The sequence below is a fragment of the Pleurodeles waltl genome, chromosome 3_1, assembly GCF_031143425.1.
Source record: "Pleurodeles waltl isolate 20211129_DDA chromosome 3_1, aPleWal1.hap1.20221129, whole genome shotgun sequence".
In the NCBI taxonomy this organism is placed as follows: Eukaryota; Metazoa; Chordata; class Amphibia; order Caudata; family Salamandridae; genus Pleurodeles; species Pleurodeles waltl.
This window is the reverse complement of record NC_090440.1, coordinates 667,987,349-668,131,527: the sequence shown is the minus strand read 5'-3', so window position 1 is coordinate 668,131,527 and position 144,179 is coordinate 667,987,349. Positions and strand designations below refer to the sequence as shown.

The 144,179-nt window shown below is 45.0% G+C and overlaps 1 protein-coding gene across 2 annotated transcripts; it reads left to right on the top strand.

The window, feature by feature from the left end:
• The first annotated feature begins 36,719 nt into the window (after positions 1-36,719).
• Positions 36,720-125,099, top strand: INCENP (inner centromere protein). Of its 2 annotated transcripts, XM_069223216.1 has the most exons (19): positions 36,720-36,933; positions 46,405-46,549; positions 46,760-46,867; positions 48,124-48,947; positions 49,649-49,694; positions 50,350-50,389; positions 51,105-51,243; positions 61,269-61,317; positions 62,230-62,353; positions 62,435-62,593; positions 73,819-73,830; positions 74,390-74,499; positions 74,641-74,761; positions 74,975-75,097; positions 85,242-85,447; positions 85,637-85,766; positions 101,720-101,923; positions 102,367-102,523; positions 124,494-125,099. In XM_069223216.1, exons 2-19 carry the CDS (start codon positions 46,413-46,415, stop codon positions 124,706-124,708), a joined length of 2,904 nt encoding a protein of 967 aa, XP_069079317.1. In that variant the 5' UTR covers positions 36,720-36,933; positions 46,405-46,412; the 3' UTR covers positions 124,709-125,099. The 2 variants fall into 2 exon arrangements, with proteins under 2 accessions (XP_069079317.1, XP_069079318.1); XM_069223217.1 differs by lacking the exon at positions 73,819-73,830 and having other exon boundaries at positions 36,797-36,933.
• The last annotated feature ends 19,080 nt before the right edge of the window (positions 125,100-144,179 follow it).

Here is a 144,179-nt window from a genome sequence, read left to right as displayed (position 1 = left end):
AAGTGCACTAGAGGTGCCCAGGGCCTGTAAATCAAATGCTACTAGTGGGCCTGCAGCACTGGTTGTGCCACCCACATTAGTGGACCTGTTCAGACCTGCCACTGCAGTGTCTGTGAGTGCAGTTTTAAACTGCCAATTCGACTTGGCAAGTGTACCCACTTGCCAGGCCTAAACCTTCCCTTTTACTACATGTAAGGCACCCCTAAGGTAGGCCCTAGGTTGCCCCATGGGTAGGGTGCAGTGTATGTTAAAGGTAAGACATATACTAGTGTGTTTTATATGTCCTAACAGTGAAATACTGCCAAATTCGGTTTTCACTGTGTAAGGCCTATCTCTCTCATAGGTTAACATGGGGGCTGTCTTTAAATATCCTTAAAGCGCAGATTCCCTTTGAGAGCAGATGCAAATGTGGAGTTTAGAGACTCTGAACTCATAATTTGAAAATACATCTTTTAGTGAAGTTGGTTTTTAAATTGTCTGTTTGAAAATGCCACTTTTAGAAAGTAGGCATTTTGTTGCTTATACCATTCTGTGACTCTGCCTGTTTGTGGATTGTCTGTCTGGGTCAGTTTGACAGTTGGGCTGTTTTGCACCTCTCTAGACAGTGACACAAAAGGGGGTGGGGGCGTAGCCTGTATATCCTGATGAGCCATCTGAGCTAGAGAGGACGGAGGATTGGTCATTCACACCTTAAAGGACTGTGCCTGCCCTCGCACAATACAGTCTCCGAACCCCTGGTGTGCATCTGGGGCCTGGCCTCGACAAGGAAGGATCTTGCAAACACTTGAGACTTTGCTTTGAAGTTTGCCAACTTCAAAGGCAGAACTGGGTATACGAAGAAGACCCAAAACCGTAGACTTTTAGAATCTTTCTGGAATCAAGAGGAACATCTGCCCAGGAGAAGAGCTGAAGGTGGAGTACTGTCCCTTTGCTGTGTTGCTTTGCTGGACTGGCCTGCAGTTGCTGCTTCTGCCTGAAAAGAGTGCAAAGGGTGAACTTTGCTGTTTGTCCTGCTTGAGAAAATTCTCCAAGGGCTTGGAGTAGAGCTTGCCTCCTGTTGGAAGTCTCAGGAACACCAAAGACTTCAGTTTCACTGACCTGCAGCACTGGGAACTGTGTGTTTTGTGCTGTTCAAGAGGAGAAACCACTGCAACGCCGCCAACGACGCCCCTGGCCTGCACCGTGACATGCCAACACCACACCGAGTCGCATTGCCTCGCTTTGCACCACGACCCTGGTCTCCCCGACGCCGTCATCGGACGACTTCACCAAGCTGCTGCTCGCACCACGATCTGTGGGCCTCGCACTCCTGCACCGCCTTCTCACACCACAGCCTGGGCATCCCTGACGATGCCGCTCCTGCTAACACCGGCGCCGCTGCCTGCACTGTGGCCTGTGGACACCGCTCGTGAGGTACACAAAGCACTGTCCCGTCCCACACCGCAGCCCCAGTCCACCGGTGCCAGCATCATCGACTCTTGTGTCATCACCAGCCATCCTGCCTGCACCGTGGCCTGTGGGCACCCCTCGTGAGGGTCATGAAGCACCGTCCTGCACCGCTGGCCTGGGCCTACTGGCTAGAGCGCTTCAGCAACGACAATGCCGCTGCCTGAACCGTGACCTGTGGACACCGCATGTCGCACCGCCCTACTTCACACTGCAGCCCTGGTCTCACCGACACTGCTGGACGCCGTCACCGAGCCGCTGCCTGCACCATGACGTGTGGGCACCGCACGTCGCATCGTCCCACTTCGCACCGCAGCCCCGACACCATCCACACCAGCACAGCTGACTTCATCAGCCTGGAGTTCGATCTGCAATGCGTGTGACCTCAAGGGCCCGACGACTCCTGCACTGACTCCGGAACCGACACCGCAACGTCAGCGACACCGCTCTCCGGAGCTCACCGGGAGGATCACGATGCCCTGCAAATCCAAGGTACTGTTTGCGGGTCTTCCCGACACCATAGCTGGCCCGCAACGCAGCGGCCGGCCTGAACTGTTGGTTTTGCTGATCACAACGCTGTGATAGCCCCAGGAGGAGCAATTGATTTCAAGGCACTGCATTTTTGAGTAAATCTTGCAGAATTCATATTTTTATTACTGTATGTTGGATTTTTATCGTATTTGGTCTTATTTTATATAGATAAATATTGGCTGTTTTTCTAAAACTGGTGTGGTGTCCTTTTGTAGCGTTTTCACTTATTACTGTGTGTTATGTGGAAATGCTTTACACATTGCTTCTGAGATAAGCCTGACTGCTCGTGCCAAGCTACCAAGGGGCTGAGCAGAGGTTATCTGAGTGGGTATCTCCCTTATCCTGAGTAGAGTGAGGGTCCCTACTTGGACAGGGTGCACACGACTGCCAACTAGAGACCCCGTTTCTAACATGAGTCTAGAGGGATTCCTGAGTGTGCTCTAAGTCCTTTATATAACCATTTGATTAGGTGTCTTCCGTGTTCCATAGTGTGGAGTGCCTGTAGTAGTTAATGTGTTATCAGTGCATTTCCGTCAGGAGCCCAATAGCGGCGCACGGAGCCAATTATACTAGCGTGTGTTAAGAAGAGAGTGTCTGGCAGACCATGTGTCTGTGTAAACTCTAGGTGGGGCATTAATACTCCATTTGTGAATAGGGGGCCCACAGTCAATTCTATCCCTTGATTCCAAAGAGGCAGCATCCTAGCTGTGAGAGTTAAGGAAACAGGGAGAACACACAGCGGTATGTTTGGTGCGTATGGGGTGAATGAGTGTGTATATTTCATTGCGAGCTTCCAATATGAGAGGGCTATTATTAAGAACAGCAGGCCACCTGGAGGTGGAGGGGGGTATGGAAAGAGTAATCTATACAGTCTGCCACTTTGGAGCACATGGGAGGTGTATTCAATCTCTTCCAAATTTTGGCCTGCCAACCAATATGCCAGCCATTGTAATAGGATTTCAGGTCTGGGGCACCCGTTCCGCCCTTATCAGATGGTAGTTGTAATTTAGCTAGGCTAATTCTGAGGTGACCCGTGCCCCATATCAGGTCAACTAGCAGAGTGTTAAGCAATGTAAACATACATGATGGTATCATTATTGTTAAATTTACAAAATAATATAATAATCGGGGAAGGAGAACCATTTAGGACAATGCCAAGCGACCTGCCACAGCCAGTGTCGTCCAAAAATCTACTTGCGAACACAACAATGCCATTGCACAGCCTAGGTTACCATCCAGAAGATCTACCGGTTCACTGTAAACTTGCACGCCCAGATATCTAAACGATTGTGCAGCCAGTTGGATTTGTAATGGTCCAAATGTGACCTGCGGGGTATCATAGAGGCCACAAAAAGAAAAGGCATAGGACTTATTAGCCTGACAGGTCGCCAAATTGAGACATTAACTGCACTGCTTTCTCAAGGGGACACCGCAGATCTTTAAAATAGAGGATTATGTCATTTGCATTGAGGGATACCCTGTGGAGTGCTCTATCCACATATATTCCCCAGGCAGAAGCTTGTTGAGGAAAACATTGTGCCAGTGGTTCCACTGCCAGGACGGACCATAAGGGGGATAGAGGGAATCCCTGTCTGGTGCCAAGTCATATCCGGTAGGGGTGCCGAAATATAAGCTCCAGTTTTGGCTCGTGCCATGGGGTTCGAGTTAAGTAGTTGCACCCACTGGACATGTATAGGGGTAAGCCGCAGGCAGAGAGTGCTGCTAACATGAAATTCCAGCTAAGGGAGTCAAAAACCTGTGTAATATCTAAGGAGAGACAGCCAGCGTATGGGCTAAGATCATGAGTGGCGTCCATGACATGAAACAATCTGGGTATGTTAAAGGAGGTGCATCTCCGGGGCACAAAGCCACACTGGTCGACATGTAATAATCGAGGTAGCAAGAGGAGTAATCAGCCTGCTAGCACCTTGCTAAGGAGTTTATATTCAGTATTTAGAAGAGAGAGAGACCTAAGGGAGGACATCTCAGCTGGGTCTCTTCCTGGTTTGAGGAGAGATGTCACCAATGCCTCTCGGGCCGACTGAGGGAGCGCACCTTTTTCCAGCGAAACGTTATACAGTTTACCGAGGTGAGGGTTCAGGATCACAGAGTAAGTGGAATAAAATTATTGCAGTAATGCATCAGTGCAAGGTGTTTTATTGTACGCAAAGTATTTGATGGTGCTGCATATCTCATTCGCAGTTATGGACGCTTCTAATATTGCACGTTCTGGGGGTGTTACGAGGGGAAGCGTTATTTGCGCAAGATAGGACGTTATCGATGTGGGGTCGCTTATAGAAGGCCAGTGTATAATTTTGCATAATATGCCTTGAATGGCTGGTTAATTTCCAACTAGGTAGGTACCGGACCATGGGTCGTTGTATTTATGTGAATAATCGGATTAGGTGACAGTGTTAGCCTAATGAGGTGGGCCAGGTGGTTACCTCATCGATCCGCCTCCATATGGATCTTGTTAAGATGTGTTCTATAGTCAATGATTCTTAAATGTTCTAGCAATTCGGCGTATGTTATACACGCTTCCTGGAGTTGAGAAGTATCTTCTGGGTGATGTGCAGCCACTCGCTCTAGGGGGCCTAAACTGTTCTCTAGTGTGTTGCGTAGGACCTCCCCCATGATTTCCACTAGTGCTTTTATAGATACATTGCGTATTACTACCTTGAAGGCCTCCCATTCAATCAATGTAGAAGAGGCAGTGTTAACATTATCTGTCAAGTATGTTGTAATGGCTGTTAGTAATGTATCCTGGAACATTGTATCTTCTAGTAGCAGTGGCTGAAGTCACCATGTGGTGTTTGGTGCCGGCACCCGGCCCCATGTCAGTGTAATTTCCTATGGGTTATGGTTGGACGGTGTCTTGCCCAAATACGTGGCATGGGATATCTGGGATTGGAGGGTGAAGGTACAAAGAAATCAGTCAAGACGGGAATGCAGCGCATGCGGGTAAGAGTAGAATTACAATTCTCTCAATCCCACATTATGACCACGCAATACATCAACAAGGTCCCAGCCCACTGTCGCAGGGCCTTAGCTTGTCGGGTGCGCACTTGGCAATAAGGGGTGGGAACGATCCAAAGGTGTATCCATCACTGCGTTGCAGTCTCCTCCCAATACCCACAGGAGATGCGGCGAGTCCGCCAATGCCCTAAACAGCTGGAAGAGAAACACATCTTGGTCCAAATTGGGTGTGTAAATACAACCCAGCACTATTGGTGTGACATCTAAGCTGCCTCGCAAAAGGACATATATGCCCTGCGTGTTAATTTTGGTTTCTTGGTGTAGGTAGGGGACACTTACTCACACCCAAATTGCCACTTCTCTAGCATAAGCGTAATAGGAAGTATGGAACAACTGGCCTCTCCATTTGTTACGTAGTTTTTGTGCTTCTATTAATGTGAGATGTGTTTCCTGAAGGTAAGAAATATGTATTTTCCTCCTGTGCAGTTGCACTAATATTCGATGACGCTTGTGTAATGAGCCCAGCCCACGAACATTCCAGGTGAGTGTGTTATAAGCATTAGGAACCGTATCCATTGCTATAAAGGGAATAATAAGCACATTCCGCATTTCCCATTAGCAATAACGTGACTGTCAGGCTTAAACTTTAACTGTAACTTGCCTAATGCAAGGTCCAGCGAGCAAAAGCCGTTCAACCAAACTATTAAACCAAACTTGATAGAATATGCAAGACAAGGCATTCGCTTTGAGGGGGTCTTATCCATAAACAGTGTTGCTTAGGATGCTTTTTCTGTAGCTAAACAGGTGTCCGGACCCGGACTGTCGCTAATTCATCATTGAAAGCACATAATATATGTGACTGAGTATTTCACAGTATAATCTTATCTGGACCCCAGCTGATGTGGTTATCAGTGTAAAGCAAAAGTGTATTAGTATCAACTATTTGAGAATTTCTTTTTAGGGACATTGTTTTGGGAGTATCAGCAAGGCGTACTTAACAGTACAGGCAAGTAGCTCACATGTAATCAACTATGCCTTGTAACGAGACAAGGCCTGCGACAGGCATTCCCACAGATACGTAGTCTTACAAGTCAATGGCTGTTTGTGGCGTTATAGATGGAAAAAGTTCCACACTTTCATCAATATCTGAGCATAAGTGCTACCTCCAGATGTGCTAGTACTAGGGTGACGTGGCACGGATCTTAAGGCCGCTGTCGAGAGCAGAGTTTCCACCTGACTTGCCTTGGCCTGTCGAGGAGACGGTGTAGATCGTACATGATACTTAGTAGTTCCCTCGCGACGTCGGTGACACCGGCTTGTCTCTGTGGGGGGTGTCAGCCTAGTTCCTGTCCTCTGCAGATCTGTTATTGTGTGATCTATCCAGTCACGTGCTGCCTCCGGACTATCAAAAAAATGGGACTGTTGCTCATGGATTATGTTAAGTTTCACCAGGAAGATCAGGGCGTAGGTGAGACCAGCCCTGCGGAGATGATTCTTCACTTCTGTGAATGAAGCCCGATGACCTTGAACAGCCACTGTGTAATCTGGGAACAGGGAGATCCTTTTGTTGTTGACAGTGAGCGGTGCCTTCTTTCTGGCTGCGGGAAGTAACTGATCACGGTCTCTGTAGTTAAGGATTCTTGCCATGATGGGTCTCGGTGGTGCTCCTGGAATAGGTTTCCTTGTGGGCACCCGGTGTGCCCTCTCCAGTGAAAAAAGGCCAAAAGCCCAGTTGGGGACACCACTGTTCGGAGCCAGTCCTCTATGAATTGTGTTGGATTGGTACCCTCTGTGCCTTCCAACATGCCAACAATGCAGACATTATTACAGCGCGCCCTTCCTTCTGCATCCTCAGCACGCTCCTGTAGCTGTTCCACTTGGTGAAGCAATTGTGATACTTTTGCAGTTTGTTCTGCTAGGCCCGGCGCTAGGGTTGTTAGCGCTCTTTCAGTTGTTTGGACTCTGTCTGTTAACTTACTGTGGTCGTCCTTTATGATGCCTATATCTGTGGTAAGGGTGCCAAGTTGTAGTTCAAATGTGGCTCTAGTTTCACGAATCTCCTGTAAAATGAGATCCAGTTTATCCTCAGAGGATGTCTGGTCATGGGTGGTATAATATCTGTGGTCATTAACATAAAGGGACAGTCTGAGGGAGCAGTGTGAGGGTGAGACATTTTATCTCGGCCTGGCATTTTTGTTTTTGTGCATTCCATTGTGTCCGTTTTATGTCGCGATTGCTGGGAAGCGGTGCCATACCTGTAGAGTGTCAACTGTTTTGGCAGGTGTAATGGGAACACAGGGCACTGCACACAGAGGCAAAGTCCTGATTTCTGTATCCAGGCACCAAGGTCTAGCGTGGCTGCCCAGACTTTCAAGCAGTCCTGGTCTCGGGCTTATGTACAGATGATCGAGTCGGCATGGGCCAGGTGAAGACACAATATGGTGAGGCCACACACCAAACAGGCGCTTAAATAGCTGACACAGATATGCAAGTTGAATTGCTGGTCACATTGGAAGTGCGCTTGTGCCCGCAGTCTCATGGCCACATGTGCTCCCAGGGTTTCTGGGGAGGGGCCTAGGACATACCATTTTAATTTGTGCCAGGGCCGGGATTCACCAGGCTATCAGGGGGGCGCAGTTGTCTCCGAGGTCGAGCATGGCTTCTTAGCCTCCTGCTTCAGGTCACCACCATACGTGGGTTCTCCTAAAGCCAACCACTCCGGGCAATCTTGCAAGGTCCGGCCAGGTCTTCGGCAGGCCTATGCAATGTCAGCCATATGACCCAGAAGTCTCCTTCCCTCTCTGTCGCTCACCTCTCTGCCCAGGCCTCTAATCTTAGTCTTAATGGGTGCCACAGGGAAGATATGCACATCAAAGACCAAGGGATGGCAAGCTCACTTCTTTGGTATGCGCACCCTTGAACTCTTCAATTTCAATTTCCCTTGCATCTCCTACTGTAGCCCCGGCATCCGTCAGGCATCACCAGCTCTCTCAATGTAGACATTGGCTGTCTTCATCTTGGCACTTGTTCCGCCGCGGCGCGTCCCTCGTGGTCAAGCATTTGGCTCTCACATTCTGAGCGGCACGTTGTTTCGTGTCCTCCGGTGCTGTATAGTTGTTAGTCACTGTGAGTGTGACTGGGGAACACAGTGTGCAGGAGGTTCTGTTGGATTTTTAAATATTTAGGAGTCCGGGCCTTGAGTTCCCCATCTAAGCATCTGCCATCTTGGGCTGGTAGCCGCGCCCCCTCCAAAGAGAACCTATCATTACACCTGCTGGTTGCCTTTACTTTTGAAGGTTGTTACAAGGAAAGAAGTGGTATTCGGGTATTTTAGATACGTCAGATTAGAGAGTGTTGATTTGTTCTTGACAAACAGAAGGACTATAGTTCCCCAGGTACCCCATATCATGTAGGAGTTGAAAGTAACATAATTTAGGTTTTATATAATGCCATCAAACATAACGGTATGCGTAGATTTCAAGTTGCCTATTGTCAGGGGTTCAAGGCACATCCATTTCAGTCCTTGTGGCTTTGTTTTTATTATTAGAGGTAAGGAATTCTGTGTACCAGAATCCATAGGGGAAAAGTGGGACTGAATTAAGATGACCTGACAAAAACAGGAAAGGCACAGCTTTACCTTTTATATGTTTAACATCTTGGATGCAGATATGGAAAGACATGTTTAAAAGTCAGGGGAGGTTACATGGGGACAGTTATTATTTTTGGGTTGTTAATAGCACAAACTTAACCCAAAGGTACTGGAACGCTTGATATGAGTATCAGTTACATTACAGGAAGACACATTCCTTTATTTTGTTCTTGAGACATGAGGAGATGGAGGGCCTGATTGAGATCTTTGTGGACTGTCCTCTGAAATATAAATCCCATAGGATATAATAGGATTTATAGTTTGGTGGATGAATATCGGTCACTGATGTGTAACTTGTCTGCCCAGATCTCAATCAGCCCCTAAGTGACTTGCCCAGAGTCACTGGACTAGAACCTGGTTCCCCAGTTCCAAAGTTTGCTGCTCTTCCCATTTAGCTGTATCCTTTCCCAGCTATACTACGTTATGAACTAGAAAAACACTTGGGGCCAGATGTAGGAAACTTTTTGCATGGCTCTAACAGCGAATTTCGCTGTTTGTGACATGCAAAAAGCGCATCGCGTTGCCCATTCCCATTTTGCGAGTCGGTAACCTGCTCTGAAAAAATGAAACAAAAACGTTTAAGTTTTTCGTTTTTATTGCAACTCGTTTTCCTTTAAGGAAAACGGGCTGCATTACAAAAAAAAAAAACTGCATTATTTGAAAGCAGTCACAGACATGGTGGTCTGCTGTCTCCAGCAGGCCACCATCCCTGTGAGTGCTGCGACTCGCAAGGGGGTCGCACATTGCGACCCACCTCATTAATATTAATGAGGTGGGCCTTTCGACCCCCTTGCGACTCGCAGATGGTGTCAGGGACACCATCCTGCATCTGGGTTTGCGACTCGCAAATTGCGAGTCTCAAACCCGGAATTTCGTACATATGGCCCATGGACCTGGAATCAGTCGCCTGTATGGGGTTACATTGTATCAATTTTATTAATTATCCTATGAGAGATGTTATGACAGATGCTTAAAAACAGATCACTGCACACAACATTATCCAACTTTCTAAGCTGTGAAGCTCAGGAGAGGAGGCCCCCTGCCCTGGGCCTAGCAGCGCTGGATAATGGCTGTGGGGCCTCAGGAAGGGGGCCCACTCTTCAATTTTACAGCCTGCTCCAGCACTGCGACGCCCAGGAGAGTGAGGCCTCCTCCCCGACCTCGAAGCTGTAGTATTGTGCTCTGGATAGAGCCCTGGTGTGCCAGTATGGTTTGGCTGCTTTCTCCACCACTGACCCTCCTCTTCTCACCTGATTAATTTTCCTGCTCACCCTGGAAACAAAGGGGCCTTTCTGTTGTCTGGCAACTCTAAACAAAAAGTGAGGCTTCAAGGAGGCTTAATAACAGGGACACTGACATGCCTCTTATCTTATGAACCAACACCATTGTTGGCCTTGCTGCTTCTGCCCAAGAACACTGCTCCTTGAGGGTGTGTGGACAGGAGAGAGCCTTGATCCACATTATCTGGGTGTTCCAACAAATACAGAGGTATTGGGAGACAGTAGGTGCCAGATCATCTGATGTGACGAAAGTACAGATATAGCCTACACCGAACTAATACTCAGTATATGAGGACAGCAAATATTGGAGAAATGCACAGTACTCTTTTGCAATGTGACCTTAGCTGTGGCAAGATATAGTTTAAATGTGGGGCATCCCAGCGATACCCAAAATTAGAGGAATGGAATCAAGCCTAGACTGGTGTATGCATGTGGAAGCATTGGTGTATAAATCATGGGGCTACCCCAGGCAATTTGATAAAATTTGGAATCCCTGGAGAAATTACAAAATTGGTCAGTAGTAGCCTTAGCTCTGGGAGGGACCGAGAACTAGGGAAGAGCAGCCATAACTGGGTCACACAAGCCCACAGGGTAGGGGGCCAGAAGACGGTCCGTGCAAACGGTGGGCAAATGCAGACAAGCCCGGAAAGGGTGCCAGAAGACAGATGATGTAGTCCGAATAGCCTACTTCTGTCATGCCATTATGCCTGTAACAGAGGTATGGGGTTCTTCTATGCCACACCTGGTTATAAATGCTGTTGTGCCAATGTCTTGGGGAAAGTTTAAGTGGGGGAAGGGAAGGATTACCATTCCTAGTTAGGGCCAACTGCTTGCTTGCATGCTGAGAAGGTGAAATGAAAATAAAAAAAGTTTATTAAAAATAAAAGGAATGTGTGGGAAGTTGTCGCTTTATGTGGTATGTGAATACCGTGTAAAGAGTCCAGGGGTTCCCCACTGAGTTGGCAGGGCTTACTATGCAATCCCACAACATAGAGGAGCGCAAGACTTCTACAAATACACACAATAATCAAAAATGAGACACGATTCAAGGAGAGCCACACCAATTTATAAATATCGCAGGTATCTTCATGTATAAGCATCAGAGAAAAATCGTAAAGGTATGTACGTTTTTAAATAGGAATTCTTTTCACTTTCAAAAGAGGACACAGTGCAGTTTCTGAGTTCTGGAACGTTATCCTATGGGAGGAAAAATAAGTTCCACAAGCAGGTAGAGTACAGCGACTTACAAGACGAATCTCCAGGAGTTAAGGTGAATAGCGGGGAAGGGCCAATGCAGCATTCACTGTACACCCTCAGTGGCACGGGGGTGGCCGGGTGCATAGTGCAAAACAGTGTTGGGTGCCCAATGCGTTCCTATGGGGATCGGTCACTGCAAAAAGTGCTGCAGGCTCTGGCCAGTAGGCCGGTCGGGCTGAACCAATAGCAGGGCTCAGGCCCCACGATGCTCGGGCACAGGTACGCTCCTTTGGTCCTCTTCTGCACAGCTTAGGGGCAACATGTGCAGAAGTGTCCTTCGGTATCGGGTTTTTTCTGACCGGAGTGGTTGCGGTAGAGAGGGCTGCATGCAGAGGCTACAGGCATTGTCGGGGAGTCCAGGGGAGGTGAAAACATGATGGACTCGGACTCTGGAGGCTGGGGAACCATGTTGGCACTGGTTGTCTACTTCAACTCGGGTCAGAGACGGAGGGTGCAGTGGTGACTTCAGGTGTTCGGTTTTGGCAGTTCCAGAGGTTTCAGAGAACTTTCTTTTGGGGTTTACTGGAGAACAGGTATGCTGTTCATGTTCATGGGAGGTCTTAAGCTTTTTTCAAAGGCAGACACAGCTGCAGGATGAGTTGACTTTGGTGCTGATTTCGCCAAGGAATACAGGCAGGCCTGCAGGGTTGGTACCAGGTCAACTGCTTTTCTCCTCTTTGCTTTGGTGGCTCTTCTGTGTCCTTGGTCTTCTTAGGTCATCAGGATCTGTTTTTCTGGTGCTAGGGGATCCCCTAAATACCGAATTTCGTGGTGTTAGGGGTGTGCAGAGTAGTAGCCAGTGGACTACTGCTGACCCTTGAGGTCACTATGCCCCCTATATGACCACTTTCTGTGGGAAGTGGGCATAACCCTGGCCCAGAAGTTCTAGGTATGCCATCTCCAAGATGGTTACCTCTGGAAAAATTGTGTCCACCTCGCAGTGACCCACGGGGTGATACTAGCCTGGAGGTGGCATGCATACCTGACTAGCTAATTTCCCCACCTGTCCAGGTGCCAAATGGGCTCTGGACAGGGGTGGGGGTGGCTTCCTTTCCTGTGGGGGGAGCCAGATTTGCATTTCAAAGGTGGAAGGCTAATTAGCAGGTCATATTGTGGAAGGGGGTGTTACACGCTCTTCCTGGACAGGCTTTCTTTCTGTGCCTCCTGAGAGCAGAAGGCTCTCACCCGAGGGGGCCAGAGCGGTGACTTGGGTGGCTGTCTGGCAGAAACCAGTCAGTTACCACACCAGAGGCTGGTAGGGTTTCAGGGGGCACCTCTAAGGTGCCCTCTGTGTGCATGTATTGGTAAATCCAATACCTGCATCAGTGTGGGTTCACTAATATGAGATGTTTGATAGCAAATATCTCTATCTTCAGTGAAGCCATCATGTAGCTGGGGAACTCATATTGACCAGTGTCCAGCACATGCATTTACTTACTACATCTGAGAATTGACAAAGACATAGGAGGGGCATATCTGCTGATGCCGTTATGCCCCCACATGTAATATAATGCACCCTGCCTTAGGGCTGTAAGGCCTGCTAGAGCTAGAGCGGTGACTTTGCATTGCATGCAGTGTTAGGGGACATGGAACACAGGCTGTGTGCTGTGTCATGTTTTTACTTTTGTCTGCACCAAGACACGCATCCTGCAATGGTAACCTGCCATGTGCTTGGTGAGGGGTCCCTTAGGATGGCACAATTCATGCTGCAGCCCTTAGGGGCCTTCGTTGGCACCACAAGCCCTAGGTACCAGGAATGCCATTTACTAGTGGCTTACAGCGGTTGCTAATGGATCTGCCAATTTGGGAAGCAATTGTACAGTTTAAGGAAAGAGATCTGGCACTGGGGACCTGGTTAGCAAGTAAAAAGTTGTGGGGGGGCAACCATGCCAAAAGGATGCACTTTCCTACAGAATGCCACCACGTCATTGCACCAGCAGAGTCAAGACACCTCGCTTACAAAAGATATTATTGAATCAATCAGATGGGGAGGGGGCACATGAGCAGATGGTGAAAGTGTGGCCTTTCAAACTGAAGCACAGCCCCATGTCTTGGAGCTGAGCAGAGAGGGCCTAGTCAGCTGCCAGACTGCAAAAGCCCAGCCCCTGCCCTGGAGTCATGTGATTCTGCAGCTGCTGCAGTTTTCACATAGTTATGATTTGCTGCATTAATCCAGCATCTGCTGTATAATCTGAAGAACATAAAATGTAGCAACGTTTGTGGGGAGTGCTCATCACAGGGGCAGATATATATAGTGGTGGAGGAGAACTGTCTTTGAGGAAAGGACAGTAACCAGTGAAGGGACCCTAGTCTGAAGCTGGTTAAAAGCAATCTCTCACACACATTATGTACAAACAATAAATAAGGGGCTGGACCCGGGCACATTTGTAGCATAAAGTAATCTTTGACAGTTACCTTGATCACTTCCTTTGATTCACGAGTCGCCCACCTTAACTCATGGAAGCGGTCACATATCCATGTTTTGTCTTTTTTGGTAATCAAATGTGGATTTCTAAACAAATGTGGGCAACCCACGTCATTCAGAAGTCCTCTGATGTATTTCAGCCATGGGATTGAACACAGCGGGATCACTAAGAAGGCAGTCCTGAATTATCAGCTAGTTGAGGGCGGCTTCTTTATTAAGCCAAATTGCACACCACAACTCCAACAGGGTGACGCTAATTCGGTCTTGTAAGTATTCAAGACCCAATTACTGGTGGACAGAAAAATGGGGAGTAGAGGGCGGGACACCCAACAACCGGTGACAGAATTGATTTTCCACTACCTGAAGGTTCCCAACATCTTTATACCTCCATAACCCCATGCCATAGGTCACAGCCGGCAGACATTTTCTCTTATAAACCTCCAATATAGGGGCAACTGGCTTCCACCCTATATTGGCGTCCAGGGAGTGGGTAATACCCCCTGTATGCACCATGTGTAAAACCCTGTATTTTTCAGGCCACAAACTATTACAAAGGTCTTCGAGCAGTTGGTTTCCAGATCTAAATTTTTCATGAACTCAACAAAACTATCCACTAGCAGTTTGTGCCCATTTGCAGTTCTCGCCAGTAAGACTGCAGCATCCACATACAGTAGGGCTGGAATGGCGTTATCGTGTACGCGGGACACTTCAGCTCCTGTAGAAACCAAGATTTTCTCTAGGTCATTAATGTATAAAAGAAATAGAATGGGGGCGAAGACACATCCCTGGCGAACACCCCGACTTACACCAAAATGAGAGGTGGTCTCGCCATTCAACTCATGCCTTATTTTTGTCCTCTGGCCCTGGTGAAGGAGTCTCAAAAGATCTAGTAGGCAGTCATCAAGACCCATGTTTAGAAGAATTGCCCAGAGCTTTTCCCTATTAACATAATCAAACGTGCTAGACAAGTCCATAAGGGCCAAGTGAATGGGCCCACCTTTCACATACTTGTACTTGGCCTTAAGAAGGTAAAGGTTCAGGCACTGCTCAGTAGTGCCCAGACCTTTCCTGAAACCATATTGGGCCCAAGAAATAATTTTTTTCTCCTGCACCCAAGAGAGCAAACGTTCCAAAACCACCTCCCCCATTAATTTTGAGGAGGATTCAAGCAGCGAGATTGGCTGATGACACCTAGGGTCTAGTCTAGGGTATTGCCTTTTTTTTAAATTGGAAACACTACAGAAGTTCTCCACAATATGGGGGGTCCAACCCTGCACAGTATATTAAAAAATCCTGGTCAACAAAGGGGCCCAAAACTCTGGGTATTTTATGAAAAGGTCCATCGGGACCCCATCCGGACTGGGGGCCTTATTTGGGAGACTGTCACGAATTGCATTTAGGACCTCACTCTCAAAAAAGAGGGAACCAGGGTTCAAGGGCAAAGTTATCTGTACAGATTGACCCCTTACCTTGTTAGCCCCATAGATACATGAAAAATGGCCAACCCAAGCATCAGGGGGGGATATGCGATGTAATTGCTTCTGGCATTTTGCCATCTGAGAGGCCAGCCCGGACTACCATCGAAAAGCCTGGGAGTCCTTTTTTTTAGAGGCTTCTATTATATTTTCCCACTACTCTATCCTAACTTCAGCCTTCCGCTGTTTTACCGCCTTAGTATGTGTCTTTCTACAATTACCCTCCTACCATTGTTCTTTGTCCCTAGTTTCAGTCTGGGACCAAGTTCTCTCGGTTTAGTCTGAGAGGGCACTTTAAGTTGGATCGCCAAGGGGTTATGGTCACTGAAAACTAAGGGAATCACTTCAAGCCCATTGGTACGGGGTCAGAGATTCTGGAAAATGAATATGTAATCAATTGTGGCGCTGCAGGCCCGGCCAATAAAATTTGGTGCCACTGCGATATCTGGGCAGGATTTGGGGCTAACCAAGTCGTGCGCCCGAAGGAGGGCATATAGGTGCTGTCCCTTTGGGTTCAGCCCCGTTTGATCCACTTCCCTACTAGTGGGGTTGAAGGGTGAATCCACTAAGGTGGATATATTTCTCAGTTTGCCATTAAAATACCCTGCCAAAAGTACATTAAAGGGCCTGCCACTCGCGTGAGCCTTATCAGCCAAACAACTGATAGCTAGAGAGAGGTTAAGAAAGGAAGAGTTGTTGGCAGATGGAAAGTTATTTTTGTAGTAATTCACCAGATAAATTCTAAATTAGTCACACTGCAAAGCATCTGCGCTGTTGTACATCATGGCTACCAGGCATTGCCAAAGCCAGTATCTTTTTTTATACAAGACCTATTGGCTTTGCCAATGATCGATCAGCTGGTAATTACTCAATTTAAATATTAGACTAGTACTGAATGAGAGTACTAATATATGTGAAAATGACAAAATTGCAAAATAGTAGTGCCACAGAATGTGTCATATAGTGCTCAAGAATTTGCCGATTCCTGCGACCATTTTTTTTCTACATGCTGCATAATGTGGTCTATCATTGTCACAGAATACTTCTGTTGAATCCACTCCTTGTAGCAGTGCACTGGAGAATAGAGAAAAGAGAAGTTTGCATTACCGAATATTGCACTTTGAATGACTGCCACATTTTGTTAGGGATAGGTGTCAAAAATGTGCACATTCTCAGTGGACTTAAGGATTTAATGGTGTAATGCGTAAAGGAAAAAAGAATGCTGCAGCAATAATTTACCTCTCTTAGATAGATCATCAGTATTGGTCTTAGATCAGTGGACAGTGAGTTAGGTGGGTGGATATTGCTTATTTTGTGTAGGCTGCACATTAACCTTCCTGCACCCTTAAATCTTTCTTCACAAGACAGGCCTCCCCTGACGCCTCCTCAGCATAGACTTGCCCCATTTCGTGGATGGCACCTCTGAACATTAACAATGTGTGCCCCGTCTCCGATATGAGTGATGGAGTTGACATGCCTTTGCTTGCATGGCTCTGCTATCTGCTGCCCCTCTTAGAGACTAGAATCAGTCAGTGCCTGGTCCCTGTTCCATTTAAATGACTGGAAATGAGGTGTGGCAAGCACTGACCAATTAAGGAGGCTGTAAAGAAGAGGGGCATTAAATGACCAAATGGTGAGTAATGGGAGGGCTTCACGTCTTTTTTAGGTCTCGGCTACACAGCGCTTGTGCTGTCTCTTCGAGACATGTATATAGTTTGTGGGCTTCAGCCCGCCCATAGGCTTCCCATATCTTGGGTCCATCGTCGCTCTCCTATTATTTCTCCCTATTCTCCATGGCAAGCTTTTATCATGCCTTTTATGGTGTTTAGCTCCCTCCACCCCGAGCGTAAGTACCATGTACTATATCAATCCACTGGTCACAATTTATCATCTGTTTTAGGAACAATTTTTTTCTTTGTTGGAAAGCAATTCACACGATCTGTCCTGTTTTCACTCCCTTCGAGCTCCACTCGGTTTCTGTAAACATGCTTGTAAATCTTGTTCTTATCTCATCACATTCACTGTGCTTTCAGAGACAGAGATCAAATGGCAGACGCTGCTTTCTAAGGGCGCCTGTTCCGTACCCCCTAACCCACCTCCCTCATCGCTGCTTGGTAAGGAGGGAAGGTGTGCAGAAAGAGACGGGACAGCTATTGCTCTTACTTTTGTTTATGGATTACAATGCCTGCATGTAGTCACCAATCTGCCCAGCTCTGATCACTTCAGTCCATATAGAGGCCACTCCGGCCACTGTCATCCCGAAAGCCCAAAGCGAGTGTGTCTGAGCACTGAACCCGGAAGCCCCGTCGCCAACAGAAAAAATAGACTTGCCAGCCTGCTGCCCCCCTCCCCTACGCCAGCAGTCAGTAAGGCAGCCATCAAGAGGATCGACTTGGTAGTGGCTGACTAGCGGCTCCACAGGGATCCATTGGCAGCTTGTGACAAATCAGTGCTAATTAATGTGGCCATTGCTCTTCCTTTCTCGATAATCGGTCCTAAGGTTTGTAAACAGTAATTGTTGCTTTATAGAGTTATGTTACTGTAAAACAACTGTGTATGAAAATTGTGTAAAATAAAATGCTTTATATTCCAAAATGTAACTTCTTATTTATATGTTCTTCATGCCCGGAGCAAGTTATTTAAAAAAAAAAACAATTAAAACTTCTCTTGTTCAGAGGTGGCCACTGCTTCATTGCAGGCAAGACCTCCATCTTAAGGTACTGTCTTTTAGTATTGTGAGTGTGTTAGGCCTTATTTTGTCTTTTATAATTTATTCATAAGGGGACGTGTTAGAGGTTCAATGGACCTTTTCACTCAGCTAAGAGTGTTCTGCTGTGGGCACAAATCTTATTCATAACCCAATGAACAATAGCACAATAAAATATGATTAACATTTATCAAAAGTTTGAGTCATTAATCTTAAACACCATGACACATGTGACCATGAATAACCACACGTTTAATAAAAGTTAGAATATTTATTGCCCTAGATTAATAATGCTAAGATTGTGTAAAGCAATCTCAATATCAGCTGATAGACATATATAAACAACACAGGTTAACCAAATCGACGGAAGAACCTTAATTTTACCAAAGCATTGAACATCAAACATTCAAGAGATAACGTACAAATTAATATCAACAACAACTGGACTGATGCGATGGCATATATTCAGACATTTACAGTTGAACAAAATGAATCCTTGGTTCATAACAATTGTTGAACATGGACACACTAACTAGCATTCTAATTTGAATGGCATGAATGGCCTTCATGCAAAAACGAAAAGTCAGACAAAAATTTAATTTGGAAAACATATAGCTACGGTTCTACCAAAAATATAGTAGTTGGTACCTAGAAAAGAAGAACATAAATCTATGACAAAATACAATTTCATCTCATTATAACTCTCCTGAATGGATCAGCAAGAAGAGACTTCTTCGTTAGCTGGACATCTGTCTGGTCAGCGTTCGCAGTGGGAAAGTGAAGGGGACTGTCTCATCCACAGTGGATTCTAAGTTAGCTGAACTAAATTATTGGGGCATTAAACTAAGAAAGTAACACTAGCATTGATATTTAATAGCTAAGTAATGAGTCTAAGAAAGGGACCAAGGGCTCCTCTGGATCCCTCCTTGAACATCTCTGAGCTCTTCTTCTCTGAAATTGAAACTAACTCTTCTGCTAAGTGTAGTTGGGATTAGTTGAAATCCATAAAGTATTTTCTCACATCGTCATTGGTCAGAATATCAGCTGTTCACAGTTGAACCAATAATCAATAATTCTCAAATCTGTGCTATAGTTAGATAGTCTTTCACACATTGATGATTGGCTTCTCTTCTCTTGTTACTGTCACCAGTTCAGTTTGGTAACTTTTAGTTGCAATTCACACTCTCATCAGTGAAGCCATTGTCATAGCTTTTCACGCACCAATGATAAAATTGTAACAGTAGGTGCTACATTGCATTACAGCAGACAGTCCTCACAAGAAAGTTTAAGACATCATCTAGTTAAATGTTGCAACATTGCAAACTATTTGGTCAACACTAGGGCCCTCATTTTGACCGCCTCTGCCAAATTCTTTAGGACGGAAAACCGCCACTCCAGTTTTCAGCCCGCTGACCCTATTATGAGTTTCCTGCTGGCCAAGCGGGCAGAAACAGCATTTCCGCCCTCTGGTCCAGTGGGAAACAGGCCCCAACATTGACGCTGACTCCTAATCGAGCCGGCGGCAAAGTTGCTGTGCGTCGGGTGCAACAGAACCCGTTGCTCTTTTCACTGCCTGTAATTCAAACAGTGAATAGTGCGACGGGGCTGTCAATGGGGCCCCTGCACTGCCCATGCCAAGTGCATGGACAGTGCAGGGGCCCCCAAAGGGCCTCCAGCACCACATCCCTGCCAGTCTTTGCATGGCGGTTAAACTGCCATGCAAAAGCCTGCGAGAGGGAACTCGTAATCCCCAGGGCAGTGCTGCTTCCAGCGCTGTCCTGATGGATTAAAACCGCCGGCACCACCAGGCTGTCGACCAGTGGCAACATGGTGGGCCCAGCGGTCCAACCGAGGCGGCTCCCCCACGGTGATAATGTGGAGGCCGGACCACTGCTTTGGCGGTGGTCCGACCGTCACCGTGAGTCTGGCGGGCCTGTGTGTACAATGAACAACTGAAGCTTCTTTCTTGCTGCAGAAAAATATTCACAAACATTTATTAATGCCATGAAACTTAACATGAGGCTTTGCCGACTAAGACCAAAATTTCACAATTACTCTATGCATACTGAATTTAAGCAAATACATATAATTTATACTCTAGTCTGGTCCACTAATACAATTTATTCTACATGGGCACATCATTTAAACAGCTAATGTCATTTCATTATTAATGTCGCACACGTTATGGTGGGCACATTTTCCCAAAACGCTTGATTTTTCTATATTAGCCTAATTTGTGAAAATTCTTTAACTACTTATCAATGCAAATTGATTATTAATTAATTCAGCTTTCACAATCCCTCCTCTGATGACTAAATGTGTCATCACACAATTTTTGCTAATCTAAAATTTTGTTACATGATAATGTTTCACATTTCTTTTCTTTCTCCAGTTTTCATCAAAATATCTGCTTCTCATAATTTCCAATTTAATTTCTTCCCTCCTCTTTTCACTTTTCATTTTCTGTCTTTTAAATATATTTAAATGTAAATACAAATTACAATAATCAATAATACCTGTATTATTTTCACAGTTGTACCTTTCCCTAGGAGGTTGCCCAGCAAATTTGCCACAGAAGCAAAACCTTTGCCAACTTTTTCCCAAACTCCAGGTTCTTTCAGAACATTTAGGTCAGAGTTAACGCTAGTCAGATTGTTAATGAAGCTTTTAATTTCCCTATGGTTATCAGGTATGTAAGTACAACAATGTTGTGATTTCAACATTTTACAGACTCTGCCCTCCTTTGCTAAAAGGATGTCTAATGCAAGGCGGTTCTGAAGAGTCATAGATCGTTCTGCAGCCATTTCAGTGTCCATTAGAACCATGGCTCCAGAAAAACTTGTCAGCATATTATCCACAATAGTAGACAACTTTCAAATTTTCTAAGAATTTAGGATTACTCCTAGTGAAGGAATAATTGCTCCAAATATGTCTCCATTTATATTCTCTCTTTGATCTAACAAGGTGAAATTCATTCATTTTAGGTGTCTCATTCAGTTTCTCTAGTTAGTAAATCTTTGGAAAAGCAGTTCCCAAATAGCATGTATCATACCATCCTCTTGGAACACGGTAATAGGCATTTTGTCCACAACTATAATATTCCCCATGACTCGCTGGGTCCTTTCCATTTAGCATGAAAGTCCATTTACTCTGAAAAAGGAACACATGTCTACATTCACTTGTTACCTCAAATAATGTGTAAGTCTTAGATTGCATTCTATATATACATAGCTTCCTTGCATGTTGTGCATCTAAAGCTTACTTCCCTTGTATCGTAGTGACACTAAAAGCATGATAATTTCTAAATGTCCTTTTCACTAACCCTTTATCTATTTCATCCTTTAATGCGTTTCTCCTGTCGTCAGTCTGGTCTAGAAAAGATTTTTCTACTGGTGTAAGTAAGAATGTGAAGTTATTTCTATGTGCATACGCTTTGCCAAAGGTTAGTGTAGCTTCAAAGAATCATCTTACTATTTCTATATGCTCTTCTCTAGCCACTTTACCCACGTATCTAATAATGGGAATAAAAGAAAATACTAGAAAATGTTTTGAGTAGAAATACTGAATGTATTCCTGGTCATAGAATCTTGTTAAAAGAAGACTGCAAGTAATCCCATATGTTAGTGGCAAGCTGTGATAAGTTATTCCTTCTTCCAGTGATGAAGGAATTTGCGTGCAAACATAACACTCTCTCACGTTCATTGTCTCAACATATTTATACAGCAAGCGACAGAAAACATTAGACAAAAGATCTCCTTGCAAGTTGTCTAGGTGCAAATATTTCTCATCCTGCCTAAACTTATCTAATTTTGTGGTTGTGGTAATTTCTAAAGAAGTATGATTAGATTCAGCTTTAGTTAGAGAGCCCACGCTCACAATCAATAGCAAACATAGTGTCACACACACAATTACTTATCCAATACCTAATACTACACCTAAACTGCTTGTTATGATTATCCATGATCTGTAAAGAATCAGAAAGTAGAAGAGGAAAAATTTAAATGTGCAGTGAAAAAAGAAATCTTCAGTCTTCTTATCAATTTACAGCTGTCAGTTTCTCTTACAAAGCTTTTTGTCAAAAATCAGTAAGAGTTGTTAAATCGGTTTATCAGCTTGTCAAATCATTTCATTTCAAAGTCTTTTCAGATTACTTTGTCACTTTTCAGGTTCTTTTAATGTCTCCTTCTTTTCTCAGTTTCACAGAACTTTCCCAACGTTCAGTTCATGGGCCAACTTCATGTGCCACAGTATAGACCTGGAATTTCACGATCAAAGCAAAAATACATAGATTAACTCTGCCACTCTCTAGTGTTAGTTGTTGCATATGCGATTGCCACTTAATTCTCCATCACTCAAATCTTCCTTTCTTGTTGTGTCTACTTCTTCGATTGTTGATAATTTATTTGATTACTTTCTCTTGACTTGCGATTTTGGCCACTTATCTCCCTGCAATTTTGACCACTTATCTCCCTTTCGTGTTCCTTTTGTCAGTGCTCTTTTTAGTGCTGGACTGGCAGCACTGCTTTGCTCTGGCAGCACTTGCTCTGCAGGATTTTGGCTTGAGGTACCTGCAACTGGTTCTTGACGGGTCAGATCAGTTTGACTCTGGTTTGCTTTAGGATGGAAAATCCTAAAGTTGGTGGGCTGCTCTGTCTGTTTATTCAAATTGTCTGCTTCTGGGAGAGCCCTCCTCTGACTAGCATCTCCTGCTGTTTCAATTGAGACTAGTTCAGAGTCAATTTCCTGTAAGTCCTCAGTCTTGTCTCTTACAGGAATATCCGGATTTTCCTCTGTCTGCTCAGAGTCTGTTTCTGATTCTCCAGTTTCTCTCTCCGCTGCTGGAGTTTGTTTGGATGTTGTTGGTACTCCCAACATCTCATCTGCGTCATCCGGAGGACAAGGTACCTTTCGCATGTGATAGGCATGCACCCAGTTTGGAACTCCTGCACACTTCACAACAGTAGTAGTAACCAATACTACTTGGTAGGGACCCTTCCACCAAGGTCTTCCTTACGTGTTTCTGGATCATAAACCCATTCTACAGCTCTCGGGTTGTACTTTGTTCTTGGGATGGCAGCACAGTTGTTTCTTCCACCTGAGAGAAAGAGTGAATAACATCAGCTAGACCCTTGCAGTAGTCCAACACAATTTCATCTGTTATGTTCACAAGAGCTTTGACAGGAGCTGCTGGCAACCTCATTTCTCTGCCCATGAGGATTTTATGCGGTGACAGTCCAGTTTTCCTGTCAGGTGTGATCCTCATGCTCATCAGAAGTAGTGGCAGTGCATCTGGACATTTCAGATTTGTGGATGCACACATTTTTGCAAGACATGACTTCAGAGTACCATTCATCTGTTCTACAAGTCCAGAGGCTTCAGGTGGATAGCTACAGTGCACCTTCTGCTCAATGTTTAAAGCTGAACATAGTAATTGAATTACTTTGTTATTGAAATGACTTCCTCTATCTGATTCTAAAGAGAACCAAAAACCAAAACGTGGTATCCGCTCCCTAAGCAATAACTTTGCTACAGTAAGACTGTCATTTGGGCGTGTGGGGTATGCTTCAATCCAATGACTAAAAATACAGACAATCACCAACACATATTTCAATTCTCCGCACACAGGCATTTCAATAAAATCCATCTGCATTCTGCTAAATTGACCTACCACTCTCTCAATGTGGCTCGTGTCAACAACTGTTCTATTTGACACGTTCAACTGTTGGCAAATGATACAACTGTGGCAAACTGCTTTGGCAACCTGTCTAAACTTTGGACTAAACCATGTCTGCTTAAAATTTTGAATCATTGCATCCCTTCCAACATGTGCTTGACCACGATAATATCTAGCCATTTGTGTCAGCAGACAATTCGGCAGGACTACTTGGCCCTCCCCGTTCACCCAAGCATCATCTTCTCTTTGAACACATTTCTCCTGTAGGCCTTTCGACTCTTTCCATTTGTCTTCATGTAACAATTCCCATTTGTCTTTGAAGGATATTCAATTCAATGCACAAAACCTTGCGACTAGATCTGCATATCCATCTCGCATTGAAATAAAATCTTGTGATTTCTAGTGTACACTGCATTTCACCACAGCAATCTTTTCAGGCATTTGTAAAGCTTGTAACAAATCCTGGATTATCTCACCATTTCCATCTGGTGAACCAGAAGAGGTCATGGAACTTCTCTGTGACCATAGCTGGCTAAAATGGTGCACTATTCCAAATCCGTACTGGCCGTCTGTATAGATGGTAACTTTAAGCTGTGCAGAAACATGGCATGCTCAGTAAGAGCCACCAACTCAGCAACTTGTGCAGAATATACTCCCCGAAGCCAGGAAGCTTTGAGTATTCCAGAAATTGTGCACATTGCATATCCTGCTTTTAATTTGCCCATGTTATCTCGTAAACAGGCTCCATCAACAAAAATCATTTGGTCATTTTCTTCCAATCGGGTATCTCGAATAGCAGGTCTAGGTTTAGTGCACAATTCAGTTACTTCTAGACAGTCATGTCCAACATCTTTCAGTTTATGAATTTCAACATTTTCTTTTGGAAGCAAAGTTGCTGGATTAAGCACTGTACACCTTTTCAAAGTAACATTTGGAGAACCTAAAATTATACTTTCATATCTGGTCAGTCTTGCGTTTGTGAGATGCTGTGTTTTTGTCCGGGTAAGCAAAATTTTAATTAAGTGAGGGACCATAATTGTTAAGGGATGTCCCATCACAATGCTCTCACCCTGAGTGAGTCTCAATCCTACCGCTGCCACAGTTTGCAAATAGCCAGGTAAAGCTGCTGCAACTTGGTCCAAAGTAGCTGAAAAAAATGCTACGGGCGGTTTACATCACCATGTACCTGTGTCAAAACAGAAAGAGAACATCCATCACATTCATGGCACAACAACATGAATGGCTTTGTGTAGTGAGGCATTCCCAAAGCCGGAACTTTGCACAGACTTTCTCTCAACTCAATAAAAGCTTTCATACATGCTTGATCTAATTCTAGGGGATCAGTAACGTCTTTGTGGGTCGGCTTCTGCAATGGCTTGGTAATGATCAAAAATTCTGACATCTCTTTTTGTAGCTGGGAGATTCATCTACAGTATGGCAGTCACCTTCTCTCTGGAAATTTTTCTTGCTCCCTTTTGAATCAAATGTCCTAAGCACTTCACTTCTTTCTGACAGCACTGTAACTTCACTGGGGACACCTTGTGTCTGTTCTTTCCCAAATGGTCAAGTAATGTAATAGTATTTTGCCTGCACGCTTTCTTTGTCTTTGAAGCAATCAACAAATCATCAATGTACTGAACCGATGTTCGAATGGAAAGGCATTTCCAATGTTTCCAGGTTCTTTTTTAGTATCTGGTTGAAAATAGACAGGGACTCTGAAAAACCTTGAGGAATTCTTCACCAACAATATACGCGATCCAGGAGTTTAAAACAGAAAAGAAATTGGCTATCCGCATGAAGAGAAGAGACACAGAAAAGAATGCGTGTGATACGTCTACTACGGTGAACCATGCAGCATCACATGGGATCTGAAATAATATCACTGCAGGATTTGGCACCACTGGACAACATTTGATCACAATGTCATTCATTTTCCTCAAATCCTGAACAATTCGAAATTTCGCACAGGGTTTTCTCAATCCCATTATAGGTGAGTTACATGGGCTGCTCAATACTTCCTTTAGAACACCTCGTCTTACAAATTCTGCAATTATAGGTGCAATCCCTTTAATAATGTCTTGTGTCGTGTGGTACTGGGGAATATGAGGAAAAACTGAATTTTGCTTGACTGTGACTTTAACTGGTTCAACTTATTTTATTAGACCAATGTCTTTTCCTGAAAAATCCCAAACCTTCATTGTAACTGTTCTCTGTAAATCAGAAGGAAGATCTCATATTGTAAAGATGGGAAAGAAACTGATCAATGGGTATTCCTCATTTACAGAATTACAGTCTGTTTTTTCAGATTGGTCAACTTCATCATCACTATTTGTCTGTATGGCAATCCCATCATTTGAACAGGTAATTGAACATCTCGTTTTGCATAGCAAATCCCTTCCCAGTTAGAAAACCGGCCTCGAGCTACAAATTTGTGCAGGCCTTTGAAATTTCCAATTTTGACTGAAACTGGTTCTGTAATCGGGTTTGTCAAATACTGGTTTGCAACTCCTACAATCTGTACTGTTTTCCTTGAAAGAGGTAAGTTAGGAATTTCTGTAGTTCTCACAGTAGAGTTTGTAGCTCCTGTGTCGACTAGGAATGAGTCTTTGTGGCCCATCACTTTTCCCTTCACATATGGACCCTTTTGATCTACTTCCAATGAAGCTGCTTACACGCAGTCTTCTTCATCTGAACCCTCACTCACCCACTCATCATTCAATTCATCCTCACTCTGTAATGGGCATTGGTGTATTGTGTTATTATTGGTGTTAAACCTTTGACCTGTGCCCATCATCTGCTGCTGTTCCATTGGAGCCTGAGGTGTCTGAAGTTGTTGCCTAGGTACAATTTGAACTTGGGGTTGCATTTGTTGTGTCTGTGGCACCTGCAAACTTGGCATTTGCATCTGTTGCATGGGCTGAATGAAGACCTTGCATTTGATTCACATTATTTTGAAATTTTAAATTTTGACCTCTCTTCCTTGGTCGTTTCATGTTTGGAAAAGGATTGTTTTCATTCATCAGTGTAACAGCACCTTCCTGTCCTAGCATCAGACACTCCCGATTCCAATGCCCGAAGCCACCGCAACAGTGACAAGGTAATGTTCTTTTCATTGCCTGTACCTCACTTTGAGTAACTACAGTGCTCAAATCAACACCACGGTTCACATTCCCATTTCCACCACAACCTCTATCTTTCACCTGGTTTAGAAACCATGTGCTTTCCTGCTGCTGCTTTGGAAAACTTCCATGCATGCCTGATTGTGCCGCTTTAATCTGCATCACCATTGCCTTCTTTTTCAACTTTTTCTGCTTCAATTCAATTTTGTCACTACAGTACTTAGCATATTGCAATACTTTATGAATCTGCTTTGCTTGGCAGCAAATCAAATGACTCTTAGTCATCTGGCTAATTTCAAGTCTTAATCCTTCAATGAATCTGAACACAAAATGAATCATGTCTTTCGGCTCAATTGTTTCTGTACCACTGTAAAGGTTGAATGCTTGTAAGAGTCTCTCATAGTACACATGTGTGGACTCTTTTGCCTCCTGAGCTATCCTGTCTATTCTCTACGAATAAATATTCTTGGGAGAAATTCTTGTTTTCAAAAATTCAATCACTTTGTAATAATATTTCATTACATCTGGAGATGGTGCGCCTGTAGATGGATCTTGTGGGGGCTCTCACGTTGGCCAATCTACACATGTCTTGCACTCAACCTACAAATCCGCCGGAACCCCTATTTCTAACAGTATGTTCAAATATTCCCATAGTTACTTGGCAAGTTTCACAAACCTATCTGGTTGCTGGTACCATTCCTCTGGCTTCTCTCTCAAACAGGGGTAGTCATTTGTGAATGACAGAATGTCACTTCTGCTCCAAGGGACATGTATAAAATTCCCTCCTGGAATTTCACTCATTGACAGTTTTTTTTACTAGATTGTCAGTCTGCTGTACATTAGTGCTTATATTCGCAGACTCCTTTTTCTTCTTGTCTCGTTTCTTTACCCATCTGCCTTCCCAATTATCTAATGTTCCCCATGTCTAGGTGCTCTGAATTAATTATCTAATATAGATTTTTATTCCTGTATTCTCATGTTCTTGATATCTTTTGAGTCAAATTCTAACCTGTAACTTCTTCTCAAATGCTTCATTTTCTCTATCACTGTCATATTTGGCTGCTAGGTGGGCTAATTTCTGGTGTACCACTACTGCTTTGTTGGTGATTATTTTGCACAAGAAGTGAAATTCCTCTTCACTGTATGAGTCAATTCTGTTTAAACCAATTGTCTCTTCAATTAATTCTTCTACTTCTGATTTAAGCCTGGTCAAATTTAATGAACTTCCTCCATTGGAATCTCCTGGTGTGCTTTTCCAGCCATTTGGTTACTTGTTGGGCTGTCAACCCTTGCAATGAGATATTATTACTGTTAATACTTACATTTGGCAGTTTTTGTAATGTTAGACATACAGTTTCTGGAGTCATCAAAATTTGGTTAGATCCTATGTCTTTTCTCCTTTGAATATGCGGTGGAGTTCTGGAACAACTTAAGTCAATTAATAGACCTGTCACATCAAACGTCTACTTCATTGGAGTCAACATTCCTGTATTCATGTTGAGTCCCTCCATTTCTACATTTGAATTCCAAATATTTTGTTCTATGCGCTTATTATTTTCCTGAGCTAACAAGGGTATAACGGGACCACTAGTGACGGGAACTGACACAACGTCTGGACTTGGTTGGGTTTTTTGGTCTCTAGGGTACATTGCTCCTGTATTCTGACTTGTCGATGCGGATGCATTTGTCTGTGACACTGTTAAAAGGGTGTATTTCCGCATTGTCTGAATTTGCACTGGACTGGGGACATCAAATGTGGAGTAGATTCTATTTGAATCGGCGTCTGAGTCTGATGAACCTGACTCATTTGGGAAGCTTGTCCTGTCAGCACAATGATACTTGGTGTAGAATTTACAAAAGGGACATCTGGATAAATTCTGGGTATGTCAGCCTGTGGCAAAAGTATCTGAAATGTGGATGTGGTCGGGACATTAGGGCTAACCTGTACTTGTCTCTGTATAACTTCAGTGGGTACTGGAGCTGTTGGATATGTACTAGTGCTTGGACCTGTCTCATGTGCTGCATATGGTGGGGGATGATTGCTCAGTAATTGCAAAATAAACTCATCATTATCTGAGTCTTCATTATAAGCTAAAGACTTTCTATACTTGAATTCTGCTCTTTTTCCTCTAAAGGACATGAACTCTTCTTTTAAGTCTTTAGTTTGACACTTCTCTCGCTCTCTTGTGTAATTGCAGCAAACATCATAATTCACTGCAAAGTGTCCATTCCCCAAGTTTTCTGCTCACTATCCCATATCGCCTCAGCTAAAGTCTTCTTAGCTTTTCTCATTCTCCTCTCAAATTTCTGTTGCTGTCTGGCCACTAACTCCAATAAAGCTAATGCTTCAAATTGGGCAGATCTCGGAGGAGGTTTCGAATCATACAGTACTCTCCTCAAATTATTTAAAATTCTCAAATTAAGGGTTCTGTGGGCAGGAAATGCTAAGCTCCCTTATTTTTCTGTATCTTCGTACCATTGTTTCAACCAAAAACATGGTGCAGCACCTTGTTCCTCAAATACAATATATGCGGTTGTACCTTCTGGTGGTGTAACTTCTCCTACTCCAACTGCTATAAACGCATCTCCTTTCGGGGCACTCTTTAATGCTTTGAAACATTTCATTTTCGTATTAGGCTATGCTTCAATCAAATCAGGAAGTGAATTTCAATCCCAAAATCGCTTTTGCTTGCCTTCCTGAACCAATAATGCTTCATAGTTGTCCACCAATCCGTTTGCGGCTTTTCTCACTAACCAACCTATTCCTGCGCGACTCTAGTGACGTCACACTCAGACATACAGCGGCTGACAAAGCCCTCCGGCTTGTCTTCCTCAACTCAGATCCATGCAAAACTAAATGCAAATATTGCGAGCACTAAAGAAAATCAACACACCAAATGTGTCTGTTTACTACAGGTAGGTAACGCAGTCGCTTCGGAAACCTTAGTGAATTTTCAACTGCGGCTTTTAGCTCTAACAGATACTCATTCGATCTCAGTTTCCCTGACACGCAAGCAAAATTCGTCCAGCAAATTTTACCCTCGACTGATCATTGGATCCTCCTGGTGCACATAGGAATCACAAAATCTCCTTCCAAAAACTAACTCCCTTTAATACACACACTATGAGTTTGTCAACCATGCCAGATTGACCTATTAAACAGACAAATTACAACATAAACCAATACCAATATTCAATACTTTGTAGTCTTAGACCACGCAGGGTCTGTATACCAACAATCACGTGGGCAATTTGTGAGACAAAGCGCCACACACATATGAAGTTCTACATCTTCCCTACACACACTCTTTGGAGTACGCAAACTCCCTAAACAACTTTATTGGAGTACGCAAACTCCCTGTTTACTCACAATTCACCTGCGATTTGCTTAAGCACTGCAAGCGCAAAACCTATTTACTCATAAATCACACTAGGAGCGTTGAGAACATCTTCAAATAAGCATTGGCAAAACCCAAGTTTTCGGGAAAGTCATGGTTGCTTCTTAAGGAGACATAACCTACTGTCTATTACCAAACTATCAAACTAAGATCACTACAACTGGGAAACCATGGTAGCACCTAAAAGAGACAAACCATCTGAACGCTACCAAAAACTATGAGTGTGTCTGGCCTTATTTTGTCTTTTATAATTTATTCATAAGGGAACGTGCTAGTAAAAGTTAGAGTATTTATAGCCCTAGATTAACAATGCTAAGGTTACGTAAAGCAATCTCAATATCAGCTGATAGACATATATAAACAACACAGGTTGACCAAATCGGCGGAAGAACCTTAATTTTACCAAAGCATTTAACATCAAACATTCAAGAGATACAGTACAAATTAGTATCAGCAACAACTGGACTAATGAGATGGGATACTATAGGAAAGTAGCCTCTTTTTAGCTTGGTTACCCCCGCTTTTGGCCTGTTTGTCAGTGTGTTTCACTGTGTTCACTGGGACACTTCTAACCAGGACCCTAGTGTCTATGCTGTCTCCTCTAAATTTGGTTGCTGGTAACTTTTTATCCCCACTATTGGCATACTGGCCTTTCCATATAAGTCCCAAGTATATGGTACTTAGGTACCTAGGGCATTGGGGTTTCAGGGGATCCCTGTTGGCTGCAGCAGTTAATCTGCCACCCATAGTGAGCCCATGAAAGAGTTATGCAGGCCTGCCATTGCAGCCTGCGCGAACCGGGTGCATGCATCCGGTTTAACTACAGGTCACTGTAGGTCACCCCTATGGTAAGCCCTCTCAGCCCAGAGGGCAGGGTGCAGGTACCTGTGTGGGAAGGCACCCCTGCACTAGCAGAGGTGACCCCACGAACTCCAACCCCATTTTATTGTACATCGTGAGTGCGGGACGCCATTTTGCTTTGAAGTGCACACTTGGTGCACCCTGTGCATAAACCAGTCCACACCTGTTCAGGGACCCCTGGTCTCTGCTCTGGTGCGAAACTGGATAATGGAAAGGGGAGTGACTACTCCCCTGTCCATCGCCACAGCAGGGTTGGTGCCCAGAGCTCCTCCAGAGAGTCCATGGGTTCTGCCATCTTGAATCCAAGGTTGGCAGGGAACTCTGAGAGCATCTGAGTGGCCAGGCAGGTGATGTCAGAGGCACCCTCTGATAGATAGTTACTTAGTTAGGTGGCCAAGCCCCCTCTTTGGGCTATATAGTGTCTTCCTCTGGGGTGGGTCCTCATATTTGGCTTGCAAGATTCCAGCAGGACCACTCTGCAACCTCTGCTTCGACTTCTGGCCTCCGAAACTGCGACTGGACCCTCCAGGAGCCTAAAAGCTGCAGATCCACGAGTATCTCCTACTCCCCCTGGACTCCACAGACACTTCTGAACTCGGTTCCCTCTCTCCACAGGTCTCCATCTTCAGTATTCCACTGCGGGTTCCTTTCAGGCTGTTCTGGATGTCTTCTTTTTCTTCTTTTCATCCTTTGGGGTGGTTTGGGGGAAATTCCGTTTTTTACTCCTGCCTTCCTTGTCACTGAGGGTACTACATTACTTACCTGTGTGGTTTCTTAGTACTCCCAGCTCCCCTCTACACGATTTACTTACCTAGGTGGGGGCCCTGTGTTTGCTTTCCACTTTCCTAGTATATGGTTTGGGGTCCCCCTAGGGTCACTATTGCTTATTGGTATTTTACACTCTTTTGTGCCTCTTACGGTGTGTGTGTGTGTGTATATATATATATATATATATATATATATATATATATATATATAGAGAGAGAGAGAGAGAGAGAGAGAGAGAGAGAGAGAGAGAGAATTTACTTCCTATTGGAGGGTTGCCTCTCTAGTATTTTCTGATACTGTGTTCCAAAAATAAAGTACCTTTATTTGTGTACAACCAAGTGGTTTCTTTATTGTGTGCAAGTACAGTGTGACTGTAGTGGTATTGCATGAGCTTTTCATGTCTCCTAGATAAGCCTTGGCAGCTCATCCACAGCTACCTCTAAAGAGCCTGGCTTTTAGACACTGCCTACACTTCACTGAAAGGAGATACCTGGACCTGGGATAAGGTGTAAGTACCATAGGTACCCACCACACACCAGGCCAGCTTCCTACACATACATTTAGACATTCACAATTAAACAAAATCATGTATTGGTTAATAACAATTTTTGCACATGGACACACTAACTAACCCTCTAATTTGAATGCATGATTGGCCTTCATGCAAAAAGGAAAAGTCAGACAAAAAGTTAATTTGGAAAACATCTAGCTATGGCTCTAGCAAAAATGTAGCATTTGGTACCTAGAAAAGAAAGAACAAAAATCTATGACAAAATGCAATTTCATCTAATTATACCTCTCCTGAATGGATCAGCAAGCAAAGACTTCTTTGTTAGCTGAATATCTGTCTGGTCAGTATTCGCAGTGGGAAAATGAAGGGGACTGGTTCAGCCACGGTGGGCTCTAAGTTAGCTAAACCAAATTATAAGTGCATTAAACTCAGAAAGTAACAATAGCATTAATATCTGATAGCTAAGTAATGAGTCTAAGAAAGGGTATCTAGGGCTGCTCTGTATCTCTCCTGGAACATCTTTGAGCTCTTCTTCTCTGCAATTGGAGCTAACTCTTCTGGTAAGAGTAGTCGGGATTAGTTGAAATCCATAAAGTATTTTCTCACGTTGCCATTGGCGAGAGTATCGGCTGTTCACAGTTGAACCAATAACCATTAATTCTCAAATCTGTGATATGGTTAGACAGTATTTCACTTGTCGATGATTGGCTCCTTTTTTCCTGTTCCTGTCACCAGTTTCCGTTAGGTAACTTTTAGTTGCAATTCACACTCTCGTCAGTGAAGGGGGGGTGTTGGGTGCATGTGTGTGGTGTGTGCGTGTATGTGTGCCTGAATCGGTGTGTGTATCTATGTATGTGTGGAGGCCGTGTGTGTCTGCATGTATGTGGAGGGGGGTGTCAGGGTGTGAGTGCGTGTGTGTTTGTATGCAGAGGGGTGGGGGTATCTGTCTGAGTGTGTGTATGTGTGCTAACGGGGGTGTCTGAGTGCATGTTTGTGAGTGAGCGAGTGGGGGTGTCTGGATGTATGCATGCGGTTGGGGGGTGTCTGCATGTATGCGCAGGAGAGGGGGTTGTCAGGCTGTTAGTGGGTAGGTGTGTGTATTGGGATGCATGTGAGTGGGGGTGCATGTGTGCAAGTCTGCAAGTGAGTGGGGGTGTCTGTGCAAGTGTGCATATGCGGAGTGGGGAGTGTGTGAATTTATGCGTGAGTGGAGGGGGTGGGGTGTGTGTGTGAGTGCGAGTTGGGGTGTGTGTATGTCAGTGTGAGAGCAGGTGAGGTGTTTGTATGGATATGTGCGGTTGGGTGGGGGTGTTTACAAGTGTGTGGATGTATGGGGGTGTGTGTGCCAGCAACAGGAATGATGATTCCTGTCGCCGGGTGGGTTTCTGCCAGGGTCTTCGTGTCGGGGCAACCCCCTCAAAATTCCTGGCAGCTTGCTGCCTTGTAATGCGGGCTGCGGCCTGAGGCCTGTCGCCAGCCCGGAGGAGTTCACCATCAAACCCCGCAACTTGTAATGTGGCGGTCTTTACCGCCAGCTCCCTGGCAGTAAGACCACTGCCACGAGGCTGGTGGCCTGGTGACCGGCAGCCTCGTAATGAGAGCCTGTGTATACAATGAACAATGAAGAACTGAAGCTTATTTCTCACCACAGAAAAACATTCACAAACATTTATTAATGCCATGAAACTTAACATGAGGCTTGGTCGACTAGGCCCAAAATTTCTCAATTACTCTATGCATAATAAATTTAGAGAAATACATAAAATGTATACATTAGTATGGACCACTAATACTTTTTATTCTATTTGGGCACATCATTTAAACAGTTAATGTAATTTTTTGATTAATGTCGTACACGTAACAGGCCACTTAGGTGGACACATTTTCCAAAAACTATTGTTTTCTCTATATTAGCCTAATTCATGTAAATTCTTTAACTACTTATCAATGGAAATGTATTATTAATGAATTCAGCTTTCACAGTATTCAGAACATAAGCAGATAATTTGGGCAGAAAAGAAAGCATAATTACTCTTAACATTTGCATGTGGCAGTTGAACAGCTTTTATTTGTGGTTGGGCTGCCGTAAAAACAGTACATTTATTGTTATAGCGCGTTTGTTCATATGTTTGTTTCTAATGATGCCGTTATTTTTTGTTCCAGTACCTAATGTTGTACTGGGGAATGAGTGCCTTGCCAATTAAAGATGGCAGTCATTTTAATGATTTGGTGCAGTTAAGCACTATACTTCAAACATTCGTTCCTTCAATCCTTCTTTTATGTTAGTTACATGGAATTAAGTATATGCCTACCCAGGTTTGTGGAATCATACTGTGCAAGAAGGTTTTTTTTTTTTTAAGGTCTTGGCTACTTTTTTATAGCACTCATACCAGTGCATGGGTTTCCAGTTAGGATTCCCTCTGCATGTCCTCGTCTGCCCCACCCTTTCCTGCCGGTCTTTCGAGATCCCACCATCCTAGGTGATTGCTTGCCCCCATCCTGCATCGCTCTCTGACCACTTCTGCGTTGTTCTCTGCCCCGTCCCTGCTTGCCTGATTTTTGTTTATCTAAAAACTTAAGAAATGATGTAAGGTGCAAGCTCTACCGTTAGTCACACTGCAATGCACACAAGATGTCAGGGGTACAGATTCCTGCCTCTCATAAAGTAAAAAACACAAGGCTGTGACGACACACATCCTCGCTTGCAGCAGGGCTCGCTCGAGCACAGGCAAGGGCCACTTGAGAGACAAATCTGTTTATCTGACCACTCTCTTTAACGTGGCTGAAAATGTTAACTCTCCTTTCCAATCAAATACAGGGCAGACCTAGGCCAATATCCTTGGTGTCTGTCTCTCATAGTCATAGTCTGCAGCTGCCTTGTATTATTCATCTTTTTGAATTATTTGACAAGTATCAGATTTTTTTATGAGTGCCCCTCAGATGGATGCTTCCACCGTCCCTCAGTTGGTGCCCAGTGCAGTGTGTTCCACACATCCATTAAATGAACTTAGAAAGAATGATTTTATAAAACTGCAAACTGCTTTATTTCGTCTTTAGGTCGCAGCCTACCCGACAGTCCACTCCAGGTAACCCAATATAGAGCATGACCAAGCGTCCTGGATTTTCACCAGCTGTCCCAGCAGATTTCAGGAAATTTAGCTCATGTCCCAGTTTTTAGAGAGGGTCACCTGAAAATGGTGGGGGTGATTTTTTTTTGTTTTCCAAGGCAGAGATTGTTAGCAGGAGTTATCAGAAAGCAATTTGATTTACAGACTTTACACTGACTTTAAAAATCACATTTTATTTATGTTCTTAGTGCTTCTTCTATAATTCTGTGTTGATGACCACTGTCATTCTGTGTGCTCTGTTGAAGTAAAATTATACTCCTTCTATTTTTGTGGAATGTCCTGGTTTTTGGCTTTAAACTTCTGGTCACCCTACCAGTATATCCCACTCCACTCCATCCCATCTACCCCACTCCTAACTACCCCATTCCAATCTACCTCACTCCATTCCACCCTAATCTAGCCAACTCCAGTCTACCTCAATCCACCTCCACTTTACTCTGATCCATACATGCCTATAGCACCAAATTCAGTTAAGAGACTCTTTTTTTTAAAGCCGAAAATGACTTCATTTTGGCTGTCTCCCGTCTGAAATTGCCTCTACTTCAATAGAAGACAATGGGGGAAACACATTCTCCTGATTATTTTTTTTAAATATCCCACTTTCCTCTTCTTAAATGTTGGCTTGTGTGCCCCCACTCCGCCAGTCTACCCCACTTCAGTCTACCCCACTCCACGCCACATTTAGCCATGCTGAACAGCGGCCACACTGGTGTACAGCATAGCTAAAACGGATTGCCAAAGTCACTAGCTCTCGCACAGACGAGACTTATTGGCTTTGCCAATGCTTATTATATACACAAGTGTCTCGCAAGCCATTTAATTTTAATTTTCTTGTCGTATAATTTAGTCAACGCAGTTGCAAAATTAAGTCCTTCACTGCTGTATAATTTTAGTGTTCTTGACGGATAACCACAGAGGCGAGAGCTGGTTTGTACTCCTGAATCAATAATTTATTTTACTTCGGTTTACACAATGGTTGTTTTCCGTGTTATGGCGCCCAGTTTAAGCACGTTATCGGCTCTGTCAGCGGGCCAGTTGTTTTGTTATTATGGTCTTCTATGTCTCTCAGCCGGAAGAACTTAAGGACTTTCAGCAGTGGGAGCAAAGAAACCATTACACCGGCTTCCTGGGAGATGAAATCTTTGCTGCTGTGGCGGAATAACTACTACATTTATTTTAAGTCCGCTTTAGCAACGGTTTAGAATTAGTCGAGCGGCGGAATGGGCAATGAGCGTATTCTCAATTATTTTTATTCGCTGCAAAAATAGACTGTACTTTAGCGCTTTTAGATGCATTAGATCCTGTTACTTGAGTTGGTCACATTTTATTCATTTACTTCTCATGTTCGCTTTCTTTTTTTTTTTTTTTCCCAAAAACTCCTGAGTATGGAAAGGCTGGTGTTATGATTACAATATGGCTGTCGCACTTGTGCAGCAAATGTGCTACGTATTTACCAGGAACCAGTGCTGCCACTTCTTGCTCCGCCTCTACAGCGTGGGGACAGCTCGCAGTGTGATTGGTCGAATCCCTTTCCCCATTCAGTCTGTGCTCTCACTGGGCGGCCGTTGCAGTTTGAATATTTAAACCGGTCTTTGAGCGGGTGCGACGGCTCGGGGTGTTCTGCGGGAGCCGGGTGGGGGTTGTTCTACCGCCGAGGCGGTGAGTGGCAACCGGGACCGCCTGGAGGGGCAATAGGACAGATCACCGAAGCAGCGGACTCCCCACCAGGTAATCCACACCGTAGTCTAGAGCGGTCGGTAAGAATGGGATGACTAATACAGCAGAGCAAACGGCGCCGAACTCGCAGCCATGCCCTAGCGTAACATAGTCCCAAAGGTTGCTTGCTGATCTGACTCGAATTATCCTGTAGTACACATGGCAAAATACAGCCGGAAAAGGCCTACTTGTTATATTTATGTAGCTGGAATAGATCTATTACTTTGGGCGATATCACTTGACTTTGTCAAGACATCCGAGCGTTAGGTAAAGCAGCATTGATTATAGCTCTAAAATAGAAGCTGCGGTGCTTTGTCACGAAAACAGTGGCCCATCAAGAACGTATCCCCAAAATGCATTGGTATAACATGAAGTTTAGCCGAAAGGTTGTAGGTATTTTATGGTTAAAAACGCAAAACAAGTGTCTAGGTATTTGAAGATCTTTACGTAGCCCAGCTTTTAAAACGTAACTGAGCCCTCCTAGGGGTATGTTTTCTGGCATCTGAGACTAGCGGGCTGTAGGTTTGTCGGGGGTGGAGTTACGTATCGTGTTTATAAATGGGTCCCGATTTCTTGTCTAGTGTGGCGGTGTTTTGATCATTCTGCTGCACCATGGTGTCGTCTTTGGTTGATCGTTGTTTCTGATGATGTAAAGCAACACGGTAATCTCTTCGATTCTGAATAAGCATTGACGTGGGTGATGAAGAGCTGAGCAGCGCACCCCTGGCATCAGTATCTTTATTAGAACGCATGTTAATTGTCTAATGTATGCTGTTCGTAATGAAAATGTTGAAGCCTAGTGTGTCCGATTTGGCCCTTAACCAGTGACTTTTTGTTCTAGACATTTCACCAGGCTCGCATGTAAAGCAATGTCCGTGCCTGTCTACTTTAAGTGTTATATTTACATATTGTTCAAAATCTAACACTTTAAAGCTTAATTTCAGTTGGTTTTCACATGGACAATTCAAGTAGTCTTTGAAAAACTGCAATGCATCTGTGTTGTACATCTTCTCTGTTGGATGAAGTTTGCCCTGGTGCTACACTACTGTACATGTCTGCCCTTGTGAAAACTGGAGAAGCCTTATTGTGCAAAAGCCAGGATATTACCTTTGAGAATCTTTCTTCCGCTTTGGCTTAGTGGTGCTTTGTCACCCGCATCACAAAATTGTTTCACTTGGATAAAAATGAGTTCCAGCTCATGCAGGAAGTAATCGACGTGACAAAGGAGCGCTTCAGTTGTTTACACGGACTGAGATGTCATTCCGCTGTAAGAGTCATCCTGACGTAATTCTTGCAAATTGTTGGACGTCTTATTTGAACGGGTTCTGTTGCACTGCTGCAGAAAAGATAAATCGCTTGTTCCTGTCGGAGTCTGAGGACTAGGCAGAATTGACCACTCCACTGTAGGTATGGCTAGTTGCGCTGGCAAGGGATCACTTGCTCTGTACCATAACAAATCGTACAAAATCTGTTTTCAGTAAACAATAATGCTGCATTATAATTGACAGATTATTTTTTAAATCAAAATCGCATGTGGAGAAACTTGATATAAACCTTATTTATAGTGCTCAGCATCTTGATTACTTCATGGTGCCCATTCCTAGATGCCACACTTATTCAAATAGCATTGTTTTTAAAAGCTCCAACCTTGGCTTCTAGGTGAACCTCTCCTCCTCCTAATTTTTTTTTTTTTTTTTTTTTAACACATTCGAAATTGTGAACATTCGCTATGCCCTGTTTTAAAGTCTGCTAGTACACAAAGTGAATTTTCTTACTTACTAGCATCATTTATGGTATCTCTTGAAAGACAAGAGGTTAGGTTGCAATCCTTGCTGGACAATAAACATAAATTTGCAGGCCGATCGCATGCCTGGATCGTTATGCACTATTATAACCGAGTAGTGCCAGCAGAGTATTTGATTTCAGCATTCCCGGTGCATTTGAAACACTAGTTGCTTGCTATACGATTACGGTCCCTGCTGTCTCTAGCTAGTCAGCCAACTTGGAAGAATGTTTAGCACATGTACTTAAAACAGCTTCACTTACTATGTCTGAGAATGGACAGACCTTGCCGGGCATAGCTGCTCATGCAGGTATGCCCTCAAATGTTTTATAATGCACTCTGCCCTGAGGGCTGGAAGGCCTGCTAGAAGGGTGACTTACATATATTGTGTTCAGTGCAAAGGGGACGAGGCGCGCATGCTGTGTGCCGTGTTGTGTTTTCATATTAGTTTTGCACCCAGACACGCAGTCTGCAAAAACAGTGTGCCCTTACGGGGTCCCTGAGGGTGTCTTAAGTCGTGCTGCAGTCCTCAGGGGCCTTCCTTTAGTACCCCATGCTCTAGGTACCAGGGGTACCATTTACTAGGGACTTGTACTAGTAGATAAAGGCTTGCCAATTGGGAAAAACTACTGTGCAGTTTTAGGGAACGATATCTGGCGCTGGGAACTTTTTTTGTTTTTTTTGTGCAGGGACCCAGTGTAATTTCTGTCAAAATTGCACTAGAAACCAGGCAATAAGTTGAGGGGGTTGACCATGTCAAATGGTCCTACATGACTCCCTCCTAAACGAAAGGTGATGATGCTAACCCTTGCAGGAGAAAAGTCGTCTTCTGATTGGAAGAACCTGTAAAGTCCATCTGTATTGAAGTAGTCAGTCCCAGGTCTGTTCCACTGTAAAGTCTATTCCTTGTAGGGATATGGGCAACCTTAACAATTTGGGATTTTCACCTTTCATTTGCATTAGCCATCTGAGAGGCCTGTGCTCAGTTTGAACTAGGAAGTGAGAACCAAACAAGTATGGCCTCAGTTTCTTTAGGGACCAAACCACAGCAAAGGCACTCCAACACAGCTTTCTGTGGGGGTAACATCCTGCTAATGAAAGCAACAGATTGGTCATGGCCGTCATCACTGATTTGGGACAGGACTGCGCCTAGCACCTGTTCAGAGACATCAGTCTGCACAATGAGCTGCTCAGAGTAATCTGGTGCTTTTAGAACAGGCACTGAGCACTTTGCTTCTTTCAGGGTGTCAGGCCTGTTGAAAGCGGACTGTCAAGTTTGCTTTTTTGGGCATCTTTTTGGATGTGAGTTCTGTGAGGGGTGCCACAGCCCTTCAATAATCTGTGAAATCACTCAGGTCAAGGAGTGCAGCTATGCCCCTGCTATGTCTTTGTCGATTTTCAGGCATAGTAAGTGAACAGTTGAAGCCATTTTAGGTATATCTGCTGAACATTGGTCATTACAAGTTCCCCAGCTACATTGACAATACGGATGTTTGGTATCAAACCTCTCGTATTAATAAACCCTCACTGAATCCGGAGATGCATTTATTAATACTGTCACTGTGGGCACTGACTGGTCAACACCAGTACAGCCACCTTAAGACAGAGATCTGGCCCCCTGAGGTGAGAGCCAGTGCTCTTGAGAGCTCAGAACAAAGGCCTGCTGTGGGCAGAGGTGTGATCTTCTTCTCTAAGAGGCAGAATGGGCATTCTGGGGGTGGGGGGGAACCTTCGAAAGCCTTTCTGCCTATTATATGCGACCCAGGCCTCTCCATATTGTGAATGAGACTGACCCCGCTTTTGGCAGAGGTACTGGTGGATAAATTAGGAGTGCCAACTTCATGCCAGTCCCATCTTAAGGGTGGACAAGTTGAAGTGGACACTACATTTTAAATTCCTCCATCTTGCATGAAAGGAATTAGGCCAATAGGGTTATGGCTATGTGACTTCCCAAAAGAAGTGGTCATAGGAAGGGTGAAGTCACCCTAAAGGTGAGTAGTCCATTGGCTACCACTTGGCACACCCTGTAATCCCCCTAAGTTCAGTATTTAGGTGGCACCCCTGAACCCTATAATTGGATTCCTGTCTACCTAAGAAGAGCCAGACAAACTAGAAGTCGCCCAGCAGAGAAAACTGAATACACTAACTGACTTGGCCCCAGTCCTGCTGGCCTGTCTGCAGTCTTCAAAGAAACCTTGTCTCGCAGCCCAGCAACCTCCAAAGTCTTGGGAAGACTGCCTGCCTTCAGTGAAGACCAAGAACTTCCGTGGACAGCTGAGCTGTCCAAAGAAACCATCTTCAAATTCTGCCTGAAAAACCGTGAAACTGCTACTTGGAACCACCTCTGCACCAGACTAACCACCCTCCCCGCCAAAAAAAGTCAATGTGGTCTACCAGTCCAACTTCAGTGGATACCCCTTGCCTCCCTTTAATGGCATTGGGCACCTGAGGCTGGAGACCCACCTTTTGACACTACTTGTACTTACCTGGGAGCAACTCATCAACATTCTCTCTCCCCCAGTCTCCATTGATAAACATTGGGCACAGACTCTGACCTTGACCTCTGCACCCAGCCGCCCCGTGCTGCTGGTGTTGTGCTCTGGATACCAACATGTTCCCTGCCAAGTGTTGGTCTAAAACACTGAAGGCTGAGATTGTAAGTCTTGTACTTGCCTGTGAAACTGCTTTCTTGTTTTCCTCCTATAGTTTAACATTGAAGACTCTGAAAATTGCACTGTCAATTTTTGAAACAGCAGAGTATTTATTTAAAGAAAAAAAGACTGCTTCCTAATAACGTTCTTTGGTTCATAGCATATATAAAAGCAAATGTTATTTTTCTAAATTGGTCTTGGATTTATTCTTTGAGCCTGTCTCTCATTTATCGCCTCTGAGTACAACTAATGCTTAACACGCCTCCTTGATAAGCCTAACTGCTCACCCACAGTATCCCAAAGAGCACTCGACCTATCTGTTTCTGCCTCTACAAACCTTTGTGATCCACTGGACTCTGCACAGTGTACTTAATTTTAGTGCAAGGTATAGAGAGCCAGCTCCTACAGGGACTCTTTGGTATCCATGACCTAGGTACCAGGGCTACCATTGGCTAGGGACTTACAGGGGGGGAAGGTATTGCCAATTAGTGAACAATTGCACAGTTTTAGGGGAAGAGATGTGGCACTGGGGACCTGTACATCAGGAACCCAGTGCACTTTCAGTCAAGATTGCATCATACGCTCCGGCTCTCATCACCATGAATCTGGTTTTTCTCACGCATCGTCCCTTGGCATTTTTGCATCAGCCGCGCACCGCTACAAGGAACTGCGGCTGTGTGACTGGAAACAGACTCATCATCTCTTTTGCGGGGAGAGAACCGATGCATCGCGTTTTCCCGGCGCCTCACTTCCTATGTGCCCGTATAGTTTTTGTTTTTGGCACATCTCGGATACTGTTTAAAAAACATACAACAATTGATTCCTATGGATTAAGACTCTTAAACCTTTTAAAAGAGATATTGTTACTTGTGTATGTTGGATTTTTCCTGTTTAGTTCAGAAAAATATTGGCTATTTTTCTAAACTGGTGTGGAGTGTTTTTGTGTTTTCACTGTTACTGTGTGTGTACAGATACTTTGAACATAGCCTCTGAGATAAGTCTGATTGCTTGCGCCAAGCTACCTAGGGGCAGAGCAGGGACTATCTTAGCTGTGTGATTCCCCTACCCTGACAAGAGTGCGTGTCCCTACTTGGACCTGGTGCAAACCAGTGCCAAGTAGAGACCCCATTGCTAACAATCACTTTGCCAGAGCAGCAGCTTTCTGTTTATATTTGTCCAGTTGACTGTGAGTGAAAAGTCTACTTCAGTACCGTCTGCTTACATGTAAAATTGGCCCATGCTTGATGGAGTAGTTTTCTTATGGGCCACTTGGGCAGATTTAAAAAAAAAAAAAAAAAAAAATGCTATACTTCAGACCAGTTCTTTCCAGACTCTTTGAAACCACAACCCAATTTTCAGAATGGCAAACTTTCACAACCCACCTACCTTTAACGGAAGTGCAGCAAACGATTTGCTAGTGGAACTAAAGCATTCAGTGATAGCACCCTGTCATTTAGACAGGTAATTTTCTATTGAAATGGCCACTAAATTTGCCCACATACTTTAATTGATGAAACTATATAGCACACACATGGCAAGGAGTAGAAATGGGTTTTCTGTGAATATTTGTTCCTCACAGTGTATTGCCTATTTTGATCCTATGAAACCCTGTTTCCAGCACACCTCGGGAAAAAATATACTTCATTTTTGATTTCTTGACTGCAGGACGTATACAGTTAATTTATGGGTATACATTTTGTGGTGTCCTGCAAAAGAGACATCACACAGCCTTCCTCTTCACACTCCTTGTACTCTGCACAGTTGTCACATAGTTCAGTTTACAAACTCCCCACCCCCCCCCCCCCCAACTTTCCAGTCAATGAAAGAAAAATAAACACCAAACCCATGTTAAAGTAATAAGCAGCAGTTTGTCAGAAGACACAGCCTGACATTTGTCTTTGAAGAACCACTGAATGTGAAGAGGTAAATACAGAATTTAAAGGCATCTTTATTTATTCCTCACTGTAAGGAAATGCCTCCTTGGCATGGTTACCCCCTGACTTTTTGCCTTTGCTGATGCTATGTTTTGAATTGAAAGTGTGCTGAGGCTTGCTAACCAGGCCCCAGCACCAGTGTTCTTTCCCTAACCTGTACTTTTGTATCCACAATTGGCACACCCTGGCATCCAGGTAAGACCCTTGTAACTGGTACCCCTGGTACCATGGGCCCTGATGCCAGGGAAGGTCTCTAAGGGCTGCAGCATATCTTATGCCACCCTGGGGACCCCTCACTCAGCACAGACACACTGCTTGCCAGCTTGTGTGTGCTGGTGAGGACAAAACGAGTAAGTCGACATGGCACTTCCCTCAGGGTGCCATGCCAACATCACACTGCCTATGCAGTATAGATAAGTCACCCCTCTAGCAGGCCTTACAGCCCTAAGGCACTGTGTTCTATACCATAGGTGAGGGCACCAGTGCATGAGCACTGTGCCCCTACAGTGTCTAAGCCAAACCTTAGACATTGTAAGTGCAGGGTAGCCATAAGAGTATATGGTCTGGGAGTCTGTCAAACACGAACTCCACAGCACCATAATGGCTACACTGAAAACTGGGAAGTTTGGTATCAAACTTCTCAGCACAATAAATGCACACTGATGCCAGTGTACATTTTATTGGGAAATACACCCCAGAGGGCACCTTAGAGGTGCCCCCTGAAACCTTAACCAACTACCTGTGTAGGCTGACTGGTTTTAGCAGCCTGCCCCACTCGAGACATGTTGCTGGCCACATGGGGAGAGTGCCTTTGTCACTCTGAGGCCAGTAACAAAGCCTGCACTGGGTGGAGATGCTGTAACACCTGGCGGTGAGCCTCAAAGGCTCACCCCCTTTCTTCCAGCACCGCAGGGCACTCCAGCTAGTGGAGTTGCCTGCCCCCTCTGGCCACGGCCCCACTTTGGCGGCAAGGCCGGAGGAAATAATGAGAATAACAAGGAGTCGTCACTGGCCAGTCAGGACAGCCCCTAAGGTGTCCTGAGCTGAAGTGACTCTAACTTTTAGAAATCCTCCATCTTGCAGATGGAGGATTCCCCCAATAGGGATAGGAATGTGACCCCCTCCCCTTGGGAGGAGGCACAAAGAGGGTGTACCCATCCTCATTGGCTACTAACCCCCCAGACCTAAACCCGCCCTTAAATTTAGTATTTAAGGGCTCCCCTGAACCTAAGAATTTAGATTCCTGCAACTTACAGAAGAAGAGGACTGCTGAGCTGCCAAACCCTGCAGAGAAGAAGACACCAACTGCTTTGGCCCCAGCCCTATCGGCCTGTCTCCCTCCTTCGGAAGAAAACTGCTCCAGCGACGCTTTCCCCAGGACCAGCGACCTCTGAATCCTCAGAGGACTGCCCTGCTTCCAAAAGACCAAGAAACTCCTGAGAACAGCGGCCCTGTTCAACAAAGACTGCAACTTTATTTCCAGAGGAGCAGATTTAAAGACCCCTGCAATCCCCGCAAGAAGCGTGAGACTTGCAACACTGCACCCGGCGACCCCGACTCGACTGGTGAAGAAACAACGCTACAGGGAGGACCCTCTGGCGACTCCAAGACTGTGAGTAACCAAAGTTGTCCCCCCTGAGCCCCCACAGTGACGCCTGCAGAGGGAATCCCGAGGCTCCCCCTGACAGCAACTGCCTGACTCTGAAATCCCGACGCCTGGAAAAGACCCTGCACCCGCAGCCCCCAGGACCTGAAGGATCGGAACTTCAGTGCAGGAGTGACCCCCAGGAGGCCCTCTCCCTTGTCCAGGTGGTGGCTACCCCGAGGAGCCCCCCCCCCCCCTTGCCTGCCTGCACCGCTGAAGAGACCCCGTGGTCTCTCATTGAAACCTATTAGAAACCCAACACATGTTTGCACACTGCAACAGGCCGCCCCGCGCTGCTGAGGGTGTACTTTTTGTGCTGACTTGTGCCGCCCCCCCCCCGGTGCCCTACAAAACCCCCCTGGTCTGCCCTCCGAAGACGCGGGTACTTACCTGCTGGCAGACTGGAACCGGGGCACCCCCTTCTCCATCGAAGCCTGTGTGTTTTGGGCACCTCTTTGACCTCCGCACCTGACCGTCCCTGAGCTGCTGGTGTGGTGACTTTGGGGTTGCTCTGAACCCCCAACGGTGGGCTACCTTGGACCCCAATTTGAACCCCATAGGTGGTTTACTTACCTGCAAGAACTAACATTACTTTACCTCCCCCAGGAACTGTTGAAAATTGCAGTGTCCACTTTTAAAATAGCTATATGTGTTTTATTTCAAAAGTATATATGTTATTGTGATTATTCAAAGTTCCTAAAGTACTTACCTGCAATACCTTTCAAATGAGATATTACATGTAGAATTTGAACCTGTGGTTCTTAAAATAAACTAAGAAAATATATTTTTCTATACAAAAACCTATTGGCCTGGAATTGTCTTTGAGTGTGTGTTCCTCATTTATTGCCTGTGTGTATGTACAACAAATGCTTAACACTACTCCTATGATAAGCCTACTGCTCGACCACACTACCACAAAATAGAGCATTAGTATTATCTCTTTTTGCCACTATCTTACCTCTAAGGGGAATCCTTGGACTCTGTGCATGCTATTCCTTACTTTGAAATAGCACATACAGAGCCAACTTCCTACACTCCATTTTCCCAACCCAGCAGAAATCCGCTTGTGGCCCACGTTTTTTAAAATGCTGTTGTAGTCCCTTGTGGGACACTACGCTCAATTATTTTGAGGAAATTACATGATAGCAGCAGTCTGCCTCCTAGCTAGAAATGCCTGGAGTCCTCTCTTTATAATACGTTTTTGGTCCACTTAGTTTTTGCTGGTGCCACAGCTTCTTTTGTTGAAGCTCAGCTATCAATCCACTTTGCCAGTTACATCCTCCCATCTAATGTTCTTGTTTCCCTTGCAACGAAAAGCATTGTGTGCTCGTACTGGTGCTTTTGGTGGCATATCCATTTTCTTAGAGGACAGGGCCAATGAATGCTGCAATGTTGTATGTGGTAGTGCTATCAGATGTACTTACTGTGTTTTTGGTAGATGCACACTCTTAACCTCTGTATTGGTTTCAGGTTGAATCATGGCTGACATGATGGGTGCTGCCCAAATGCTGGAAGTGTTTGCACGCAAACATGAAGAGTTCTCCATGAATGTGGAAAACAAGCATTTAGTGTGGCTGAGAGAAATTGAGGAAGAAGCTCGCCGAATGTTTAGCAGGTGAGCCACTCACATTTTCACTTCTTTAGCTCTACATATTCTGGCATCGGTATGTAGCATATTGCTAGATGGTATTGCTGCTGCTGCACCCGTTGGTGGATCTTTCTCAACTTCAACTTGTTTAGGAACAGAACTGTTGCTGTCATTCTTTCACTGGCCTCACCTTGGAGGTGATAGAAAAAAGTTGTTTTTTCTTTTCTCTTTACACAGCGACTTCAATGCAGAACCAGAGCTGATGCCAAAAACCCCTTCTCAGAAGAGGAGACGGAAGAAAGCAAGGCCGTCGGGGGTTCCAGAAGAGGACTCAACTAGGCGGAGGTTAGCTGAGTTTTTCTTTACCTTGCTGGGACTGAGGGGTAGAGACTGGCGTTGGGCTGCAGGTTGAAATGAGTAGCTCATCCTTCTTTCATGTATCTGCTAGCAATGCGCAATGAATCTCTTACACTACAGTAGTTTTTCCCAGTTGCTACACAGACAACCATCTGTCTTCAAATCTCAATTCCAAGGCTTTTAAATGTTGTGAGGGGGAAATTGGGCAGTACAGCACATCCTGATAAATAATATGTAATCTGGGTGCGCTTTTATGTTTAAACAGCGCTTCACTGGTATTGACTCAAAAGGTCTGATAGAAGCTGCATCCCTTACAGGATGCAGTGGCCCTCTCCCACCGAAGTAGCATGCTTCATTAGTGGGTCACGCACCTCACTGGGCGGGCACTGCAGTGCCAGCTAGCCTCGGAGTAGAAAATCATTAGCTTTTCATTAATCTTGTTGGATTTAAGAAACCGCAGTCACGATTGACTCATTGAACAGTCCACCCGTTTTCCCTCTTTTTTTCCATACGTAAAAATCGAGAGAGATGACAAAACGTTCTTTTGTCTTTAATTGAAAAATCACAAATGCTGAAAAGCAAGCCTTTGTTGTTACAACAGGAAAGCACATGCAACAGTTCATTGTGAAAGCTTGAGGTCTAAAAGAAGGATTTGATTCGATCCACGAGTGTCTTTGAGGAGAAAGCTGCTGGTGTTGAATAATCAATTGGGATTAATGCGATCTCCTGTAGGAGAGGAGAATGTGGACATTTTCTGTCTGGCCATGAAAAGAAGGCAAAGAGGAGCACATTGACCAGTTAAAATATTGATCCACATACGAAATAATGTAATTCCATACATGGTCCGAGGCATGACTTGTTACCTCTATAATCGGTATGTTTGTGTGGCTGCTTACCAGGAATCTAGTGTGAATTCAGGCATACTGAACTGAATATTGACTGACAAAAGGAAAGCTCTAGGCTACAGACTATATTGGCCAGTTACACAAAGGGAATAGGGAGGGGCAATTTACAAATTGGAATTTGTCAAATTACAGCACGTAAATATACGTTTTCATCTATGGTCTAGAGTTGCCGTCTGAGCATAAATAAGATGCATGTAATTGGACAACCAGAAAGTCTGGGTGCTGCAATTGTCTAAAGTCATTAAACTTCTTTGAACTTCAGGAGAAAAGGTATGTGATTGCTTTACTTGTTTTTAATTATAAGCTTTTTAAAAGCTGTTTTTTATACTTCTGTTTTAGGTTGTCTAGGCGAAGTAATAACTGGCGCTCCTCAATCAGACGACTCTCAATGAAGCTCCAAAACATGGAGGCAGTGGAAGAACAGACATTTACACAACAAGAGACACAGAGGGTTACACGCCTGACCCGGGCACAGGCCCAAAAGGCTGTTTGTACCAATCCAGATAGTGACTCCAGAAAGGTTTCTGAACTGCCTGTTGTGCAGCCCCCCTTTTCCAGTCTGCCATGTGTCAAGATTAGCACCAAAGACCGCAAAAGTGCAGAAGATGCGCTTGAAACATTGACCCCGATTGAAGAGGTCAGATTCTCCTCCAAAGAAACGATTTCCTCTCCTCCAAAAGTACAACCTTCTGCTGTCCTGGATGCCTCCAAGACACCAGAAGGCAAATGCCGCAGTGCAAACAAGGTAAAGATTGCAGCATCCACTCCAAAAGAAGTTGGGATGAATGATGATATTGTGCACATGGACACATCTGTAAATCGAGAGGAGAATGCTGCTCCTCTTCTGGAAATCTCGACTCAGTCCCATGAGATGGAAGAAATGGACATACAGCTGATAAACCTGTCCGCGGATGCTCAGGAGGGCATCAGAGTACCTGTTACGGACGTTTCACGCATCTCCGTTAGCAAATCCACTCCTACTGGGTCCAAGTCAGACCGCAGGTCTGTGCGTCGTAGTTTGGTGGGCAGACATTCAAGACGTCACTCTCTGATGGATAAGTACTCTCTAGCCAGCAAGAGGGAGAGCATGACTCGTGAGGCTATGCGCAAGTCAATCCGTAGGTCCATTTCCAAGAAAGCCTGGGAATCGTCTGCGTCCAGTTGTAAGTCCAAACCACCCCCTTTTTTGTTCCCCCCCCCCCTCCTTTGTTTTTTCCCTTCACCGAGCCTGGAAATAAAATTACTATTACGCAGTTTTATTTCTCCATGTTAATCCCCTCTGCTCTGATTGATATGAGTGTACCCTTACCTTCTTTAAGACTTATGTTGCCTACAAGCATTTATTTCTTCAATTGAAGTGTAGGATTTTGCATTATTTAGGGGTACCAGTAGCCTAGCATCTGCTTGAAGCAATGTTTATTTTTGCAGTGTTTCTGAAAAACCCGGTTTGAGGTGATCCTGTTATCTACACTTTTTAATAGTTTAGGGTATGTTTAATTTTTCGTTGAAACTATTGGTGATGTTGCTGATTTGTTCACAAATGGTGCAAAAAGGAAAGGCGGGGTGGCTGGAGTTTACCTGTGTCTGGTTGAGATTGGGGTGACTTGTGTTGCCAGTGCTCATGGCTGACCTGGTGTGGCACATAATTGGAAAAATTAGGAGTTGTTTGCAATTCAATCAATTTTGACTGCTGGCTTTGAGTAGCTTTCTTTATAATTTCTTACTGTGCCTTCAGAGGGAGCTGACCATAAGCAGTTGAGTCTTAATCTGCCACAGAAAGGAACTGTCCACCCAAAAGTGATGTATGGAAATAAGTTGTGTTCTTGTTTCAACTGTGCCGCTTTGCGATATGTTTTCTCCTTAGATCAAAGCTCCACGGATGGTATGGATGAAGGCACCATTAAAGCAAGGTAGGAAGGAAAGTTATTAGTGTCGCTGATTAGAAGTTTTGAGAGACCCATACTGACTGTCTCATAGCTTATTCTAGGCACCCTGTAGAGTACAATGAAACTTCAAATGGGAGTACTTGAACAGTTTATTTAAAAAAAAAAAAAAAATTCTTACATTGTGACATTAATTACACCGCTGTTGCAACCCATTATTCTTTGTATGGGGAAGTTGAGTGTTTTAAACTGTCATGGCCTAGAATAGTTCTTGCCCGTGAACAAGATCAGGGATTGTCGTCCTGTCAAATCAGGCTGACGTTGTGGAGTTGCATAAACCATCTCGTGGACCAAACTGACTTTTCAGTTGCATGTTTTAAAGCCGTGAGACCATCTGACTAAAGAAGTGAGAGCCAGTCAAAGGCGGTGTAGTGCTATTAATTGTGCATTCAACACATTTTTATGCTGGTATAGTTATATGTAGTATAGCGTTCTAGAAGGGAAGGGCTTACATCTCTGCTAGGAGCACCTTCTGATCTCTCCACAATGGGAATGGGTACGTGTTTAAATATTCTAACTTTAATAGCCATAAGCAGAAGGCTATCCTTTTGCTTACAGGAGTCCTACGGGTGTGGTTTTAATGCTTTATCTTTGGGTTAATGACTTGTATTATCCCTTACAGGCCAGAGCTCATCCCTCTCCCCAGCGCTGAAGAAAAGGAGGTAATGCCTAGTGGCGAGTACAGTGCAGCTGAACGCTTTGTCCTAAAGCTTTTATTTTTGTGCCCACGCTTGCCATGTGATCCTGTGGTGTTGAATGCTTTTGTCAAGTGGTTACTGCCCTCCTACTAAATCCACCTTGCTGTGACATACTTAACTCCACAACTCCATTTGAGGAGGTCTCCACAGTCCTACTTTCCAGCTGTAATATAGTCATGAAGTACTATCAAGTAGTGCATCTTTTGTTCCGTCTCCCACCAGTGGTAATTCTGTGTACATGCAGCTTTTACCCTTTGTGGAATCGGTCTATTTGAGTCTACCCAGTTTGAGACCCTTGAACAAACGTGATTTGTTATTTCTTTTATTAAGAGGAGCTGCCTAAACATGTTTCTTCCTCATTACTCTTGCTTTATCATCTGTATGCTTGCATGATCACCCCTAGCATGCATGATCTCTCCCCTAATGTCTCCTACTCTGCTTTTGTGCTCATCCCCAGAGTGACTTGTGAATACCTTCATCTACCACGGGACCCCTCTGCTTTTGTGAAATGTTTGTATCGGAAATGTTGGATGGTCATGTGATGCACAATCTCAGCTCTGTCTTATGCACTGATGTCTTTGCAAGCTCTTGTTTGTGCAGGATGCTGGTAATGGCTTAGGGTGGATGGAGCAGGAGGAAAGACTAACTTGAAATTACTTTTTGTTTTTGCGCCCTTTAGGACGGTCAGAGTCCTCGAAGATCCCTTCGTTCACGGAATGCTAAGAAGATTGCTATCAGTAATCTATCTGAGCTGGAGCAGCAGATCCCTAGAGTGACGCGGCAGAAATTGGCTGACAGCAAAGCTGAAGAGGAAAAGGGTAGGGAAAATATCTGGTGCGGTTTTGAAGTAGTTTGGATCCTTTTTTAATGTTAAGGGTGGCTTGTAATGGGTATTTGATTTAATTCAGTGGCGCAGCATATGTGGCACCTGATAGACTTCTGGCTGTGGTTTCTTCATGTTTTGAATATTGCCCAGGTGTCAGGCTAGATCTGGAAACTTTTCAGCAGTTCCTCTGCACATCCATGTGTGGCTCAACACGGACTCTGTTCTACTGTACAAATGAGTGGAGAGTATATGGCCGCCACTCCAGTGCATTGTCCGTTCCTTTCTTACTGCACCGCCAGGTTCGGATCCAGAGCGACTTCTTGTCAACAGTTACATACCTTGCAAACTGTAAAACAATATTTTAGGTCAAGGTGTCTCCTTCCAAAACAGATTTTTAAGGACTCTCAAACAACTGTTTAGAAAGACCCTCACCAAATTTGCATGTGTTGCTTGTTGTCAAGCCATGACTTTAAAGCCTCCAATGACTACATGCCAAGGAACAGGAAGGCCTCATGCGACCAGAAGGTGAAAGCCTACATCGCAAAGTACCAGAAGACCCCCTAACGAGACTGGTCCTAGTCAAGTTTGCTTCTTTTCTAGGTCACCAGAGTGGTTTCCTCAAGTGTTTGGATAAGTTAAAAGAAAGAAATCCCCCAAATCTAATTGGGACTGTGCCCCTTCCTGCTACTCGCATGTAAAGGTGGTCCCATACATCTTTATCTTGCTCCAGAAGTTGTTTGACTTTAAAGCCGATACCACAAAATATTCCAGCACAACCAGAGTTTCTGGGACTGTTTGCAACTCTGAAGCAGACAGTTCCTCAAGGCCATGCTTAGACTCCTAGAATCCTTCTCCACTCCCTCTGGCATGCCTTACCATGCCAAAACAGGGTCTATCTGGATTACCCTCTGCACCAGTTGGACCTTTTGAGGCCATACCGGGGCTGCCTCTGGCTCCACTTTCGACTCCACCTGCAGTGGCTGAGATGAGGTCCCACTTGTCTTCTCGAATGTCAAGTTCATGCTTTTCCCCCCCCTCTTTTAATGTTGCATCCTGCTGCTGTGGAGCCTCCCTTTTTAAAAAAAAAACTTGCTCTTCATCAGCTGTGCCAGCAGCACATCCTGAATTACCCTTTCAGCCTGAATTTGGATAAGTTAGGTAGTGGATGATGAGATTGGCCACCCTTCTAAGGAGAATTGGGATGACTAACTGAAGCGTTCACTGGCCTGGGAACCTCCCCTGAGTCATGTCTCCTCTCACCCACTGCCTCTGCTACTGAGGAGAGTGCATCCTGCACTATTATGCATAGGGTGGGCAAAGTCCCTTGACCTCCACCACGGATGTCAAGGCCATTGTACCCAAGGAAGTAGTTCAGCTGGTGCACACATTTCTCTTCCAGGGGATCTTCATCAATAGTCATAAACATTGAATATTCCCGCCCTTGTGCGGGGACCCCGGAGCATATATAAAATATATACACATTATACATGTGTAACAAACAGTCATGCAGGCTATCATGTTAAAAACAGGCTAAAATGCTGTATTTCTATGAAGTTTTTTTTTTTTTTTATTTTTTTTTTTAAATACTACAATAGAGCATAAATAAGTACCCAAGCTCCTAAAATTAGGCTTGGGGAAGTAAGCAGTAGCAAACTCTAGTGAAAAAATAGAGAAAACTGCATTGAAAAACAATGAAGCATTCTTAGCCAATAGGCTGCATGTAGGTTAACACAGGAGAACCATAAAAACTTTGGCACTGTGCCTTTAAGACCCTGAGCACCTCCAGTATCCCACCATGCCTCAGGGGTGAAGGAAAGGTGACAGTTGGTTCACAGTTAGGTCAGTTCTTTTTTCCGGCTTCTTCTGAGAGGATCCTGGAGCATTGAGCTCTCAGTTTTTCTGAGTTTTCCTCAGAAAAATTCTTTAAAAAAGCGTTTTTTCACTTTTCACTCGACAAGTAACATCTTTGTCTGAGCTAGGAAGGTTTTTTCTGACAGAAAAATGCCTTCTCTTTTCGTCAAATGCCCTGCTTGTGGGAAGAAGAAGGCCCAGTCAGATCCCCACTCTCTGTGCATAGTGTGCCTGCCTCAGAGTCACTGCCCTGACACTTGTAAGTACTGTAAGAACATGTCTAGGAGGACTCTGAAAGACAGAGAGAAGATCCGACTTCATGGGCTTCAGGAGAGGAAAAGAACATCGTCCTCCTCACTCCCCAGGCATCCAGAAGGCCATTCTCAGGAGAGAATGGCCCGGTCGACAGGTAGGAAAATACCTGTTTGTTCACCGTCGACGTCGTCGCTACCACCGTCCCACCGGCATAGATCGCCGTCGACGGCGACACACCCGACGTCGAAGGGAACGGCGTCGAGGGAACATCAGAGCAGGGGCAGGTCTCCGCCGACGGCAGCCCGCCGATCGATGTCGAGCCATCGCCGGCATGCCCGGTCGCCGCCAAAGGCTGTGCGCCCCCGACGTCAGGACACACGACGTCGAGATCTCCACGACGGCACGAGAAACATCCGCCGTCAACCTCCCATCGCTCCACGTCGAGGCACACGACGGCGAGCAGGTCGAGGTCCAAGGAACGCCGTTCGACGTCAAGGCACTCAACGTCGAGGCAATCAACGTCGAGGCAGGACCAACCGACTGGGCGTCCTTCGACGTCGAAACAGCCATCGACGTCGACGCAGGTTTTACCTGTCCAACAGGGAGCAGAACATCGCCCCTCGCCAGACAAGGCTCAGTCTCCAGTGGTCTCCATACCGAGCGACTCTTCTCGGTCAAGAGCATCTCCTGGGCATGTCTCGCCCATCAACCTATCTCCGAGATGGCTGGAGAGCCTCAACAGACCAGCGGCCTCCCCAGATTCGCAATATTCGCGAATGTATTCACCCACTGCCTCCCCGCCAAGAACGCCATCGCCGACAGCCGGGGCAGAACGGGCTCGTTCAGCTCCTCGACAGCCGACCGCGAGGCCTAGGCGCTCGGCTACAGCGTCCCGCAGCAGATCTCGCTCTCAACGGAGATCCAGGTCGCGCTCAAGAAGATCACCCTCTTGGTCTTCATCAGGTTCTTCTGTCGGGCGTTACTCACCTACTCTTACAGATTCACCACCTGCTAGAGTCTCACCAGTGGATGACATAACCACTTTCAACGAGGTGTTGCTAAGAGGAGCGCAGAAACTCAATATAGAGGTTCCAGAACCGTCTACCTCCTCATCAATCATCTTTGAGACGCTACAACAGAGATCAGCGTCGAAAAAGTTGCTGCCTCTAGTGCCTGGTTTGTTGCAGCCGACCATGGACACTTTTCTGGCACCAGCCTCGCTTAAGTCTGCCCCGGCTCGGATTCTTAAAAAGTACAAGGCTCCAGAGCAAGACCCTTTATTCCTTAGGAAGGATCCGCCACCAGACTCAGTGATCATAGCTGCCGCCCGAAAGACCCACTCGGTGGCATCTTCATCCACGGTACCCCCGGATAAAGAGAGCAGGCATTTAGACTCTCTGGGAAGAAAGATGTGCGGGACAGCGGCTTCAGCAATGAAGGTCTCTAGTGCGTCTGCGCTCCTGGGCAGGTACGATCGTTCTCTGTGGGATTCCCTCAGTAGATTTACAGAAAAACTGCCCAGAGAAGACAGGCAAGATTTCCAAGAGATTCTACAGGAAGGATGCCTGGTATCTAACCAAGTTATCAGCGCGGCAGCGGATGGGGCGGATTTGGCGGCTCATGGGTACGCACATGGTATCTGTGCGAGGAGATCTTCCTGGCTGAGGCTCACTGGCTTGAAACAGGAGGCACAACAACGTATCCTGAATCTCCCATTTGCCGGGAATTCTCTATTCGGTGCCCATGCAGACGAAGAGATGGCCCGCATGAAGACCGAGGTGGATACCATGAAGGCGGTAGGCCTCGAAAGAAGGAAAGATTTCAGGCGGAGGTACAGACCGTACGATAGATGCCCTTTCCAACAGAGGGTTCAAACCCCTCATTGGTCGCAAAGGTCTCAGCAACGACAGGGACGCCCTCTGTTTCAGCGAAGAAACACAAGGGAGCGAGGGTCAAGTAGACCTCAACAGTCCACTCCAAAAGCACCCACTAAGCAATGAAGTCTCGCTTCCCTCGACACTGTACACCACTCCGGTGGGGGGAAGTATTATTGCTCATCTTCACGAGTGGCACTCTATCACAAGAGACAAATGGGTGCTCAATATTGTCGAACATGGCTATTCTCTCCTTTTCAAGCAGCCTCCACCACACTTGCCACCAACCAAACACAATCCGGCTCATCTCACCTTGCTACGCAAGGAGGCTCTCGCCCTCCTAAGAAAGAATGCCATAGAAAGGGTTCCACCTGCCCACAGAGGAAAGGGGGTCTACTCCCGTTACTTTCTAGTAGCAAAGAAGGGTCAAGAGGGCGTTTTCAGGCCAATCCTGGATCTAAGACTGCTGAACAAATACATAAGAAAGCAGAAGTTCAGAATGCTAGCGCTTCACCAAATTTTCCCTCAACTGCATCAGGGAGACTGGATGTGCTCCATCGACCTGCAGGATGCGTATTTCCACATCCCAATAGCTCCAAAGCATCAAATTCCTGCGCTTTCGAGTAGCGTTACAGCATTACCAGTTCAGGGTTCTACCCTTTGGCCTGAAATCTGCTCCAAGAGTTTTCTCGAAATGTATGGCAGTGGTGGCGGCACATCTACGAAGACAAAGGATATACATATATCCATACCTAGACGACTGGCTACTAAAGGCTTCTTCTCCGGAGCAGGCGAGAAGCCATCGGGACATTGTACTAGGAGTTTGCGAAGCTCTAGGTCTTCAGGTCAATTACCAGAAGTCAACCTTGACTCCACGCAGAGTCTTCACTACCTAGGAGCTATCATAAACACAGAACTACAAAAAGTGTATCCTTCGGAGGAACGACTGTCCTCAATAAACATGAAGTGCCAGGACCTGTTGAGAGCCAGCGCACCTACGGCACGTCAGGTGACATCACTACTGGGCTCCATGGCATCGTGCATCTTTATTGTCCCAAATGCCAGACTCCACATGAGACCCCTCCAAGAGGCATTGGAGGCCAATTGGAGCCAAAGAACAGGTCGCTGGGAAGACACAATGCGGCTACCGGAGGTAGCACTGCAGTCATTGAGATGGTGGATGCACAGACCTCACCTGTCAGTGGGCGCTCCGTTTCACCAGGTACTTCCATCCGACACTCTGGTAACGGATGCGTCTCTTCAGGGATGGGGGGCTCATCTGGGTCCTTTTCAAGCGCAGGGTCTGTGGTCAGACAAGGAGAAGCAGTACCACATCAATCTGCTAGAACTCAGAGCGGTCCATCTGGCTCTCAAGTCTTTCACACCGCTAATTCAGGGGAAAACTCTATTGATACAGACGGACAATACAACCACGATGTATTACTTGAACAAACAAGGGGGAACGAGATCCCTTCCCCTTTCACGAGAGTCCCAAGCGATATGGCATTGGCTCCTGGCCAGAGGAATGTCAATCACAGCAGTTCACCTGCCAGGTCAGCAGAACGTAGAAGCAGACTTTCTAAGCAGACACCTGGAGGACGTTCACGATTGGGTCCTGCACGACGAAGTCGCAGAATACATCTTCGCGCAATGGGGTCGGCCTCAACTGGACCTCTTCGCAGACGATGTAAACAGGAAATGCCCAGACTTCGCATCCAGGTTCTACCGTCCAGGATCTCGAGGGAATGCCCTGTTGATCGACTGGTCAGGGACATTTCTTTACGCTTTTCCTCAGATTCCCCTCATTCCGGCAGTGATCAGCAAACTTTACGGATCCAGGACCAGAATGATTCTTATAGCGCCACAATGGCCTCGACAATTCTGGTACACGGATCTCCTCAACCTGTCGGAAAAACCTCACAGGAGGCTGCCGTGCAGACCGGATCTTCTGAGCAGAATGGAGGGCAGGATTCTGCATCCCAACCTACCCTCTCTGAGCTTAACAGCATGGCTCCTGAATTCCTGCAGTATGGGCACCTAGGACTATCGCAGGAGTGCATGAACATCCTGAAAGAGTCCAAACGGCCTTCCACGCGGCGTTCCTACGCTTTTAAGTGGAAGAGATTCTACATATGGTGCTGTCAGCAAGGCCATAATCCCATACGGGCGCAGGAGGACGTCATACTGTCCTATTTGCTTCACCTAGCGAAATCCGGTCTGCAGGTATCATCTATTAAGGTACATTTGTCTGCTATTACTGCCTATCGCAAGTCACCTTCTCAGGAATCCTTCTTTACGAAACATGTAGTCAAGGATTTCTTAGAAGGTTTGAAGAAAGTTTTTCCGCCTATTCGGAGGCCTTCTCCTCCGTGGGAACTGAACATAGTCCTAGCAAGACTTATGGGCCCTCCTTTAGAGCCTATCCATAAGGCCTCCTTACAACACCTTACGTGGAAAACGGCTTTTCTGGTGGCCATTACTTCAGCGAGGAGGGTCAGTGAGATCCAGGCCTTGTCTGCAAAAGAACCGTACACGGTTTTTCATGACAATAGAGTAGTTCTACGAACTCACCCATCTTTCCTTCCGAAGGTGGTGTCAGAATTCCATATTAATCAGACCATAACTTTACCGACGTTCTTTCCCAATCCGGAAACTCCGGCTGAGAAAGCATTGCACTCATTAGACTTGAAAAGAGTGCTGAAATTTTATCTGGACAAGACAAAATCGATTAGACACTCTAACCGCTTGTTTGTGAACTATGGTCATTTAAGGACAGGAGAAGCAGCATCTAAGCGAACAATATCAAGATGGATAGTCTCTTGTATTGTTAATACTTACCAGCTAGCTAATAGACAATTGCTAGCGCGGCCTAGAGCGCATTCCACAAGGGGAAAAGCGGCTACTGCTGCTCTCCTTAACAATGTTCCTATATCTGAGATTTGTAAGGCTGCTACATGGAAGTCTGTCCATACTTTTACAAGACATTATTGTTTAGACTCCGATGCAAGAGCGGATGCCCAAGTGGGGCAGGCCTCTCTAAGGAATTTATTTGCGTAAGACATGTCTATTCCTGCACTTCTATCGGACAGTCCGCTGGGTTTAGGGATGGGCTTGCTAATCTATTCAATGTTTATGACTATTGATGAGGATCCCCTGGAAGAGAAGGATAAGTTACTTACCTGTAAATCCTAGTTCTCTTCCAGGGGTATCCTCATCAAAGTCATAAACAACCCACCCTCCTCCCCGGACACACGTCTACTGGAAGTGCAGGACAGGCAGTATTTTGATTCAATTATACAAATTGTCACCGTAAAAAGAACTGACCTAACTGTGAACCAACTGTCACCTTTCCTTCACCCCTGAGGCATGGTGGGATACTGGAGGTGCTCAGGGTCTTAAAGGCACAGTGCCAAAGTTTTTATGGTTCTCCTGTGTTAACCTACATGCAGCCTATTGGCTAAGAATGCTTCATTGTTTTTCAATGCAGTTTTCTCTATTTTTTCACTAGAGTTTGCTACTGCTTACTTCCCCAAGCCTAATTTTAGGAGCTTGGGTACTTATTTATGCTCTATTGTAGTATTTAAAAAAAAAAAAAAAAACTTCATAGAAATAAAGCATTTTAGCCTGTTTTTAACATGATAGCCTGCATGACTGTTTGTTACACATGTATAATGTGTATATATTTTATATATGCTCCGGGGTCCCCGCACAAGGGCGGGAATATTCAATGTTTATGACTTTGATGAGGATACCCCTGGAAGAGAACTAGGATTTACAGGTAAGTAACTTATCCATACTGAATCCCTCTTACAATTTAATGAGGCCCTTATTAATATCTTGTGGGCCATACCTAGCTGTGGTCCCTTGGTCAACTGCTAAGTTGAATGACGCCACTACCCTTCCCCCGGCCGATCCTGCCTTTTCATCTCTGCACCCATCACCTGCTTGGTGATGCAGGAGTCCAAACGAGCAGAGATGTTCTGAAAGAGGGTTTTTTTTATTCAACAGTTTGGCTCTCGGGTTTGGGAATTCATGCAGGGGTGCTGTTTTCATGTCCATTGGGAGTCAGTCACACAAGTCACCCAGGCCTTGCAGGATGGTTACAACATGGCCAAGCTACTAATCCGTTGCATCTTGGCCAGTAACTTCTCCATCAAGAGAGCCATTGGCACCAGAGTCTCAATTTGCCGTCCTGTTTGGCTGATGTACACTTTTGTTTTTTGTTTTTTTTTCTTTTCTTCTTCAGATGCTGTACAGTTCAACTGAACTTGCCTGCTGGGGGGCAGGCAGACTGCTCTTAAACGGTTCAAGATTAGCAGTGCCACCGCACACTTCTTTGACACACCTGCTCCTCCTCCTCGCGAGCTACATCAGCCCGACTGTGGCTTTGCAGAGGTATCCCATACAGCCAGTCCAACCTCCAAGGCACTTAGCGGTTACGTGGTTGAGGCCCTGGTGCCCACTGCTCTTGCAGTCAGTCAATGGACCACCACCACACCTCTGCTGCAGCCCAACCTGCCAAACCTCCCTTGGCGTGCCCTTAGTGGAGCACAGCCACCCATTGGGAGTCAGGATCCAATCATTCTTGCTGGGTTTGCAGATCTTAGTACCAGGTAGGCAGATCCTGTAGATCATTGGTTATGAGGATATTTTTAACCCCCCCCCCCCCCCCCCCCCCCCCCCCCCCCCCCCCCCCCCCCCTCTCAACCCCACATCTACCACGGTCACTCCAGCAACTGACTGAAGACTATCTTAATTTTGAGACTGGAAGTGCAAGTCCTTTTGGCCAAGGGGGCTGTCAGGAGGGTGCCAGCGCCAGAAGTAGGAAATGGTGGTTGTTGCAGGTACTTTCTGATGCCCAAGAATGAGGCCTTCATCCTATGTTAGACCTGCACCCTCTTGAAGCCTTCTTCTGGAAGGAAAACTTCAAAAGGGTCACCGTGTCCCAGAGGACATCTCTGTAGGAAACTGGGTTATGTTGCAGAAGTCCCCCACTTTTTGTCTGGTTTTTGATGTAACTTTGACCAAAGTGTACTGGGTTCCTGCTTACCAGGTCTCAAGTGCCAGTGTTCCTCACCCAAAACAAGATCACATTAGGGCACACAAGGCTGAAAAGCACCTCTGCACCCAGACAACCCAGAGCCTCCCAATGTGACCTCCTGGTGCGGCTTTGGACCCTGCCCCATTCTCATCTTAAGTCCTGGAGAACCGACCTGTAAGTCACTGTAAAGTATCCAAATGCAGTGCATGTTTTCTTCCATAGGAGAACATTACTGCACCCAGAAATTGCACTGTCAACTTTTTAGAAATTGCAAAAGTTCAGAACTTGGAGTACTCACCAGATTCCAATGATCTTGGTATTACAATTCATACAAGTCTGTTATTTTTATAAATTGGTGTTGGGTTTCTTTGAGTGCCTCACTTACTGCCTTGGTGTGTGTAAATACATGCTCAGCACTACCCTTTGATGTGCCTAACTGCTCGCCCACACTGCCACAAAATTTGGGGTTTCATTTGTGCCTCTAATTCCTCTGATACTTGCTTGGACTCTCCACAAAGTGTATGTCTTTTTGGTCCATTATATAAAGCGCCAAAGTCCTACAGTGGTGGGATAGAAACTTTGCATGTACTGTACCACTAACAGTATTGTGATACCACTATAGAATCCACAATTAACTTTAGTTACCAAAAATACTCTTTCTACCAGGGCCAAATGTGCCTCCACAGTGTTGGCATGTGGAGTCCCTGTCGTGGACATTTGACAGGAGTCTTTATGGCCGTCCCTCCATACATTCATAAAGATAGGCTCCACCAGCAAAAGTGTTATTGAAGGCAGGTATCTTGTTCTTCAATGCTCTTTCTTGATGACATGGTGTGTGTTCTGGTGTAGCTTCTCTGGTTCAATAACCTGGCATGCATGCCGGTTGAATGGTGCGCGCTCTGTAGCAGATTGCGTAGGAACCTGTGTGTGTGTTTCCCCCCGTGATCAATGACTGTGTTTGAACATAGGTAACGTTAAATGTTACTGTCTCTGCAGAGAATGCCCCAGATGCAAGACTGGAGTTTCAAGACACCCAGAGTGCTCGGTAAGTTCTCACAGTGCACAACAGGAATGTCTTAAGCAGGTTCATAAAACTAATGTGACTGGTGCGCTTAAAAGGGCAAGGGGTGGGGGAGGGGAAATTGAAATCTCCAGGTACGGGATATTAGATTTGGTCTTAACGTCTTTTTACCTAAAGGTATGTAATTTCCAACAGTTAAGCTTGTCGTTACCCACCTACTTCTGGGTAAAAACCATTGCATGTATAATGTTTGAGAAGCATGTGTGCTTGAGCCACTGCTGTCGCTGATTCCCCTCAATACCCTTTCTTCTCGCATTCTATAACTGGATGTTGAGTGGAAACTCATTCTATGAGTATCAGTCTCCAGAAATAAAAGTCTATCTAGCTCTTTCTCCTTGGGTTCCATCTTGTATAAGTTGTGCTCCACAAAGGATGAGATTTCTTTATTTGGGGAATTTTTTGTTGTTGTTGTTGTTGTTGTTGCTCTAGTTACATAACATTTGTGGTGATGCCTGCGTGATTGGAGCTAAGACAGTTAATGAACACAGTGGAAGTCTATGGCAAGTCATCACACTGGTGCTTTTCAAAATGTTTGTTTTTCATTTTAAACAAGGGTTTCAAAACATTCTGGATCACTGTTGGCCTAGACAGTGTCGGACCTCGAGGCCTGTTGGTGTATGGGTTTGGAGGAATTTATTTAGAAGGGCTACAGGTAGGGTACAGCCTGTAGAGCGCACAATGAGGTTGTCCATTTTAAGGCTGGGCCTATTTGCAGTTTGCAGATTGTAATCCAGGTTTGCAGCTGATGAGTAACCTTCCTGTAGTGTGTTGTGCAACTTTTTTTCCAGATGTGCACATCAGTAAAAGTAGATTACAGCCCTTTGCTTTTATCTTCATGTATGGCAGTATTAACTGTGTAATGATTTGTGTTTGCAGGCGGAAGAGTTACAAAAGAGCAGTAGATTCTCTGTATGACGAAGGCTTGGATGGGCAGCATGGTGATGTGGGGCAGTCTCCACCAAGGAAGAAGACTCCATCTCCACCATGTCCCAATAATAAAGTAAGTAGTGAGAAAGTCATCTTTAAATTAACTTGTCTCATTCCGTGAGTATTATTTATAAGTTTTTCTTTCTCCACACAGGTGGTGCGTCCCCCTCCAGCTCACTTGAGAACCTTTTTGCACACTGTACAGAAAAACCAGATGCTTATGAGTACACCAGGCTCGGGCTGTAGCTCTTCTAAAAGCAACATTGTGAAGTCCTTCATTAAGCGAACCACTCCTCTTAAGTCTGATAACAAGGTACAGAACCAATCTCTAAGGCGTATGCCTTAATCACAGTTGCCATTGTTTTTGGGGGTAGCAAATAACTTGCAAAGGGGTCCACGTGCCTCAAGTTCATCGAGGTACAGTCTAATCGAGGTACAGTCTAATCTGGCACAAATTCTCTTGGCATTTAATTTTTGCATTTGATATAAATGCTGTCAAGCAGTGTAATTTAGCTGCTAATCTTCCTTTCCTAGTGTAAGAACCTGTAGCATTCCCTGGGGATATGTGGAATCTCCTCTACAATGCTGAATTTCACCTGTGTGATAAGATTCCACCACCGAAAATGTTATGCCATGTTTGTGGAATCAGAGTAATAGACCTCATAATGTTTGAGCAGACAAGTTCTCGGAGGACCTTAGAAGTAGGATGTGGGTTTTTTCTCCCTACAACCTTAAGGGTAATTTAATGCTGGTGCGTAATTTAGTGCCTACTGTTGGCATCTTGTCGACCACAGTCAAGGCAATAGACTTTGCTGCCCATTTTGGAATTTGGAGCAGGGTTGTGGCAAAGCAGTTGATGTACCAGCCGTGGATCTGATCTGGAAAGTGATGGGCGTGGCTGAGAAAGAAAGACCTCTACTAAATCTTGCCCTTTAAATACCTCTCCATCAATCCCTGGCAAAAGCACTGAGAGGTGTGTGGGGGGCGACACTTCTGAATCCCGGTTTGAACACTGGAGAATTGTTGTCATGGCCTTCTAGAAAAAGACTGTTTTATACTTTACTCATGTGGGGCAAGAGTTTTTTTTTTTTTTTTTTTTTTTTTCCCAAAGTTGCTTTAAACTGAGATGGCATCACCTACCATCAGTAATTTGTTGAACAGTGGCATTTTTATATTGTAAAAGCACTTGCAGCTGAGGCTGGAATGATTGGGGCGGATGAAACTTTGGTAGAACCACTCCTGATATTATTTTTGTGAAGTACATGTTCACTCATGCAGATTGCCTTTAAAGCGGACCTGTCAGTTTGTTTGGGGTGTGGGGAGGTAGGGGAGTGTTTGCAAGAAAACAATAGCTTGAACTGTGTAGTAGTTTGAACTATTTGGGAACCTAGTTAAGGGGAAAATACTTTTTCTGTAGTGAGCACATTCAAAAACATTTTCTCTATAGAAGATATTTGAGTTGTTTACATTTGGTCCCAGTCAGAGTATTGTGAAGCTTATTAATCTGACCATTGAGTGGATGCATATCTTGATCTGCTGGCATGGTGTGGACACCTGTGCTGTTTGCACCTTATATCAGGTCCAGGCAACCCCTATTAGTTAGCGAGACAGTCTCTAGGAAGCCAGGGCACTCTAGTGGTAGCTGTGATGAGCAGCCAAGACTTATCTAGGAGTAGTGTAAAGCACTTGCAATTCCACAGCAGTCACACTGCAACTATCACATGAAAAATCAGTGTTACAATAAATAAAGGTACTTTATCACCGTAACACTGAACTAGATTACTATAGGCAGCCCCCCCCAACTGGAGGTAAGTGCACACTATGTATACACTGTAAGTATTAGGAATTTGCATAGAAAAACAACAAAATAGTGGAATGCAAAGCTGGGTCCCCCTACCTAATGATGTGGAGTAGTTAGAGTTCTCCCAAATCCACTCTGGACCCCAAGAGGTGAGTACTTAGGTGATCCCCCAGCGACAAGGAGAGCAGAGGTAAGTACCTGTTTTTCCCAAAGACTAACAAGGGGACTTTGAAAAGGAAGACTGCAAGACCAGGACCAGTCCAGAGGAACCCAACGGTGGATTCCGAAAGAAGAGGACCTGCAAGAGAAGGGGACGGAGTCCAGTCCACGCAGGAGTGTCCAAGTGGAGCAGGAGCCACTACCCACCCTACTGCGGATCAAGAGCCAGGTTGATGAGAAGATGATCAGCAGTGAAGCACAGGAGCTGCAGAGAGTTCCTTGGAGCTGTGCAGATGTCCCACACTGGTCGCAGATGGTCAGGAGGACCACCAACAAACCTTGGCAACTACAAATCTGGGCATAAGAGGATTTGCAGAGAAGAGGACCAGCAAGATCCAGGGGACTCGACCCTTGGAGGGGAGTCCAGGCTGACCCTCAGTTGGGAGAGTCAACAGAAGCAGCCGTAAACCCCCCAGTCGGCATACCAGGACAAAAGTGTCCCATGTCTCTGGAGCAGCAGAGCAGACTGTCCTTGCAAGAATTAAGTGCTAGAAGTCAGGCTACTTGGATCCTGAAGAACTTTGAGCACGAGTCAACAAGTATGGTTGCTGCAAGAGTCTCATGCACAGGGGTACTGTCCTGCAAAGAGAGGCAAGGGTTCACTGTCTCCCAAGTTGGACAGAGGGCAGAGAGGACCACTCCACATGTGTTGGAGATTCTTCCTGGAGTGGGATGGCAGAAGATCCCAGCAGCCGGACGTTGTTGCCTTAGCTGCGACTACATGCAAGGGAGTGACTCCATCACTCCAAGGGAGATTCCTTCTTGCTTTTTTGGCGCAGCTGAAGTCTTGCCGACCCCGCCTCTGCTGATGCACAGCTGTGGAGCTGTTGCAAGTACTGGAAGGAGCTGAAGAGACAATATTGCAAGACTGGATTGCCTCTGGAGTTACAGGCTTGTCTGGTTGCTGTGATGTCCAGGAGCAGTTCAGTTCCCAGGAGCAGAAGAGGGCGATGCAAATGAGTCCTGGTGGAGTCTTGCATGCCAAATCTGGGTACCCACCCACAGTGGAGTCCCTATATAGCCCTAACAGGGGGCTTGGACACTCTGCAGGTTATCCACATATTGGAGGGGGTAACTGATGTCAGACACCTGTCCTGACCACCCAGATACTCCCAAGGGCCTCTGCTATTCTTGTTTCCAAGATGGCAGAATAAAGTGGCCACCTGAAGGAGCTCTGGGCACCACCCCTGGGGTGGTGATGGCCAGGGGAGTGGTCACTCCACTTACCTTTGTGTGGTTTCGCAGCAGTACAGGAACCGGGGGTCCCTGGACTGGTGCAGACAGGATTATTGAAGAAGGGCACCAAATGTGCCCTTCAAAGCAAGCCTGTGACGTGGGAGGCTTCCTCTCCCCTGCCTTGTAACACCTATTTTCAAGGGAGAGGGTTCTAACCCCCCCACCCCCTCCCTTTCTGCTCCTCTCCCACAGGAAATCCTTTGGTCCGCCTTCCCCTGCTTGAGCTGATCAAGCAGCAGGAGGGCCGAAACTTGTCTGAGGGGTTGCAGCAGAGTGGACTGTGCCCTAAGGGGACCCCAAAGAACCACCTTTAAATTTACCTATGCAGTGCTTTTCCAAGTGGTCCCTGCAGTGGCCCTGCACCAGCTCCAGAGCCCTTCCAACACTGCTTCTGCTGGAACCAGGAGCTTCCCAAACTTCTACAGCTGGCACTGCATGCCCACCAACTACCTCCACCAACTTGCAAAAAAAAGAACTTGGTAAACCAAATGTTTTATTTTTTAATTTGTTTATTATAATGTATTTGTTAAAGGTGATCTTCCATTGATTCCTATGGTGCGTAATTACGCACGAAAACTATTTTTTTATGAAACTTAAAAATTTCATCTCAAAATACTTAACCAATTTTGATAATCTTAAAACGGACTTTAAACATCTGATGTATTTTTTATAAATGGGTCTAGAGTTATTCTTTTGAGTGTGTGTGAGTTGCAAGATTGATGCTGCAAGTACAACAAATGCTTTGCACTTCTCCAAGATTGGCCTTACTGCTTCACCAAGCCACCTTAAAAATTAGAGCATTGGGTGATCTAGTTTTTACCCCTGTAAATCACCTTGTGGTTGCCTAGCCCCCCCTGCCCCGTGTACCTAGCACTGCACACTACATAGAAGTCCAGCCTCCTACAACCTCACTGAATGCAAACCCTTGAAACCAGTTTCTAGCTCGAAAGAGACTCAGACTTGGAAGGGATTAAGAAGCATCAGAGAAAAATGGCTCGATCCTAAACCCCAGTGTTTACTTAAAAAAAAAAAAAAATCCAAAGTGGCTCGACAATGATGCCAACAGTAGCTTTGATGTCAAAAGAAAAATACGAATGCAGAACTCTAGTCTAGCAGAAATCTCTGGGGGTGGAGAAAAAGAGGTGCATCAAGACTGAACTGGAAGCCCTTGTCTTAAATGTTTTACAGAAATACAGAAACAGCAATTTGAAAAACAGTTTGTAGAGGTGCACCACTAGGAGTAAGAATCCTCACAGACCAACTCATTGAAGAGTGTCAGGACATCCAATCAGACTGGCCAGTTGAACTAAATAGACTCCTACACATCTAGACCTTTGCCACCAGTTGGCATTAGTTTATATAATCTGGTCATTAGAACGGCAACTGTACCAGCCTGCCACTTTTGGATGAGTTTCTGACCACATGGGGTGGGTGCCTTTGTGCACTCTGTGGTCCGAAACAAAGCCTGTCCTGGGTGGAGGTGCAAGAACTGGAACACCTGGTGGTGAGCTTCAAAGGCTCCAGCTTGGTTTTACAGTGCCCTCCAGCCAGTGGAGAAGCCTGGCCACCCACCAGACGAGTCCCCACCTTGGCGGCAAGTCCAGAGGGATAATGAGAGAAACAAGGCGTCGTCACCTCCTCAGCCAGGACCACCTGAAGTTGTCCAGAGCTGAAGTGATCTCCCCTCTCCCCCCCCCCCCCCCCCCCCCCCCCCCCTGAGAAATCCTCCATCTTGCTTTGGAGGACTAGGACCAATAGGGATGTGCCCCGCCCCCCACCCCCCGCCCCAGAGGGAGTGGGCAGAAGGAGGGTGTAACCACACTCTGGGACAGCGGACCTGACCAAGATTAAAAAGAAACCATCTTCAAAGGGACTCCCACCTAACTCCAGAACAGTGAGTCCAAACGACTCTGCACCAGAAGCCCCTGGCACGTGTCCAGAGGAACCAAACGACCAGAGAGGACACCCAGGTGACGGCGACCAAGTGCCCACCTTGGGTTGGCCTCTCCACCCCTCCACGACGACGCCTGCAAAGTGAATCCCAAGGACCACCTGACCGCGACTTCACGGGACGTAGATATCAGCCGCTTGGAGAAGCACTGCACCCGTAGCCCTCAGGCCCGAGAGAAACAGATCACTGGTGCAGCAACAACCAACAGGCGGCCCTCATCCTTGCCTAGTCGGTGGCTTGCCTGAGAAGCCCCCCTGTGCCCAAGGGACTCCTGGGTCCCTCCGTAGAGTTCTATTGAGAACCCAACGCCCTGTTTGCACACTGCACCCAGCCGCCCCTGAGGGTGTGATTGTTGCCCTCTGACAACACAGGTACTAACCTGCAAGCAGACCAGAACTGGAGTACCCCCTGTCTCCGTAGGGGTCCCCGCTATTTTGGCTCCTGTTTGACAGCTGCACCTAACCGCCCCTGTTTCTGGTGCTGGGTATTTGGGGGTTATCTTGAACCCCCCCAACGGTGGGCTACCTATGCCCAGAAGAGTGAACCCGTAAGTTTGTTCCTTAACTCAAAAACTGTACTTTACTTACCTCCCCGGGAACTGTCAAATTGCATTGTGTCCACTTTCAAAAAAATCTTTTGGCCATTTTTATGAAAACTGTGTACATTGTTGATTCCATTCAAAGTTCTAAGTATTACTGTGCAAAGTACCTTTTATTTAATGTACTTGCCTGCTAAATGAATCTTGTGGTTCTAGAAATACATTTAACAAAACAATATTTTTCTATATAAAAACCTATTGGTCTGGAGTGGTCATTGTGTGTTTTTACTTAGTGCTTGTGTGTGTGTGTACAACAAATACTTACACTACTCTCTGATAAGCTGAACTGCTTGACCACACTACCATAAATAGAGCATTAGTATTATCTATTATTGCCTCGGTCAAGCCTCTTGGGGAACCCCTGGACTCTATGCACACTGTATCTAATTTATTTATACAGTATATACAAAGCCAGCTTCCTACACTGTTACCAGATCAAGATGAACCAATTTCTCCCCATGCGTCCAAGACCAGGGAAAAGGGTTTTAAAGAGCCAGCTGTAGCTAAAGCCATAACCCAGAGTGTAGAAAACTAAGTTTATAACCTAAGAGCCTGTTTGCATCAGGGCAACATGCTAGCTAACTCCCTAATACTGATAACAGCCAGCAGAGGAGCAAACAACCCAACGTCAACAAGTCTGTCAAACACTGCACCATCCTTTCTTCCCCATACAAGGAAAGTATGAGGGTGAACTTGGTGGTGAGAAACGTGGAGATCAGCAGTATCCCAATCACTTATAGCAAATTCAAACCCCTTGCTAAAGTGTCACACCCTTCAACAGTGGGATGAAATGGAAGAACACCTATAAAGCCTTCCAGAAGAGTTCAAGAAGGTAAACAGTGTGATGCAGGAGGATAAGACAATTACTAGCACATGCATCAATCCTGCAAGATGCAGCAGACGTGGACAGAAGGCACTTATGCACTGCTACCACACTTTTCAGGGATGTTTGGCTTGGAATTGTCATATTGAAACGAGTTATAATCTGCAGCTGTCAACTTACCCTTCACAGAAACTGCCTCTTTAGAGGAACAGTTGAAGTGCTACAGTGCATTAAGAAAAATAAGACCGCCGAAGCCATGAGAGCCTATTATAATGGAAAAGGCCACTCCAAGCAGGCATAGGAGAAATAAAACGGTCACCCACAAGGGGAGGCATGCAGCCAAACGCCACACATGCAGCTTTCAGCTAGCCAACTACTGCTGCAACAATAAGACCTCTATGGCAATATGACTCCAGATCAAGACAACCTTTTTGTGGTTGAGGAAGAGAAGGCACACAAGACTCTAGGGAGCACACCTCTTGACATGTCCTCAGTAGGAGGAAGGATCACAGAGTTAGTTCCAAGAAGAATTGGGAAAGATTACATCTGACAAATGGATAGTAAATATAAGACATGGTTATATCATAATTGATAACTTCTCACAATATACCATCAAAGAAAAAAATGAGGGAGGAACACCACCACCTTGAACAGGAAGCAAAACACTTGTTAAGCAAGGGAGGTATAGAGCTTGTACCACTGAAGGAAAGAAACCTGGGGGGATCTGAGGACAACAAATCAATTAAAACTCAAAATTTTAAGGTGACAACCTTGCAAGAATGCATCCCATTTATAGGGAAAGAAGACACTTGACAACCAAGATCTCCGACTCTTACCAGTACTCATCTTTGAACAGATCACAAAGTTCTCTGATTCAAGAAACACTACCAATTCAAGGTTTTACCATTTGCAGTAACATCACTTCCAGTATCATCAACATTTTTAGATGTGATAGCAGCACATCTCCGGTGAAAGGGAATACACATGTAACCATATCTGGACAACTGGCTAGAACGTTCAAACCTTGCAAGAACAAAATAGGCAAGGGCATGAAGGCCCTGCACAACCTGAGATTTTCCATTCATTTCGAAAAATGAAATACAGCAAATGGACAGAAGAGATTTCTGGACGCAACCCTAAATTCCGATGACCAGGGCTTTTCCAGTGCATGTCCTCTGTCTCTCTCCCCCCCCCCCCCCCCCCCCCCCCCCCCCGGCCTTACAAAGTGTGTTTATAATGGGCTAATCGTTGATTGGCATATTTAACTTGACCATCGGCCCATAGTAAATGGTACAAGTGGTACCAAGGGATAGTAAGTTTAAATGTCACTAGTGGTCTGCAGCATCTAATTGTGCATTACCATAGTGACAAGTTTAAAAAAAAAAAAAAGGCTCTAGGTCTGCCTTTGCAATTTTTAAACTGACAAACTCAACGTGGCAACAGAATCTAAGACAGACCTTAGTATCCCAGAAGGCAGGGTGCCTGATATTGAAAAAGAGTTAAAACTTTACCTACCCTGACAGTGAAAACCGTCAATTTGTCATTTTCACTGTAGCAGTGGCCTCATTGGCTAAAATGGAGTTACACTAACCTATGTGCTAATTTCCATTTCATTCCCCCCATTCTTAATGCTGGAATTTGCATCCGTGGCATCCTGAACAGCCCTTGCATCACTACTGGACTGGTGGAAAGAGGACTGTTCTGTGCTCCCAGCGAAGAGTGGCTGCACCAAGAGCAACTACACTTGGTGAACTCAACAGGCTGGCAGATATTGACTCTGCTCCCTCGTGGAAGAAGAGCTCCACTTGTGAATAGGAATTCTGCCTGCTGCTCCCAGGGCCCAGCCAAGAGAATACACCAAAGACTGGACTGTATCTGATGAACCCAAGGGACTGAAATGGAGGGGTGTCCCTGCAGTGGTCACTTATAGAAAAGAGATCCACTAGTGCTAGGACAGAAGTGAGGCCATGGCTTAGGTAACTAGCCCTCAATTCAGTATAGGGGGCACAAAAGCTGAAAAAAGCCTGTACTTCTGAGCGTGCAGCAGCCCAGGATCACCTGCTGGAAGACAGTTCTGACCCACTTGAGGTGTCCACAAGTCTGCGGGACCTGTGGCTGTCGTTGAACGATGCCTTGGTCCTTTTGAAAGAAAGCAACACACTCCAATGAGCAGTTGCTGTAGTTGAAGATCACTGGCAACTAGATCTGCACTGGACTCCACTTATTGTTGGAGATGGTCCAGAGGCTGGCAACGACCCCAGAGTGAGCCTGTGAATCTCTACTGTATAGCTTCAACAGCTCCATCCTCCTTAGCGTCCCCCGCTTCCTGCATTCACAGCATCAGTAACACCTCTTTATAGCGATTCCAACAAAGAGGAAGTCTTCTAAGAAGACACTGGGACTGCTGCACCTGACAGGTAACTGTCTGCCTGGATCTAAATGGTCCCCGAGACTGGCTCCCCGACCTGTTGTGGCCTGCCCAAAAGAGATTAGATCTAGCCCTTTGACTGGAACTGCCATTACGATTTTATTGGAACTCCAAAGAATTTACCTTTTTTTTTTTTTTTTTTTTTTTTTTTTTTTTTTTTTGTTCAAGAAAAAAAATCTTTCTGGTTCCTCTTGAAGATTTGTTGTTTTAGTGACTATTACGCTAAATATGATATATTATTTATTTATTTTTGTTCTCAGCTAGACTGGGTATTTGCTAACTTGAAGAGATTTTGTGTGCAATCTGTGGGCTTCAGCCCACCAATAGGCTTAATATTTGGTCACTCCATCGATGTTACATAGTGTGTCCCTATTTGTCCATGGCATGCATGTGTCATGTCTAGTCTTGTGTTTAGCTGTTCCCCAGAGCATGGACCAAGTACTTGTGACCATCCCCTGCCCCCTGATGTTAGGAACTACTTTTTTCTTTGTGACATTTATCTTGTTCTAAATATTGCAGAGCAACGTTGTTTCTCATTTCTGAAATTAGGCAGTAACGGATAATCGTACACTATACCCCCAGTACATCCCACCTCTCCCCCACCCCAATCCATCCCACTCCAATCCTACCAACCCACCCCAATCTAATTTGCCCCACTCTAGTTCGCCTCACTCCAATCTGAAAGAATCTGCCTGCCCCAGTCCAAAACAATCTGCCTATCTCCGATCCACCCCACTCCCATCAAGTCCACTGCTACCCGATCAACCTCACTCCAGTCCAATCCACCCACACCTCCCCCATCCACTTTAATTGACCCCACCCCACCCCACCCTACTACAATTCAGTCCACCCTGACCCACTCAGTCCAATTCAATCCATTCTGGTTCACCCCCTTTACACTACCCCAGCGCGTCCCACTCTAGCCCTACTTTAACCGACCCGCTGTACGCCAGCCCGGCCCACTCTACCCACCCCTGGCCTACTCTACCCCCTGCCAATAACATTTAGCCTTGCTGAACAGCAGCTGCACTGGTGTACAACATGGAAAAACACATTGCTAATGCTAATAGCTCTTGTATAGGCGAGACCTGTTGTCTTTGCCAATGCTTGTTTAAATGGGTTTGAGCCATGCTGAACAGCAGCCGTGGTGCTATTCGGCATGGCTAAAAGATGGACGACGCCAATAGCTATATGGTTGCGAAGACCTATTGGCTTTGCCAATGCTTGTTTTAAATTTGTATTTTGGTCTTGTGCGTTATCTTTTTTGGTGCTTCAAAATGCTTTACACTTGTTCCTTTTGACTAGGTTTGACTGCTCTCACAGCTGCTCAGGACTGAGTTAAAGGTTTGGCTACACTGTGCCCACTAGAGATTGACATTTACATGCTAAGGTCTCACAACTACACTACAATCTTCTTTTCTACACTCTGCCACCACGAGGTTCCATTTCATTTTTCTTCATTTCTAAAGAAGTTGTTCTCCATCTCATTTACCTGCTATATGTAGTGCTTTCCAGAATATTTTTAGTATTCTGGAGAGTAATTCAAAGCTTATGAAATGTTTACTCCTTTGAACCAGAGTTGCAGGAAAGTAACTTTTCTTCATGCACTGCAAGTTGACATTTTGGTTTTTGCTACCTGCTGATGGTGAATGCTAAGTCGAGTGTTAATCTCTTTATTTTGCTCTCTGTGGTCCCCAGCTGTAGAAAATTTGCTTTGGATTTCAAATGAGGTGAACTGGTAGCACCACCTTAAAGTCTGAATTTGAAGAATACAAAAATTGAGGGATAAAATACTTTCATTTCAGCCACTGATAATTAATTACTCGTACCGCATTTCAGTTGCTTAACCTTTTTTTTTTTTCTCGGTCCCCCATGCCCCTTCAGATTAGATGGGGCTTCGGTAATTACCACTGAGTGACATTAATTCAAGCATTTCAATCCATCACTTTATTGTATTTTTCGGTCAGAAGCTAGGGTCAGGAACTCTCGGTCCCTTCTAACATGGTTACAAAGCCGATAGGTTACTGTCCCGGAAAGACCTACAAATGTTGTATGAGATTTAGGCGACTTCCCAGCGCTTTACATTTCAGATGTGGGCAAAAGTACTAAAGCAAAAATCCTCTCGCAAACACTTCTCACCAATTCGATTGCTCCTGCTTAGAGTGAATGCCTAATTACAAGGGCAGTCTGCTGCTTCAACCTTTATATTAACTGCCCTATTATGTAGTCTTTGCTGCTGTTCCAGAATGTTAAATAATGTTCTAGTTGCTGTAGCCGTCACTTTTCTTCGCTCTGTTTCTTGCTACAGTCAGTTTTGAAGATGGCATCTTTTGCTCTGGTTTGCCTTCCTATGCCTATTTTGGTACAGTGAAGACAATTGTGTACAGAGTAGAAGAAATTGTTGTGTATTATGTGCTTCTCTCCGGCTTGGTAATTATTTGCCTGTTTTTTTCGCCCCTCTCTTTTTTTCTTTCTTGCACAGAGCGATTTTGTTGTAAGTATTATTCTTGTTTTTTGCTGTGTTATGGTCCATGGGCGGTGAGGGAGCTGTAGTAGAGATTAGAACCATGCTGTGTAGATTAAGTAATCTGCTTTTTCCCCTTTATTCCTGCACAGAGTGATGTAAGTATTGCTCTAAGCACCCCCTTAGTTTTGGCACATATACATTGGCACCCTCTTGAAATGTTCCTTTTTCTATTCTTGTAACATCTCCCATTTGCACCTCTGTTCCCTGCATGCTTCACTTCTCATCTGAACACTTAGGTTTCTGTAAACCAGGTGTAGCGTGTCTCAGGTTTATTGCGATGGTGAATAATTTAGGAATCTCACTGAGCCAGGGTTTCAAGTTGGTGAGAGGGCTCTCCCTTTGGGTTTGAGGAACTAACCAAATGGGTCATGTTTATACTTAAAATGTGAGTGGTACCGTTAGAGTGCAATGTGTTTAACTATTCTTGATAGTGTTAATCTGTTTCATACTTCTGCACACTGTATGGTGAGGTGTTTGTGTATTTCGGGGAAGTCCCCTTTAATGTTTTATTCTTGGTCCAACTCAGGAAAGGGAGCGGCAGAGGTTGGAAAATCTGCGCAAGAAGCAAGAGGCCGAGATCCAGCGGAAGCTTAAAATGGAAGAGGAGAAGAAAAGAAAGTTGGAAGAGCTTAAACTGTAAGTCCATCACTTCTGTCGCCAAAAGACTTTCTTGTTTTGTAACAGTTGACTTTTCTAACGTCTGTCAGTTTCCTTTTGTGTCTCTTTTACATTCTGTCTGAAATCTTTCTTGATGGTGTACTATTACATCATTTTCAGGAGGCGTGAAGAGCGCCAGCGCAAGGTGCTGCAGGCACGGGAGCGTGTGGAGCAGATTGGGGAGGAGAAAAAAAGGAAAATCGAGCAAAAATTTGCTCAGATTGATGAGAAGAGTGAAAAGGCAAGTCGGAATAGAAGCAGCACAAGTGGTCAAAAGGCAGCTTTTTTTTTATTATATATATATATATATATATATATTTATATATATATATATATATATATATATATATAATTCTATTGACACTTGCTTAGAACTTAAGTGGTGGGAAGAAAAGCATATGATTTTGGAGTCAATGACCCTCTTCTCTTGGGTGTGATCTTGTTCTTATTCCAGGTGCGAGAGGATCGGTTAGCAGAAGAGAAAGCCAAGAAAAAACTAACTGCAAAGAAGATGGAAGAAGCGGAAGTCCGTCGCAGGCAGGATGAAGAGGCACGTCGGCAGAAAATTCAGCAAATGGTAACATGCACAAATGTATTTTTGAGGCTTGGGTTATGCTGCTCGGAAAGCTTCCATCCAGAAACGCTGCTACGACAACAGGCTTTATTGACTAAAAGCCTTTTGAGGGGAAAAGTTGCGGCTGTAGGTTGCTTCCACAGCTACATGTTTTGCATCTGATGGCTCAAACAGCCACACGCAGCTGTTTAGAGGGGGATATAATATAATAAAATATATATATATTGGTGGTGGTGTTTGCTTATGATTTTAAAAAAAAAAAGTGCTTCTTTGATAACCAATCTACTTTGAGAGGGGTTTCGGCACGTGAGGAGAAAGGTAAAAGTTTTATTTAGGACAAACCTGGTGGCTTTCTGTGTCCGATAACCCAGCACTGAGGAGGATTTATGCTTGCTGGCTTGGCTCCAGTATTCTGAGTATTTAGTACACAATATATTGCAAACAGGCCTGGGAAGGCATATTGATGTCCTCTACAGAGCAGTGTCATGCTGATCATTTGTTCCTCAGTCATTGTCCATTAGGATATTGGTTCCTGAGCTGACAATGTTGCAGCCTTTCTGAGTAACTTAGTTGATTGCTTTCTGACCATTAAGCTATCGTCTACACATTTACTGTCTCCCAGCCCCCTCCCCCCCCCCCCCTTTTTCCATGTGTAGCACAGGTGATGGATATGCCACAAGTGTATGTTATTGAAGAGCTTAATGCTTCATTCATGCGCAAATACAATTGTTTAAGTTAGCATGTTTTCAAAATCATGTACTGTTGGTGTCTATATCAATGTACTATATACAGGTTTTACTGGTACAGCCAATGCTTTTTAAGCTTGCATCTGGCTTGGAGCCTGCCCATTATTTAACTTAACTTTACTTACCATTTTTTGGCTCTGATGTCCTCTCGTTTCCTGTTGGTCACCGCCGCCTCCTGTATGTCCTGCAGTGGAGCATGGATCCAAGTTTCCATGCTCCTCCAGGTACATTTTACTGACCAAAAATACCCCCCCCCCCCCCCAACAAAAATCCATGGATAAAGCATTAAGCACTTTATACTCTGTGGCACGTACATCACCCGTGCTATCAACCTGTATTAAATGTATGATTTTGCTTTGCAAATTGCAGGAGCATTGTATTCCATATACTTTTTTGTGCTACCAACTCACTTATTTCTGAAGACAGCAAAAGGCAGTCGCTTCTCTAAAAGCGTGCTGCGTGTGAAAATGAACAGATGTGAAGGAGATGCATACCTTGCCTTTACCTAGACCATGACCATAAAGAAAAATCGGACTTTGGTGTTACTGTTCCCAAAAAAAATCTTAAAATACGTCAACAGAAGGATGACACCCTTTTGAGTGAGGATATATTTCCACAAACTATTCCTGTTCCTTCCAAGAAGAAGCTATTAGCAACTGAACTTTCTGGCAGCAGAGATGATTCTAAGAGCAAACTTAAATAGTGACCCACTGGGCATGCCTTTAGAATTCAGACTCCAGGTCAGCCAAGTAATACACATTTGAGATACTGGTTGCAGTTGATTTCCTGCAAAGGAGAAGGTAGTACTTCCACACAAAAAATGGAAAAAGATAGGAAGGCTGATCTATTGCCCACAGACGAAAGTCCAGTTGAAAATGTTAACAATAAATCTTGTCACAATGGATGATGAATAAGGAGGTGTCTAAGCCAGTGGTTCCCATCCTGTGGTCCAGGGACCCCTGGGGGTCCACGAAGCTGCCTCGGTGGGTCCTTGATTGCTTAGAAAATGTAATAATCTCAACAGACCCAGCTTTCAGTAATGATTAATTAGGGAGTGGGGTGTTTCCCGGATTCCCGTAATGATTCAGTGGAGTTCCAGGGTTCCAGTACTGATAAAGTGGGGGTCCACAGAAGTCAAAAGGTTGAACCACTGGTCTAGCAATCGTTGATGCCCATTTAGACCTCTGAAGTAGCAGTCTGTGCCAAAAAAAAATCAAAAGTTGTCTCTGTATGTGCTATTTCAAAGTAAGGAATAGCATGCACAGAGTCCAAGGGTTCCCCTTAGAGGTAAGATAGTGGCAAAAAAGAGATAATACTAATGCTCTATTTTGTGGTAGTGTGGTCGAGCAGTAGGCTTATCAAAGGAGTAGTGTTAAGCATTTGTTGTACATACACACAGGCAATAAATGAGGAACACACACTAAAAGACAATTCCAGGCCAATAGGTTTTGTTATAGAAAAATATATTTTCTTAGTTTATTTTAAGAACCACAGGTTCAAATTCTACATGTAATATCTCATTTGAAAGGTATTGCAGGTAAGTACTTTAGGAACTTTGAATAATTACAGTAGCATATATACTTTGGTCATAAAACACAAATAGCTGTTTTAAAAGTGGACACAGTGCAATTTTCACAGTTCCTGGGGGAGGTAAAGTATTGTTAGTTTTAACAGGTAAGTAAGTCACTTACAGGTTTCAGTTTTGGGTCCAAGGTAGCCCACCGTTGGGGGTTCAGAGCAACCCCAAAGTTATCACACCAGCAGCTCAGGGCCGGTCAGGTGCAAGGGTCAAAGAGGTGCCCAAAACACATAGGCTTCAATGGGGAGAAGGGGGTGCACCGGGGGGGGGGGGGGGGGGGGGGGGGGACACGAGTCAGCACAAAAAGTACACCCTCAGCAGCGCGTGGGGGGCCGGGTGCAGTGTGTAAACACGTGTCGGGTTTCCAATAGTTTCCTATGGGAGACCAAGGGGTCTCTTCAGCGATGCAGGCAAGGGGGGGGCTCCTCTGGGTAGCCACCACCTGGGCAAGGGAGAGGGCCTCCTGGGGGTCACTCCTGCACAGAAGTTCTGATCCTTCAGGTGCTGGGGGCTGCGGGTGCAGGGTCTTTTCCAGCCGTCGGGAAATGGAGTTCAAACAGTCGCGGTCAGGGGGAGCCTCGGGATTCCCTCTGCAGGCGTCCCTGTGGGGGCTCAGGGGGGACAACTTTAGTTACTCAGTCTCTGAGTCGCCGGAGGGTCCTCCCTGAGGTGTTGGTTCTCCACCAGTCGAGTCGGGGTCGCCGGGTGCAGTGTTGCAAGTCTCACGCTTCTTGCGGGGAGTTGCAGGGGTCTTTAAATCTGCTCCTTGAAACAAAGTTGCAGTTCTTTTGGAGCAGTGCCGCTGTCCTCGGGAATTTCTTGTCTTTCTTGAAGCAGGGCAGTCCTCAGAGGATTCAGAGGTCGCTGGTCCCTTGGAAAGCGTCGCTGGAGCAGGTTTCTTTGGAAGGCAGGAGACAGGCCGGTAAGTCTGGGGCCAAAGCAGTTGGTGTCTTCTGTTCTTCCTCTGCAGGGGTTTTTCAGCTCAGCAGTCCTCTTCTTCTTGTAGTTTCAGGAATCTAAATTCTTAGGTTCAGGGAAGCCCTTAAATACTAAATTTAAGGGCGTGTTTAGGTCTGGGGGGGTTAGTAGCCAATGGCTACTAGCCCTGAGGGTGAGTACACCCTCTTTGTGCCTCCTCCCAAGGGGAGGGGGTCACATCCCTAATCCTATTGGGGGAATCCTCCATCTGCAAGATGGAGGATTTCTAAAAGTTAGTCACTTCAGCTCAGGACACCTTAGGGGCTGTCCTGACTGGCCTGTGACTCCTCCTCCTTGTTTTTCTCATTATTTTCTCCGGCCTTGCCGCCAAAAGTGGGGGCCGTGGCCAGAGGGGGCGGGCAACTCCACTAGCTGGAGTGTCCTGCGGTGCTGGAACAAAGGGGTGAGCCTTTGAGGCTCACCGCCAGGTGTTACAGCTCCTGCCTGGGGGAGGTGTTAGCATCTCCACCCAGTGCAGGCTTTGTTACTGGCCTCAGAGTGACAAAGGCACTCTCCCCATGGGCCCCAGCAACATGTCTCTACTGTGACAGGCTGCTGGAACCAGTCAGCCTACACAGATAGTCGGTTAAGGTTTCAGGGGGGCACCTCTAAGGTGCCCTCTGGGGTGTATTTTACAATAAAATGTACACTGGCATCAGTGTGCATTTATTGTGCTGAGAAGTTTGATACCAAACTTCCCAGTTTTTAGTGTAGCCATTATGGTGCTGTGGAGTTCGTGTTTGACAAACTCCCTGACCATATACTCTTATGGCTACCCTGCACTTACAATGTCTAAGGTTTGGCTTAGACACTGTAGGGGCACAGTGCTCATGCACTGGTGCCCTCACCTATGGTATAGTGCACCCTGCCTTAGGGCTGTAAGGCCTGCTAGAGGGGGTGACTTATCTATACTGGCATAGGCAGTGAGAGGCTGGCATGGCACCCTGAGGGGAGTGCCATGTCGACTTACTCATTTTGTTCTCACCAGCACACACAAGCTGGCAAGCAGTGTGTCTGTGCTGAGTGAGGGGTCTCCAGGGTGGCATAAGACATGCTGCAGCCCTTAGAGACCTTCCCTGGCATCAGGGCCCTTGGTACCAGAGGTACCAGTTACAAGGGACTTACCTGGATGCCAGGGTGTGCCAATTGTGGATACAAAAGTACAGGTTAGGGAAAGAACACTGGTGCTGGGGCCTGGTTAGCAGGCCTCAGCACACTTTCAATTCAAAACATAGCATCAGCAAAGGCAAAAAGTCAGGGGGTAACCATGCCAAGGAGGCATTTCCTTACACAAACCCTACAAGATTACCATTTCAATCCATGTTGGTGTCACCGTTATTTATCACCATTATTTGTGTTGGCCCACTAATGCTTTTGTTGCTAGAACCAGTGCTGTTCATAAATCAGGTTTCACACAACAATGAAGAGGAAATTGAATGAGTCTTCTCATTAGAGGGTGAAGGTAGCCAGCATGTTACAAGTGCACGCCAACTGCATATTTGTTTATCTCAAAAACCTGTTTACAAAATACACCGATTGTAATTTTTCACCAGGTGGTGCATGTTATGATCTAGTATAACATGCCATAAACGCTCCATGTGCTCCAGTGGTCCGGGTTCCAAATTACTTGCTTTCTTCAATGCAGCGGGTAGTTACAGCATTTACATATGTCCACCACAAATGCCAAATATTGACCACATTCAACTAGCAAATGTTGCAGAAGTTCAAGCTATGCCTACAACAATGAGGGCTTCTAGTGCACCAAATACATTACACCTGGAGGTAAAGCTATCACCAGTGTGAACACAACAGGGTGGTTTTGTTGGAGATTCAGAGGATGATGAAGCTAAAGTTACCAGGTTGTGCGTAGCAAAGATGAGTCACATGTCTACCCAGCAAGGCACACGTCATTTGTCAGTTACAGCCTACACCGACGGATTCTGCACCGGACTATTAACAATATCATGCTTTGGTGGTGCGAGCATTTAATACATTTAGTCTATCTTATGCATCTGCAGAATAGACTTTTTCTTTATGATTTTAAAATGAAATCCCAGAAAACAATTAGAGTAGCTCCAATTCTAGACATCGTTGTGAGGAAGTGCGTCAGAACATAAATACCACATCAGTGCAGTGCTCCACCAGACAAAGAAAGTAGATGGGATACTATGAGGAAAATAATCAATGCACTATCAGCAGATGTTTATAAATAGTAAATGCATGTTATGGTTGACAGGTATCGTGGGCAACTCTTTGACATCTTCCCTTTTCTAGCGAAGTTACCGACAGAAAACCAGATGCAGCCCTTTGTCATACTGATAGAAGGCAGGTCGGCTTTGACCTCCTTACTCAGTTAAGACTCCTCCTTAATAGCTTTTAGACAAACTGCTGCCGTGCATGGTAAGTTTATATGGTTTGTTTTTTACTGTTGCTTGTTTACTCAGGGGTAGTTATCCTGGGAAAGGGCTGTTTGCTTTGACTTGCAGCAAACTGTGGATTTTGTTTACAATTAGCATGTTTAGATTTACCTTTAATAAATGGCTAAATCGGCGGCGAGGGCCAGAGTATTTTAAGGGGTGTTTTTTTTTTTTTTTTGGGCAGCCTACCCCACATAATTATAGATATATTGCATTTGCTGCAAAGAAACTGCACCTTGATTTGCAAATGTCACAAAATGTTTCTAGCTAAAATGGATGAAAATACTCCCATTTAATGTGCCACATGCTTTCTTTAATTTTAACCTAGTCACATAATTTGGCCCTCCATGCTACATCATCCTAGTAGCCCACACAACAGCTCTGCATAGTAGTTTTGGTGCTGTCAAGATGACATCAGTATTTCAATGGGAACCATGAAGTATATCCCATAAATTCACTGCAAAAATGTTTATACCACTGCATTTTGTATAATAAAGGCATGTAATTTATAGATTATGGATGGCTAGCGGTGAGTACAGGAGAAATATTGGTGAAACACTGCACACAAGCCTACCCCCAACCCCTGCTGTTGCATTATGGCACTGCATGGGATCTAGAATCTGATATAAAAGAGGTGCTTCATGAGAAAAATATAAATAAAATATATATATAAATAGAGATATATATATCTCCTAATAAATGTCTAATGCATTGATCAGGACATGAGCCAAAGAAGTGACCAACAAATTCTTTATAAAAAGGTTACTGACATGTAGAGAGTAGCAATGGCAATCCTACAAGGGAAGAGTGGGGCGTCTTCCTTGGATTTATCGGTCACAGGCTATAGAAGTAAAAAAAAAAAAACTAAGATTTCCACGCTGGTTGAAGGTCCATCTGATCCTGCTTATAAAGGTGATATTTTTGATAGCCCTCACCTAAAGATGCAGAAGTATGGCTAGACTTCCAAGCAGCACACTTAAAACAACATTGTATCCTGACTGAGTTTTCCTAGAAATTGAATGTTAAATACAACAGCTGGGACAACTTAGTGTCTTTAGGTTCCACCTTCCTTGGCCGGTGCTGTGTCAACCCTGAGCACTCGCTGTCTTTCTCTCCGAATTTTGGAGGTCCCCTCTAACTCTAGGGGATAACGGATGTGGCGTGACTCTGGCACAGTTTAAATCTCCACCAAAATCAATGTGTTCTTGTTCTTATCATTTTCTTACCAGGTCATAGGTGGAATCTGACCACATATTGGCTTATGGTTGCCCCGTCTTTGTGGACTTCTTGTTGCTTGACGCAGAGCATACCTGGGTCCCATTTTAATATACATTTGGTAGGCAGGCAATTTTAAACCTTTCAAACTGGAGAACTGGCTTGGGGTGGTTCTTTCCAGGCTTTTCTCCAGACACATCCTTAATATAGTGATGCTGCTCATGGCAAGGTCTGACCTAGAGGTTATTTCACCTCCATTACTTTGGATCGCTCATGAAGGCAGCACACAATTAGTAGCACTGGAGATTGATGGGGCCTGGTGCCCGATTGGCTGAAGTTCAGGCTGCACAGTGTACCAGTTTAAAGTAGTATGGCTGTTTGAGAAATGTTTAGTAGATGGGTGGTACACCACTCTGTTAACACTGATTTGCCAAGAAAACCTATCCTGAAAACGGGTAATGAATGCAACCTGTAAATCTATAAAAGATACCCATACTGATGAACTAATTACCAGTAAAGGTGCCTTTTTTTTTTTTTTTTTTTTTTTTTTCTTCCCGATAGAGGTTGGTGCAGATTTCGCTGTAGTCCACGTTGCTGAAATCAAGACTATTTTGAAGAGCGCTTTAGTTGTATCTGACTTGGGATGAGTAGCGAGTTCTTTAAACCGGCTAATTTGTGGATAGCATAATTGTTTGGGTTTTGTTTCTCTCATTGTGGCTGCGTGTATTTTTTTTTTTTTTTTTTCCAATAACTTTCTGGAGTTCAGGTCGTGCTTTTTTTTTCTTTTTTTTTTTTTTCTTACCCAGATGTGCATGGAGATTGATTTAGCCGGTTTTTGGCAATGTGGTATTTCTCATATAAATTCTTTGAGAACAAATGGATCGAGAGCCTCCGCCATTGGTGGGATTGCTGTATGTCATTGCTGGGACTAGAGGCAGAGTAGCAGTGCGTTTTGCTTGAAAGAAGTGATGACGTTTCTCTTGCGATCTGTTAACTTTATCTGTGGTAAAGCCTGCTTGGGGATAAGATCCACAAGGTTGATATTGATATAGTGTGACTTCCATCATGTGGCAGGGGTTGAGTGTGTCCAGAATGTGTGAGCCCGGTGGCAAGTTGTTTGAAGTCTGCTACTTCACTGTTGGGTAGGAAATAGGGGCCCCAGCAAAGTGGAGGTTTGTTTAACCAGGTGTTTGTCCTATGATACAAAGATTTGGATTGTTGTTTTGTGATTTCAGAGTCCAGGGGGCATCTGTGAAAGTTGGGGTAGTCTAGAGTTGACTAAGTTGATGATGTAAAGCAATACAAATTAATATTTGAAGATGGAGCTAGATATCAGTAGTAAGTGTTTGAATGCCACTGCTAGTTCTTTATTATTCGGGCAGTCATTAAGTACTCCTAGTGATCGCTTGTGTGGCAGTGGTATTCAGTCAGAGCCAGATTTGTGATCGCAGCTCAGATCTCAAATAATGGGTCCTAAATTATGATTGATTGAAAAACAACTTACAGTTGTTATCGAATGCTAGATGGCAAAAATATGTAGAGCATGTAAATCTATAGCACTACCGTTTTACTTGGCCCCCTCTGCAGGGTTGCCCCCAAACGTTTTGTATTCACACCTCCTGTTTTCTGAACCAGTTTTTGTTGGCTTTTGGGATTCTGCACACTTTACCACCGATGACCAGTGCTAACGTGCTTGTGCTTTCCTTTAAACATGGTAAAATTGGCTTACACCCAAGTGGGCCCCTTTCCTTAAGTCCCTACTAAAGAAGTGGTACTTCTTGTACCCAGGGCCTATAAATTGAATGCTACTTGTGGGCTTGCAGCACTTATTGTGCCACCCACTTAAGTAGTCTTTTTAAACATCTCAGACTTGCCCTTGCAGCCTGTGTGCAGTTTAAACTGCCATTTCGACTTTGGCAAAATAAACCTTTTGTCTGGCCTAAACCTTCCTTTTTAATACTTTGGAGCACACCTCAAACAGCCCATAGGGTAGGGTTTATGGTTTTTAAAAAGTGTTGGTAGGATGGACAATACTGACCTGATGGGAGGGGCTGTGCTGTCACCTACCACACTTGCACTTTAAAGGAGCAGCCTCAGCACACACAACTTCACACTAGCCTTGTGTGACCAGGGCAGGGAGAAGGAAATTTAAGAAGCAGATGTGGTCAGGCTTCTAGAAGTTTCTCCTACTTCAAAGCTGGCACACGGTATAAATATTGGACACCCAGACCAAATCTTCCTGACACTCCGTGACCTGTGGAAGACTACAGAAGGACTGCATTCTACTCCAGAGAATTGCCCTGCTGCTTGAGCCTGTTATGTTCTTCAGATGATTGCCCTGCTGCTACCAGAGGACTACCTTTCTGTTCAGAGAGGGGACTATCTCCTTGAACCCAGGTCTACTGGAGCAACTCCACGGACAGTTGGCCATTGGCTGTGTCTGAGTTACATGGGCACAAGATCCAGAGGCCTCCCTACACCTTCCCAACTGCAGCTTGACCTGCCCAAGCCCTGCTGACCTCTAATGGAGTGAGTTTCTGATCATGTGGTGCCTCCCCAAATCGTAGACACTTGGCTGGCAGTAGTTGAGCGTCTCCTGTGAAATCTTAAAGTTTGAACTCTGTGCCCTGCACATTGAGAATTCCACTTTTTCTGCTGGATTTGCAAAGTGTCTGTATCCGGCCCACACTCAGTTGTGGCTGCCCTGAACTTGTGACCCTGCCCTGTTCTGGCTTGACCAGATACCTACAGTTTTGCTTTCTGCTTCTTGGTCCTATTTTTAATTACACCTTTAAAATTGCATTTTTTCTGGTTCTTCTGATTGGATTTTTCTTTATGGTCCTATTTCCTTTATTAGGTTTTACACTAGGTTTCTAAATTGCTGTTGGATCTCTCTTGTGTTTTCACTTTATTACTATGTGTGTGCTGCATATGTACTTCACACATTGCCTCTGCATTAGGCCTGACAACTTATGTGCCGTACTACCAGAGGATTAAATACTGGTTAGTTTAGTGACTTTTGTTGTTTACCCTGACAAGGATTGTGGTTATTGCTAGAGTATAATTGTTAACCCAAAAACCCAATTTCTCAGAACTACATATAGTTATCAGGCAAGTAACATTTTAGTTTCTAGTACCAGTAGCATGCAAGGGCTCATGGGAAGTAAAACTATGCTTACTAAGGATGCACAACATTTCCTCCTTCATGACAGGAAGAAGAGGAGCGCAAGCACCAGGAACTGATGCAAAAAAAGCGCGAGGAGGAAGATCAAGAACGGGCTAAAAAGATTGCAGAGGCCAAGAAGCTGGCAGAGCAAAGGCAGGCAGAGCAGGAGCGAGAGCGACAGCGAGAACAGCAGCTGGCTGCTGAAAAAGACTTGGAACGCCAGAAAGAGCTTGAGCGAATGCAGGCAGAAAAGTAAGAGGGACATTATTACCAGCATGCTCACTGCCTGATCACCTCTTGTACACACTGGTAGGCCTCTAGGACTTTACTGTATAGATATCAGGCTAAGCAGTAAATATAAAGCTGAAATTTTCCCAACCATATCTTCTCCTTCCTACTCTTCTAACGGACATGTTGGACTTTATTTTATTTGGTCTCTAGGGAACGTGAGCGTCAGGAGAAGGAAAGGACCCTTCAGCTACAGAGAGAGCAGGAGAGAGCAGCTCGTGAGGAGGCTGCTGCTCAGGAAAAGGAGAGGCTCTGGAAGGAGGTTGAAGAACGCAAGAAAAAGGTGAGACTTTCACAGTCCAATTGGGCAGCCTGCTGAAGCAATGGTGTGCTCTATGTAGCTGTTCAACTATCTAATGTTTGTACAATTTTGATTCTTACTGTATTATGTATACAGTGCTCAGTATGGATTTGAGCTGTTTCAGAGGGCTTTCAAGTGACACTAAGGGACTACACAGGAGTCTAGAGTTAGTCTGGCTACAGGAATTGAATTTCAGTATGTGGAGACAGCTAAATTTATGCTATGGAAGTGCGCATAGAATATACCTTGCAAATGGCATTTCCCTTTGTAGAACTTTTTAAAAAGTAAACTCAAAGGCGTAGATCCATATGGCTGAGTCGGTAGTGCAAAGAAATCTTCTCTAAGCATCTTTTCAACAACCCCCTCCCCCACCACCACCCCAAAACATCGGAATTAACACCCTTATCACTTTTGTCCGAATCGAGGCGGGCCCAGGTCTGCCTTTTTGAGCTTTGGAATTCTGGGAGACATTTCAAGACCACTTGCCTCTACTGATTGCAACCTTGAGGTGTAAGGTAGAGCTCTTTACTTTTGATAGTTTGGTCATTGTAGTTTAGCATATTTGAGAAATTGATATACACCAGGGGTTTCCATCCTCTTTTATAATGAGGCGGGGGTGAACTGATGCTTGGAGAAGATTTCTTTGCACTACCGACTCAGCCATATGGATCTATGCCTTGATTTAATGAACAGAGCGGCAACACGATTTCACACCTCTTAACTTCCATCAAGCAGGCTGTTTCCTTTATGGTTTTAAGGAACAGACAAGGATATCAGTTTGGGTTATCCCCATTATTCATTACACCTGGAAGGAGGGGATGAAGATAATGAAGAACCCGGCTACTGGGGCTGCAGTGCCGCCTTGGCTAGATAAGAAATACAAGGACCCGGAAAATTCTCCTGCTTGCCTTACATGTCCTCTGAAACCAGAATCTGTAATATCACAAGCTGCGCAGCGTTGCTCCAAAAAGACTTCCGCTCCCATCTCTACACCACAAGACAGAGAGGGCTGAAGTGTGGATTATGTAGGCCAGAAGTTTTCTCTCATGTCTGCCATCGTAGTAGGGGCAGCAAACTCTCTGGGCCCTCCTTGGTTGCTACGATAGGCAGATGTGTTCTGACATTAGCAACCTCATAGACCTTATCCCTGATGACCAAGCGGAAGCAGCAAAGATCCTACAAGAGGCAGAACACACTTCCTCTGATGTAATAGATTGCACACTGGACTTCGCTCAAAAAGGCTTTCATCAACTGGCTGAAGCAGCAGTCCTCAGGCGCCAAGGATGGCTGAAATAGACAACTTTCAGGACGGAGGTCCAGTCGACCGTTTTGGATATGGCCTGCGACAGTGAGCCACTTTTTTGGAAAGCACACTGATGTGCTGCTAGAGGTGAAGCTGGGTACTGATACTGCTAGATCCCTCAGTACCCTGCAGTATAGGAAGCTGCCCTTTCGGGGAGTTCGTGGAAGAGGTTTTTCTATGTATATAGGACCTTAACGTCCTGAGCAGCTTCAGCCCATTTAAACTAATTACAGGCCAGCTGATTAGCAGCAGTACCGTCTGCCACCTGCAGCAGCCTGTACTAAACAAGGCCATCGTCGATACCACCTCTTCCAGAGTAGAGACCGTTTGTACAGAGCTTGAAAAATCTACTCCACACTTTGCTATGGTGAGTCGTATTTTATCAGGTCGAACTATTTTTAGAACCTACTAACCCCTTCCAGCAAGTTGACAGCAAACTGGTGTTCTGGTCAGTCAGAAACTGAATTAGCAATTAAGATGCCTTTAAATCTTATTCTTGCCACATTTACTCTGTTCAGAGACAGAGGTCAAAAGTTAGCTTGTCTTCCTGCAATTCAATTACTTTTTCTTGTGACTGTAGAGTTCCAGGATTTTGTAAGGTGAACTGTGTGTCCTGTGTGGAATGAAAGGCTGTTGGTATCCGGTTTTTCCTAACACACAATACTTATATAACCAAGTCAACTTTACAAACCTTTCAAAATATATTTCTGTAGCTTTGAAAGACCGTTTTTGTACTTTACTTGGTGATGTGTAAATGATAAATGTTCTATGAAACACAATTTTCACAGATAAAACTATATAGTGTATTAATCATTAAAGCTGCGAGTTAGTGGGAAGGTTTTTGAACATTTCTTGAAAACTTACTGTCTGTAAATGAGAGCGCGCTACCTAAGAGGCAAGTCATGGATCATGTGTACCCTTCATGTGGGCTATATGTATTATATATGGAGCAAACGTTTTAGTGTATTTATTCAAGCAAAAGGATTTTTTTATTTTTTTTAACAGCCGAAATGTGCTGAATTCACATGTTTGAAGGTGCACTCGTGTGAAAATGAAGAAAAAGGCGATTCTGTAAAATACAATATTTGCCTAGGATCACACAATTTGAGGCCTTCCGGGTCAAGTACATTAATTGGGTCGAGTAGATTATTCAACCTTCACTCCAACTCCTTCCCAAACTTGACTTACTGAGAAAAAAATCCTTCACCATGCTTGCAAAGGGAGCAATCAAGAGTTCAGTTTTCACAAAAGGCCATAGCCTTCTACTCCTGATTCTTCCTGATGCAAAAGAAAACTGTGAAATGGAGTCCTGGACTTAAGAAAACTGAACAAATTCTTACACAAGCAGTCATTTTGGATGGTCACTGTAGGAAGTTGGCTCTGTTTGCACTATATTTAAAAGTAAGGAATAGTATGCACAGAGTCCAAGGGTTCCCCTTAGAGGTAAGATAGTGGCAAAAAGAGAATTCTGATGCTCCATTTTGTGGTAGTGTGGTCGGGCAGTAGGCTTATCAAAGGAGTAGTGTTAAGCATTTGTTGTACATACAGGCAATAAATGAGGAACACACACTCGGAGACAATTCCAGGCCAATAGGTTTTTGTATAGAAAACAATATTTTCTTAGTTTATTTTAAGAACCACAGGTTCAAGATTTACATGTAATACTTCAAATGAAAGGTATTGCAGGTAGGTACTTTAGGAACTTTGAATTTAGCAAAATAGCATATACAGTTTTCACATATAGCTATTTTAAAACTAGACACAGTGCAATTTTCAACAGTTCCTGGGGGGAGTGCAGGTAAGTAAACCACCTACGGGGTTCAAGTTTGGGTCCAAGGTAGCCCACCGTTGGGGGTTCAGAGCAACCCCAAATTTACCACACCAGCAGCTCAGGGCCGGTCCGGTGCAGAGGTCAAAGTGGTGCCCAAAACGCATAGGCTTCAATGGAGAAGGGGGTGCCCCGGTTCCAGTCTGCCAGCAGGTAAGTACCCATGTCTTCGGAGGGAAGACCTGGGGGGTTTTGTAGGGCACCGCGGGGGGGGGGAGACACAAGTCCACACAGGAAGTTCACCCTCAGCGGCACGGCGCCGGCCGGGTGCAGTGTGCAAACAAGCGTCAGGTTTTCAATTGAAATCAATGGGAGACCAAGGGGTCTATTCAGCGATGCAGGCAAAGGGGGGAGGGCTCCTCGGGGTAGCCACCACCTGGGCAAGGGAGAGGGCCACCTGGGGGTCGCTACTGCACTGGAGGTCGGATCCTTCAGGTCCTGGGGGCTGCGGGTGCAGTGTCTTTACCAGGCGTCGGGTCTTTGAAGCAGGCAGTCACGGTCAGAGGGAGCCTTGGGATTCCCTCTGCAGGCGTCACTGTGGGGGCTCAGGGGGGTCAACTCTGGCTACTCACGGTCTCGTAGTCGCCGGGGAGTCCTCCCTGAAGTGTTTGTTCTCCACGTTGAGCCAGGGGCGTCGGGTGCAGAGTGCCAAGTCTCACACTTCCGGCGGGAAACGCAAGTTGTTTCAAAGTTGCTTCTTTGTTTCAGAGTTGCAGTCTTTGGTGAACAGAGCCGCTGTCCTCGGGAGTTCTTGGTCCTTCTAGATGCAGGGCAGTCCTCTGAGGATTCAGAGGTCGCTGGTCCCTGGGGAAAGCGTCGCTGGAGCAGTGTCTTTAGAAGTGGGGAGACAGGCCGGTAGGGCTGGAGCCAAAGCAGTTGGTGTCTCCGTCTTCTCTGCAGGGTTTTTCAGCTCAGCAGTCCTCTTCTTAAGTTGCAGGAATCTGATTTCCTAGGTTCAGGGGAGCCCCTAAATACAGGTTGTAGGGGTGTGTTTAGGTCAGGGAGGGCAGTAGCCAATGGCTACTAGCCCTGAGGGTGGCTACACCCTTTGTGCCTCCTCCCAACGGGAGGGGGTCACATTCCTATACCTATTGGGGGATCCTCTATCTGCAAGATGGAGGATTCCTAAAAGTCAGTCACTTCAGCTCAGGTTGCCTTAGGGGCTGTCCTGACTGGTCAGTGACTCCTCCTTGTTTTTCTCATTATCTCCTCCGGCCTTGCCGCCAAAAGTGGGGCCGTGGCCGGAGGGGGGGCGGGCAACTCCACTAGCTGGAGTGCCCTGTGGTGCTGGAACAAAGGGGGTGAGCCTTTGAGGCTCACCGCCAGGTGTTACAGCTCCTGCAAGGGGGAGGTGATAGCATCTCCACCCAGTGCAGGCTTTGTCACTAGCCACAGAGTGACAAAGGCACTCTCCCCATGTGGCCAGCAACATGTCTCGGTTGTGGCAGGCTGCTGGAACCAGTCAGCCTACACAGGTAGTCGGTTAAGGTTTCGGGGGGCACCTCTAAGGTGCCCTCTGGGGTGTATTTTACAATAAAATGTACACTGGCATCAGTGTGCATTTATTGTGCTGAGAAGTTTGATACCAAACTTCCCAGTTTTCAGTGTAGCCATTATGGTGCTGTGGAGTTCGTTTTTGACCGACTCCCAGACCATATACTCTTATGGCTACCCTGCACTTACAATGTCTAAGGTTTTGCTTAGACACTGTAGGGGCACAGTGCTCATGCACTGGTGCCCTCACCTATGGTATAGTGCACCCTGCCTTAGGGCTGTAAGGCCTGCTAGAGGGGTGACTTATCTATACTGCATAGGCAGTGTGAGGTTGGCATGGCACCCTGAGGGGAGTGCCATGTCGACTTACTCATTTTGTCCTCAGCAGCACACACAAGCTGGCAAGCAGTGTGTCTGTGCTGAGTGAGGGGTCCCCAGGGTGGCATAAGATATGCTGCAACCCTTAGAGACCTTCCCTGGCATCAGGGCCCTTGGTACCAGTTACAAGGGACTTACCTGGATGCCAGGGTGTGCCAATTGTGAAAACAGAAGTACAGGTTAGGGAAAGAACACTGGTGCTGGGGCCTGGTTAGCAGGCCTCAGCACACTTTCAATTCAAAACATAGCATCAGCAAAGGCAAAAGGTCAGGGGGTAACCATGCCAAGGAGGCATTTCCTTACATCCACAAAACAAACAGTGACTTACACGTCACAAATCCCCAACACGTAGCACCTGTGGGGGGGGGGAGACTAACCAAGTTCTACAAACAATGGGAGGAAATAACAACAGATACTTGGGTATTAGCAATTATCCAGCATGGTTATTGCATAGATTTTCTCAATTTCCCTCCAAATGTCCCACCAAAAACACACAATGTCAAAACAACACACAGACCTTCTACAACTGGAAGTACAAGCGTTGTTACAAAAAGAAGCAATACAATTAGTACCAGTTCATCAGAAAGGAACAGGAGTTTACTCTCAGTACTTTCTCATACCCAAAAAGGACAAAACTCTAAGACCTATATTAGATCTCAGAACGTTAAACACCTACATCAAATCAGATCACTTTCACATGGTGACATAACAGGATGTAATCCCATTGTTCAAACCGCAAGACTACATGACAACACTAGACCTAAAGGATGCATACTTCCATATACCGATACATCCTTCACACAGAAAGTACCTAAGGTTTGTATTCCAAGGGGTACATTACCAATTCAAGGTGTTGCCATTTGGGATAACAACTGCGCCAAGAGTTTTTACAAAATGCCTGGCAGTGTTAGCTGCGCATATCAGAAGACAGCAAATACACGTGTTCCCATGCCTAGACGATTGGCTAATCAAAACCAACACGCAAAAAAGGTGTTCACAACACACAATGTATGTTATCAAGACACTCCAAAAACTAGGTTTCTCAATCAACTACACAAAGTCTCACATTCAGCCGTGCCAAACACAGCAATACTTAGGGGCAACAATCAACACAACAAAAGGGGTTGCCACTCCAAGTCCACAAAGGGTACAAGCTTTTCACAAGGTAATACAGGTCATGTATCCAGAACAAAGAATACAGGTTAAGATGGTAATGAAACTACTAGGCATGATGTCCTCATGCATAGCCATTGTCCCAAATGCCAGATTGTACATGCCGCCCTTACAACAGTGTCTAGCAACACAATGGTCACAGGCACAGGGTCAACTTCTAGATCTAGTGTTGATAGACCTCCAAACATACACCTCGCTTCTATGGTGGAACAACATAAACTTAAACCAAGGGCGGCCTTTCCAAGACCCAGTGCCTCAATACGTAATAACTACGGATGCCTCCAGGATAGGATGGGGAGCTCATCTCAATCAACACCGCATCCAGAGACCATGGGACACTCAGCAAAGACAACTTCACATAAATCACTTAGAACTACTGCCAGTATTTCTAGCGCTAAAAGCATTTCAACCCATAATAAGCCCAAAACACATCCTTGTCAAAACACACAACATGACAACAATGTATTATCTCAACAAACAAGGAGGAACACACTCAACTCAGTTGTGTCTTCTAGCACAAAAAATATGGTATTGGGCGAGTCACAACCACATTCGCCTAATAGCAGTTTATTCCAGGGATTCAGAATCAGTTAGCAGACAATCTTTCTCGGGATCATCAACAGATCCACGAATGGGAGATTCACCCCGAAATGCTAAACACTTACTTCCAAAGATGAGGAACACCACAAATAGACCTATTTGCAACAAAAGAAAACGCAAAATGCCAAAACTTTGCATCCAGATACCCACAAGATCAGTCTCAGGGCAATGCGTTATGGATGAGTTGGTCAGGGATATTTGCATACGCTTTTCCCCCTCTCCCACTCCTTCCATATCTAGTAAACAAATTGAGTCAAAGCAAACTCAAACTCATACTAATAGCACCAACTTGGGCAAGACAACCTTGGTACACAACACTACTAGCACTCTCAGTAGTGCCTCATGTCAAACTACCAAACAAACCAGATCTGTTAACTCAACACAAACAGATCAGACACCCAAATCCAGCATCTCTGAATCTAGCAATTTGGCTCCTGAAATCTTAGAATTCGGACATTTAGACCTTACACAGGAATGTATGGAGGTCATAAAACAAGCTAGGAAACCAACCACTAGACATTGCTATGCAAATAAGTGGAAAAGATTTGTTTATTGCCACAATAATCAAATCCAGCCATTACACGCATCTGCTAAAGACATTGTAAGCTACTTACTACATTTGCAAAAGTCAAAGCTAGCTTTTTCATCCATTAAAATACATCTTACAGCAACTTCAGCTTATCTGCAATTTACGCACTCAACTTCATTATTTAGGATAACAGTCTTTAAAGCATTTATGGAAGGCCTAAAGAGAATTATACCACCAAGAACACCACCAGTTCCTTCGTGGAACCTCAACATTGTCTTAACTCGTCTCATGGGTCCACCCTTCAAACCTATGCACTCATGTGAAATGCAGTACTTAACATGGAAGATTGCATTCCTAATTGCTATCACATCTCTAAGAAGAGTAAGTGAGATACAAGCTTTTACCATACAAGAACCATTTATTCAGATACACAGGCATAAAGTAGTCTTACGAACAAATCCTAAATTCTTACCAAAAGTAATATCACCGTTCCACTTGAACCAAACAGTAGAACTACCAGTGTTCTTTCCACAGCCAGATTCTGTAGCTGAAAGAGCACTACATACATACATCAAAAGAGCGTTAATGTACTACATTGACAGAACAAAACTAATTCAAAAAACAAAACAATTATTTATTGCTTTCCAAAAACCTCATACAGGAAATCCAATTTCTAAACAAGGCATTGCTAGATGGATAGTTAAGTGCATTCAAACCTGTTATCTTAAAGCAAAAAGAGAACTGCCTATTACACCAAAGGCACACTCAACTAGAAAGAAAGGTGCTACCATGGCCTTTCTAGGAAATATTCCAGTGACCGAAATATGTAAGGCAGCTACATGGTCTACGCCTCATACATTTACCAAACACTACTGTGTGGATGTGTTAACGGCACAACAAGGCACAGTAGGTCAAGCAGTACTACGAACATTGTTTCAAACTACTTCAACTCCTACAGGCTGAACCACCGCTTTTGGGGAGATAACTGCTTACTAGTCTATGCACAGAAAGGGGAATCTGCAGCTACACATGCCATCGAACGGAAAATGTCACTTACCCAGTGTACATCTGTTCGTGGCATTAGTCGCTGCAGATTCACATGCACCCACCCGCCTCCCCGGGAGCCTGTAGCCGTTTAGAAGTTGATCTTGAACATTTGTAAATATATTACTTTAAACTACATTATGTACATACGTATTCACTCCATTGCATGGGCACTATTACTATAATACACAACTCCTACCTCACCCTCTGCGGGGAAAACAATCTAAGATGGAGTCGACGCCCATGCGCAATGGAGCCGAAATGGGAGTAGTCCCTCTATCTCGTGACTCGAAAAGACTTCTTCGAAGAAAAACAACTTGTAACACACAGAGCCCAACACTAGATGGCAGGATGTGCACAGCATGTGAATCTGCAGCGGCTAATGCCACAAACAGATGTACACTGGGTAAGTGACTTTTTCCATATATACGTTTTGTGACGTACATAGCTGTAATATTCCAATGTGCGTAAGTACTGCTCGTTACTGATTCAAGCATGTGAATCTATGAAAGTTCCAATACTGGAGTAAGAAAATTAGTTACTTACCTGTAACTGTAGTTCTCCAGTATTGGAATCTTTCATAGATTCACACGCGACCCACCCGCCTCATCGGATAATATCTCTATCCCTCTCCCTAAGGACCTTGTGTTCATATGTTTCATCATTACTTGTGTAATTGTACCGGAGGCTCCCATCTCGACGACGGGGAATGATTCAAGCATGTGAATCTATGAAAGATTCCAATACTGGAGAACTACAGTTACAGGTAAGTAACTAATTTTCTTCCTGCAAGTCAGTGGAGGAAGAAGTCAAGCTATATGGGGTCCAAGGAGTCGCCTACAAGCTGTCCCTTAACGGTCATCTGATTGCAGGAGGGCCAGTGTCCACCTAGGTCACCAACCGCACTGGCTCTTAAGAGGTTTTTTTAAGAGTTTTGGTTACCAGCAAGGTCCAGTAGACTCTACCATTGATGGGGATTGGGGGTGGCCCTCAGCACGCAGGAAGTAGAGCCCCCATTAATGACCCCCCCTTCATCCCCCCCCTTTCCATCTCCTCTCCCCCGCGATGGAAACAGGGAGGCCTCCGCAGCCCAAAAAAAAAACCAGGAGTTGCGGGATAGGGGTTGATCTTTGAGTTGTAAAGTGCTGGAGGCCAGGGCTTCTTGGCACCTGATCTTTTGGAGGAAGAGTCAATGAGCCTTGGCAAGTGCATCAGTTGTAGTGCACAGGGTGGGTTCCAGTGCAATGGCAGCAGCAGGGGCCCACAGTCCCCCAAGTCTGTCAGAAGACAAGCGGGGCCCGGCGGCAGACAGACTCGCCACCTGTGAAGCAGATCCTTTTGATGTTCTTGGAACAGACCCCAGCAGCTGGTCAACACTGTCTTGAGGTGCATGCAGATGCAGGGGAGTGATTCCTTCACTCCAAGGTAGATTCCTTCGTGCTTCCATGTGCAAATAGTACTTGTGACCCTAGAGGATGCACAGCCTTGGATGTTGCAGAATTCTTGCAGGATCCGGAGAAGCGATGGGAGCCTTCCCACCAGAAGCAGGCGTGTTTCGGTTCCAAAGCAGACCAGCAGCGGTTCCAGAGGCCAGGAGCAAATGTCCTGCAGAGTTTCTTGGAGAGTCTTCATTAGAAATGGGGTCTCAAGTTGGCAGTCGGTTTGCACCCTGTCCAAGCAGGGACCCTCCCACTAGTCAGGAAAAGGAAGCTAACCACTTGGTTAACCCCTGCTCACCCCCTTGATAGCTTTGCATGAGCAGTCAGGCTTAGCTCAGAAGCAATGTGTAAAGCATTTGCACATAACACACAGTAACACAGTGAAAACACTACAAAAGGACACCACACCAGTTTTAGAAAAATAGCCAATATTTATTTATCTATATAAAACAAGACCAAATATGATCCACCATACAGGAATAAATATATTAATTCTACAAGATTTAATCACAAAATACAGTTCCTTCAAGTCAGTAGCTCCACCTGGGGCTATCATGGTGTCGTGATCATCAAAACCAACTGTTCAGGCCAGCCGTAGCTTCGCAGGCCAGCTATGGTGTCTGGAAGACCCGGAAACAGTACCTTTGGAATTGCAGAGTGTTGTGATCCTCGCGGTGAGCTCCAGAGAGTGGTGTTGCAGTGTTGGCTCCGGAGTCTGTGCAGGAGTCGTCGGGCTGATGAAATCCGGAGTGCTGGCGTAGATTGCGTCTGGGCTGTGGTGTGAAGTGGGACGATGCGACGTGCGGTGCCCGCAGGTCAGTGCAGGCAGCTGCTTGGTGACGGAGCCCAACGACGTCAGTGAGACCAGGGCTGCGCTGTGAAGCAGGGCAGTGTGACATGCAGTGTCACCAGGTCACGGTGCAGGCAGCAGCGACGTCATTGCTGCAGCACTGTCGTCGGTAGGCCCAAGCCATCCATGCGGGACTGTGCTTTGTGACCCTCACGAGCAGTGTTCACAAGCCACAGTACAGGAAGGGATGCCTGGTGACAACACTGGAGTCGATGCCGTCGGTGGACTGGGTCTGGTGTGGGATGGTTCTTTGTGTACCTCACAAGCAGTGCCCACAGGCCACGGTGCAGGTGCCGCTGTCAGCAGGAGCGGCGTGAGCAGGCAATGCTGTAGTGCGAGGCCCACGGGTTGCGGTGCGAGCAGCAGCTCGGTGAAGTCTTCCGATGTTGGCGAGACCAGGGTTGCAGTGCAAAGCTGCTCCTTGCTGTGTCGGCATGTCACCGTCCTTGGTGTCGTCTAGGTTTCTGCTCTTGAACAGCAAAAAACGCACAGTTCCCAGTGCTGCAGGTCGAGGAAACTGAAGCCTTTGGTGTCCCTGAGACTTCCAACAGGAGGCAAGCTCTACTTCAAGCCCTTGGAGAACTTTCTCAAATAGGACACGCGGAAAAGTTCACCCTTTGCTCTCTTTAAGGCAGAAACAAACTGCAGGCCAACCTAGCAAAGCAACACAGCAAAGGAGCAGCACTCATCCAGCTCTTCTCCTTGGCAGAGGTTCCTCTTGATTCCAGAAATATTCTTAAATTCTGGGGTTTTGGGTCCTCTTCTTATACCCCGTTCTGCCTTTGAAATTGGCAAACTTCAAAGCAAAGTCTCAAGTGTTTGCAAGATCCTTCCTAGGCCAGGCCAGGCCCCAGGTGGTTGGAGACTGCATTGTGTGAGGGCAGGCACAGTCCTTTGAGGTGTAAGTGACCACTCCTCCCTCCACCCTAGCTCAGATGGTCCATCAGGATATGCAGGCTACACCCCAGACCCCTTTGTGTCTCTGTCTAGAGGGAATTCACAACAGCCCCACAGTCAAACTAACCCAGATCGGGAATCCACAATCAGGCAGTCACAGAATGGTTTAGGCAAGAAAATGGCTACTTTCGAAAAGTGGCATTTTCAAACTCACAATCTAAAACCCAACTTTACTAAAAGGTGTATTTTTCAATTGTGAGTTCAGAGACCCTAAACTCCACATTTCTATCTGCCCTCAAAGGGAATCTGCACTTTAAAGTTATTTTAACCTATGAGGGAGATCGGCCGTGCAACAGTGAAACCAGAGTTTGGCAGTATTTGACTGTCAGGACATGTAAAACACTTGTACATGTCCCACCTCTTAACATACACTGCACCCTACCCATGGGGCTACCTAGGGCCTACCTTAGGGGTGCCTTACATGTATAAAAAGGAAAGGTTTGGACGAGGCAAGTGGGTACACTTGCCAAGTCAAATTGGCAGTTTAAAACTGCACACACGCACTGCAGTGGCAGGTCTGAGCCACATTTACAGGGCTACTAATGTGGGTGGCACAACCAGTGCTGCAGGCCCACTAGTAGCATTTGATTTACAAGCCCTGGGCACCTCTAATGCACTTTACTAGGGACTTACCAGTAAATCGGATATGCCAAACATGGATAAACCAATCAACAGTACAATTTTTATAGGGAATATTTGCATTTCTGCTCTGATTAGCAGTGGTAAAGTGCGCAGAGACAATAATACGGCCCTAAAAAAAAAAAAGAAATAGGAGGAAGAAGGCAGAAAGTCACTCCCCTGTCGTTTGTGCAGTTTCGCGCCAGAGCGGGAACTAGGAGTTCCTGAACTGGTGAAAACTGGATTATGCAAGGAGGGCACCAAATGTGCCCTTCAAAACAGTCTGGTAGCGCCCAGAGGCCACCCCCACCCCTCAGACACCTAATACAGGGGAGGTGGCCATATCTCTCCCTTGCAGGAAATCCTTTGTTCTGCCTCTTCAGCCTGAGCCAGATTCGCCAGCAGGACGGCAGAATAGTGCCTGGGGTCAGCAGCAGAGTGGCTGGCACCTAGACCCCCGTAAGGCTGCACAGGCAGAACTGGGAGATCCTCGAAGAAACCCCCATTGAATCATGCAACTAGCACTGGAATCGGTGCATTTGCATTATTTCAGCATGTTTGATACCAAACATGCCTAGGTTTGGAGAAGCCATTATGTAGTTGAACCACTCCTGTTGACTAGTGTCCACTACACACCTTAAGATTGCTGTCCCGCTCTTTCAGTCCAGGAATTGGGGTCTGTAGGGGCACCGTGTTCATGCAGGGGTACTCATACTTGGGGACATGCACCCTGCCCTTGAGCTGAAAGACCTACCAGAAGGGTGACTTAGTGTCAACATGCAATGACCAGGATATATGGCAATCCTTATCTGTGGTGAAAAGGGATATGCACCTTTTCACACAGGCTGCAATGGCAGACCTGCAGACAGTTTGCTTCCGCAACCCCCTCACCCCCCCCTCCTTCCCCAAAACCCAAGTGTGGCACAATGAGTGCAGCCCATGGGGGACCCCTGGTGTACCAATGCCCTGGGTACCTACATACCATATACCAGGGTCCTACGTAGGTGCACCAGTATGCTAATTGTGGGCGTAAACAGTTTACCAGTAACCACATTTAGAGGAGAACGCACAGACACTGGAGTCCTGATTAGCAGGATCCCAGTGAACTACAGTCCAAGCACAGTGACATCAGGTAAAAAGTGGGGGTAACTATGCTGGAAAGATGGCACTTTCCTACACCAACGTGCAGCCAGAGCTCACTTAACAAGGATAGTGTCCACTTCGACTGCTCTGTTTGCAGGAATGCCATTAGAGAAGATTTGCCATGCTGCAACGTGGAAATGCACCCACACATTCTTGCAGCACTACTGCTTGGAATTGGTGCACCATGGTGATGCAGCTGTAGGACAGGCAGTGTTACGTCCTCTGTTCCATTAAGGTGAGCCTCTACTCATTAGATTTTTATATCCATATTTAAGTATAGTTCAGTATTTTAATCTGCATACCTGCCTTCCCTTATCTAGAACATTATTTTAGGCTATGTCTATATATTGTATTGATCTCTTACCCACACTCCTCAGTATTTATATTGTTTCAGAAGCATACTTATATTAACTACTTGCTATTCTGATTCAAGCATGCAAATCTATGAAGGATCCACTACTGGAGAAGAAAATGAGTTGCTTACTTGTAACTTTGGTTCTCCAGTATTGGTATCTTTCATAGATTCACATGCGAACCCTGAGAGGGTCCTCTTAATACTCCTGTAACACTTGTTACAGGAGCATTACCCTTGTGCTTGAAAATCTGCCTGTTCACCAGAGGACCAAGAACTCCAGAGGACAGCAGCCCTATCCACAAGAAACCTCCAAAAGGACTCCAGAACAGCCCGGATCCCAGAGTTCTGCCCTCTCTGCACCAAGCACCTACAACCCATGTCCTGGTGGCCCACTGGTCCAGAGAATGTCCCCAGGTGATTCTGACCTAGTCTATCCTGAGCTGACACCTCCCTGCCAACACTACACCACCTGCAGCTTGAATCCGGAGGACCCCCCTGACCGCGACTGGATTTGACGAATATTCCTGGCGCATGTGATCCTGATTAGCAGTATCCCTTCATCCGCAGCCCCCTGGCCTTGGGGAATCCGACCGATGGTCCACAGCCCCGCCCCCTTCCTCCCTTACCAGTTGCATGCAGGCTGCCACTGCCATGCACCCAGAGGGCGCTATAGCGGTGCCTCCTAAAACCTGCTAGTTTTTTTAGTGTTGGCTGACTGGTATCGAGCATCATGCCACAACAGACTCGTTTCTGGAGGTGACAGCTCACGCTCTGAGGCCAGAAACAGTGCCTGCGCCGACGGAAGGAGTTATCACCTTCTCCAGCAGGGATGACTAGTAAATCAGCATATCTGGGCTGGAGGCTTCAAACCCTCTGCCACTCTATAATATATGACCCTAGCTTCCACAGACCTGTGGAATGCCACCCCCTGCCCTGAGGTCCATTTGGCACCAGGTCAGGCGGGAAATTAGCTGTGCAGTAGGCTTGTTGCACTTCCAGGCTAGTCACACCCTTAACACACTTAAATCTAGTATTTAGGTGGCCCCCTGACATCAACAGCTCTGTCTTTGTTTTCCTGTAGTCAGACGAGTGAAAGAGCTGAACCACGTAAGAGCTGTGGACTTTGGTGCCAAAGCCTGCCTACGTGCTCTGTCCTGGCAGTTGCAAAGACTTGACTTGTCCTGCAGCTGTGCATCCTTCTAAAGCCTCTGAGGCCTGCCAACATTTCGCCAACCAGCCAGCATCTCCCTTGGGGTGGAGGAGCCACTTCCTGCACCAACCTCAACTGCCTGGTCCCTAGTTTTGCTGACTATCTGGGTCCACTCGGGGAGCCACTCGCTAAGAAGAGGATCACAAGTGTCCAGGAGTGCAGCCTTGGTGACCTATCCATTCCCTGACTCACTGAGCCTCCCTGCACCAGTACCCAGGGTACTGGAGCCCTTGCAGCAGACGGGGCTTGTTAAGCGTCCAAGCTGGTCTGCCAAGACAGACCTACTGCTGTGGGACAACAGCATAACTGAGGCGATCATTGAGAGTGTCCTTGTTGTCCTGTTTTGTCCGTCTCCAGATCGACCTAAAAAGTGAGTCTCCAACGCAAGTGACCCACCAGCCAAAAAAAAAACCTCTGCATCTGAGCCCCACAGCTGAATCTGAGCCTACAGACGGTGTGCCCTTGCTCCAGAGACTCCCTCCGATACGTCCAATCCACCCACCCCAAACAAAAATTTACTTCTGTTAGACTGGTCACCCAGTCCCCAACGGGTAGTCTTTTTCTGTCACACGTGCCCCCGATTGAGTTTAGCAGTAGCGATTGAGGCTACCCTTTCCACCAGCATCTACACCCAGACAGACTGGTGGCTCTAAGGATTTTAGTCCCTACTTTAAGGCCAGAAGTGGGTGCGTCTTGGGTCTTGAATGTGTGTTCAGCACATTCTTAACTACCCTCTGATAAGCCTGAACTGCTCGCCCACACTACTACAGAGCATTTGGAGTTATTAATTTAAGCCCTGTAAGCCAATAAGGGTCGACTGGACTGTATATGGTGAACTCCTAGTTTGGTACACTACATAGCTAATTTCCTATACCAACCACATGCACATTGATACTCTTCAAATTGTGAAGCTATTTTTTTTAATTTTTTTTATTGATTTGTTAGATGCAGCATTGTTGCTTGAACTAAATTGAAGAGCAGCACCACGTTATATGGTTATTTCTCTGTGAGCAGGAACAGCAAGAACGCCAAGAAAAACTGCGCAAGGAACTGGAGCAGGAGCGGCGAGCCAAGGAGGAGCAAGAAAGGAGAGCCAAAGAGGAGCAGGAGAGGCGGCTCAGAGAGGAGCGGCGAGCCAAGGAGGAGCGGGAAATGAAGGCTAAGGAACAGCAGGCAGCATTGGTTGCAAAATCTCTTAATGTCACTTTGGATGTTCCAGTAAGCACAAACTTGGCTCTATGTATTTGTATTTTTCACAGCTGGACAGCTGACTAGTATATTTTGTAAGCCTGCAATAGCCATAATTTTCCCCAACTACATTCATTGCTGAACTTAGGTAGTATTTGGGCATGTAATACAATTGACCAACATTCCTGGAGAGCAGTGGGCAGTTAAGCAGTATTCAAGTAAAATATTTATCTGACAACCTTTCTTCTCCAGTCTGTTCTGGGTGTGGTAACTTTTGCACCTTTCTTTGAAACATGTCTATGTGGGTTCAACACTTTTTCGTGCCAGTATTACCTCTTTGAAAATGTTTATGGAGTATTCTTAAGCTTACATGTGTTTGGTGAGCATCAGAACAAGACCTAGTGGCATTTTTGACTTGTTCTTCTCTTAAATAGCTAGTTCTGTTATTTACTCCATTTTCCTATTTTTTCTAGAAATCTCCTGCTAGTGAATCGTACAAAATGACGCCACAGGGCAGTAAGCCAAAGCCACCTAAGATCTGTGATGAGGATTATGGGATGGATATTAACAGTGGTGACTCTACGGATGATGAGAGTGAGCCCCGTAAACCGATTCCAGCTTGGGCATCCGGTGAGTAAATCATTTTTCAGGGTTGCATGATGAGCGAAAGGTGTTGGGAACAAAGTTTTGGACACAGCTGTTGTGGTAGTTATTCATCTGACGATATAGGTTTGCTTCAGGTTGGTATTCAGTCTTCTCCAGTATTGGGTTATCTTTCATAGATTCACATGCTTGACTTATTCCCTGTCGTCGAAGTGAGAGTCCCACGATACATAGAAAACAGTACAATGTATTATTATTTTTTTCTTTCCATTGTAGTCAGTGATAAAAAATACATTCACAGCTTATTAGCTTCATTAGAAAAGGCCCAAAGTTCAGCCAATCGGGCGAGACCACCCCTTTAGAACCCTCAACAAAGAGGTTCAGTGTCTCAGATTTTCTACTGCACGTAGTGTGTAAGGGAGTCTCCCTGAGTTCTGCTTAGTTTATCTTCTCTTCAGGTGATGTTTTCCAGATATTTCATTCTAACTTATCAGCTGTACTTTGTCAGCATGTCTAAAGCTAAGAAAGGTTTATTTAGACCTTGTAGCACTTGTGGTAAGCTAAGACTTCATTGTGAGGACCCCCACAAGGACTGCATATACTGTCTTCACCCAGAGCATAAGGTGAAAGACTGCAAGATTTGTAGAACATTTCCCAGCATGACTCTGAGATAGAGAACCCATGCTCCTTCTTTGGCTTCAGAAACGTAAGTCCAGACAGTCTCTCGCTGAGACAGACAGTGATACCTCTGTGGCCTCAAAGAAGAGTAAGAGATCTGTGGAGAGTTTCTTTCCCAAAACCAGTAAGTCAGCCAAGAGACTACATTCTTTCAAGGAAAGAGCTGATGAATATCCCTTAACCTCAAGGAAACATGTTGATAAGGTTCACTCTGAGCCTTCCACTCCAGCTACCACCTCCAAGAAGATTAAGAAATCAAGCTCCCTGCCACTGTCTGCATCTAAGTTCTCAACATAGTCTGTAGGACCTATTCCAGTCCCATCGTCAGGTCAGGGTAACGATCTGCCTTCGTCAGATGACAAGCAAGAAGAGGGTGAGATACAGGACACAGAATAGCTTCTCCAGGAATGGGACGAGTATCACTCAGACGCCATCCCCTTCTACACCGCCACCAGTTGATTCTCCACAAGACACTGGTGGTTTCCATAGTGTGATGGAGAGATTAACAAAGAGGTTCCAACTGCCCTTAACGTCTAAGCAGTCGGATTGTTTCCTCTATGATTTTAAGGAGGACACTAGGAAATTTGTTGGAGCTATACCGATTGTTGACTTTATTTGTGAGGAGGGCCTTAAAGTCATGCAGACCCCATCTTCACTCCCAGCGGTGCTGCCAAGGCTGGACAAGAAGTACAAAGCGCCAAACAACTCACCAGTCTGCTTAATTGGTCACCCCAAATCACACTCAGTGATATCTCAAGCAGCCTAGCGTAGGTCCAGGAATCTGTCTTCCCCACTTGCTGCACCCCCGGATAGAGAAGGGCGGCGGTTAGATTATATTGGAAAGAAATTTTCAACTATGGCGGCCACCACGGTCAGAGCAACAAACTCCCTGGGAAGATATGACATCAGATGTGGTCGGATATCTCCCAGTTCATCGACCTGCCTGAAGATAATAGAGCTGAAGTGCATAAAATACCTGAAAGAAGGTGAGAAGATCTCTGCAGAAATTATAGACTGTGCTGTCGATGTCTCATCTACAGGTTTCCGCCAGTTAGCTGGGGCTGCTGTATTGAGACGTCGGGGTGTCTGAAAGTGACATATTTTCACCCAGAAGTGCAACTGAAGATCCTAGATGTGCCTTACGACGCCGAGATATTATTCGGCAAGCATGTCAACGACGCATGCAATTGATGGACACAAATGGCTAGATCCCTGGGTATGCTACAATTTAAACAGCAGCCTTTTCGAGGAGCAAGGGGAAGGGGGCTTTATTCTTACAGGGGTGGATTACATCAATATCGGCAGTATCCGCTCTACCAAAGTCAATTTCGCACCACCATTGGTCAACAGCAGCTGCACACATATCAGCAACTATCATCTGGATCCTTCCGTCAAACCACAAAGGGAAAATCCTCTAATAAGAGCAAGGACGCGGTGAAAAAGCACTGACCTCCATCAGTTGCCTGCACCCAACCCCTATCCAAGCACTCTGATAGGGGGCAGAATTTGCAACTTCTTCCAGCAATGGTCCCAGATCACATCAGACAGATGGGTTCTCGATATTGTAAGCAAGGGACACACAAGTTTTATCAATCTCCTCCAGAAGTGCCACCAGGAGGACCCCCACCTGCCCATCTAAAAACTCCTAGTAAAGATTGCCATCTTGGTAGACAAGGGAGCAGAGATCGTACCGAAGGCTCAGAGGGGAACAGGCTTCTACTCTCGCTTCTTCCTCATACGGAAAAAGACAGGAGACCGGCGACTTATTTTAGACCTTCGGTCTCTGAACAAATTATTGAAGAAACAATCGTTTCATATGATCACCCTCCAAGATGTGCTACAGTTGCTTAACCAAAGAGATTTCAAGACGTCCTTGGATCTCCAGGACGCATACTTCCATATCCCTATTCATCCCAGTCACAGGAAATTCCTACCAGTTTTCACCAAGGTTCTGGCCCCAGTCACAGCCTACCTCAGGCAGTTGGGACTCCTGGTGTTCCCGTACTTGGACGACTAGGTATAAAGGCACGAACAGTGTCCAAGGGAGCCAGAGACGCAGAAAAATGCTTGTTCCTCTTCGAGGTGTTGGGACTAACCGTCAACTACACTAAGTCTCAACTAGATCCGTCCAACAACATCACCTTTCTAGGGACTGTTTTGGACATGCAGCGAGCAAGAGCTTTTGCTTCTCCGGACAGATGGGAAAAACTTCGAAACCTAGCAAGCCGTCTCAGCAGAAGGTCCACTTCTGTCCGAACTTACTAATCTTTTCTGGGGATGCCATATTCGTGCATTCCGTTGATAACAAACTGTCGCCTTCACATGAGAACACTTCAACAATAATTGGACATTCAGTGGAAACAAACGGATCTTTCGAAGATATTGTCCAAATAATCTTACCAGTGAGACAAGCCTTGAATTGATGGAAAGGCACCCCTCATCTTGGACGGTCTTTCCTTCCTGAAAGACAAACCAGTGCACATTCTACCCGATGCGTCGCTAGAGGGTTGGGGCGCACACTTACAGGACCTATCAGTGAGAGGGAGATGGCCCATACAGGAATCGGCACTCCACATCAACATATTGGAATTAAAGGCAGTTTTCCTGGCGCTCAATGCCTTCCTCTGTGTTGATAAGAACTGACAACACCAGTCATGCGTTACCTCAACAAGCAGGGGGGTACAGGATCACAGGCGCTGTCTCTTCAGGCACAGAAACTGTGGCATTGGGTTCTCCACCATCATATAACAATCGGAGCGGAAGGTATCCAACACTTTGGCAGATCCACTAAGCAGAACACGGACAACCTTTCACAAATGGGAGCTCAACCAGGCAACTCTTGACCACCTCTTTCTTCGTTGTACTTGAATATCTGCCCCATAAACTGCATAGGTCATTGCTGTTCTAGCGTTGGAGAAATCCTACTAAGTTGACCCCGCCTTTTAAAAAGTGGGGCGGCGGGGGTGTTACAAAATTGATATTCTCCTTAACTTGCTTTAAGGTAAGTAGGCACTTTCTCTGCTGTAGGAAACTTATCTCTATTTGGCAGCAGGAAGAGGAAGCTGTTGCTGCTTGAACTACTTGAATGGACTCGGTCCTGAGGATGGAACTGGGCCCTGAAACTTTTCTATAGCCCAGCCTTCTGACCTGGCCAAAAGTAACCCTAAAACTCCTGCACAAGGAGGACTGAGCCCTGTCCAAGGCAGGAAAGGTTGACTTTCACTAACTCTTCGAGCAAAGCAACTTAGCATCTGCTCAAGCTCTGTGGTATACCTTGGCCCTCCTTCTTTGCAGGTATTTGTTTCTACATCATCAGAGCTGAGCTGGCATTTGCCAAAAAAAGCAATAAGCAGCCAACCTCTCCTCCTCGTTCAGGTTAAATCAACCAGTAACATATGGGTTCTTCCACATCCTTATTGAAAATTCTAGTCTTTGAACCAATGATGTGTAACATTGTCTTTTATAACACTTTAGTGAACTTTTAATCCCGCTCCTTGAGCATGTACCAAGGCTAAAGAGAAATAAAGAACCAAATCTGGAATCATGCAAACCCCACACCACAATCCACACTCAATCTTGAGCTTTCGGCCCTCATAATGTGAAGCTCTTTCTGAACACATCTTGGTTAGCCCTTTACATTCTTTGGAACATTGTCCAGACACAGGTCTGCACTTATTGTTTGCCTCATAATGGTATGGTCAACCATGTACTGATTATGAGGGTCCTCCATGATATCACCATAACAGAATCCATGATACAACCATCCAAGTAAGTGACACTTTTTAGGTAGTGAACATCAGTACCGTGATTGCATTTCCAGCCATCTAAATTGTATAACAAAGCACTGCCCTGTCTGATCTTACACAAAGTGGTCTTTTGTTCTGCTTAGGGTGAGACTCATTGTATTGCAATTGACTTCTTCACCACTTGTAGTGCGAGGACTAACCTTGTTATAAAGGGAACAGTTTTAACATTGCCTTTACATTTAGTCCCTTTATCAGAGTGCCTTTTTTTCATATTTACTTTTTTCTTTCTTTTTTTTTTCTTTTTTCTTTCAGGCAAGGTCCACTAGCCCTCCCTTGAAAACTCCCATCCACTTTCTTAACACCACCTTTTCTGTCTCTAAAAATAGTACCTCATTACTAACAAGCCCGCTAAAGTCGCTTTAATCTTGACTTTCACCGTATCTAGGACATAATACTGTACTTTTGCATGGATTAGAATCCAAGTTAGTCATTACTATGGATATTGCACAGATTCAGAAATGATTCACCTTCCAAATACCAGTGGATTTCATGTATTTACTAAATACCTTCTAATTAACAATACAACACATTATCCTAATTTCAACAGCAGTCCCTACCCTAAGCTCAAGCACTTCTAAGTGCCAAAGGAAACTATTCTGGTGTATAGATTAAATCTTATCTGTTTCAAAAGCATAGTACAATTTCTGTAGTTGTGCGAGCCTGCTCTTATCTGTATCTAGTCTCTTGCAAGTCGGCTGAGGCAGTGTTTACCTAAGCAGCTGTAGTTGTTTGTACAGAATTCATGTATCGGATAAATTCCGCTCAGTGCCTGCTGGAGCCCTCCTGAAATGCCTGCACTGTTGTGGCCCTTGGACTTTACGCACGTGATTCTTCATTGAAACCGAATTGAGCAAGCGCCTAGAGGAATAATTGCATTGATTGTGAACGGTGACCTTGCATTCTGCAAGAGATTAAAGAAAAAATGGTTCCAAAGTAGTTCTTCTTCCCTCCAACCTTCTAGAACATATGCACAGTACACAACCATAAACATTCATAACCAGTTATGAATGTCATATTGATTTGTAATTTACTCTGAATATGTTCAAAAACATATAACATTTAAAACACGCTTTCGTGAATAAAGATGGAGTACAGAACTTTCACTCACTTGACTTTAATTATTCCATCAGACTGAGAACCTTTGGTAACAAAAGTTCAACCTGTGGAGTCTTCTGAGGAGAGAGCTTTCCAATTTCAGAATTTCCTTGAGGTCCCACCCCCACCCCCCAACCTTTCCTCAAAAGGCTGGTCTTCTGATCCTGGTTCTAAAAGTCAGTTTTTCATGCTGGGTTTAGAAATATAGAGGTTGCATTTGAAAGGGCATGCAATTTGATGATACAAGATGATATGTAAACCATATGTAAAGATAGTGATGTGTATGTATTGGGTATTTTCCTAGGCACTATAATCCGGCAAAGCAGTCTGTCTACTGCAAGGCTACCATACCACTAGACCCCTGCACCAACAAAGTAAAGTGATCAGTGCTGGGGTTAAAAGCATAAAGTAATGGCTGGACTGGTGCTGCCTGATATTAAGAGCTTTAGGGTGTGCAAATGCTGGAGTGAATGTTTAGTGATGATTATCCTCCAGTTTGGTTCAAAGTATTAAATATAAAGAGGTGTGAATCCCTTATAGATGCCCCTGGTTGTAGCATGGCTCAAGGTGGAAGGTGAAGACCATTTCCTTAGACAGCAGTAGTGTATTACCTTCAGTCTTCTGGCTGGAGAGTGGAGATTCCAAACACTGGTGAGAAGGCAGGTGACATAGCTCCCTTTAAAAAATTAAACGAAGACTGTTGGTAATGGGCTGTTTTAATGTCTAGAAACACTGCTGTGTAGTGAATGGTAGAGGATGGGTGCGGACTGTAGAATTTTTGTGCAAGGTGAACGGAACTTTTAGGTGAGGCCTGCCCTTTTTTCTTGATCACAGGCAACTGCAGCGATCCTTCACTTCTTTATGTGCGCTTAGCTTGAGACTACCCTCCTGTAGTGTGCACCACTACATATAGGATGTGTCTGGAGAACAGCCAGGGAAGGGCACTTATAGTACTCCAGTACTGGAACTTTCATAGAGTCACATGCTTGAATCATTCCCAGTCGTCGAGTTGGGAGCCCCCAGTACATTTAACCAAGCAGTGTTACCATAGATTTAAACCCAAGGGCCCTTATGCCTCTTAATTTAACACTCTATCAGAGTCATTTTAAGAAAAAGGGCCAAACTTCAAAATCCACCAGTCAGGAGACACCACCCTTTAGAACCCTCCTGAGAGAAGCTCCAGTACCTCAGATCTCCTACTGCACCTCGTGCTAGGGAGTCTCCTCAGAGCTCAGCTCTATTCTTCATATCTTTTGAAATAGCTTTAAGCTTATTCTTCTAAAAACGTGTTCTGACTGATTGTGGGTAAGGCCTACAGCATGTCTGACCAGAAAAGGAAACGTTTGTTCAGATCCTGCAAAACCTGTGGGAAAAAGAGATTACACTCTTAAGAACCTCATTGGGACTGCATATACTGGCTTCACCCAGACCACTCTGCTAAGGACTGCAAAGTATGACGTACTTTCTCTTCTAAGACCCTGATCGATAGAGAGGGCAGATTATTAATATGGCTGCAGAAACTTAAATCTAGAGATAACCCAGTCTCTGATTCAGACAGCGATGACTCCTTAACATCGTCCAGAAAGTCATCAGAGACCTAGATCTCCTTCAAGATCTTCCTCAGAGCAGCCATGAAAGGCCCACAAAAAGACCCCCTCAGGGTCTTATAAAGACCAAAGCCCTTTCTCTTCACCTCACAAATGCTCTACCAAAAGGGAAAGAGGGCATGCCAGCAGCTCTGAAAGGCCTAAAAAAAATAATCTTCTGTGCCTCCATCTACGTCTGCTGAACCTTTCAAAAGGCCCTCCTCTGCTCCTGTGGTGGACAGACCTCTGGCAGAGACTGTACCATCGGCGACAGCCTCATCGTCTACATCGTTGAGTGCCTTCTTACCATTGACGACTGTTTCCACATTAATACTGCTGACGACATCGCGGACGGTGATCCTTCCACTGTCAACAAGGACCTACATGTCATAGTTGATGGTAGTAACAATGGTGTCCTCATTGCCATCTTCATCGTCGACACCCCCTTCGGTAGCTTCCACTTTGAAGCTGTTGACGATCAAAATCTCCATGTGGACTCCGACGAGGGGGAAAAAATATGCAGAAGTCAGGAAAAACTAACTTCACAGCATACTTGTACTAGCATCAGAGGGGTTATTTTACTAGGCTATCTGTTGGAGGATGATGAAGACTGATGATGAGGGACCATTTGGGACAGCGCACAGCCCCTCACAGTTTAAATTTAAATATCAAGGTGACGACGACGAGTATGGCGAAACCTATAACCCGTAGTACTACGCAGGGGACCAGGTATATCAGGAGGATGTATACATGCCAAGCTCTTTACTATCTGATCTAAGAGCGATGCTTGCAGACTATAGTAGACGCTTTCCTCCTCGGGGACAACTGCAGCCTCCTTCATCGTCTATTTCACAGACCTTTTGGAGGGAGATCAAGAAGGAGAGCTCCTAGACACAGTCGGAGTGGGATGAATTATTCCAGCTCCTTCTCAGCCAAAAGTAAAGTCTCCTCCAGATGACAGCTGCTCTTTCCAAAAGATGATAGAATCCTGATAAGTGTTTTGAACTTCCTATGCCATCCAAGCCTACGAATTGCTTTCTATATGATTTTAAATAACCTTTCCAGAAAACAGTACACCCCATACGGCTAGTCAGTTTTATATGGGAAGAGGGTTAGAAGGTCATGCACAACCCTGCTACAGTCACAGCAGTGCTTCCTCACTTGGACAAGAAGTACAAGGCACCAGAGGATGCCCCAGCATGTTTGACTGGTCACCCCCATCCAGATACAGTGGTTGCTCAAGCGGCACAGAATATCCAAAAATCCGTCTGTTCCAATTTCCTCACCTCCAGACAGAGGGTAGACGGTTGGATAACCTCGGGAAGAGGCTTGTCAATGTCTAGCCTCATAAGAGCAGTGAACTCCCTAGCAGTGTTAGCCAGATATGATGGGCAATTATGAGCGAACCTAGCCCCGCATCTTGGTCAGTTGCCTGAGTATGTTAAATTGGGAGCAAAAAAGACATTGCATGAGGGAGAACGTACATCGGCGGAAATGATAGATTGTGCGATGGCTATAGCCACTACTGCGTTTCGTCAGCTCGCAGGTTCGGCTGTCCTTCGGAGTCCAGGTTGGTTAAAGGCCACATCGTTCCATGCAGAATAAGATCCTAGATCTTCCTTTTGATGGCCAAGCATGGTTTGGCAAACATTGACGATACATTGCAGTCAAATAAATCAGACACAGATACAGTAAAATCTTTAGGGACTCCCCAGTATCGGAAGCCTTCCTTTCGAGCCACGAGAGGGTGTGGGATGCCTTCATATAGGAGAGGCTACCAGCAACACAGATACCATCGTATCTTTCCCCTTCTCAGCAGTTTTGTCAATATTACACCTAAAAGCAGCCGCCACAAGCGGCGTACAACAGGTCTGGCTCCAGGGGATGTTCTGCTCGTCCTGCTAAAGACTCAGCTCGCAGAGCATGATGTATCCAAGGCTCCAGCTGCCCCTACCATCCTCCCCCAGTTCTAGGCGGAAAGATATTTGTTTTTCCAACAATGGCAAACCATAACATCGGACAAGTGGGTCTTACAGCTCGTAAAGCATGGACACACACTAGAGTTTGTCCAAATGCCTCCTCCCAATCCTCCTCACAGAACTTCACCGAAGTATGTAGAACAACTCAAGAGATCAACAAAATGCTCCTCAAGAGCGCAATAGAAAGGGTGCCTCCATCACAGAGAGGAAAAGTTCTTACTCCAGATTCTTTTTCATTCGCAAAAAGTGGAAGAACTGGAGACCAATCCTTGATCTCAGAGAATTAAACACCTACTTGAGATAAGTCTTTCCACATAAGCCTACAGGATGTCCTTCTGCGGTTGAACCTGGGAGATTTTATGTCTACCCTAGACCTAAAGGATGCCTATTTCCACAACCCCATTCACCCAGCCCACCCAGACCACAGACCATACCTGAGATTCATGGTAGCCGGAAGCCATTTTCAATTCAGAGTCCTTCCATTTGGTCTAAAGTCAGCTCCCAGAATATTCACGAAGTGCCTACCTCCTATTACAACCTTTCTCAGGAGAAGAAAACATCAAGTATTCCCATACCTAGACAATTGGCTGATAAAAGCAAACACCTATGTAGGAGCACGCAGGTCAACAAGGAAGTGCTTTTCCTTGCTCAGCGGCTTAGGCCTGACTCTCAACTGGGAGAAATCCAAACCCCAACCATCACACATGATCACCTTTCTATGGGCAAAACTGGACACTCAATCCACCAGGCATGTCCCACTGCGGAAAGGCAGAAACTAATATCTCTAGCAAGATCAATACAAAGAAAAGAATAGATTTCAGTACGCTTCTTCAAGTCCATATTGGGCATGATGCACTCATGCATAGCTCCTAGTTCCTCTCTGCAGACTCAAAATGAGCCCCCCTGCAAGAGCAGCTCAATCTACAATGACTCCAGGTTTCAAGAAGCTTGAAGATCAGATAAACATTACTCAGGCAAACACCAAAGCTCTGGTGTGGTGGTCTCAGAAACATCATCTGTCTATCCTGTCTTCGTTGCTTGGCACTGTGGACAGTCACCACAGATGCCTCTTTGGAGGGAAACTGGAGCGGTTTTACAGGACCTGCAGATAAGTGGCAAGTGGCCACTAGAGTTGCAGACAATGCACATCAATCTGCTGGAGCTCAAAGCAGTTCATCTAGCTTTACAGGCTTCAGAAGTGGTAATAAGAACGGACAACACCACTGTGGTGCATTAGCTCAACAAACATGGAGGCACAAGATCTCTTCCTCTCTCCAGGGAAGCTCAAAAGATCTGGAACTGGATGGCGCTGCATGGCATCCTGCTCACAGGAGTGCACCTTCCAGGCGTTCAGAACACGGTAGTAAAGTCGCTCAGCAGGCAAAAATCAATGTGTCACGAATGGGAACTGGACCGATTTTCCCCCGGTCAACCACATTTTTTCTCAGTGGGGAACACCCAATCGTGACATTCACCAGCGAGCGGATTGAACGCCAAATGCCGATTCTTTGCAAGCTGGCATCACCAAAATGGATCAAGGGGGAAATGCATTTTCCATATCTTGGTTAAGAATCTTTGCATACGCTTTTCCTCCAATCCCCTTGATCCCTAGAGTCCTAACAAAGATGGAGAGAACCATGCAATATTAATAGCCCCATACTGGCCTCGTCAACATTGGTTCACGGAGCTGCTTCTTCGGTCAGTGTCGCCTCGCATCCCACTGAGAATATAACTGCATCTGCTAACAATCTTGCATCCGGATCCTCAATCAATGCGATTATCAGCATGGCGCCTGAGCACAGGGAATTTGCACAATTAAACATTCTGCAGGAACATTATTTACAAAGCCAGACCAGCCATCACCAATAAGGCTTACTCATGTACGTGGAAAAAGTTTTGTTTGTGGTGTCATCAACAGCAAATTGATGATCTTTGCTAATTTCCAGAGCAGATATTACCTTATTTGTTGCATTTAGCGCACTTTAGGCTTTGTGGATTACTCTATAAAGGTTCACCTTGCGGCGATTGCTTCTTATAGGCGCTCAGACTCTTCACCTTCGTTATGGTCCTCTAAATTGATTAAGCAATTTCTGAAAGGGCTTTTCAGAGTGTTCCCACCATTCAGACCACCTCCTCCCTTTTGGAATTTAAATATTGTTCTCACGCAACTTATGAAGCAGCCTTTCGAGCTAATCCATAGAACTTCCATAAAATTCCTCTCCTGGAAAGTTGTCTTACTTGTTGCCCTCGCATCAGCCAGACGAGTCCGTGAGATACAAGCACTTTCCATACAGGAGCTTTTTTTTTTTTTACAAATTAAAAAAGAGACTAATCTTGCGCACTAATCCACATTTTATTCCAAAGGTCCCTTCGGATTTTCATCTGAATGAGCCCTCAGTTTTCAAGGCATTCTTTCGGACGACTCCAGCGAAGAGAACCTTACACTCTTTAGAAATTAAAGTTTGTATTAAATTCTATTTTAGACAGGACTAAACCATTTCGTAGATCAAACCAACTACTTGTGGCTTACAGTGCACCCAGACGGGGTCAATCGCTCTCTAAACGAAGCATAGCTAGATGGATCTCCTCAGCAATTAAATTTTGCCATCTGACAAGTCACTACAATCTTCTGTGCGTGCGCATTTGACGCAAGCAGTTTCTTCTTCAGCAGCGATGTTTGCTGGTATGCCGCTGCAAGACATTTGTAGAGCAGCAACTTGGAAGAGCTGCCATACGTTTACCAGACATTCTTGCTTGGAAGCATTATCTCAAGGAGAGGTAGCGGTGGGACAAGCAATCCTCCGGATTCTTTTCCAGTGAAGGTGAGCTACTTCTTTCATCCTACCATCCTAATGTCAGGTATGCACACTGTCTGACTAGTCGTCTCAGATTCATGTTAAATACTTAGTGATGTGCCTATAAGGTTAAAAAAAAAGATTTTCTATATATTGGTGTGTTAACATGCTTTCAGTGTGTGTTGAACAAATTGCAGGAGTATTACAAAGTGCATTTGTACTGCTTACTACTCTGATTCAAGCATGTGAATCTATGAAAGTTCCAATACTGGAGTTAGAAAATTAGTTACTTACATGTAACTTTAGTTCTCCAGTATTGGAATCTTTCATGGATTCACATGCGACCCGCCCGCTTGCCCGGAGAAGCAAACCTTCCCCTCTTTTTCATGTTATACGCACTTGTGCTTTGAAAATCTGAGGTACTGGAGCTTCTCTCAGGAGGGTTATAAAGGGTGGTGTCACCTGATTGGTGGATTCTTAAGTTTGGTCCTTTTTCTTAAAATGACTGATAGTTAAGAGGCTTAAGGGCCCTTAGGTTTAAATCTATGGTAACACTGCTTGGTTAAATGTACTGAGGGCTCCCATCTCGATGACTGTGAATCTATGAAAGATTCCAATACTGGAGAACTAAAGTTACAGGTAAGTAACTAATTTTCTTACAAAACGTACTTAACTGATCCTATTGATTCTGGTGCCTTATTTTTGTAGATTGATGTGGATCTCCCTCTTGACCTGTCGCATTTGAATGTCTCTATGATAAATGTCTAATACTCCTCTGATGGGCCCAAGGCTGCTCAATTACACCACAGAGGGCACCTTCAGATTGCTAGAGCAAGCTCCTGTCCACTAGTAAGGGAACCCCCGGGCTCTTTGGATGGTATACCTCATTTGGTATACTTTACATAGAACCAGCTTCCTACAAAGGAAAAGTTCCAGTGGGCGCAGCTTCTAGGGAATCTCTGACAGGGTCCTGATCTCGGAGGGAACTGAGAAAGATCTGCAGTGGTGGTGAACGAAGTGTGATTGTCAGAATGTGCCCTCTCTCTTCCCCAACTAGATCTGACAGTGATGGATGCGTCACTCATGGGATGGGTTGGACAGGGATGGAGATTGGAGGCATCTGCTCTCCGGTGGAAACTGAACTCTACATCAACATGCCAGAGCTCTGTGTGATCCGGCTGGCATTGAAAGCTTTTCTTCCCTCTATCAAGGGAATGTTTTACTGCAATGAGGGGGGCGGTTGTGGATCCTTCAAGAGGCTCTGTGCCTGTGTACGTGGCTGGACCATTGTGGCATATACTTGGTGGTTTAACACCTGGTGGGCTTTCAGTGCAAGAGTGGGTGAAGTCAAATACCTAGGAGATCACAAATAGCATCTCCATCCGGAGGTGGCACAAGGCCTCTTTCGGCAGTGGGGAGGGCTTTGGTTACATCTGCTCACCTCCACAGAGAATGCACATTGTCAGCAGTTTTGCACATTGTAATTTCCAAGGCAGAAATCGCTCGGAGACTCATCTCTAGTGGAGTTCAGGCCTCCTGTATGCTTTTCTGCCCATACCACTCCTGCCCAGTGTTCTAAAGAAGATCAAGACTGACTGGGCCCAAGTAATCTTGGTGGCTCCAGACTGGGCATGACTAGTCTGGTATTCTGAGCTGCGAGCATGTCAAGTGATCCTCAGATCAGACTTTTTCCGGGAGGAACTTCTTCACAGCAGCCGGGGAGGGTTCTGCACCCAAACCTGTCCACTTGCTGCCGTCTTTTGTGGAAATTGAGCTGCAGCAGCTGACAGCCTTATAAAGTCTTATTTAATCTTGGCAACCAAGCGTCCCTCCACCAAAATATAATACACCTGTCTTTGGGGGAAATTTTTAGCCATGGTGCACAGGCAAGTCTTTTGATCCCCTTTTGTCCCTTTCTCTGAGGTCCTGTTCATTCTCTCTTGCCCAGCAGGGCTCTGCTCTGGGCACTCTTCAAGTATATTTGCAACTGCATAATAACAGAAATGGACAACTTTTTGTCACCTGTTGATCGTAGGTCCCTCAAAGGTCTTAAACATCTTTTTCCTCCATCCCCATTCATCATGCCCCATTGGGATTTGACTGTTTTTATGTGTGCTCCTTTTTAGCCTCTCCTATAGTCCTCTCAGGCTTCTCATGTTTAAAATGCCCCTTCCTTGTGGCAATTACATGTGACCGCAGAGTAACTGAGCTGCAGGCATTGTCATCAAAGCCACCCCGCCTTTTTCTCTATCCTGGCAAAGTAGTGCTTCCCACTAGGGCCTCTTTTCTGCCAAAAGTGTTCACGCCCGTTCATGTCGGCCAAACCGTCACCTTGCTTACTTTTTGCACACACCCACATCCTTTTAAGGAAGAGGAGAGACTCCACCGCCTGGACCTAAAAGGCGTGCTGGTGTTCAACTTAGGTCATTCACCCAGAAATCTTTATTTACAATCAACTTTGTAGGGTATGTGGGTGTGAAGAAAGGTCAGGCAGTGCAGAAGCAGACCATCTCTATATGGGTCGTACTCTGCATTAAGATCTATTACGCCCTGGTCAAATACACAATAGTAACCCTAGTGGAGCCCAAACAATATTCTAAAATAAAATGCAAACACAGGACCCCCACCTAGGTAAGTGGAATGGATAGTATAAAAGGGATGGGGGGGGGGTGGGGGATATACTAGGAAACCTCAAAGGTAATTACCACATAGAGAATTAAGAAAAGGTAACACCTAGACAGGACTGCAAGAAACCAGCGGTGGATTTCTGAAGAGGAAGTCCTGGGGAATAAGGGGACACAATCCAGAAGAGTCCAGGTGGAGTAGGACCTACTACACACCTAGCTGTGGATGCAGGAGGAGAGTCACACAGTTCGGTTCCTTCAGGTCCTGGGGGTTGCGGGTGCAGGCAGTCGCGGTCAGGGGGGGGGGGCCTCTGGATTTCCTCTGCAGGCGTCGCTGTGGGGGTTCAGGGGGGGGGGGGGGGTCAACTCTGGCTACTCACGGGCTCGCAGTTGCCGGGGAGTCCTCCCTGTAGAGTTAGTTTTTCCGCAGGTCGAGCCGGGGGCGTCTGGTGCAGAGTGGAAAGTCTCACGCTTCCGGCGGGAAACGTGTGGTCTTTAAAAGTTGCTTCTTTGTTGCAAAGTTGCAGGTTTGTTGAACAGGGCCGCTGTTCTCTGGAGCTTCTTGGTCCTTTTAGATGCAGGGCAGTCCTCTGAGGCTTCAGTGGTCGCTGGTCCCTGTTGGATGCGTCGCTGTTGCAGTTTTTCTTGAAGTGGGGAGACAGGCTGGTAGGGCTGGGGCCAAAGCAGTCGTTGTCGTCAGTCTTCTGTGCAGGGCTTTAGGTCAGCAGTCCTTCGTCTTCAGGTTGCAGGAATCTAGTTTCCTCCGTTCTGGAAGCCCCTAGATACTCAATTTAGGGGTGTGTTTAGGTCTGGGAGGGCAGTAGCCAAAGGCTACTGGCCCTGAGGGTGGCTACACCCTCTTTCTGCCTCCTCCCTGTGGGGAGGGGGGCACATCCCTAATCCTATTGGGGGAATCCTCCATCTGCAAGATGGAGGATTTCTAAAAGTAAGAGTCACCTCAGCTCAGGACACCTTAGGGGTTGTCCTGAATGGGGAGTGACTCCTCCTTGTTTTTCTCATTATCTCCTCCAGCCTTGCTGCCAAAAGTGGGGGCAGTGGCTGGAGGGGCAGGCATCTCCACTAGCTGGGATGCCCTGTGGCGCTGTAACAAAGGTGGTGAGCCTTTGAGGCTGACCGCTAGGTGTTAGTTCCTGCAATGGGAGGTGAGAAGCACCTCCACCCAGTACAGGCTTTGTTCCTGGCCACAGAGTGACAAAGGCACTCTCCCCATGTGGCCAGCAACATGTCTGGTGTGTGGCAGGCTGGCAAAAACTAGTCGGCCCACACTGGAGTCGGGTATGTTTTCAGGGGGCATCTCTAAGATGCCCTCTGGGTGTATTTTTACAATAAAGTGCACACTGGCATCATCAGTGTGCATTTATTGTGCTGAGAAGGTTGATACCAAACTTCAGTTTTAAGTGTAGCCATTATGGTGCTGTGGAGTTCGTGTATGACAGACTCCCAGACCATATACTCTTATGGCTACCCTGCACTTACAATGTCCAAGGTTTTGCTTAGACACTGTAGGGGCATAGTGCTCATGCACCTATGCCCTCACCTGTGGTATAGTGCACCCTGCCTTAGGGCTGTAAGACCTGCTAGAGGGGTGACTTATCTATGCCATAGGCAGTGTGAGGTTGGCATGGCACCCTGAGGGGAGTGCCATTTCGACTTAGTCATTTTCTCCCCACCAGCACACACAAGCTGGCAAGCAGTGTGCATGGGCTGAGTGAGGGGTCCTCAGGGTGGCATAAGACATTCACCCCTTTGAGACCTTCCCTGGCATCAGGGCCCTTGGTACCAGTTACAAGGGACTTACCTGGGTGCCAGGGTTGTGCCAGTTGTGGAGACAAAGGTACAGTTTAGGGAAAGAACACTGGTGCTGGGGCCTGATTAGCAGGGTCCCAGCACACTTTCAAATCATAACTTGGCATCAGCAAAGGCAAAAAACCAGGGGGTAACCATGCCAAGGAGGCGTGTCCTTACACACACCGACAACAGGCAGAAAATGGGGTAATAAATCCAAGAAAGAGGGTACTTTCCTACAGGTGCTCATGCTTGAATCACTCCCTGTCGTCAAAGTGGGAGTCCCACAGTATTATAACATAGTATGTATCATTACCGTAGTCCTTAATGGCAATGACCAAACTTGAGCTATGACCAATCAGGGGACAGCACCCTCTAGAACACTCCCCAGATACGCTGTTTCCCTTAGATTTTCTACTGCACGTCGTGTGAAGGGAGTCTCCCTTAGCTCTGCTCAGTTTTTTTTTCCCTTCTCATTTCTGTGAATTAATAGCTCAACCAGAACGAATGAACTCTTTTTTAAAAAAAAATAAAAATAAAAAATAAAAATTATCTGTCTAATCTGCGGCAGTAAACATCTAGTGGTGGAAGATCCACTTAAAGAATGCCTCTACTACCTCGACCCCAGTCACCAGGTGAAGGACTGCAAAATGTATAAAACCTATTCTACAAAGGCCCTTAAAGACACGGAAGGGAGGCTGCTTCTGTGGCTACAGAAGTCCAAGGGCCAAAAGGCAACCAACTCTGAAGAGGACAGACACTTCAGAAAGGTCTAGGAAATGGGTGAGGTCCTCCGACAGACCATGTGAGGAAGGTAAGAAGGCCTTCATATCCCATCCTAAAGACCCCTCTGCGAAAGGAGAAGAAACACTATCTCCTCAGAATGCCTCCTCGGCCTACTATCCTACTTAAACATTTTTTTTTTTTTTAAATTGGAAAACCTTCCATGTCTAAAACTCACAAAACCATAGTCGGCGACCGCACCAGCGGTTGTTACCTTCTCACCAAGACCATTGTTGGCAGGAACTACGATGACAGTCAACACGGCCATGTCGATTAGGATCACCCACTGTTGACGGTACCATCCACAACAGCACCACCGTGGATGGTAACAGCAAAGAAGACTGTCGATGACAAAACCCACGGTGCCGGAAATATCAACAACATCGTTGATACTAAATGTGACCAAAAAGACAATTACACTATCCATTACTTCACAAAGTAAGGTCTCGCCTTTTCCTCCTTCACTTCTATTGGATTTAGAGGAGTCGGATGAAGGAGGACAATTTGGAACTGTGCATAGACCATCTGAGTTCCTGGTTAAATGCCAGGGCGATGACGTCTGAGGATGATGATCAATATTTCTCTCTTCCGCAAAGGAGAGATTATCAGACAAGAAAACATGCAAGTACCTATCTCCTTAGTGCAAGACTTGCAAGCTATGTTATAAGACTATAAAGTTTCCTGACACACCAGAGCTTCAGGTGCCACCTCATATTGCATCATCTACACTGCCGTTTTTTTTCTCTCCCAGTAACTCCAAGAATTATGCCATGTACAATGATGGCAGCCAGTACCAAGGGGGGACGTTTCTTCGTCTGTTGAGTAAAGAGGAAGAGAAATTCAGGAGCATCTTCCTTTGCAAAATGAGTGGGATGAGTATCTCATTCCCACACCATCACGTCAATCTGATTTGCTGCTGGAGGATGTAGGAGTATTTCACAGCTTGATGGATAGGGAGCAGCCAACCGATTTAGTCTTCCCACTTCCATCAAACAGTTTCCTTGGACTTCAAGGAGCAGATGAGGAAATCTGTGAGCCATCCCCATAACTGACTACATCTGGGAGGAGGGGATAAAAATTATGGAGAGCCTGGCTAGAGTGGCAGCAGTGCTACCCCGGATACACAAAAATTATAAGGCTCCTGAGGATTACCCTACATGTTTAAGCGGTCATCCCAAACCTGACTCGCTTATTTCACAAGCGACGCTAAGACGATCCAAAAATCCTTCTGCCTGCCACCTCTTCACCACCAGACAAGGAGGGTAGATGTTTAGACAATCTGGGCCAAAGATTCTCCTTCATGTTTGCCACTGTAGTGCTAGCTGCAAATGCCCTGGCTATTTTAGGCCGCTATGACAGGCAGATGTGATCAGACATTGGTAATCTAATAGACCTCATCCCGGAAGACAAAACAGAAGTGATCAAGATACTACAGAAAGGAGAGCGCACCTCCTCTGAGGTAATAAATTGCACCCTAGAAATCACTGCAACAGGCTTTTGCCAGCTGGCTGGAGCACGGGTTTTTAGATGCCAAGAACTGTTGAAAGCAAAATCTTTCAGACCAGAGGTACAATCTAAAGTCCTAGACAAGACTTACTATGGAAAGAGTTTTCGGTAAGTACATTGACGATGTTCTCTGAATAATTAAGACCGGCACAGATACTGCAAGATCCCTCGGCACCCTCCAAAACAACAAAGCGTCCTTTCGGGGACTCCAGGAAAGGATTTTCATCCTGCAGAGGTGTGTACAAATGCCATCAGTATCAACCCTTTCAGTCACAATATTGAGTACCTTAACTGTAATATCGACAGCCACCTGCAGTGGCCTACACCAAACACCGCTCCGCTGAAAACAAACCTGAGACCAAATAAACCGGTTATAAGCAGTGACCTACAACTGGTACAAGCCACTGTTGCATCTCTACACCGCTGTGTGTAAAGATTTCCATATATTTCCAAATATTGAAACAAATAGCAGACAAATTGGCTATCAGACCTGGTCGAGAATGGTCATACTGTGGAATGTATATAAATTCACCAAATTGCCCCTGAAGGGGAGCACCCCCATCTTTACTTATTGAAAAGAGCCCCTCTCCATGCATGCAAAAGGAGCAGTGAAGAGTTCTGTTTTCTCAGAGACATAGGCTTCTATTCCAGATTCTTCCTGAAGAAAGAAGACTGGGCAACGGAGACCCATTCAGGCCTTAAGAAAACTGAGGATGATGTTCAGATGCAGTCATTTCGGATGGTCACCCTTTCAGATATCTTGACTCTCCTCGACAGAAGAGATTTTATGACCACTCGAATTGCAAGACTCCTATTTTCACATCCACGTTCATCCCAAGCACAGAAAATATCTTCGCTTCACCATAGCACAGAGGTCTTCAAACTGGGGGGGGGGCTCAAGTGATTCCATGGGGGGCCGCAGACCCTGGCCAAAATAAATATTATACAGATAATAGGCCTTTGTTTTAACCAGAAGCATGTTATTGCAGTTTTAAAAAGGTAACTGTACTTAACTGCAATGTTTAAATAGGTTTAGACATATTTAAACATTGCCATGTTTATAAAATAATTGTGAAATTCTGAGGGGGGCCCAATGATTTTTATTTTTCAACTGGGGGGGGGGGGGGGGGGGGGGCGGGCGTGGCATTAAAAAGTTTGGAGACCTCTGCCATAGCAGGTACTCATTACCAGTTCAAAGTTCTCCCATTTGGCATGAAGTCTGCACCGTGTATATTCAGAGTGCCTGGCACCAGTAGCAGCCACTCAGGAATCAGTCATCCAGTATTTCCCTACTTGGACGATTGGCTCCTCAAGGCCAAAACAAGCAACCGTATCCAGATAGGCCTGTCTCGACCTATTTTACAAATTAGGTCTCACAGTCAATTCGCAAAAATCATATACCATCCCAAAACATAACATAATGTTTCTAGGAGCTCTTCTAGACACAATTCACATCAAGTCATATTTATCCCAGGACAGACAACACAAATTAGGACATCTGGCAATCAAGCTTTCAGAAAAAGGTCAGTTTCAGTAAGTATGTACTAGGCCTCGCTAGGCATATCTTCCACAATCAGGCTAGTGCTTCTTGTGCGTCTGAAGATGAGGCCACTTCAGGAAGAATAGCAGAAGCATGGATACAGGAGGAGGGTTCTTTCGACGATATTCTGACCATCACTCCAAACATGAACACCCTTGTGTGGTAGTCTTAGGTTTCTCTTATCTCAAGGCCTCACATTTCATCTTCATATTCCTGACTTCGTGATACACACACTTCCCTGCAGGACCTACAAATTCAGAGAAAGTGGTCCATGCAAGAGAAAGCCTTGCCTAGCAGAAGTATGGAGTTGAAGGCCATCTTTCATGCTCTACAGGCTTTTCTTCCTTGGATAGCTGGCCCATTGGTGCTGGTTCATATGGACTATACAACCAGCATGCATTATATAAGAGGCGCAGGATCTGTGGAATTGGATTGCTATTAGCAACATATCGCTGAGGGCAGAACTTTGTCTGGAGTCCAACACTTAAGCGGACCCACTCAGTATCTGGTACACTTCAGTTAAGACCAGCTTTTTAGAACATGCAGAAAAACAGCTTGATGGGCTAGTATTGGCCAGTTAAACTCCGGTCTATCCTACTGTCACTCCCATACATATTGCACCATAGACAAATCTATGTGAAGCCATTCTTCGTGTGCACCTGTCTATACAATTGTCTTCTTTGTGGGTGACACCTTGTGTATCGTTTCAGAACCATGCTTTTTAGTTTTCTCAGTAAGTTTTTAACAAATGTGGGCGGATTTGTGGATTGACAATGGTGTGAACGTTTTGGACATATCTGACGATTTATTTAAGGGACACTACCAAAATAATTTGGTTTGGGAAAGGACTTTAAAAAAAAAAAAAGCTAAACATGGCTATATCTGTTTTCTGAATGCAGACTGATGTAGTGTGACAATCTCATTAAATTAGAAATTGTGCACCAGTTCCATTCACGTTATCATAAGCAATCTATCAAACTTGTATGGACGATCTGAATGCATAAGATTGCAGTCTTGTAGATCACATTTGATGTTGGGTACCGGCGTCAGGGCAGGAGATCAGAAGCATAATTTCCACTGCAGATATTCATATGTAAAATTATTTGCTTGCCCCACCCAGTTGGTCAAGATTCTCTTCAACCACGGTATCAAGTGTTATCCCGGTTTGTATGTGCGCAGCTAAATCGGAGTGGCATTCTCATTTTTAAGACTATTAACCTTTTGGCCTGTACAGGAAAATCTATTATTTTAATGTAGTCTTAAGTGACTTCAGAGAACCGAAAATCCAGTTGGATGGATAATCAAAATTATTAGAGATGAGAAAAGAGTTTAATGTATAAACAACTTTTTGTCGATCTCCACGGGAATAGAATATTTTTTTTTCCTCTTAGATGAGTAGGAGAGGGTGAAAATGAGAGTTCACAAGTCTGCGTCTAGCATGTATATTTTCCAAACGCTAATAAACCTTAGGACTCTGAGGTGTAGTCCTAATCAGGACCGTAAGGATGTGATGCATAATAATTACGGATGGGTAGCTTTGCTATTTAACAGCACTGGATATTTCATAGATTCTGTAAGCTTGTAGTTACCCATTGTCAGTTCGAGTCTGATTGGCAGTGAATTAAGCAACTTTAATGCAGGTGTCTATAAAATTAACACTGACCATGTGTAATATCACAATATGTAATCTTTGACTTTGTTGTAGTATGACCAATTTGAGGTCATCGGCTGGAATGTCTTTTTTAGTTGGTAAATGTATGGAGATACTTACGAATTGCTGATGTTTTTGTTTCTTGCAGGCAAGCTGCTGACTGATGCGATGCGCCAACAGTTCTACAACCCTATTAATGTTGACCGTACCTTTGGACGCATTGAGAGCCCCAAACTCGAAGAAATGTTTTACAAGAACAAACCCCGCTACCTCAAGCGAACCAGCTCCGCAGTTTGGCATTCACCACCACTGACAAATCACCGCTCCAATGTGCTCATACCATATGGCTCCAAGAAATACTAGCTACTGTTGCCTGCAGCACTTGCTGCCAGAGAGCATACAAGGGGTTGCCTAGGGTTGGCGGATGCTTTCAAAAGTGCAACAATGCTCTGTACTGGCACAGACTTTGCTACCTGGGCTGAATCTGTAGAGCACTGGCACGGAATTGCTGCTGAAATATCAATAACTGTTCAGACTGTGACCTTTGTCTTTGGCACAGACTGTTTTGGCTTCACTGTATATAAAGATTGCCTGTGGACCTGTATGTATGCCATCTCTTTACTTGGAGTTTGGTGCTTGTCTGTTTTCTTTTTTTTAATGTACATGTAATTTTAAAAAATGGTGTTGCAAGAATGCAAGAATTACTTAATTATTTTTTAGAATATATTATTAAAGTTTAGTTCTATATAGCTACCCTTCCTTGCTGTCTTTTGGGGGGAGTAGAAAGGGTTGGATATCTAAATTTAAAATGCCATTCACTCTTACGTTTCTTCATTGGTTATTTATACTGGGCGCGGGGGGGGGGGCTTTTACATGTCTCTGGCATAACTTGTGCTTGAGTTTAAGGACTAAGCAGGGACGGAACCTTGGCATCCCTAATCTTGCATTGAATGTTCTTTCCCCTCAGCATATGCATCTTGCTGATGTCTTTGTTTCTTGCAGGCAAGCTGCTGACTGATGTGATGCGCCAACAGTTCTACTGTACCATGCAGAACTGTTTTTTTTGTTTTTGTTTTTTAAACTTGCTTTTACAGGTATGTTCCGCTACGATGTGTTCTCAGTCCCAAGAAGCAGGTCCAAACAGCACTTAAAAATAAGTTTGGTCCTTTGTTTCTTCATGTACATAGAATGTCCTAAATATCAGGGCTTCTAAAGTACTTTATTTCCCTTCATTGGTTTTTCAGTTGCTCACATGCTTATTCTTATAAAATATACCTTCTTATTGAAACCAGCAGTTTTGTTGCATATATCCTGCATTGTGGCCGTCTCCTTTTTGCGCTGATAACTCATTAGTACATATAAACCAAGCTGGTTAACCTATAGCCTTTGAGGCAAACCTTGATGGGCAAAGAATCCATCAGGGGTGACTTTACTATATGTATGTGTGTGAATATCCTCCGTCTAACCGGTATGATAAAGATTGGGAGTTCTAGGTCCACAGTTTAAGGCACGGTGTTGTAAGTGGTCATTTTTTATCCCCTTTGAGCAGGTCGGAGTACAAAAAAAGCTTTGTAAAGAATGCATGTTATCCCCAAGCCAAAAAAATCCTTCTGTTCGTTCAGAATGCACTGCCAAGCATGATAGCCCCTCTGAGGGCGAAACTACGATGGAACTCTGAAGTTAGGAACCCACCCCAGTTTTGCATGAGTCTAAATTGGCCGACCAAAGCCTATTGCCCATGCCCCTCCTAAAACGCTTGTGGGGGGGTCAAACTGATGAAGTGGCATTTTAATAGCACCATAGTCATTATTATAGTTTGCTTATCTAATGTCTAAAGAGCACTGCTATGCCCCACCTGAGAAGGATGAGTTCCTCATTGTAGGATCTTCGTTTCATAGTAGTCTGCTGCATTGCATGGAACCTGGACTTTTTTTTTTTTTTTTGTATAGGTTCTCACCCCCCCCCCCCCCCCCATGGAAACAGCAGTAGCCCATGGATGCAATACTATAAACATGTAAAGGAAGCCTATCCAAAGCATTTTTTCTGAATATGTATATGAGGCTGTCGTACGTTAGCAACGGACTGTGCCCTGCAACATCTAAAATTCAAGACTACATTTTACCACTGTATGTGTAGATAAAGAAGTGACCAGATAGGCTTCCCTTTCCCTTCACCTGGAATGTAATCCTTTCTCTTTAAGAACCTGTTAGTCACATCTTCCTGCAATACGTTGCACTGGCAGTTGATCTTCAGGGCCAGTTTTTTTCCACCTGCTTTTGAGAAGAATCTCAGAACACTTGTGATTTCAAACCGCAACAAACCTTTTTTTTTTTTTCCTGTCGGGAAATCATTTTTTATGGCTGTCTGCCTCTATTTACACTTGTTCATTGTACCAGTTTACACGAGATTTTTTTTAATCAGAATGCTTTCCCTGATTTTCCTCACTGTTCCTCTTGTCGTAGGGGAAAAATGCAATCGCAGATGCTCACAAACTCAGTGTAGTCTTGCTTTTCCTCTACACACCCTGTCGAGGAATGTTACATTTGCCCAAAAAAAAAAAAACGAAGGGATCAGATAGGCATTGTAAACCTGCGAGCAGAGGAAGGGAAGGAAAAGTAAAGCTATAAAGAACAACCTCCCAGCCTGCTCCAACAAGCCAGCCTACCGTTGCTAAGGACTCCAATAGAGCAAGATTCAGGGAGAGGAAATCTGGTGACTGATGTCTCTATCCTTCTCACATCATAGAAAAACGATGCTGTCGAGCATCAGCATGTTCGCCTTTGACTTACTCTGCACTCAGTGTAGTTAAGACATTTTTAGGTCCATGTCAAGAAAACCTACATCACTGATGCTAAAACATTCACCCGATCATCGTCATCATTAATTAGGAAAGCTTCAGCTAAGGCAAGATCTTTTTTAATATCTTGATGTCCAAGTACAACGAATCCTCAGGCTCTACTGTGACTCCACCGCTGGTGTCAAAGACCAAGATAGACGGTTGATGACACCAGTCTATATTGAAGACATGACAAGCATGCTCGTCTCCTACACCTGATAGACAGATTGCTGCCTCTTTGAAGACTTTGGGTAGAAACTTGCACTGTTGCCATTCAGAAATGGCAACATCTGATCATGCTTCCTAACCTTATCGACCTATTTGCGAAATCCACCTCTTAGCCCTCTAAAATCTTCAGTAACTCGTCAGCTGTCAAAATTAAGAAAGGAAGCATACTGCTATAAGTGTGCATTAGAAATGGTACTATTGTATCAACAAAACCAGGGAGTGTACTCAAGATACTAATTTGTACTAAAATGTCAGTCTCAACAATTCCAACCAATTCTAGACATATGGTTGGTCAATAGATTTTTTCTTCAAGGAAACATTCCGGCTGCTCTTCTCAAAATTTCCAGCACATTAAAAAAGGACAATTGTCTTTGTTCCATAGAACTATATCCCAAGGATGCCTATTTTTCCCCCATTCCAATCCCTATTCATGAGACAATTCCTAAGATTCATAGTGGGAGAAAATCATTACCGATATACTGTTCTCTTCGGACTAAAGCCAGCTTCCTGAAATGTAACAAAATGTGTTTAGCCATACGTCGATGACTGGCTTATAAAAGCAAAACATGATTTCTGTTTGTCTGCTGAAAAAGTTAGGCTTACAAATTCATATGGACACATCTATAAGTAAACCATTTAGTGCATCATATACCTGGGAGCAATGTTAGAAAAATGAGTGTCGTCCTCCTGAGGAGTGTCATCTATTCTGCGAATGTCATCGCTTGGAGTAATTCCATTACCTTGGCCTGACCAAATTGCATCCCTTCTAGGATCCAAGACGTCATGCATCTACATAGGCCTGAATATCTGTTTCCTCAATAGGCCTCTTTAACAGGGTCTCAAATGTCAATAGCCCCAACAAACATGCAATTGGAAGAACACTTTTTGACTTACATAGCCTTCATAATTGCTGATGAGGTGGTGCAACAAGGAAGATCCCTTGAAGGGGGTAAATTTTCAAAAGGCTCTGACACATTGTAGTAACAAATACATCTGACAGGTTGGGAAGCTCATCTCAACCAGCTGACAATGCAAGGTCTTTGAAGATGCAAACAGATCACACCATAACAATTTTCTAGAACTGAACGTGGTACATTTAGCCACAAACGAATTCATTCCATCTGTAAGTCTGAAAAAAAAAGGCTTGAAAGTAACCAGGCAGGTCAAACAACTTTCTCTAAAAGCACAATTGATGTAGCACTGGGCTGTAGTCTGAGGAATCTCAGTGATGCCAAATGCATTCAAGGATCTCGGAATCAACAACCGATTTCCTCAGCAGACATTGTGATAAACTACGAAAGAGTACTCCATGATTAAGTGATGGGATGAAATAATCTAAGAGTGGGGAACCCATCACTAGAATTAATTGACGCAGCAAAAGAAAAAACAAAACGCAGAGACTTTGTCTAGGAGTCCAGAACTGAATTCCATGTACAATGCTCTTTTGATCCTGTGGTGAGGTCCATTTGTCTACACTGTTCCTCTGATCCCGTTAATGCTGCTAAGGATGGTGTAGCAGCACAGGTAGCTGGTAAGGGACAAATATGATGCTAATAGTACCAGCTTGTCTGAAACTTAAGGTATACCCAGACCTTCTGGTTTCATCTATCAACACAGGAGATTGCTGTCCAGGCCAGACTTCACTGACCAATCCAACACCTCAGCCTACAGTCCTTGAATTTGACTACAGGGCTCCTGAAGTCATACAATATGGACATATGAACCTCCCCCCAGAATGTATGGAAAATCTTAAAGAAGCAAAACATCCCTCAACAAGGGTGTTACTCTGCCTTTAAAATGAGATATTTTGTATCTTCTACTTTGACCAGGGACATACCGCCATCATGTTTCAGAAGTAATTCTTTCTTATTTACTGTTTCTAGAAAAGTCAATTACAGATCTGCTTCATAAAGGTCCATTTTGCAGTTATAACAGCCTACAGTTTTTGTTTTAAAAAAAAAAAATTTTTAGTCCATTTCTTTAGTTTTCTGGAAGTACTATTTACATTAATGGGTCCACCGTTTGGACCCATACATAAATGCTTTGCAGTACCTTTTTCCGTATTGCAACTACATCTGCTGATCAAGCCTATAGTTCACTAATTGTTTGTGCTTAAAGATCCTTTTACTGTTCTTCACTCAGTTGTTTTAAGAACTCATCCCTCTTTCCTATCAAAGCTAGTGCCTGATTTTTTTTTCACATCAAGCAGTTGAGCTCAACATTTTTTCCTAATCCATCGACATAAGCAGAGAGCACTCTATTTACTAGATGGTAAGAGTTATAAGGTTTTACTCCAGTATTGGAACTTTCATAGATTCACATGCTTGAATCATTCCCCGTCTTCGAGATGGGAGTCCCGGTATAATTTTCATAAGTAATGTTAAAACATATTGAAGAGAAAAAAGGCCCTAGGCCTCTTCAATTTGATAGTCTATCAGAGTCATTATGTAAAAAGGACCAAACTTGATCCTCCACCAATCAGGCGACAGCACCCTTCAGAACCTCCTGAGAGAAGCTCTAGCACCTCAGATTTTCTACCGCACGTCGTGCTAGGGAGTCTCCTCAGAGCTCTGCTCTGTTTTCACACCTTTATTCAACTCTTTTTCTCTCAGAGAAACTCAATTATTTTGATTTGTCAGCTATTTACAAACTATGTCTGACAAGGAAAATAAAAGTCTCTTTAGAGACTGCAAGACTTGTGGGAAGAAAAGACTTCATTCTGAAGATCCTCATCAAGATTGCATTTACTGCCTCTATCCAGATCATTCAGCCAAAGACTAAGATTTGCCGTACTTTTTCTTCTAAAACCTTAAAGGATAGAGAAGGCAGATTACTAATATGGCTGCAGAAACTGAAGCATAGGAAGGATCCAGTTTCTGGTTCTGAGAGTGAGGAATCTTCCACTTCCAAGAGATCAACTAAAAGGGCAAGATCACGCTCTAGATCTCCCTCACAAACCTCAAGGAAAGCCCTCAAAAAGACATTTTCAGGGTCTTATAAGGGTCGCAGCCCATCCTCTTCCCCAACTAGACTCTCAAGTAAAGAGGGATAGAAACATTCTTCCAGTTCTGAGAGGCACAGAAAATCCTCATCTGTTCCACCATCTGTGCCTTTCAAAAAACCATCTTCTGTGACTGGAAAAAAGTCCTCGTCGACGGATTCCCCGTCGACGGCACCGTCGGTGGGCGCATTGCCGACGACTCTAGCATCTTCAAGTGTTCCGTCGTCCACGGCTCTATCGGCGACTTCGTCGATGAGTACACCACCACCGTCGACGAGAACTACAACGACGACTTCAGCGTCGACGACCGTATACACCTCTTCCTCGTCGACGGCGCTTACGTCAGTGTCAGCCTTACCGTCGACGACGACTTCGTCGACGGTAGAATCGTCGGCGAAGCTTGCGGCTATTAAAATAACAGTGCGACCAGCATCGACGGCACAGTCTACGACAAAGTACACGTCGTCGACGAGATCATCGACGACACCGTAGACGAGGGAAAAATACCAAAAAAGAACGGAAAAGTTAACTCCAACCCACACTTCACCTAGTAAGGTATCCTCACTGGTACCAGTACATCTTTTGGAGGGAGATGAAGATTTGGACGAAGATGGGCCTTTTGGTACAGCTCACAGCCCCTCGGAATTAAATGTAAAATATCAGGAAGAGGAGGAATTTGAGGAAGCTTATGATCCCCAGGCCTCCTTGGAGCATCAGCAGTATCAACAGGGAGCGTATATCCCTTCCGACCTGCTTACTGGCCTTAGAGCCATGTTGGTGGATTACAATAGAAGGTTCCCTCCAGAGGGAGAACAACCTCATCCATTGCCCATTTCTGGTCCTTCTACTCCACATCAAAGACCGACGTCTTTGCACCTCACAGATGTGGCTACCCCAGACATGACAATTCCCCAGGACACGGACATCTCAGATGGAGATCAAGAAGGAGAGCTCATAGATACTCACTCGGAGTGGGACGAGTATATTATTCCTGCTCCATCTTCTCCTTCTCATTCGAAGGTGGAGTCCCCACCTGAAGACATTGGAGGCTTTCATAATCTTTTAGAGAGGGCAGCCAAGCGTTTTGCATTACCGCTACCTACGAAGCAAACGGATTGTTTCCTTTATGATTTTAAAGAGCCCTTTCAGAAGTCTGTGCGTTCCATCCCGATGGTGAACTATTTGTGGGAAGAGGGCCTTAAAGTCATGACTAGTCCAGCAACTGTCATAGCAGTTTTGCCACGTCTAGACAAGAAATACAAAGCTCCCGATGATGCCCCATCATGCTTGACAGGCCATCCTCCTCCAGATTCGGTAGTAGCTCAAGCGGCTCAAAGGAGATCAAAGAATCCTTCTGCTCCGATTTCCGCGCCCCCAGATAAGGATGGTAGAAGGCTAGATAACATAGGAAAGAGATTCTCTTCTATGGCCAGCCTAGTTCTGAGAGCTGCCAACTCCTTGGCTATTTTGTCTCGATATGACAGACTGCTTTGGGCAGATATTGCACCCTTTATTACTCAGCTGCCGGAAGACGTAAGATCAGAGGCAAATAAGACGATGCAAGAGGGTCAACGCGCGTCTGCAGAGCTGATAGACTGCGCAATGGATATAGCGACCACTGCTTTCAGACAGCTAGCAGGCGCTGCTGTATTAAGAAGACAGGGCTGGCTCAAAGCCACTTCCTTTCGTCCAGAAGTCCAGAATAAGATCCTAGACTTACCCTTTGATGGCCAAGCGTTATTTGGGAAACATGTGGACGAAGCCCTACAGTCAATTAAAACGGACACGGCAAGGTCACTAGGAACCCTGCAATATCGGAAGTCGTCCTTTCGCCCTAGGGGGCGTGGCCAGCCTTCTTACAGAGGAGGGTATCAACAACAGAGATACTCTTCCTACCCATCATCGTCGCAACAATTTCGGCCGTACTATTCCCAAAGACAATCGACTCAACCGGCTTATAATAGGCCGGCAGGCCGTGGACGCTCAGCCCGCCCTGCTAGGGATGCAGCTCGTAGAACCTGATGTCCTCGAGGCTCCGGCTACGCCCAGTCCTCCTCCTGTCACCTTGGGCGGAAGAGTTTCCTTATTTCTCAGTCAATGGCAAACTATTACGTCAGACAAGTGGGTCCTACAATTAGTGGAACGGGGCCATACTTTAGAATTTGTCCAAAAACCTCCCTCCAACCCTCCCTGCAAGACTCCTTCAAGATACCCTCAACAACTCAAAGAAGAGGTCTACAAGCTCCTTCTCAAGGGAGCTATAGAGAAAGTGCCTCGGAATCAACAAGGAACAGGATTTTATTCCAGGTTCTTCATAATTCAAAAAAAGTGGAAGGATTGGAGACCGATCCTCGATTTAAGGCAACTAAATGTATACCTAAAGAAGCAATCGTTTCGAATGATCAGTCTGCAAGACGTCCTTTTGCGTCTCAATCAAGGAGATTTTATGTCATCACTAGACCTCAAGGACGCATACTTCCACATACCAATCCACCCTGCCCACAGAAATTTTTTGAGATTTACCGTAGCCGGCAACCATTATCAATATCGCGTCCTTCCCTTCGGGCTCAAATCAGCCCCAAGAATATTTACCAAGTGCCTAGCACCGGTGGCAGCCTTTCTCAGGAGAAGAAAGCACCAGGTCTTTCCATACTTAGACGACTGGTTAATAAAGGCAAAGACTTAAACGAGAGCACACAAGTCAACAAGAAGGTGCGTTTCCTTGCTGACCAATCTCGGATTCACAATCAACTGGGAGAAGTCCAACCCTCTACCAGGCCGCAGTATTACTTTTCTGGGAGCGGAACTGAACACGGACTCCGGCATCGCATGTCCCACGGTAGAGAGACAACAAAGGTTACTAACCCTAGGAAGTTTCATACAAAGAAGACGAAAGGTTACAGTCCGTCTCTTCAAATCTCTATTGGGCATGATGTCTTCATGCATACCTCTGATCCCTTTGTGTCGGCTAAAGATGCGCCCCTTGCAGGAGCAGCTAAACTGTCAATGGCTTCAAGTATCAGGAACTTTCGAAGACCAGATACAAATTACTCCGACAATGCTCAAAACCCTCAAGTGGTGGTCTCAAAAGCATCATCTCTCTATTGGCCTCTCGTTTCTTCAACAACCAGCCCCGTGGACCATAACAACAGATGCCTCACTGGAAGGCTGGGGCGCAGTATTACAGGACCTGAAGATAAGTGGCAAATGGCCCACTCATCCGACATCAAGACATATCAATTGGCTAGAACTCAGGGCAGTGAACCTCGCCTTACAAGCGTTTCTCCCAAGAATCCAGGGATCGCGAGTGGTGATAAGAACGGACAACACTACTACGATGCACTATCTCAACAAACAAGGAGGTACAAGATCTCTCACCCTCTCCAGGGAAGCCCAAGCGATCTGGCACTGGGCCTCGCAGCAAGGCGTCACAATATCGGCGGTGCACTTGCCGGGAATAAACAACAAGGCAGCGGATGCACTCAGCAGGCAGAAATCAGACTGCCACGAGTGGGAACTAGACCAGACGATACTCACCCAGATTTTTTCTCAGTGGGGAACACCAACAGTGGATCTGTTTGCGAAGAAGACCAACGCCAAATGCCAGTTCTTCGCAAGCTGGCATCACCAAAAGGGATCTTGAGGGAATGCGTTTTCGATAGTCTGGTCCGACATCTTTGCTTACGCCTTTCCTCCCATTCCGTTGATCCCAAGGGTCCTCACGAAGATGAAAACAGAACCGTGCACTCTCATACTGATAGCCCCGTACTGGCCGCGCCAACATTGGTTCACAGAGCTCCTCATTCTCTCAGTCAAGCCTCATATTCCGCTGGAGCCGTTATCTCATCTACTAACAATGAACAACGGCCAAGTTCGACACCCCGATCTGCAGTCAATGCGGTTAGCGGCATGGCTCCTCACCGCAGAGAATTTGCGCATTTGAATATCCCGCAGGACTGCAGAGATATTTTGTCACAGGCCAGAGCGGATAGCACGAACAAGGCGTATCGGTGTAAATGGAAGAGATTCTGTACCTGGTGTCATCAGTGTCAAATCGACCCGTTTCTTTCACCACCAGAAGAGATTTTGCCTTATCTCTTAGAGTTAGCTCGATCTGGCCTGGCACATTCGTCCATTAAAGTTCATGTAGCAGCCATAGCTGCATACAGGCGTTCGGATGACACACCCTCGCTCTTCTCTTCTCGGCTGATTAAAAGATTTTTAAAAGGATTATTCAGGGTTTACCCTCCTTTCAGACCTCCACCTCCTTCGTGGAACCTGAACATTGTTTTGGTGCAACTGATGAAGCATCCTTTTGAGCCAATCCACCGTGCGTCCCTCAAGCATTTATCGTGGAAGGTTGCCTTGTTAATAGCCCTTACATCAGCTAGGCGGGTCAGTGAGGTACAAGCGCTCTCCATCCAAGAGCCTTTCCTACAGTTGAAACACGATAGACTACTAATGCGCACTAACCCGCATTTTATTCCTAAAGTTCCGTCAGACTTTCACATTAACGAACCTCTGGTTTTCAAGTCTTTTTTCCCTCGTCCATCTACTCCAGCGGAAAGAGCATTACATTCTCTAGATGTGAAAAGATGCGTTAAATTTTATTTGGACAGGACAAAAGCGTTTCGGCGCTCTAATCAGCTATTTGTGGCGTACAGTGCCCCTAGGAAGGGGTACCCACTATCCAAGCAGAGTATTTCAAGATGGATCGCCTCTGCTATTCGCTTCTGTCATCTAGCAGCGGGCAAACCTTTGCAGTCCTCTGTGCATGCTCACTCGACGAGAAAGGTCTCGTCGTCAACGGCACGGTTTGCCGGAGTGCCACTACAAGACATATGTAGGGCAGCAACATGGAAGAGCTGCCATACCTTTACTAAACACTATTGCTTGGAGTCCCTCTCGCATGGAGAGGTAGCAGTGGGCCAAGCGGTTCTCAGGAATCTCTTCAGGTGAAGGTGAGCCACTTCTCCTACATCCCTCCATCCTAGAAAAGGTATGCACTTTAAAAAATGTATCTAAAAATAATACAATACTGGTTTGTTATTCAATTTTCATCATGTATCTTCATAGGAATATTCCTATTTATATTAGAGATAAGAAGATACTTATATGGTTATATATATACAGGGAGTGCAGAATTATTAGGCAAATGAGTATTTTGACCACATCATCCTCTTTATGCATGTTGTCTTACTCCAAGCTGTATAGGCTCGAAAGCCTACTACCAATTAAACATATTAGGTGATGTGCATCTCTGTAATGAGAAGGGGTGTGGTCTAATGACATCAACACCCTATATCAGGTGTGCATAATTATTAGGCAACTTCCTTTCCTTTGGCAAAATGGGTCAAAAGAAGGACTTGACAGGCTCAGAAAAGTCAAAAATAGTGAGATATCTTGCAGAGGGATGCAGCACTCTTAAAATTGCAAAGCTTCTGAAGAGTGATCATCGAACAATCAAGCGTTTCATTCAAAATAGTCAACAGGGTCGCAAGAAGCGTGTGGAAAAACCAAGGCGCAAAATAACTGCCCATGAACTGAGAAGAGTCAAGCGTGCAGCTGCCACGATGCCACTTGCCACCAGTTTGGCCATATTTCAGAGCTGCAACATCACTGGAGTGCCCAAAAGCACAAGGTGTGCAATACTCAGAGACATGGCCAAGGTAAGAAAGGCTGAAAGACGACCACCACTGAACAAGACACACAAGCTGAAACGTCAAGACTGGGCCAAGAAATATCTCAAGACTGATTTTTCTAAGGTTTTATGGACTGATGAAATGAGAGTGAGTCTTGATGGGCCAGATGGATGGGCCTGTGGCTGGATTGGTAAAGGGCAGAGAGCTCCAGTCCGACTCAGACGCCAGCAAGGTGGAGGTGGAGTACTGATTTGGGCTGGTATCATCAAAGATGAGCTTGTGGGGCCTTTTCGGGTTGAGGATGGAGTCAAGCTCAACTCCCAGTCCTACTGCCAGTTCCTGGAAGACACCTTCTTCAAGCAGTGGTACAGGAAGAAGTCTGCATCCTTCAAGAAAAACCTGGTTTTCATGCAGGACAATGCTCCATCACACGCGTCCAAGTACTCCACAGCGTGGCTGGCAAGAAAGGGTATAAAAGAAGGAAATCTAATGACATGGCCTCCTTGTTCACCTGATCTGAACCCCATTGAGAACCTGTGGTCCATCATCAAATGTGAGATTTACAAGGAGGGAAAAGAGTACACCTCTCTGAACAGTGTCTGGGAGGCTGTGGTTGCTGCTGCACGCAATGTTGATGGTGAACAGATCAAAACACTGACAGAATCCATGGATGGCAGGCTTTTGAGTGTCCTTGCAAAGAAAGGTGGCTATATTGGTCACTGATTTGTTTTTGTTTTGTTTTTGAATGTCAGAAATGTATATTTGTGAATGTTGAGATGTTATATTGGTTTCACTGGTAATAATAAATAATTGAAATGGGTATATATTTTTTTTGGTTAAGTTGCCTAATAATTATGCACAGTAATAGTCACCTGCACACACAGATATCCCCCTAACATAGCTAAAACTAAAAACTACTTCCAAAAATATTCAGCTTTGATATTAATGAGTTTTTTGGGTTCATTGAGAACATGGTTGTTGTTCAATAATAATATTAATCCTCAAAAATACAACTTGCCTAATAATTCTGCACTCTCTGTATATATATATACATATATATATATATATATACACATACGTGTGTATACATAGATGTGTAGATATGTATATGTAGATATAGAGAGACCGATGTCAGAATGATTATATGCTTCATTAATTTATACATGATGATGATAAGGTTTTGTGGCATAAGATAACCTGTTTATCAAAGGGGTTGTCATTTTTCAATGTGCATAGTTATTGCTTGCTACTCTGATTCAAGCATGTGAATCTATGAAAGTTCCAATACTGGAGTAAGAAAACAAGTTACTTACCTGTAACTGTAGTTCTCCAGTATTGGAATCTTTCATAGATTCACATGCGACCCACCCACCTCCCCGGAGAAGCTCACTTCACCTCTTTCTGTCTAGCAGTACATATACTCATAGTAATATACGCACTTGTGCGTTGAAAATCTAAGGTGCTAGAGATTCTCTCAGGAGGTTCTGAAGGGTGCTGTCGCCTGATTGGTGGAGGATCAAGTTTGGTCCTTTTTACATAGTGACTCTGATAGACTATCAAATTGAAGAGGCCTAGGGCCTTATTTCTCTTCAATATGTTTTAACATTACTTATGAAAATTATACCGGGACTCCCATCTCGACGACGGGGAATGATTCAAGCATGTGAATCTATGAAAGATTCCAATACTGGAGAACTACAGTTACAGGTAAGTAACTTGTTTTCTTATTTAGAACATCTGAAAACAAAACCATTAGTTATTAACTATGGGCACTACGGGCAAGGTTTAGCTATTTTCAAACAATCCATTGCAACATGGACAGAAGCATAAGTATTGTCATATCAAATAGATCTTATCTGGTAAATCTAAGGATCATTTCACTAGAAGAAAAGTAGCTCGGGTTAAGAATGCCCCAGTCACTGAAATCTATAGAGCTGCTACATGTGCACACTTTCATGTACCTCTACTGTCTAGACTCTGATATTCCGGCAGAGGCCCAAAGTAGGTTGAGTAACCCTCTGTAATCTTTTCTAGTGATTCCCTTGGTGATCTATCTGTAAGTATTTAATAGTTCATTTTTCCCTGTGTAGTTGGAGATATGATAGTCAATTCTAGCGTTTGACTATCAATGAAGATACTACAGTGAATGAAGATACTACAATGAATGCAGAAGATGTAGTGTTCTTGCGTTGAAGGAATAACCCTCCCTGACTGTTTAAACTCTGTAGGCAGCCCAGTCTTCTACAGTCAATTTGCATACTATCTATGGGGTAAAAAAAAAAAAAAATGGCCCTGGAAGGCAACTGCCTTTAGAAGGCATTGTGGGAAGGGGTGTCTCAGGTTCTAAGAAAAAAGGCTCCTTTTTCCTTCGCCTGCATTGAAAGCCTATTTTACTACTTTTCTACTCCAAATCGGCATTAGTAGATGGTCTTGTGATAGAGATGCTGCAATGCAGTCCTTTGTTAACCTATGACAGCCTTGTATGCATATTAGAGAAAAAAATATTCCTTTGACTTCTCCAGTATTGGATCTTTCTTAAATTCACATGCTTGAATCATTCCCAGTCATCGAAGTGCAAGTCCCACGGTAAATTAGAAAAGCAGTGCAATGTTAGACATTGCTTGGGAAGGCCAAGCAGCCTTCACTTTAGTAATATGTCATTTAAAAGGAATTAAACTTCAACTAATCAGGAGGAGCACCATCTAGAACACACTCTGCAGAGGCTTCTGTTGCTCACATTTTCTACTGCACGCTGTGTGAGGGAGTCCTCTGGAGCTCTGATCAGTTCAGCAATTTTTAAAGAGAATATCTACCTAATAATACCAGTTACCATTTGACTTCAAATCGGACTACACAATCTCAAAGCTGTCTTAGAAAAAAAAAAAAAAAGAAAAAGGTATTTTTAGACCATGTGCAACCTGTGAGAAGTTGAATTGTGAAGACCAACACAAGGACTGCATAAACTGCCTCTAACCATCTCAGAAGGTAAAATATTGTACAATTTGCCATACCTTTTCATCAAAAAAATCTAAAGGACAGAGAGGGGAGGTTATTGATGTGGCTAAGCTTAAAGCCAAGAAAGACCCTGTTGTAGGGATGACAGTGAGGATTCTTCCTCATCTTTCATTCAAGTTATAAAAAAAACAAAAAATAAACGGAGAGTGGGAGGTCAGAAGTTGTCACCTCATAATCCTCCCAAGACTTCTTCTGAAAAGGCTCACCATGGGTCTTGCAAGCACTGCAGTCCCTCTGAAGGCACTCACAAATATAAGGGTCATTTCCTCAGGAAAAAAAACTGAAACCGAGATCTGAACCATCTACGCCTTCCCCTCAGGTTTCTCATATGTTTAAAAACCCACTGTCGACACTACAAAGAAATTGTTGACAAGCACACTATTGATGATAAATGTCTGTGCTGCCACTGACGTTCACCAGGAGGATGGTGACAATGGTTATTGTAGTCAGTTTGCCAGCATCTTCATAGTTGACAATACTCTGTTGCCCATGCTGTTGAAATTTAAACTGGTCTCTGTATTGTTGATGACGACACCATTGACCGCAGAAGTTTCTATCAGCATTGTCTACCAGATCGCTGTTGACACCCTCGAGGAAAATTTAAAGGAAAAAACAAAAGAAATGGGGGAATCCTTATCCCTAATGCCGGAACATACAGCCCCAGTCATCCCCTGGATGAGAATGACGACAGTCATTTTGGGTTATTAAGCAGTCCATCGGAGCATGGAAAATACATGCAAAATGAGGAGGAAGAATTATTCCCAGGAATATTACCCTCAGCAAGAGGGACTACATATCAGGAACAATGCCAGCCATAACAATATCAGGACAACATGGTATGTGTACTGAGAGCATTGGTTTTGGAACGTCCGGTGATGCTGGCAGATTACCACAAACTATTTCCTCCTACAACTACCTTGCCTAAGCAGATTACAGTGCCTTCTAAAACTCCTTCAGTACACCCTTCCACGTCTCAAACACGAAATATCCCAACAACCACTTTGAGGCTTGCACCACAGTCCAGAACTGTGCCCAAGCATGATTTAGCTTCTTTCCAGATGAGGGCAGGGAAGAGAGCAAAGTTCGAGATATCCACACTGAGTGGGATGATTACCTTTCTGACTCCTCTCCAACGCCGCCACCCATGGATTCACCGCCTTGACAACATCTGCAAGCGATTTTCATTGATGTTAGCGCTTACGGTGCTGGCAGCAAACTTGCTGTCAGTGCTAGAAGACATGACTGCCAAATGTGGTCAGACATAGCACTTATATTGATCATCTAACAGAGGATGCCGAAGCCAAGAAGATCCTACAAGGAGAGTGTGTCTTCTCCGAAATAGTTTAGCTGTGCCGTGTAAGGGTGGGTGAAAGCCACTTTTTCGATCAGATATACAAGCAAACTTCTAGACTCTCGAATGAACGTGAAGCTCTTTTCGGGAAGCACATTGATGAGGCCCTCCAGTCCATTAAAGCGGATACTGATAACGCAAACTTGCTGGGTAGTCTGCAATACTGAAAAATTCCTTTTCGTGGTGCCCAAGGGCAATTCTATTACAGAGGAGACTACCATCAATACAGGTATCTAACATAACAATCTGGGTTCCAACAGTTTCATCCCTAATACCATCAGCGACAACCACCTCAGGCAGCCTTGGGTGGTTGACCCAAAGAAGAAAGATGGGTTGACTGAGCAAAGGCACAGGACATCAACAGTGACGTATTACAGGTGCCAACTACTCCATCTCCTCCAGCATGTCTTGAAGGCAAAATATTCAATTACACCCCCGAATAGAGAGAAATCAGACCAATGGGTATTGGATTTAATTACATTGTTAGACATTTAAATTCTTTCAAAAACCACCTCTGACTTCACCCCCAGAAGTCCCCACCAGAACATCTGCATGTTCTCAAGTTAGAAGTCCAGACCATGCTCAACAAAGGGGCCCTAGAATGAGTCCCTGGAAGTCAGATGGAAAAGGGGTTTTATTCCTGTTTCTTCTTGCTCAAGAAGAAATCAGGGGAATGGAGACCTATCCCGAATTTTAAAACATTGAACAAATATCTCAGGAAATTGACATCTTGCATGGTCACACTGTAAGATATCCTACAGCTTCTAAACCAGGCAGATTATGTGACATTAGATCTCCAAGATGCATATTTTCATCTCCCAATTCATCCACGCACCAGAAAGTTTTAAGATTCACAGTAGCCGGCAGCCACTATCTGTTCAGAGCCTTCCCATTGGGCCTGAAATCCGTCCCTCACATTTTCACAAAGTGCCTGACGCCAGTAGCCGCATTCCGAAGGCAGGAAAAACAGTCTTTCTGTACATCTATGATTGGCTAGTCAAGGCACCATCCCATCGATCTGCACAGAGGTCAGCCAACGCATGCTTACTCCTTTTCAGCAAACTAGGCCTTGCATCAAACCCGCAAAAATAAGCAGTGCCCCTATCCATAAGGATAATGTTCTTGGGAGCTACACTGGACACAGTCAGAACAAAGCATATCCAACTCTGGAAAGACCGACAAGATAGCTGCATTTGGCTCGTCTAGTGCAAGGGGGAAAAAGTCACTTTCAGTTTGCCTATTAAATCCTTGCTAGGAATGATGTCTTCATGCATCCCTCTGGTAACATTCTGCTGTCCTCCAGTATATCAATTGCATGAGGAACTGGACAGGCAATGGATCCAAACAAGGCTCTTTCGTCAATCTAGTTCTTGTCACCTTGGGAATATGTGCAGCCCTTTCCTGGTAAACTCGAAAGCACATTATTCCACATGCCTCACATTTGTACCCCAAGCTTTTCAGTCCTCACAAAAGATGCTTCCTTGAACGGTTGGGGAGCTCATCTCCAAGATTCTGCACAAGTCTGCATCCACCACCAGGGTCATTGGAGAATGTGTTTTCGATTGCATGGTCCAGAATCTTGGCATATGCTTTTCTTCCAGCTCTTCTCCTTGCAAGGATTCTCAGGAAGATGAAGGTGGAACCCTGCAGGATAATTCATATAGCTCCAGGATGGCTAAGACAACATTGGTTCACAGAAATACTTCTACTAGAGAGACATCACATCCAACTGAAAACACTTCTGTCTCTGCTAACAATGAACCAAGGCCAAGTACTTCATCCGAATTCGAGACCCATTCACTTGTCAGTGTGGCTCCTAAAGTCAAAGTGTTTCTACATCTGAATATTACAGGAGAATGCAGAGCTGTTTTGGCCAAAGCAGATCGTATGAGCAAGACCTACAGTCCTAAATGGAAGGGGTGTTGCGTCTGGTGTCATCTTCGCTGCAAGAAATTCTTCCTTACTTGCTACATGTGGCAGTCTGGTGTCACTCATGCCTCCATTAAGGTTCACTTAGCGGCCATATCCCACTGCACAAGATCATCAACATTACCATTGTTCTGGTCTAGCAGGCTCATCAAACAATTTCTCAAAGGTCTGTTTAGGTTTTACACACCAGTAAGACTTACACCCCCACTCTAGCAGCTACATACTGTGCTTTCTCAACTAATGGAAAAAAACATTTGAGCCTGTACACAAAGTGGACACTAAATTTCTTTCTTGGAAAGTGGCAAGCATGGTGGCACTAACATCAGCAAGATGAGTAGATGAAATATAGGCATTCATCACTCTGAAACACTTTTTACAGTATAGGAAGATAGTGATTGTGTGAACGAATCCAAAATTGATTTGAAAAGTTCTATCAGACTTCCATTTAAATGATCCAATAGTTCTAAATACATTCTTTCCAAATCCCTAGAATGTAGCAGAAAGAGCCTTACATTATTTGGATGTCAAAAGAAGTTTTTAATTTTATCTTGACCAAAACAATTCCAAAAATCCAGTTGGTTGTTAGTGGCATACCTTGCTCCTAGAAAGAAACAAGGCATAGCAAGATGGACAACTAATCCCATACAATTTTGTCTTCAAAAAGCTGGCACACCATTACAGGCTAAAGTGCAAGCTCATTCTACCAGTAGTATATTGACTCCCACAGCGTTGTTTGCTGGTGTGTCTCTTAGATGTTTGGAGAGCAGCGACTGGAAAGAACAGACACACCTTTACGCAGCACTGCTGCTTGGATCTCACAATCCACAGCGATGTGGCAGTCGGCCAGGCGATTTTGCGTCATCTATTCCATAAAAGGTGAGCCCATCATATTAAGTGATAGCCCGCCATCCACTAATGTGTTGAGCACATTTCATTGTTTATATAGGTATATGTATATAGAGATATACATACAAGTATATGATAATGTTCATATTTAACTATTATTTAATCTGATTGAAGCATGTGACTCTATGAAGGATCCAGTACTGAAGAAGAAAATGTTACCTTTAACTGTAGTTCTCCAGTATTGCTATCTTTCATAAATTTACATGCAACCCACTATCCTCCCCTGAGAGGCTTACCTGTTCTTAAGAACTAATACATATTCTCACTTGTGTTATGATATTCTGAGATACAGAAACCTCTTTGGACAGTGTTCTAGTGAGTGCTGCAACCTGGTTGAAGTTTGGTTTCTTTTAAATGAGAGATACGTTACTAAAGTGAAGGCTTTCTGGCCTACCTAATACTGGAGAACTACAATTACAGGTAAGTAACTTATTCTCTTGCATTACATGTTGCATTCATTGACAGACAACTTAGTGTTGTTTTCATGGAAGAAAAATATGCAAAAATGAGTTCTGGGTTCTGCGCAGCATGACTGAGAATATTATAGCATTTAACTTCAGTGAAGATTCTGACAATGCAGAAACAGGACCTCGGGTATGTAACCTTTTCTTGGTGGTTACTGTGTCCTCCAGATAAAGAGGCTGCTTTGTTGTTGCTTGTTCACGCTTATTGCTGTGGAAACATTCCCAATATGCCTTACAGGCAGCGGATGTCATTCATCATACAGATCCTGCAAACCCACAGAAGAAAATACCAGCTTTGTATAGGCCTAAGTAGCAAACTGTGTTTAAAACAAATCTAGGAGGTTTAAGGAAGACGTGGATGTCTGGGGAGCAAGCGTTTTAAAGTCCAAGATATGAGTGTTGGGATTTCCAAAGGGGCCGCCTTCAGAACTCGATTTAAACTGCATAGCGTAGAGTAGTTGT

Bases quoted from the DNA above. Each gene is read 5' to 3' on its own strand.
- INCENP (XM_069223216.1), top strand. From the start codon at position 46,413: ATGGCTGACATGATGGGTGCTGCCCAAATGCTGGAAGTGTTTGCACGC. The intron at 48,948-49,648 runs GTAAGTCCAAAC...TTTTCTCCTTAG, and splicing joins GGAATCGTCTGCGTCCAGTT to ATCAAAGCTCCACGGATGGT. The intron at 49,695-50,349 runs GTAGGAAGGAAA...TATCCCTTACAG, and splicing joins GAAGGCACCATTAAAGCAAG to GCCAGAGCTCATCCCTCTCC.